Here is a 141,983-nt window from a genome sequence, read left to right as displayed (position 1 = left end):
TAAATTAAAGGCAGGATTTATACACTTACTGTGTTACTTGGATGGGGAATACATATGGTTTAGGGACCGATCCGCCATAGTAACAGACACTTTCTTGTTGGTGTGATAACTCAAAAAGTATTTGACAGATCATCTTATTACCACTTCACACATACATGATACAGATAAAGATTTACACCTAATTATATTTTGAAACAAACTGCTCCAAAATTGAAGCAACAGTGCTGTGTGGCAGCAAAGGAAGGAAAGGGAAGCTGCAAAAGAAAGTAACACCAAAGGTATTTGATGGATCTTTTTCAAACTTCAGAGGAACATCATATACGTGAAGACCTGGGACCTATTTCATTTTGGAAAAAATGCACCAAAATTAAAGCTTCATTGTTTAGTGACACCAAAGGGAAGAGTAGCTGCTAGGGACAGTGTGTAAGGGGCCTAGAGACTGTAGGGGTGGGGGGGTCATAGGGGGAGGAGGCATTAGATGGGGGGCTGTCGGAGCTGCCTGGGAAATACATTGCCGTTCCAACAGCATCTAGTTAGCTGTGTGCCTTTTGCCAAATTCAATCTGTTTAGATGAGGTGGAAAAACTTTTACGAGTTGAATTTATGTTGCAATCTGTAGTGCAATAAGGTGGCCACAAATTGTCATGCAGTAATTTGTAATTTTAGTGTTTAGTGCACAAGGAATTGGTCAAAAAATTCTCTGATTTCATATTGTGATTTCCTCAATCAAAGCATCTTTTAGGGTCTGTTTGGATTTGATGTTCTTACTGGGAGCCAATGGGCCCGGGACACACTCTATTTTGAAATGTTTGCTACACGCAGCACCAGGCCAAGATCCGCTCCCTGACGGACTACATGCAGAACGTGGAGCAGAAGAGGCGTCAGCTGGAGGAGAGCCAGGACACGCTGACAGAGGAGCTGGCTAGGCTGCATGCGCAGGGTGAGGCCCCCGCACCGCGTACGTATGCTGCCCGCCCTGCTTGCCACCTCCACTTCTGGGTCTTTCAGGTAGCACCCTGGGTGACTAACCACACATGTGGGTGGCTGGACGGGGTGAAAAGGGTGCGGAGCTCTGCTTAAGGTTTTGGACGCAGAGTTAATATTCACGGTAACCCTCAATGACGTGATCGCAGCATTTACTAATAATGGCCGAATGAATGCTGTATTTTCTGACCTTAATAGATGGTGCCTTTTGTTCAAAAAAATCCTCAAAGCATGCCCCAAAGCAAATCAAGAGCACCATCTAGTGGGGTCTGAAAATACAGCAAATGGTTCATGAAGATTTATTTGGCCATCAGTAGCATTTACGGTAATGTTTGATTGGAGGTGATTGGAACATTTCGGTGCCACCCAATAATGCCATTGAAACGTTCACTGCAATGCCATCGTAACATTCACACTAACATTTGCGATCCTTGTAGGATTATGCTCAGTAACTTGATCGTAACATCAGAGGAATGCTCAAAAACATGTTTGTGGAACGCCACTGCGATGCTCTTGGCTTATTCCCGCAGAGAGGATGCACGAGGTCTCCGTGAGGGACAAGGAGAAGGAGCATGTGAGCCGCATGCAGGACGCTGCCGAGATTAAGGTACGCCAGCCGGGCAGCCGGCCGTGGTTCTGCAGGGGTCGGCCTTGCCAATCTTCAGTTAGGTAGCATTTAATTTTTCACTGGCTTTTTAATTAAAGCTTTATGGTCGTTTATTTCCAAGATGCTTTTTCTTTGAGGAAAGCTTTGGGTCAGAGAGCATCCAGTATCCTTGGAGCAGTTGGGGTTCAGGGCTTTGCCGGCCAGTGGATTAGAACAGAACCAGGCGCAGATCCATAGCCCCCGAGCCACACACACCACCTGCCTCTGTTAAGTTTAGCTTGATTACCATTTACAGTAAAAGGCACTGATCTCACCTGCGGGGGGCTTAGCCCTGGCCACACGCCCTTCCTGCTGTAGTGCACTCACTGCCATGCTGCTTCCCTGCCTGCAGAGGGCACTGGAGGAACAAATGGAGAGCCACCGTGAGGCCCACCAGAAGCAGCTGAGCCGACTGCGTGACGAGATTGAGGAAAAGCAGCGGATGCTGGATGAGCTGAAGGAGTAAGAGCGTGGAGCCAGATGGGGACGGTGCCAGATGGCTGACTCAGTCTCATGCTGTCATGTGACAGTTAGGGGTGTAACAATGCAGTCAGCTCACGGCACAGTACACTTCACAAAATTTCTAACAAATATAATTTCAGTCAGATGTCTTGGGCCTGCCTCCTCTACAATCTGATTGGTTATCCCTCTGAACCAATCATTTTTTGTTCTGCCTACAGAATATTTTTGTGTAAGAAAAACTTCCATGAGCTATTTGCTGGGCACCCTTAGCACTGCAGCAAGAGTTCATAGCAATAAAATAGGATTTACAAATGTTTTTTTTTTTTTTTATTAACTATTGTTAAGAGATCATTTGCGTTGAGCATTATAGTGCAACTGACACGTTTTATTAGATTATTAATGTATATTTCACTCGATTTCACTCATCAATTATAGCTGTATATTTAGCTCCATAGCGACATATTTCATTGGTTCACATCAGTGAGATGCTTTTACAAATGCTCTTTTAAAAAGTCTGCTTTTATTAATTATTATTAAAAGATCATTTGCATTTAAGTTTATAGTACAACCAACATGCTATATTAGATTATTAATGTATATTTAGCTTGATAGCAATGTGTTTTATCGATTATAACCGCACATTTGGCTACAAGCGAAATATACATCAATAATCTAATAAATCATGTCTTGTCATGCTAAATGCAAGTAATTTCTTAATAGTGACAAATAAAAACACACCTTAAAAAAACATTTATTGATGTGGACTCATGCTGCAGCAGTAAGGGTTAACTTGAAACATATAGGATATCTTGAAACTTGCGGGGTACCTTGAAACTGCATCATCACAGTTTCCTCATCAGCCAAACAGCTGAGCGAAATGTCGCAGGAATTGGGACGGGGGAAGAGATTTGGCGTGACGGCTCCGATTGGCAATTTACGCGCAAACACTCAGTAAAAGTCACAGTTGGCGACGTAGTGCAACATGGCTTAGACACTGTGATGCACATCGAAACGTAATTGAATCATGCAATTTCGTGGCCCCTAATGACAATACAGAGAAAGTGTGCAAATTGATTCCTCCTTTGACACGACAAAAGCCTTGTTTCTGAAGGATCTGTGAGACACCTTCAGCACCCTGGTCCCCGTGATTCCCTGTTGCCCTGCAGCTCTGTGACATCTCAGGATTTTTCTCACCCTCAGCTTAAACCAGGGGCTGCAGCTGGAGCAGACCAAACTGAAGACCGACTATGAGAAGCTCAAGGCTGAGGAGCAGGAGAAGGAAGTCGAGCTGAAGGACCTCATGTAGGTCCCCAGGCCCAGAAGAAGAACGTTCTCTAGTTATCCGACGTGGGGCGCCCTGGATCCTATCCCAGGCAGGATAGGGAGCACACAGCACATGCACACGTTAGTACTGACGGGTTAGCTGGCTGCATGTACCTGGACTGTGAGCATAAGCCAGCATACCTAGAGAAGAACCTGCATGACCCTAGGAGAACATACTGAATTGGCACACAGTGGGATGGGATTTGAACCCCCAACCCTATAGTTACCAGGTGACACGGCTACCCACTGAGCTACCAGCTTGCTGTTGGGGTACTTTTCTGTGTGATTTGGAGGTTGGCAGGTAAAGCCTGTGTCAGGAACGTGCCAGGTACTGTCATATGGTCGTAAAGTGAGGGGGAGCCCTGGGCTTATGATCCCCGCCAACAGCCTTGACCTTATCCTCTGCCAGGATGTTCAACGAGAAGAAGGAGCAGGCCACCCAAGACCTCCGAGGCCTCGAGGAGACGGTGGTATGTGTCTGCAGCCTTCCCATCATGCTTTGTTATAAAGGCACCTCCTGGATGACCCTTGTCTGTTCATACTCTGTTTCTGGATCAGTCTTCTGGAAGGTGGGCGTATCAATTTTGACAAATGTTGCTCAGGCACGTTCCCATTGATATTAGGAAACAAATTCATATTTGAAAACCTTTGATTGGCAGTGGGCAACTTTTCACAATGAGATCCACTTCAGTTGCCCTTTGAGTTGAGTTGCCCTGTGTATCATCATCTTGGGTGTGACCTCTATGGGCCAAAGCAGAGCAGTGAAGCATGAGCTGTAATGGGAGAATGTGTCCACCATTTCTCTCTCTGTGTCTGTCTGTCACTGCCTGCCTGTCTGTGTGTCACTGCCTGTCTGTGTCTGTGTGTGTTTTCGACAGGCCCGGGAGCTGCAGACCCTCCACAACCTGCGCAGGCTCTTTGTCCAGGACCTTACGACTCGCGTGAAGAAGGCGAGTCACCCCTTGTCACACTCCAGGCCTACGGGATGATCATGCTCCCACGTCTCGTGGATCAGCCAATCGAATATCCACCTCTAGCTCTCAGGCAGCCAATGAACAGCAACATGAAATATAAGCATTAAAATAAACTTTAGTGGGTATTTATTAGCAGAGATTACCAATGAACAGCACAATAGGATGTAAAATACTCAAACCTGCAACCGCCTGCCCCCCCCACAGAGCTCTGAGCTGGACTGTGATGATGCTGGTGGCAGTGCGGCCCAGAAGCAGAAGATCTCTTTCCTGGAGAACAACCTGGAGCAGCTGACCAAGGTCCACAAGCAGGTAATGAGGAACCTTGCTGGCCATTTGTGGGCTTTGATGGCCAGGATCTATCTAGTATCCAGTATAGAGGCTTTGGTCTGTTTCCATATTCAGCTAAAACTAAGCATGTGACCTTCTGGAAGCGTCTGATTGGAGGGGGGGAGTATGTGTCAAACCGTCTTTGAAAAGAATCTGTGCTTTATGAATGTGGGTCACCTGCCTGTGTCATCATATGATGGAGATGCAGCTCTATCCCGTGCCCAGCTGTACCCTCTCTCCACCCCCCACCCTAGCTGGTGCGTGACAACGCAGACCTGCGCTGCGAGCTGCCCAAACTGGAGAAGCGTCTGCGCGCCACAGCCGAGCGGGTCAAGGCGCTGGAGTCGGCCCTGAAGGAGGCCAAGGAGAACGCGGCACGGGATCGCAAGCGCTACCAGCAGGAGGTGGAGCGCATCAAGGAGGCCGTGCGCGCCAAGAACATGGCCAGGAGGGGGCACTCCGCGCAGATTGGTGAGGGGGCCGTGCTGTGCGGTGTGACATTTACAGCCCTAAACGCTGTAGCTTTAAAGCATAGACATGTGACACACCGTCCTTCCCCCAGCCAAGCCCATCCGCCCGGGGCAACACCCAGTGTCCGGCCAGGTGATCAATAACGGCATCCGCGGGGGTGGAGGAGGACTGTGCTGCCAAAACAAGAAGTAGGCGAAAGGGTAAGCTCAGCCCCATCCCGTCATCGAGGGGTCCGTCTGTCCCCCATCCGCATGCAAACACGAGGATCTTCAGAGGGAAGGCGTAGCACTGCCCCCTGCTGATGCCCTGCGGTATTGCCCCGTGCCAGACGTCACTCAATCACATTAGATTCAAGATGGCTTGTCATTTTGAGAACATGGCGGTAGCATGTTAGTTAGCTTAGCTGAGCGTCACGTTCCTCGGCCCGGTTTCTGACCCCCAGGCTGCGTGTTGGTGGAGGCCGTCTGGGACACGTGCCCCTCATTCGCATTTTCGCGGGAACGTTGCTTCCTCGGAAGCTCCCTGCTTCCTGTTGTTATGTGCTGATTTCATATCAAGGCTTCAGTGCTGAGTGCTGGCAGGCTGACCAGCGTTTAGTCCTTGGTTGCATTGTAAGTGGAATTAGGAGACCAAGAAAATGTACAGATACAATACTTTCACTTTATTGTCATTAGGGGCCACGAAATTGCACGATTCAATTACGTTTCGATGTGCGGCCACAAGGGGGCAACACACATCCTTAAAATGATACTTTCGCTCCTGTTGGCTGAACAGATTTCTCTCCTCGCTTTTTTTTTTAAATGATCTTTGTGTGAGAGATGATTTCTGTAGAAAACGACGAGCGCTAACGAGTGTACAGTGTCTGACTGAATGCCCTGCCCTGTTCTTCCCGCTCTATTCAGACAGGTACAGCAGTTTGTGTACAGATGCCCCCCCCCCCCGCTCCCCCACAATGCCATTTGATCTCCGCACCTGCCTGAGACACTCCACCTCTCTCATCTGGAAGCTTCCTTTCACCACAGATGCCCCCCCCCATCCCCCCCATATGGTCTGACGCACTCTGGGTTTCTTCTCCATGGAGAGCTGGATGCCCCCCCCCCCAATCTTTTTTCCCCCTCCTTTCTCTCCTTCGCTTCTCCATCCTTCCTGATGGAGCTGCATCGGGTGATGCATAACTGCTCATTTGCCGTTTCTCTCAGTGATTCCATGATTTGTGTTTTAAATTTGCTGGTGGAGGATTATGCTGACCTTCAAATTCAATGGTATCTAAAATATCCGGTCGAAATGAATTGACCCCTTCAATATCTGTGCAGAATATCCTTCCGCTGGCCTCATTTGACATGATGAAGTGATTCAGCGACGGTAGAGAGGAACTGAAAGTCCGGGCTCAGTCGCTCCCCATCACTGTAAGCAGGCTTGTTTGCCATTGAATATGTTTGTCACTTTGGGGAGTGACCTCATTCTTTGGTTCGCACTTTATTTCTCACTGGATTTTTTTATTCCATTCATTTGAACATTTCTGTTACCGTGTTTAATCTAATAAAGATTTTGTATTTTTCTGTTTTGTTCATGTTTTGCTCTCAGTTTTCCTTATTTATTTTTATCATCACACCACATGACCTGACCCCAGAGTGACCAATCTCAGGAATTGACTTGCAGAAATCTTCCTCTGTAATGATTTTGGGGGCAGGATATCCGAGAGGGAATTTGCGACACCCGAGCCCTGGGATCTGAGTTCTGCGTCTCCGCCGGGCTCCGAGTTCAGCCCGACTGCAGTGATGCTGATTAACCACTCAGTCCATCCTGCAGCCATAGTGTGGGCTGACTCTGACACTCACCCTGTAGCTACTTCAGCCGCTTTATACAGGTGACCAGGCGGAGAGGCGGAGCTTGAATGGTTCTGAAAGATGTGGCTCTGAATCCCTGCGAATCCCCATCTAGGAAGCCTGCATCCTGTATCCACTTTGTTCAGCTTAAATGAACTGCAAGCTCCTGAATGCTAGCAGGGCTCTTTCTGGGCAAGACAGGTTTCACTTCCCACTGAGACCTCCATGCCGTAAACCAGGCACCTGACTTTCCCTACGGTTTCTCTCTTACGATTCTTATTCACAGCCAAAAAATGTCAGGGTATGTAAATCACATTACTGTTATGAGATTATGTGGCTCTTTCTAAAACTCATGTTTCTGTTAATGTCTTGCTTATGTCTCCCCCGAACCTCCATTGCGGATTGTGCTTCCCTAACATGTTTGCAACTCAGAGGTGATTTTTGAATGATCACAGTCGATCATATTTCACTGTTTGTCCGTCATCAGTTCAGTCATTTCCTCCTACTAAAATCGCAACCTTGAATGATGTAAAATGTAAATCAAAACCATGACACTGTAGAAAATCATCGTTTCAGGATTGTACAGTTTTTTTGTTTTTTTTCTCTTCACCCCGTGTTTGTTTATGTTGTAATTTTGTTGACAAATTGCACAACAGGAGACATTTGCTTTAACATTTTTGTTCAAACTTGCACTAATTTAAAAAAATATATATATATATAATGTATTTCTTTTGTATAAAAATTTACTATTTTAGAGAATTTAAGGATAAGTTAATGTAACGGATTTTGCCAGGCTGATAGATGGAGGTATTAAATTAGTAACTGTGCCTCGCAGGTTTGTCATTGCACGACTATATAAAGTTTAATCCTACTTTGTCACTCATTGATTACCGCTTTAATGTGCACCGCTTGCTGCAAGACATGTCGTTTTCCCGTTACCCATTAAAAACACTGGCAGATTTCGTGAATACATGATGTAAATGATCACGATGTAATGAATAAATAAAACGCGAAACTTTTATCATTCACTGTTCTGATGTCTCATTCCACAAACAAAAGCAAATCTTCACCCACTTGTCTAGGATTTCTGTGGGTTACATCAGTGAATTTGACTGAAATTTTATGTTTGTTTGGTTTGTGTAATATGTAAATTCACAGCAGGCGATGCCATGCACCCGTAAAATACCTTTATTATGAGCTGAGGTCGCAGTGACTTGGGGTAAATGTCTGTACACACACACACACACACACACACACAAAGGCTAGATGAGACATGCGGGTCATATTCAACATTTTCAAACGTCATTCATTTCCAATCAACTACCGAATAGAAGCTGTTGAGAAACAGGACTACTCTGAGGTCTGTTACTGTAGTGCAGGGGTACTGCTAGAAATTCTCAGCCCCATGAACGCATATCATATTTAGCCCCCAACCTAGATCAGTCCAAATGTTCAAAAATATTTTTAGGGCCCCAGTCATTTAGCAGAAGTTGTTCTTCCCAAAACCACCACTGATCTGGGACTGCTGGTTTCAGGTGGGTTAATGGTGGAGCTTTGGGGGCTACTGACTGGGTCTATTGGTTATTTATTTATTGTGAAGGATCATTTTGTAGCTGTCACTAGCTTGACAATTTGATTTATTTTGACGGTTCATTAATGCCATTATTGATCAGTGCGAACACCAGACCGGCACGTGAATAGAAATAAATCTTGCTGCATTATTCTTTCTCTCATTGGTTATGAGCTCTCAGTTAGGGGAATCCACAGTAACTTATAAACCCTGAACACCCTCCCTGCTGCTGTCTTGTTACTCCAGGGCAAGTCATAGTCATTGACAGTGTGTTGAAGTTTTCATTATAGCTGGGAGTAGCACAATGCTAATTGACCATGATTAATTAAGTAGCAAATTTCTTTATACATTATTTAATGCTTTATTTAATTAGGTTTCCATCCCTGAGCTATGAACTATATGATTCATTTTCTGATAAAAAATATTTCTTCTGCTAAGTTGCCAGAAATTGTGGAATGGAACTGAGAACCTCTGATATAAATTTGACTTGTTTTCCATTCTGGAATAGTTCTGGCATAACCAATTTCTTTTTAGTTTAGAGAAAAAAGTTCATCACTGAAATATGTCCCTTTTAAATACCAATAATAATCTAAAGGTTGGAAGTATTTAGTCAGTCCAGCCAATCAGATTGGAGCACTGTGGTGTCTGTGGGTCCGAGTGAAGAGGCCACTTGGGGTGCATTTGTACAAAGTCTAGAACTTTTCCTTTCATGTTTACCAACCTCTCTGAATGATCCTGATATGGTGGAGAACCTTAAACCAGGCTGATGCTTGGCTGATGCCTTGGATTGGGGACTGGGAGGGTTTGGGATGCAGTCATTGATTAGTGAGTCCTTCAGGTTCTCATGGTTATCCTGCCTGGCTGTTGGACAACCTCAGGGTAGAACCGGGTTTACTTTAAATTGAGAGGATGTGTAGAGTAGTATGAGTAGAACATGAAGCAGAGGAAATCCGCCTGCTAGCAGAGATGGAAAGTTCAGGTCCAGAAAGTACAAATCCAGACTAAGGTTTTGTTTCACCAACAAGCTGAGTATTAAGAGTCACAGTCACATAGTACTCAGCTGGTTGGTTGAAACAAAACCTTGGTCTGGATTTGTACTTTCTGGACCTGAACTTTCCACCTCTGCCTGCTAGTACTGCTGCTTGGCAGTGGCCATTGAAAGGGTCAGAGCTCATTACCTAACAGGTTATGTAGTCACCAAAGACGTGACCTTGTAAGGAGAACCAGCAGGTACCTATAAGCAAGGCATTTAGGGTAAACCCACCAGATATTTGCATTTAAAAACTGAAAGTGAATTATCTTTCAGGCAGGATGGAGTGTGACACTGGAATGGGAGAAAGGATTGGGAACACTTACCTAGAGACAGCAGTAGAGATGGAGGGACTAAAACAAAGGAGGGTCATTTCAGAAGGGAAAGCAGATTCTGATCTTATCTGCAGCTGGATGTGAGGTTGGGCGTCAGGCTTCCACCACGAGGACGTCCACGATGTCACTTATAGGACTCTGTTTTTATACATGTATGTTATGAGAAAGGACATCACGTTTGTTCTCATGTCATGTGTGTGTAAAATGCTGCTGTGAAGCAGGCACTGGTCCTGCAGGATTTACAAAGTGTCTCTCTGCTATCAGGTGACTCCCCTCAGGCCCTGGGTGCGATTAACAGCAGGTGTACGGTTGCCCTCATGAATTTTGGACGCACATTCGCCTCCTGCAGACCCAGTATGATGTTTAGTGGCTACATATCAGCTAAAAGTAATTTTCCCATTTCATTCAACATCATCTGCTTTCAGGCAGATGTGTAACCATTTTTGTACTTTAAGATGTTTGCTTTTGATTGTCAACAGCAAAGTGCCCCTTAATTATGGATAAACATCTGTATGTTTATTTGCAATAACAGTACATCAGGGGTGTCAAACTGCAGTCCGGGGGGCCAGAGCCCTACGCATTTTTGTGTTTCCCCTCATTTAACACGCCTGATTCAACTCCTTGTACTAATTGCCACACAGCTCTTAAGCTGAAACATTTATGGTGGAACAGGGAAAGAACTAAGCTCCAGGACTATAGTTTCACATCCCTGCAGTACATTAATACATACCGCTGTATTTTTTGACATCTAGTCAAGTCAAGTCATTTATTTATATAGCACATTTAAAAACAACAGACCGAAAGTGATTTCCAGTTTAGAAAGCATTAATTAACAAGAATTACATACATAGTAAGATATATAACATTCCATGGAGGAGAGAGATAAGGAGCATACACTGGTTACGGAGCATTGCCACAACCACCACAAGAGTGCAGCCATGAGACTTCAGCAGGTGGTTGGAGTGCCAATCTCATCCCTTGGTACTCCCTGTAAGTTGGAGGACCTCTTTATAGGGCTGGATGTAGATTAACATCATACCCAAGACAAAGCAATTGCAGCTTAAGGGTCATGCTCAAGGGCTTTGAAGGAGTAGAATCACTCTAGCCATTTATGGGATTTGAACCAACAACCTCAGAGCCACCACCACTTTGAGCCCTAACCTCAGAGCCACCACTCCAACTCACCAATAGCCTTTTAAAGTATAAAATATATAAATACTATATAATGACATGAAGACACACCTACAAGAAATAAGAAAATAAAAATTAAAGTTGCTTCAAGCTGATATCGGCATATTTTTCTGCACTGGGGGGCGATGTCCTGGGTAGCCATACTTACCCCCCCATGCTCCAGCACTTGATGAAGCCATGCATTCTGGGAAATTATGTCTGCTGCCTCTGTGGGATCACAGCAGATAGTTATTTGCTTGTTATTGAGGTGATAAGCATCAGCTAAGCATCAGCAAAGCTTCTACCGCCCCCAAGTGGTCTTTTCAGTGATGCTTTCAAAACACTTGCCACCCATAAACTGAGTGTTAAAGCAAGGGAATGTTTTTCATGTAATGCTGTGTTCACCAGAAGGTGTCACAGTCTGCTGGTTCGCCGTATTTAAAGATTTAAGGGTGGGAGTCAAATCACTGGAAATTCTCTTCGGTCTGGTTTGCAGGCAGCATTTCTGGCCATAGATCCTCCAAACACATGCTGCTCTCCCTGAGCTGTGGCCCCTGGGACTGCTGTCTGCTCTCTGACAGCTGGCAGGAGGTATAGCAGAGCCTCTGAAGCATGAACAGTTAAGATACTATATAACAGGGACCCTGAAACCTTCCTCTATCATCTGGGCTCCTAACCGCTGACTTGCCCCTGGAGTACGGGGCCGTCTGAAGGAAACTGACAAGGCTTTGTGAACATTATTAATCATTATTAATCACCTGTCGCGGACTGCAGACTTTGCTGTCTTGCCTATAAGTGTTATTATATATTTTTTGAGAACCGGCAGATGATGCCTTGTCCTTTTGCTCTGTCGAGCAGCTGATGTCTCCAGTCAGCAGGGAAATTTCTCCACCTGCTAACCCTAATTATGTGCTTGTGCGGCAGGAGAGTGGCTCTTTGTTTCCTGGCACACCGGAGTGTTGTGGCCCTCCCTGCTTTAGCCAAGACACGCAGGTGGGTGCCCTGACCGCTAGCTGCCTACATCATTACTTATTTCTTGTTTTTCTTGTGTTATTTCCCGTCAAATGACCATTTAAAATAAGAAATGATCATGTGTGGTCAGATGAATTTTTATAAGATCATGGGAAGAGGTATGAGCGTCTAAAAACAACCTGACAGTTTACATATGCTCTCAAGGAGGGAAAAATATCTTCTAGATATAGTTCTTAAGACCTCTCCTCTCAACAGTAAGCTCAGCATGATCTCTTGGCCCACCTCAGGATTCCAGGAGATTTTTCTGTTTTATTGCAGTACCTATCAGATGACCTATCAGGCATCATTTATGTACAATTAATGCAAACTACTGGGTAATGCCCAATCATCAAGATAACGATCCTGGCATAAGGCCCAGGTAGGACAGCAAGTTTGTTATTTAATCTTAACAGTTAACGGAGTTTGAAAGGTCATGGTGGAATTGGAACCTTATCTATCATCATCTGGCGAGATTAAATCTTTCTGGAAAGGCGCAGTTAACAAAGGAGTGACTGAGGCTCCTTACTACAGGGTCAGGCCGTTGATGCCCGTGTAGATGCAGATATGCGTGGTGGTAATTAAGGTAGCGGAAATAATAAACTGCCCGCTAAAATCGCATGATTATTTGCTTAATTGAATTAGGCACTGAACACTAAATTGAAATCTATCCTTGTTTTACGTAATGTACATATCAACAAAACTTTGTGCTATTTAAATAAAATAATTTATTTATTAATTTATTTATTAAATAAAATTAATATTTTAAATGATCCAGGGAAAATTGAGTTTTGGGCAGGTTTTGACTGAGCATATGGTCTGAGATGATTTAGAGCGAGCTCACGCTTCAGGTATAATGATTAGTACAAGTATCAGGATATCTTCTGCCGGTCCTGAATGAACGTGAGCAGAACCCAGGTATTTATCCAGTTAATGGCAACCGACGTGCTCGTAGCGCAAGAAGGGGAAGCACCTTGATTGGGGCTGATGGCATCTCGCCACCTTCCTGCAGCAACCTGAAGCTCCCTAGGGAACTTTGACCTCTGTCGACCCTGGGGCCTGAAAACCTCGCAGATGTGAAATCTCACCCATGTGTCTCAGAGCTTCTCCATGTTTGCAGGTGTCTCCTTTACCCAAAAAGTCAGGTGGTGGCGGACAGGGGGTGAGATGTTTGGGTACCTCAATTTGGAACCAGGTTCTTCCTGTTTGCGTTTGCTTAAGCTTTTACAATTATAACAATGTTACTTTGTTGCTGGTTAAAAAGATGTGTTTTTTTTCATGTTTTCTTCTTGAATGGACGTTGCTTTTACCAGTGAACTTGCCTTGGCCTTTCACAGCACCAGGGATTAATGTGAAACTGAGAAGTAAAACCTGAACAGCCTGGGGGCCAGTCACCATTTTAATGTAAATGTGAGGCTACATTAAGCAGCCACACAGGCTGACAGCAAACAGGCACGCAGACGGGGCGGGGGTGTTAAGGATTAAACAACACAGAGCACTGTGCCACTCTCCGCGGGCTTTCAAAATAAACAAATGTCTTCTGGGGGATTTGGGGCGGTTTTTGAAAGCAGAGCCCAAGGACACAAGGAACAGACTTTTGTGTCTGTTTTGAAAACCTGATATTTGGTGGAATTACCTTTAGAGGTAAGAAGGTTAAAGTTCAGGAGAGTAGCCTTGAGCCAAGCGTTTAACCCCAATTGCCACTGCAACCATCCTTATGCTCACAACCTACGAAATGCTAAGCTACTCAAACTAATCCCAGCGAGGGCCCTTGTTAGAAAAACAAATAGCCTCATATGGAGGCCCGTGGCTCTGTTCGCTTAGACCTGCTCTGTGTGGCTCGCAGTTCTAATCAGATAAAGCAAACAGCAGATAGATACCGACAACTGAATGGATTATAATACAGCCACAAGGAACCTGAGCACCTTTTTCCCTGGTGGTTTTGGTGAAATGGCTCAGCACATCTAAACTGGGCAGTGAAAATCACACGCCTTTTGTTCCAAACAGTTTTCAAAGTCTTCAATTTTGAGTTAATCACTTTATTCTGAGCGTCTAAGAGTTAAAATACGCTTGAAATTACTAGTCTTGAATTAGCTTATATGGATATACATACTGTATCTTGCTGCACAGAAGTTGTGTAACTGCTGTTTGTCTAACAGCATCTCTAGCATTTCAGCAGTAATTTAATGTGGCCCGACAGCCTATTGCACCGTGTTTGGATCATATTCATAACATTGTTTTAATAAATCAGACTTATTAGGTGGTAGTGATTTAGCTGCTGTGTTACTGTCTGTCACAAAGTCATTTACTCATCCTGTATTCAAAATCAAAAGGCGAGAATACACGATAACAGTCCCACAGTCATCTCTGCTGGTGTAATTCATGATAAATTATTATCTTAAATCCACCAGCGGAAACTTCTCCATGTAGATCTAAAGCTCCGTGTCGGCCCTGGTAATTTATTAGCGTAATTCATGGCTTTATACCTGCCTGAGGGACCTGGGGGGGAAAGCAGGCCATGTTAATGAGCGATTTACCATTTTCCCGCTAAATGGGCTGCGTGATAAAAGAGAGTTTTTCATTAAGGCTTTTTTTTTATGGACATGCCTTTGCAGATTTACGATCAAAAGGATTCGCTTTGTTCCATTCCAGACGGATTCCCTTTCCATCACCGAGGAGCAGTTGTGGCCCAGATAGTAAAACCACAGTACAAATACTGTAAGAGCCTATAGTAAGAAAAGCAGCTCATCAACAAATGTTGGTCCCTTTGCATTCAGAAAGCAGGTAGTAAGCTTTTATGAGACTGTATACGTCTGTGCTGTGATTAGGCTGCGGAGGGATACACCAAAGTATTAGTGATGAAGCCCAGTTTACTATTAAATAAACAGTGTCAGTGTCAAGCATTTACATTTTATTTAGCAGCCGCTTTTATCCAAAATGACACATTTATTTGAGAAAGCGAGGCCAGCCAATCCCTGGAGCAATTGGGCATTAAGGGCCTCGCTCAGGGGCCCAACTGTCCAATCACTCTGCTGACCCAGGGATTTGAACCAGCAACATAACCTGCCGAACCACACAGCCCGATCATGCACATCACAGCGTGTCACCGTCTCTATCTGCAGGCATCTGACTTCCCTGAGGGGCATCACTCATGAACAAGTCCACTCCCCAAAATGATATATATATATATTTTCCCTGACTGGTGCAATTACCAGGCAAGGAGATGCTGGAGTTTGTGTTCCTGTGAATCTGAATCAGCCAGGATCAGGGAGGTGCAGTGATACTGGTCTTTACGTGTAGAACCCAAAACACAGGTACACTAGGCACTGATTTACAGGCCCGTGGTGCTACAGCTTTGTATCCGGCATGGTGTCCTGGCCGCATGGTGCCCCCAGGTGGGATTTCTGTGCTGTGTGGGGTTCAAGCTGTGGACAGTCTGTGTGTGTTGGCCGTTATCACACAGTTCACGGCCTATAGTGTGAGATCCTCCACAACATACGTCCCACCCCAGAGCTGAGGTGAGTCCTGCTGCAGTATACCCCACCAAGGGGGCATTTTATTTTATGGGGGTGGGGGGATTGTCTGTGGAGGTAAAGTACTTTACGGCGGGGGTGTCTGCCTCTTGGGCAGCCAGCAAACAGGAGAAAATGGTCCTTGTACAAAAAGACAATAAGAGGAGCCACAAAAAGATCTTGGCTTTTATTACCCCCCTAGAATCTTACGCACTGCCCCCTGGGGCATCCTGTGGTACAGGATTCACTCTGGTCATTCCTTGTGGGAGGGCAGTTAGGAGACACTGAAATGGTTTGGGGGACTAAAATTTGATTGGCTGGAAAGCGACCAATGGGGTTCTTTCTCTTGTGAAATGTACTGTCACCTTTCCTTTAATGCTTAAAAACATGGCTACAGACGGGCTTTTCTGAAGATGCCTTTACTCTTGTTGACTACATTTCAGGTATTTCAGCACCGTTTATTTATAGGGATTTGGCATTTTGTTCATTTTGAAAAACACAGTCCAACCACTTGTGTAATTATTACAGGTGTTACTGTGTATTGCAAATGGGCTTATAACATGAGAGCATGTTTGAAACCCTTATCCAGTCAAGGGTCATGAGTGGAGCTGGGATCCAGCCCGGGCAGCACAGGTCACGAGGCACGGCTTATCATGGATAGGATGCCAGCATACACACACACACACACACCAAAAGACTCACGTTCACCTAAATGCATATCATAGGACTTTTGGAAAAAACCCAAGACAACAAGACAAGAGCGCACAATCCTTCACACACACCAGGTGGTGCTGGGTTCTGAACCCCCAAGCCAGGGGGTATTAGGCTCCTTTGCCTCCCAGAGCTTATAAAAGCGTTACAGCTGCAAAGAGTATGTTCCACTTTCGTGAATCTTTCGTTCTACACGGTAAATAAAGAGTGTAATTCTGTCTGCTTTTCCCAGCGTGCCTCTGTATGACATCCTGAGACATGACAGAGAGACAAAGAAAGTGAGAAAGTGCAGTCACACTACCTTTCATCTCGATCGGCTGGCAGCAGAGTCCCCCTCCGATGAGGGTGCGTGGGAGATGGACTCGCTGTGACCCATGTGCCCCGTGCAGGGTAACCCGATTCCAGCAGAGGCTCCCTCATGAGGGCTGGCTCTAACCTGAACATTCCAGCGAGGCCTGTTTCCCCCCACGGGGTGTCCTGTGCCAGGCAGCCAGGTCAGGAATGCTGACCGACGGCGGGGGTGTCTCTGTCAGTGCCTCAGCACCCCCACCTCGGAGCTCCTGGGGGGTGTCTGCTGTGTGCAATCTCACATTTTATTGTCTCTGACAGTGCTGGCGAGGTATCAGCTGTCCCATAATCCTCTCTTTATGCAAACTCCACCTCAGCCACTCAGCCATAGTGGACATGCTGTTTATTTATTTATGCCTATTTATTAGGTGTGGGGTATGACAGTCCCTGGAGCGAGTGGGGGCCAAGGGCCTTGCTCAGGGGCCCACAGGTGCGATGACATCACTCTAAGGATGGGCGCCCTGTCCCTCACAAACACGACGTGCTGCCCCACTGAGCTACACACCACCCCTCTGCCAATCGTGGGTCATTAATCCATCAGCGGACGGCGGGGAGTACAGTATCGTACATGACAGACTGTAATAATATACAGCTGAGGTGCCGAGCGCTCCGGGGGACACGCATCACGCCAGTGCACCCTGAGAGTCGGCGGGCGTGCCGATCGCGCGCGGCAGCCTCCTTCACGCGGGATAACGTTACCGCGGCTCTGGCCCGCTCTGGGCCTGCTGTATTATTAATGGCGCTTGTTGAGTCTTGTCAAGATAAGTATGGTGTTGTTAGTTCCCAGTAGAGAGTGACACAGATGTGTACCCTTGTGTGCTTTTTGCCATTTGTAGCACTGGGCCGGAGTTTAAAATGAGCCAAAGGTAGATAGAAGCTTAGATCCTCCACTTCTGGGTCTGGTGTGGAACCTCACCCCCCACCTGCCCCACAAGTGAGTCTAGTTTTATTTTTATTATTATTAATTACAGTAGATTAAGATATTAATCTGACATGTAAGGATATCTCTTTGTGTGGAAGTGTTGTCAGGTTTTAATGAACATTTTTTGTGTATGTGCTCATGTGGTATTTAAACATCACTATAATCCATAATTATAACCTTCGACAGATTAAAAGATTACTGTATGTCTTTGTTAGCATGAACTTATTTCAATTATTTTGCTTGAGGGCAAAATCATTCAGTTGCTTATAGCTGACACATATTCAGATTTGCATTAGCCCAAAAACACCTGTGTTTACCTAAGACCAGTATATTTTTTTAAGTAATTCAAAGCTTCTTAATAAGGCTGACAGGATCACAAAGCAGCATGCTAACATGCTAGCTCAGCCTCGCGTTTGTAGTCTCCATAATCGGTGCCTTTCCTGTCATAATATAGAAAGGGTGACTTGTAAGGAACTCTGCTGAATTTGGTCTTAAGCCACATCCTGGATGGTTTTCATGGTTCGGAAATCCGGGAGCGTTTCCATAGCACACAAAGCGAGGTTGAACTGGATGGTTAAATCGACAGTTTAGGTGAACCATACAGCTGTCAGACAATGATACAGAGATGCACCATCTGTGTCAGATAAATGATTCTTATAAAAATTCCTTCCATAAGATATAATTAGCAGCGAATGCTGACTGCAGATAAAATTCTATGGAAAATATATTAATTTACTCCTGCTGTTCATGTCCTCTGGCTACAGTGTTACCAAAGTGCAGATGGACGTGTCACTGGGATGCAAGGCGAAGTCAGGAGCCTGGACAGGATGTGGCTCCTTCTCGAAGCTGACAGGAAGCATCGTATGGATCTCTCACATTTGAGTGTTGTACCCTTTCTTACGTGGCTTGATTCTCTCCCCAGGGTGGTGCTGGGTGGTGTAATAGAGCAGTGCATCATAGATGAAACTGTATTCTTCCGACCCTAAACCGTGATGATCAGCATGTTCACAATGGACAGCATGTTCAGGCCCAAAAGGCTCTGCTTTTGTACCACTACTTCGGGAACCTACCTGAATTATTCCAGTCAAATAGCTTTTGTAGATTGAACTAAGTAGAATATCAGTAACAGTAACTTTTAGTACAAATATCAGTAAGCATTGCTTACCCATAATGTGTGGGTAAAATCGTCCTTGGCACCCTTTGATGGTAGCTCCGCCTCCCAAGGTGCTGGGGATTCTGGGTATTCAGCATAAAGGAAACTTGAAGAGTAAATGTAACACTTTTACTAGGGGAATTGGATGGGAAACATTTACGAAGTGTCAAAGAAAGTCTTAATTAGGAAGGAATGTACTTTAAAGTGAAAAGTGAAAATATTTCAAAGGGGAAGTTGCCACCCACCGGGACAAAGTGTGTGAAAATACTGCCATAGGTTTACAATGGGGATTTTTTTTTTTCTTTTAAGAAGACATTGGCTTTCAGTAATTAGAACTATAAATTAAAGTCCCAACTGCGAAAGCCTCATGGAAATAGAGATGTGAGACTTTCGCATAGCCTGCCCTTCACAAGGTAGTTCAGCTGGAGTGTAGGGTGGGGTCCTTCAGGACCTCAATCCCTCAGGCTTGCTGTGGACAGTGGGCCTCACTCTCCTCTTTCTTGATTGGCTCAGTCTTTCCTGGACAAGAAATGGCTCTCACTTTTTCTGTCATTTACCTCTGAATTTGATTTCAATTAATTAATTGTCTGTAAACAGTAAGGTGTCTCAAAGATTTGGATAATCCTAGGCCCCTACAGAGGATAGCGGCCTGCTTTTGATCTTTGGCAGCCAAAAAGGCGAGGCTGCCTGTGCTGATGGTCTGCGTGCGACGCCAGGTTCAGGGCACAGAGCTGACAGGTGTCCTTGTTGTGATTGGAAACGGTATGTAGGGTGTAGCTAATCTCTGAAGCCTCGAAACCATCACAGCTGTCATCTAGGTGTCAGGTAGGATTGGAGCGCGTGCAGAAAGATGCATCGTTCTGTGTGTGTGTGTGTGTGTGTGTGTGTGTGTGTTTTAAATCTGAAAAGTCGAAGACAACTGAGCCAGCTCCACCCATAAGTCATATCCACACAGCAGGGAAAAGATCAACTGAAAAGAATTGCACCTCTTCGAGTTTCCTCCTCTGTGTTTCAGATTAGAGGTTCCCAAGCGGCCTTCCCTGGTACCATGCTGTAGCCAGTATTCCACTGGACTGCAGAACGCTGGGGGTTTTCGCAAAGGGGGTGATTTCCAAAAATAAACTATAAGTCTTCTATTTTGTATGACCCCGGTTCAGCCATTAGTCTAATCTTTGTGCAATGCAAACCAAATAATAAAATCATATAAACAGGCCAGGGATGAACTATTAGCTCCAAGTAAGTCACCCCCCCCCCCCCACCCCCAAAAGGTACCTTAGAGTTTATAGGTTCAGGATCCTGATTAAAATCCTGATTACGGCTGACCTGTTGGTCATCAGCTGTTGTAGGGGGGAGAGAATGTCAGCTTTATTATCCTGCTTGTAAAATCTGCCTTGATCCAATTTGCAAAAAAGTGCAGCTCCCTTAGTGATAGTCAGCAGGCCCCCAGGGCCTCCAAGTGCCGACTGAATTACTTCAGTAAAAGGGATCTGATAGTAACGATGGGCAAACTGCAAGACTGAGAGCTGAACAGTAGCCCGGGATGAAAGAGCCTGCCGAACATCTGCTCGACGCGACGGCTTTGCTCTGCTCTTCCGAGAGCCCAGCAGGCTGGCTTTGTCCACGGAAACCGGAGCCTAAAAGCAACAGCCGGCCGGGATGTGGTAGAGATGGCCCCGGATCAAACGGCACCCGCTGACTTTTCCACCGACATCGCCACTTATGGTGAGCCTTAGAGCTGCTATCTGATGCAAATGCAGGCAAGGGCTCTGTATCCAGACGCCGGTCTGTTTGTTGGTTTAAGTCTTTCCCACTGATAAAACACACTCCAGATGGTCGTTAGGTTAACAGCAGTGCTTGCCCACAGCCATGGCTAGCTTGCAGGTCTGAGGGCAGCTTCCATGTGCGGGCAACCCCTCCCCCACCCCACTCATCCTCTGAGCACACCCCATACTCCCCTGTGCACATGGCACTGAGACCAGGGTTGCCAACTGTGGTCAGCTGGCTGCCGTGAGATTTTCATCTCGAAACAAATCTGCAAACATATGCCCAGGCATGTATGTAACAGTTTCATTACCCTGTAAATAATCTTCAGGGTTTGCAATCCACCCCAACACTTTTCATTTACCGAATTTTAGGTGCATGATGGAATAATTTAGATTTGCCATAAGGTCTCTTGCATGAGCGTGAGAGCCTGAAAGTGTCACGCCAGATGCATGGGAGCTGACAAAGCTGCGTCTGCAGCAGTTCTGTGTGCTCTGCTCACCACTTGGGAGGTGGTAAAACCAGAGTGCGTTTTATCAGATGTATTTACGAGGTGAACCCGAGCTCCCTTTGCCGACGCATCGTCATCCAGACAACCATCATCTCAGTGGATATCTCTGCATTTGACGTATTGTCACATACTTAGGGTGTTCTCTTTCATCCAGAAGGGTGTTCAGAACTTTCTAGATCTGGCCCAAACTTGAGGCAAACGCCTACTTTACATTCCATTGTCAACAACATGAATGGAATCCCACTGTGAACCTCACTGCTAGATAGATCAGCTGTATCGTCTCAGTGCTGTACTGTGTATGTAGGACACGGATCACTGCTAAGCTATGGTAAATTATGCTGTTTTTATCAGTGTCATACTGGATATTTCCCCGCTGAGGTACCACATACCAATATGAATTCTTAGTATAGTTAGTAGGAAAGAAGCTTTTTTAAAATTAATAATTACATTATATAGCACTTTAGCACTTTTATCCAAAGCAGCGTTGAAAGGTGATAAAATAGGCAAACACAAAATCAATATCATGCCATCAAAGCATATTAACCAATAAGCTTTTTTTTTGTCTATTGACCTTTTAGAAAAGGTGAACAAAGATCTTCTATACACTTCCATTGAGGTATAGCTGTAACATTACAATCAAAGACATGGTCCTAACTTGTCCCACACTGACCCCAAAACATGTGCCTCTGGTGGGACTCGAACCCACAACCTTTGAATCACTCTTCAAGTGCTTGATTAGAAGTCCAATGTGCTATCCATTGCGCTACAGAGCCACTCCCTCCTTTAGTACCTGTAATGCTTTACCTGGAATTGCTCACCTTATGTAGAAAAACCCAGAAATACCTGCACAATCTGGGCACTTATGGTCCATTCTGATTCTGTCATTCTTGCATCGGGTTTTAACCTGGTGTTGCTCATCTAACTTGGTGAAATATTTCTTATTTCTGAAGCTAACCCTTGGTGCCATCTTCATGTAATACAGATTAGCAGTTACTACTCTGTGGACATGTGACCAGAAGATATTAAAATGCGACCAGAAGATGTGGGCATGTGTCCAGAAGTGTATTCGTGGTGCTTTGTCAAAATTCAATAATGACTGTCCTGATAAGCTATGCCCACCTAAGCCCCACCCTATCATGCCTGTTCTGGTAAACCACACCCCTACAATACCTGAGTTGATAAGCCTTAGAAACAAGTCTACAAGGATCTTCTATAGACTTCCAGTGAAGCACAACATCTATGAACTGGATTTGTGCTGGCTTCAAAGGGAAAATTGACATATATAATCTCAAAAGCAACTCCTATGAAACTTTTAGTGTTTTGGTTCAGTTAGTATGATAGATAACACTTTTAGTTGCAAATAAAGTTAATGTACATTAATTAAATTCTTTCGGCAGAAGTTAAGCTTCCCCTGTTGTCTCAGAAGAATCACTAGTGATCCAAAGCAACATACATTTTTTGAGAGAGCAGGTCAGATTCTGAACTGTTTCAGGAGCAACTGGAGGTTGAGGGGGCCAATGGTGACATCGCTCAGCCAATCAACATGTGACAATGCCAACATTGTCAAAGTCACAGTGCTGATTTGTCACACACTGGCCCCGAAAACATGCGACTCTGGTGGGACTCGAACCCACAACCTTTGAATCACTCTTCAAGTGCTTGATTAGAAGTCCAATGCGCTATCCATTGCGCTACAGAGCCACTCTGTTATTCAGTACCTGTAACCCTTTACCTTGAATTGCTCACCTTATACAGAAAATCACCCAGAATTACCTGTACAATCTGAGCACTTGTGGTCCATTCTGATTCTGTCATTCTTGCATCGGGTTTTAACCTTGTGTTGCTCATCTAGCTTGGTGAAATATTTCTTATTTCTGAAGCTAACCCTTGGTGCCATCTTCATGTAATACAGATCTGCAGGTACTACTCTGTGGACATGTGACCAAAAGATATTAAAATGCAACCAGAAGATGTGGGCATGTGTCCAGAAGTGTATTCATGGTGCTTTGTCAAAATTCGATAATGACTGTCCTGATAAGCTATGCCCACCTAAGCCCCACCCTATCATGCCTGTTCTGGTAAACCACACCCCTACAATACCTGAGTTGATAAGCCACGCCCATATAAGCCACACCCCTATCATGCCTGATCTGGTAAGCCACGCCCCTACAATACCTCAGTTGATAAGCCTTAGAAACAAGTCTACAAGGATCTTCTATAGACTTCCAGTGAAGCACAACATCTATGAACTGGATTTGTGCTGGCTTCAAAGGGAAAATTGACATATATAATCTCAAAAGCAACTCCTATGAAACTTTTAGTGTTTTGGTTCAGTTAGTATGATAGATAACACTTTTAGTTGCAAATAAAGTTAATGTACATTAATTAAATTCTTTCGGCAGAAGTTTAGCTTCCCCTGTAGTCTCAGAAGAATCACTAGTGATCCAAAGCAACATACATTTTTTGAGAGAGCAGGTCAGATTATGAGCTGTTTCAGGAGCAACTGGTTGAGGGGGCCAATGGTGACATCACTCAGCCAATCAACATGTGACAATGCCAACATTGTCAAAGTCACAGTGCTGATTTGTCACACACTGGCCCCGAAAACATGCGACTCTGGTGGGACTCGAACCCACAACCTTTGAATCACTCTTCAAGTGCTTGATTAGAAGTCCAATGCGCTATCCATTGCGCTACAGAGCCACTCTGTTATTCAGTACCTGTAACCCTTTACCTTGAATTGCTCACCTTATACAGAAAATCACCCAGAATTACCTGTACAATCTGAGCACTTGTGGTCCATTCTGATTCTGTCATTCTTGCATCGAGTTTTAACCTGGTGTTGCTCATCTAACTTGGTGAAATATTTCTTATTTCTGAAGCTAACCCTTGGTGCCATCTTCATGTAATACAGATTAGCAGTTACTACTCTGTGGACATGTGACCAGAAGATATTAAAATGCGACCAGAAGATGTGGGCATGTGTCCAGAAGTGTATTCGTGGTGCTTTGTCAAAATTCAATAATGACTGTCCTGATAAGCTATGCCCACCTAAGCCCCACCCTATCATGCCTGTTCTGGTAAACCACACCCCTACAATACCTGAGTTGATAAGCCTTAGAAACAAGTCTACAAGGATCTTCTATAGACTTCCAGTGAAGCACAACATCTATGAACTGGATTTGTGCTGGCTTCAAAGGGAAAATTGACATATATAATCTCAAAAGCAACTCCTATGAAACTTTTAGTGTTTTGGTTCAGTTAGTATGATAGATAACACTTTTAGTTGCAAATAAAGTTAATGTACATTAATTAAATTCTTTCGGCAGAAGTTAAGCTTCCCCTGTTGTCTCAGAAGAATCACTAGTGATCCAAAGCAACATACATTTTTTGAGAGAGCAGGTCAGATTCTGAACTGTTTCAGGAGCAACTGGAGGTTGAGGGGGCCAATGGTGACATCGCTCAGCCAATCAACATGTGACAATGCCAACATTGTCAAAGTCACAGTGCTGATTTGTCACACACTGGCCCCGAAAACATGCAACTCTGGTGGGACTCGAACCCACAACCTTTGAATCACTCTTCAAGTGCTTGATTAGAAGTCCAATGCGCTATCCATTGCGCTACAGAGCCACTCTGTTATTCAGTACCTGTAACCCTTTACCTTGAATTGCTCACCTTATACAGAAAATCACCCAGAATTACCTGTACAATCTGAGCACTTGTGGTCCATTCTGATTCTGTCATTCTTGCATCGGGTTTTAACCTTGTGTTGCTCATCTAGCTTGGTGAAATATTTCTTATTTCTGAAGCTAACCCTTGGTGCCATCTTCATGTAATACAGATCTGCAGGTACTACTCTGTGGACATGTGACCAAAAGATATTAAAATGCAACCAGAAGATGTGGGCATGTGTCCAGAAGTGTATTCATGGTGCTTTGTCAAAATTCGATAATGACTGTCCTGATAAGCTATGCCCACCTAAGCCCCACCCTATCATGCCTGTTCTGGTAAACCACACCCCTACAATACCTGAGTTGATAAGCCACGCCCATATAAGCCACACCCCTATCATGCCTGATCTGGTAAGCCACGCCCCTACAATACCTCAGTTGATAAGCCTTAGAAACAAGTCTACAAGGATCTTCTATAGACTTCCAGTGAAGCACAACATCTATGAACTGGATTTGTGCTGGCTTCAAAGGGAAAATTGACATATATAATCTCAAAAGCAACTCCTATGAAACTTTTAGTGTTTTGGTTCAGTTAGTATGATAGATAACACTTTTAGTTGCAAATAAAGTTAATGTACATTAATTAAATTCTTTCGGCAGAAGTTTAGCTTCCCCTGTAGTCTCAGAAGAATCACTAGTGATCCAAAGCAACATACATTTTTTGAGAGAGCAGGTCAGATTATGAGCTGTTTCAGGAGCAACTGGTTGAGGGGGCCAATGGTGACATCACTCAGCCAATCAACATGTGACAATGCCAACATTGTCAAAGTCACAGTGCTGATTTGTCACACACTGGCCCCGAAAACATGCGACTCTGGTGGGACTCGAACCCACAACCTTTGAATCACTCTTCAAGTGCTTGATTAGAAGTCCAATGCGCTATCCATTGCGCTACAGAGCCACTCTGTTATTCAGTACCTGTAACCCTTTACCTTGAATTGCTCACCTTATACAGAAAATCACCCAGAATTACCTGTACAATCTGAGCACTTGTGGTCCATTCTGATTCTGTCATTCTTGCATCGAGTTTTAACCTGGTGTTGCTCATCTAACTTGGTGAAATATTTCTTATTTCTGAAGCTAACCCTTGGTGCCATCTTCATGTAATACAGATTAGCAGTTACTACTCTGTGGACATGTGACCAGAAGATATTAAAATGCGACCAGAAGATGTGGGCATGTGTCCAGAAGTGTATTCGTGGTGCTTTGTCAAAATTCAATAATGACTGTCCTGATAAGCTATGCCCACCTAAGCCCCACCCTATCATGCCTGTTCTGGTAAACCACACCCCTACAATACCTGAGTTGATAAGCCTTAGAAACAAGTCTACAAGGATCTTCTATAGACTTCCAGTGAAGCACAACATCTATGAACTGGATTTGTGCTGGCTTCAAAGGGAAAATTGACATATATAATCTCAAAAGCAACTCCTATGAAACTTTTAGTGTTTTGGTTCAGTTAGTATGATAGATAACACTTTTAGTTGCAAATAAAGTTAATGTACATTAATTAAATTCTTTCGGCAGAAGTTAAGCTTCCCCTGTTGTCTCAGAAGAATCACTAGTGATCCAAAGCAACATACATTTTTTGGAGAGAGCAGGTCAGATTCTGAACTGTTTCAGGAGCAACTGGAGGTTGAGGGGGCCAATGGTGACATCGCTCAGCCAATCAACATGTGACAATGCCAACATTGTCAAAGTCACAGTGCTGATTTGTCACACACTGGCCCCGAAAACATGCGACTCTGGTGGGACTCGAACCCACAACCTTTGAATCACTCTTCAAGGGCTTGATTAGAAGTCCAATGCGCTATCCATTGCGCTACAGAGCCACTCTGTTATTCAGTACCTGTAACCCTTTACCTTGAATTGCTCACCTTATACAGAAAATCACCCAGAATTACCTGTACAATCTGAGCACTTGTGGTCCATTCTGATTCTGTCATTCTTGCATCGGGTTTTAACCTTGTGTTGCTCATCTAGCTTGGTGAAATATTTCTTATTTCTGAAGCTAACCCTTGGTGCCATCTTCATGTAATACAGATCTGCAGGTACTACTCTGTGGACATGTGACCAAAAGATATTAAAATGCAACCAGAAGATGTGGGCATGTGTCCAGAAGTGTATTCATGGTGCTTTGTCAAAATTCGATAATGACTGTCCTGATAAGCTATGCCCACCTAAGCCCCACCCTATCATGCCTGTTCTGGTAAACCACACCCCTACAATACCTGAGTTGATAAGCCACGCCCATATAAGCCACACCCCTATCATGCCTGATCTGGTAAGCCACGCCCCTACAATACCTCAGTTGATAAGCCTTAGAAACAAGTCTACAAGGATCTTCTATAGACTTCCAGTGAAGCACAACATCTATGAACTGGATTTGTGCTGGCTTCAAAGGGAAAATTGACATATATAATCTCAAAAGCAACTCCTATGAAACTTTTAGTGTTTTGGTTCAGTTAGTATGATAGATAACACTTTTAGTTGCAAATAAAGTTAATGTACATTAATTAAATTCTTTCGGCAGAAGTTTAGCTTCCCCTGTAGTCTCAGAAGAATCACTAGTGATCCAAAGCAACATACATTTTTTGAGAGAGCAGGTCAGATTATGAGCTGTTTCAGGAGCAACTGGTTGAGGGGGCCAATGGTGACATCACTCAGCCAATCAACATGTGACAATGCCAACATTGTCAAAGTCACAGTGCTGATTTGTCACACACTGGCCCCGAAAACATGCGACTCTGGTGGGACTCGAACCCACAACCTTTGAATCACTCTTCAAGTGCTTGATTAGAAGTCCAATGCGCTATCCATTGCGCTACAGAGCCACTCTGTTATTCAGTACCTGTAACCCTTTACCTTGAATTGCTCACCTTATACAGAAAATCACCCAGAATTACCTGTACAATCTGAGCACTTGTGGTCCATTCTGATTCTGTCATTCTTGCATCGAGTTTTAACCTGGTGTTGCTCATCTAACTTGGTGAAATATTTCTTATTTCTGAAGCTAACCCTTGGTGCCATCTTCATGTAATACAGATTAGCAGTTACTACTCTGTGGACATGTGACCAGAAGATATTAAAATGCGACCAGAAGATGTGGGCATGTGTCCAGAAGTGTATTCGTGGTGCTTTGTCAAAATTCAATAATGACTGTCCTGATAAGCTATGCCCACCTAAGCCCCACCCTATCATGCCTGTTCTGGTAAACCACACCCCTACAATACCTGAGTTGATAAGCCTTAGAAACAAGTCTACAAGGATCTTCTATAGACTTCCAGTGAAGCACAACATCTATGAACTGGATTTGTGCTGGCTTCAAAGGGAAAATTGACATATATAATCTCAAAAGCAACTCCTATGAAACTTTTAGTGTTTTGGTTCAGTTAGTATGATAGATAACACTTTTAGTTGCAAATAAAGTTAATGTACATTAATTAAATTCTTTCGGCAGAAGTTAAGCTTCCCCTGTTGTCTCAGAAGAATCACTAGTGATCCAAAGCAACATACATTTTTTGAGAGAGCAGGTCAGATTCTGAACTGTTTCAGGAGCAACTGGAGGTTGAGGGGGCCAATGGTGACATCGCTCAGCCAATCAACATGTGACAATGCCAACATTGTCAAAGTCACAGTGCTGATTTGTCACACACTGGCCCCGAAAACATGCGACTCTGGTGGGACTCGAACCCACAACCTTTGAATCACTCTTCAAGTGCTTGATTAGAAGTCCAATGCGCTATCCATTGCGCTACAGAGCCACTCTGTTATTCAGTACCTGTAACCCTTTACCTTGAATTGCTCACCTTATACAGAAAATCACCCAGAATTACCTGTACAATCTGAGCACTTGTGGTCCATTCTGATTCTGTCATTCTTGCATCGGGTTTTAACCTTGTGTTGCTCATCTAGCTTGGTGAAATATTTCTTATTTCTGAAGCTAACCCTTGGTGCCATCTTCATGTAATACAGATCAGCAGGTACTACTCTGTGGACATGTGACCAAAAGATATTAAAATGCAACCAGAAGATGTGGGCATGTGTCCAGAAGTGTATTCATGGTGCTTTGTCAAAATTCGATAATGACTGTCCTGATAAGCTATGCCCACCTAAGCCCCACCCTATCATGCCTGTTCTGGTAAACCACACCCCTACAATACCTGAGTTGATAAGCCACGCCCATATAAGCCACACCCCTATCATGCCTGATCTGGTAAGCCACGCCCCTACAATACCTCAGTTGATAAGCCTTAGAAACAAGTCTACAAGGATCTTCTATAGACTTCCAGTGAAGCACAACATCTATGAACTGGATTTGTGCTGGCTTCAAAGGGAAAATTGACATATATAATCTCAAAAGCAACTCCTATGAAACTTTTAGTGTTTTGGTTCAGTTAGTATGATAGATAACACTTTTAGTTGCAAATAAAGTTAATGTACATTAATTAAATTCTTTCGGCAGAAGTTTAGCTTCCCCTGTAGTCTCAGAAGAATCACTAGTGATCCAAAGCAACATACATTTTTTGAGAGAGCAGGTCAGATTATGAGCTGTTTCAGGAGCAACTGGTTGAGGGGGCCAATGGTGACATCACTCAGCCAATCAACATGTGACAATGCCAACATTGTCAAAGTCACAGTGCTGATTTGTCACACACTGGCCCCGAAAACATGCGACTCTGGTGGGACTCGAACCCACAACCTTTGAATCACTCTTCAAGTGCTTGATTAGAAGTCCAATGCGCTATCCATTGCGCTACAGAGCCACTCTGTTATTCAGTACCTGTAACCCTTTACCTTGAATTGCTCACCTTATACAGAAAATCACCCAGAATTACCTGTACAATCTGAGCACTTGTGGTCCATTCTGATTCTGTCATTCTTGCATCGAGTTTTAACCTGGTGTTGCTCATCTAACTTGGTGAAATATTTCTTATTTCTGAAGCTAACCCTTGGTGCCATCTTCATGTAATACAGATTAGCAGTTACTACTCTGTGGACATGTGACCAGAAGATATTAAAATGCGACCAGAAGATGTGGGCATGTGTCCAGAAGTGTATTCGTGGTGCTTTGTCAAAATTCAATAATGACTGTCCTGATAAGCTATGCCCACCTAAGCCCCACCCTATCATGCCTGTTCTGGTAAACCACACCCCTACAATACCTGAGTTGATAAGCCTTAGAAACAAGTCTACAAGGATCTTCTATAGACTTCCAGTGAAGCACAACATCTATGAACTGGATTTGTGCTGGCTTCAAAGGGAAAATTGACATATATAATCTCAAAAGCAACTCCTATGAAACTTTTAGTGTTTTGGTTCAGTTAGTATGATAGATAACACTTTTAGTTGCAAATAAAGTTAATGTACATTAATTAAATTCTTTCGGCAGAAGTTAAGCTTCCCCTGTTGTCTCAGAAGAATCACTAGTGATCCAGAGCAACATACATTTTTTGAGAGAGCAGGTCAGATTCTGAACTGTTTCAGGAGCAACTGGAGGTTGAGGGGGCCAATGGTGACATCACTCAGCCAATCAACATGTGACAATGCCAACATTGTCAAAGTCACAGTGCTGATTTGTCACACACTGGCCCCGAAAACATGCGACTCTGGTGGGACTCGAACCCACAACCTTTGAATCACTCTTCAAGTGCTTGATTAGAAGTCCAATGCGCTATCCATTGCGCTACAGAGCCACTCTGTTATTCAGTACCTGTAACCCTTTACCTTGAATTGCTCACCTTATACAGAAAATCACCCAGAATTACCAGTACAATCTGAGCACTTGTGGTCCAGTCTGATTCTGTCATTCTTGCATCGGGTTTTAACCTGGTGTTGCTCATCTAACTTGGTGAAATATTTCTTATTTCTGAAGCTAACCCTTGGTGCCATCTTCATGTAATACAGATCAGCAGGTACTACTCTGTGGACATGTGACCAAAAGATATTAAAATGCGACCAGAAGATGTGGGCATGTGTCCAGAAGTGTATTCGTGGTGCTTTGTCAAAATTCGATAATGACTGTCCTGATAAGCTATGCCCACCTAAGCCCCACCCTATCATGCCTGTTCTGGTAAACCACACCCCTACAATACCTGAGTTGATAAACCACGCCCATATAAGCCACACCCCTATCATGTATGATCTGGTAAGCCACGCCCCTACAATACCTCAGTTGATAAGCCTTAGAAACAAGTCTACAAGGATCTTCTATAGACTTCCAGTGAAGCACAACATCTATGAACTGGATTTGTGCTGGCTTCAAAGGGAAAATTGACATATATAATCTCAAAAGCAACTCCTATGAAACTTTTTGTGTTTTGGTTCAGTTAGTATGATAGATAACACTTTTAGATGCAAATAAAGTTAATGTACATTAATTAAATTCTTTCGGCAGAAGTTTAGCTTCCCCTGTAGTCTCAGAAGAATCACTAGTGATCCAAAGCAACATACATTTTTTGAGAGAGCAGGTCAGATTATGAGCTGTTTCAGGAGCAACTGGAGGTTGAGGGGGCCAATGGTGACATCACTCAGCCAATCAACATGTGACAATGCCAACATTGTCAAAGTCACAGTGCTGATTTGTCACACACTGGCCCCGAAAACATGCGACCCTGGTGGGACTCGAACCCACAACCTTTGAATCACTCTTCAAGTGCTTGATTAGAAGTCCAATGCGCTATCCATTGCGCTACAGAGCCACTCTGTTATTCAGTACCTGTAACCCTTTACCTTGAATTGCTCACCTTATACAGAAAATCACCCAGAATTACCTGTACAATCTGAGCACTTGTGGTCCATTCTGATTCTGTCATTCTTGCATCGAGTTTTAACCTGGTGTTGCTCATCTAACTTGGTGAAATATTTCTTATTTCTGAAGCTAACCCTTGGTGCCATCTTCATGTAATACAGATTAGCAGTTACTACTCTGTGGACATGTGACCAGAAGATATTAAAATGCGACCAGAAGATGTGGGCATGTGTCCAGAAGTGTATTCATGGTGCTTTGTCAAAATTCGATAATGACTGTCCTGATAAGCTATGCCCACCTAAGCCCCACCCTATCATGCCTGTTCTGGTAAACCACACCCCTACAATACCTGAGTTGATAAGCCACGCCCATATAAGCCACACCCCTATCATGCGTGATCTGGTAAGCCATGCCCCTACAATACCTCAGTTGATAAGCCTTAGAAACAAGTCTACAAGGATCTTCTATAGACTTCCAGTGAAGCACAACATCTATGAACTGGATTTGTGCTGGCTTCAAAGGGAAAATTGACATATATAATCTCAAAAGCAACTCCTATGAAACTTTTAGTGTTTTGGTTCAGTTAGTATGATAGATAACACTTTTAGTTGCAAATAAAGTTAATGTACATTAATTAAATTCTTTCGGCAGAAGTTAAGCTTCCCCTGTTGTCTCAGAAGAATCACTAGTGATCCAAAGCAACATACATTTTTTGAGAGAGCAGGTCAGATTCTGAGCTGTTTCAGGAGCAACTGGAGGTTGAGGGGGCCAATGGTGACATCACTCAGCCAATCAACATGTGACAATGCCAACATTGTCAAAGTCTCAGTGCTGATTGGTCACACACTGGCCCCGAAAACATGCGACTCTGGTGGGACTCGAACCCACAACCTTTGAATCACTCTTCAAGTGCTTGATTAGAAGTCCAATGCGCTATCCATTGCGTTACAGAGCCACTCTGTTATTCAGTACTTGTAACCCTTTACCTTGAATTGCTCACCTTATACAGAAAATCACCCAGAATTACCTGTACAATCTGAGCACTTGTGGTCCATTCTGATTCTGTCATTCTTGCATCGAGTTTTAACCTGGTGTTGCTCATCTAACTTGGTGAAATATTTCTTATTTCTGAAGCTAACCCTTGGTGCCATCTTCATGTAATACAGATTAGCAGTTACTACTCTGTGGACATGTGAGCAAAAGATATTAAAATGCGACCAGAAGATGTGGGCATGTGTCCAGAAGTGTATTCATGGTGCTTTGTCAAAATTCGATAATGACTGTCCTGATAAGCTATGCCCACCTAAGCCCCACCCTATCATGCCTGTTCTGGTAAACCACACCCCTACAATACCTGAGTTGATAAGCCTTAGAAACAAGTCTACAAGGATCTTCTATAGACTTCCAGTGAAGCACAACATCTATGAACTGGATTTGTGCTGGCTTCAAAGGGAAAATTGACATATATAATCTCAAAAGCAACTCCTATGAAACTTTTAGTGTTTTGGTTCAGTTAGTATGATAGATAACACTTTTAGTTGCAAATAAAGTTAATGTACATTAATTAAATTCTTTCGGCAGAAGTTAAGCTTCCCCTGTTGTCTCAGAAGAATCACTAGTGATCCAAAGCAACATACATTTTTTGAGAGAGCAGGTCAGATTCTGAACTGTTTCAGGAGCAACTGGAGGTTGAGGGGGCCAATGGTGACATCACTCAGCCAATCAACATGTGACAATGCCAACATTGTCAAAGTCACAGTGCTGATTTGTCACACACTGGCCCCGAAAACATGCGACTCTGGTGGGACTCGAACCCACAACCTTTGAATCACTCTTCAAGTGCTTGATTAGAAGTCCAATGCGCTATCCATTGCGCTACAGAGCCATTCTGTTATTCAGTACCTGTAACCCTTTACCTTGAATTGCTCACCTTATACAGAAAATCACCCAGAATTACCTGTACAATCTGAGCACTTGTGGTCCATTCTGATTCTGTCATTCTTGCATCGGGTTTTAACCTGGTGTTGCTCATCTAACTTGGTGAAATATTTCTTATTTCTGAAGCTAACCCTTGGTGCCATCTTCATGTAATACAGATCAGCAGGTACTACTCTGTGGACATGTGAGCAAAAGATATTAAAATGCGACCAGAAGATGTGGGCATGTGTCCAGAAGTGTATTCATGGTGCTTTGTCAAAATTCGATAATGACTGTCCTGATAAGCTATGCCCACCTAAGCCCCACCCTATCATGCCTGTTCTGGTAAACCACACCCCTACAATACCTGAGTTGATAAGCCTTAGAAACAAGTCTACAAGGATCTTCTATAGACTTCCAGTGAAGCACAACATCTATGAACTGGATTTGTGCTTCAATTATAAGAGGTGTAGATAGTTATGTGTGCACCCGTGATAGAGGGTCCCGTACGGTGTCTTGCCTGCCTGGTGCCCAGGTAGGGGACCTTCCAGATCGAGTGGACAGGCTTTTGGCCCCAGCCGGGGTGGATCCAGTGGTCGTGGTGCATGTTGGCACCAATGACATAGGAAAGGGCAGAAGGGCTGTTCTGCAAGATAAATTTATAGAAGTCGCGGATAAGCTCAGAAGCAGAACATCCACGGTGGTATTCTCTGGAATACTTCCCGTGCCACGTGCAAGTCAGGCAAAATTAGCTGAGATAAGGGGATTAAATGCGTGGCTAAAATGGTGGTGTAGGAAAGAGGGGTTCAGGTTTATGGGGCACTGGAAGACCTTCTGGAACAGGTGGGACCTGTTCAAGCCGGACGGGTTGCATCTGAACCATAGGGGAACCAGTGTATTGGGGAGGCGTATGTGCAGAATAGTTGAGGAATGTTTAAACTAGGGACTGGGGGGGCAGGGAGGTCAGTTAAGAATTTATGTGGGGAGAGACGGAAAGCCCAAATAAAAATTTAAAGTAGACACTGTAAAAGGCCTACCATTAGTGGTCTGTATTTGAATGCTAGGAGTATTAGAAACAAAATTAACGACTTAGAGGCTTTAATTTCTTCAGACAATTACGACATTATAGGAATAACTGAAACATGGATGAGTGACAATGATGGTGATGAATATAATATGGATGGTTATACGTTGTTCCGTAGAGACCGGATAGGCAAGAAGGGAGGTGGTGTTGCAGTATACGTAAAAGAAAACTTGCAGGCAAGGGATCTCACTGATAAAAATAAAAATTCAGAAGCTGTATGGATCAAACTTGATGCTAAAGATTCAAATGGCCTAATTGTCGGGGTTTGTTATAGGGCACCTAATGTGGCTGTAGAGGAAAGCAGAATATTATATGATGATATCAGGATTATGAGTAATAAAAATGATGTGGTGGTTATGGGTGATTTTAATTTACCTGGGATACAGTGGGACACAGTCTCTGGCTCTTCTGTAAATGAACTTGAGATGGTGGAATTAGTACAGGATTGTTTTTTTACTCAGTTTGTTAATACTCCTACCAGGGGAGAAGCCCTTCTTGATCTCGTTTTTTGTAATAACCAGGATAGGATTGGAAAATTAGAGGTTTTAGACCCATTGTACGGTAGTGATCATAACATGGTTAAATTCGAGGTTAATTTTAGTGTCCAAAGAGCAAAGTCTAAATTAAAAGTATACAATGTTAGGAAGGCTAACTTTAATGGTATGAGACGGAAATTAGAAACTGTAAACTGGACAGAGTTAAATAGCAAAACAGTAGAAGAGGCATGGGAATTTTTCAAAAGCACATTGTTGCAAGTGCAAGAGGACTTCATACCTGTTTCCAGCAAAACTAAATCTAGGAAACGACAACCAAGGTGGTTTACTAAGGAAATTAAGAATAAAGTCAGGAGGAAAAGGGCTCTGTTCCACAACTGGAAAATAACTAATGATTTCAAAATCAAGCAGGAGTATCTAAGTCTACAGGCAGAGTTAAAAAATGACATTAGGCTATCAAAGAGGGATGTAGAAAGAAAAATTGCATTGGAGGCTAAGCATGACAGTAAAGGTTTCTTCCAATATTTTAACTCCAAGAGAGCACTAAAAGCTGAAATCACTAATTTACAGGATAGTAAGGGCCTTATAATTGATAACGAAATTGATATGGTAAATGAGTTTAATGATTATTTTTCAAGGGTGTTCACAATAGAGAACACAAGTAACTTACCACCAATTAATACGAATACAGCATCGTCTATGACCAATATATGTATAACTGAGGTTGATGTGATACTAAGCCTAGCTAAACTCAAAATAAATAAATCACAGGGGCCTGATGGCATCTTACCTTTAGTCTTGAAAGAGATGAGGGATATTATTAGCCAACCTTTGACTTTAATATTCCAGAAATCGTTATCTGCGGGTGTGGTACCATCAGATTGGAAGCATGCTAATATAACACCCATATTCAAAAAAGGGGATAGAAGTAATCCGGCAAACTATAGGCCAATCAGTTTAACTAGCATTACTGGAAAAATAATGGAAGCTATAATTCAAGTGAAAATGGTAGATTACCTAGATGCAAATAACATTATAAAGGATAGCCAACATGGATTTAGGAGAGGTAGATCCTGCTTAACGAATCTGCTTGAGTTCTTTGAGGAAGCTACAAGTGAAATTGATCACAAAAAGGCCTATGATGTGATTTACTTAGATTTCCAGAAAGCCTTTGATGTTGTCCCCCACAAACGGCTCTTGTTAAAGCTTAAAGCTGCAGGAATTTTAGGAACTGTGGCAGCTTGGATCAAAAACTGGCTAACTGATAGGAAGCAGCGAGTAGTTATTAGAGGCACTATGTCACAGTGGGCCTCCGTTTATAGTGGGGTACCGCAGGGTTCAATTTTAGGACCACTATTGTTCCTAATTTACATTAATGATATTGACACGAATACATACAGTAAACTGGTTAAATTTGCAGACGACACTAAGGTGGGCGGGGTAGCAGATACTAATCTAGCAGCAGAGAGGCTCCAACGGGATCTGGATTTAATTAGCGAATGGGCTGATACTTGGCAGATGAAATTTAACACAGATAAATGTAAGGTAATCCATGCAGGGAGCAGAAATATACAGTACAGATATTTTATGGGTTCCACTGAAATAAAGGTAGCTGATTACGAGAAAGATCTCGGTATGTATGTTGATGCTTCCATGTCCCACTCTCGCCAATGTGGGGAAGCAATAAAAAAGGCGAACAGAATGTTGGGTTATATCTCTAGATGTGTGGAGTTTAAGTCAAGGGAGGTGATGTTACACTTATATAATTCCTTGGTAAGACCCCACCTAGAATACTGTGTGCAGGTTTGGTCACCATACCTCAAGAAGGACATTGCTGCCTTAGAAAAGGTGCAACGAAGAGCTACGAGAATGATTCCTGGTCTTAGAGGAATGTCTTACGAGGAGAGGTTAGCGGAACTGAATCTGTTCAGCCTTGAGCAAAGGAGGCTAAGGGGGGATATGATTCAGGTCTATAAGATTCTAACGGGTCTGGATGCCGTTCAGCCAAATGACTATTTCAATATTAGTCTAAATACTAGAACTCGTGGCCATAAGTGGAAATTAGCGGGAGAACATTTTAAAACAAATTTGAGGAAGCACTTCTTTACACAGCGTGTAGTCAGAGTATGGAATAGTCTTCCTGCTATTGTAGTGGAAGCTAAAACCATGGGTTCCTTTAAATCAGAGCTAGATAAGATTTTAACAACTCTGAGCTATTAGCTAAGTTCTCCCCAAACGAGCTTGATGGGCCGAATGGCCTCCTCTCGTTTGTAAATTTCTTATGTTCTTATGTTCTTATGTTCAAAGGGAAAATTGACATATATAATCTCAAAAGCAACTCCTATGAAACTTTTAGTGTTTTGGTTCAGTTAGTATGACAGATAACACTTTTAGTTGCAAATAAAGTTAATGTACATTAATTAAATTCTTTCGGCAGAAGTTTGGCTTCCCCTGTAGACTCAGAACAATCACTAGTGATCCGAAGCGACATACATTGTTTGAGAGAGCAGGTCAGATTCTGAGCTGTTTCAGGAGCAACTGGAGGTTGAGGGGGCTAATGGTGACATCACTCAGCCAATCAACATGTGACAATGCCAACATTGTCAAAGTCTCAGTGCTGATTGGTCACACACTGGCCCCGAAAACATGCGACTCTGGTGGGACTCGAACCCACAACCTTTGAATCACTCTTCAAGTGCTTGATTAGAAGTCCAATGCGCTATCCATTGCGCTACAGAGCCACTCTGTTATTCAGTACCTGTAACCCTTTACCTTGAATTGCTCACCTTATACAGAAAATCATCCAGAATTACCAGTACAATCTGAGCACTTGTGGTCCATTCTGATTCTGTCATTCTTGCATCGGGTTTTAACCTGGTGTTGCTCATCTAACTTGGTGAAATATTTCTTATTTCTGAAGCTAACCCTTGGTGCCATCTTCATGTAATACAGATCAGCAGGTACTACTCTGTGGACATGTGAGCAAAAGATATTAAAATGCGACCAGAAGATGTGGGCATGTGTCCAGAAGTGTATTCATGGTGCTTTGTCAAAATTTGATAATGACTGTCCTGATAAGCTATGCCCACCTAAGCCCCACCCTATCATGCCTGTTCTGGTAAACCACACCCCTACAATACCTGAGTTGATAAGCCACGCCCATATAAGCCACACCCTATCATGCCTGTTCTGGTAAACCACGCCCCTACAATACCTCAGTTGATAAGCCTTAGAAACAAGTCTACAAGGATCTTCTATAGACTTCCAGTGAAGCACAACATCTATGAACTGGATTTGTGCTGGCTTCAAAGGGAAAATTGACATATATAATCTCAAAAGCAACTCCTATGAAACTTTTAGTGTTTTGGTTCAGTTAGTATGACAGATAACACTTTTAGTTGCAAATAAAGTTAATGTACATTAATTAAATTCTTTCGGCAGAAGTTTGGCTTCCCCTGTAGACTCAGAACAATCACTAGTGATCCGAAGCGACATACATTGTTTGAGAGAGCAGGTCAGATTCTGAGCTGTTTCAGGAGCAACTGGAGGTTGAGGGGGCTAATGGTGACATCACTCAGCCAATCAACATGTGACAATGCCAACATTGTCAAAGTCTCAGTGCTGATTGGTCACACACTGGCCCCGAAAACATGCGACTCTGGTGGGACTCGAACCCACAACCTTTGAATCACTCTTCAAGTGCTTGATTAGAAGTCCAATGCGCTATCCATTGCGCTACAGAGCCACTCTGTTATTCAGTACCTGTAACCCTTTACCTTTAATTGCTCACCTTATACAGAAAATCATCCAGAATTACCAGTACAATCTGAGCACTTGTGGTCCATTCTGATTCTGTCATTCTTGCATCGGGTTTTAACCTGGTGTTGCTCATCTAACTTGGTGAAATATTTCTTATTTCTGAAGCTAACCCTTGGTGCCATCTTCATGTAATACAGATCAGCAGGTACTACTCTGTGGACATGTGACCAGAAGATATTAAAATGCGACCAGAAGATGTGGGCATGTGTCCAGAAGTGTATTCGTGGTGCTTTGTCAAAATTCAATAATGACTGTCCTGATAAGCTATGCCCACCTAAGCCCCACCCTATCATGCCTGTTCTGGTAAACCACACCCCTACAATACCTGAGTTGATAAGCCACGCCCATATACGCCACACCCCTATCATGCATGTTCTGGTAAGCCACGCCCCTACAATACCTCAGTTGATAAGCCACGCCCATGTAAGCCACAGCCCTACAATACCTGAGTTGATAAGCCACGCTTATGAAAGCTACAGCCCTATAATGCCTGTCCTGATAAGTCACACCCATGTAAGCTCCTGTCACTACAAGTCATCTGTTCTACTGGCCAGTAAACAAACCTCCCAGTTAACCCACTTCCTGGTAAATGCACTGCCCAGTAAACATGCTACCCTGTTAATACACCACCCAGTAAATGCACTGTCTGATTAATGCACTGTCTCTCTGATGGTATCCTGCAGTAGTGTTCATCATCCTGGATGGGTTTGGTTTGCAACATGCCCATTCACAGCAATCACAGTGATGCAGTGTTCATCCATTTATATTATTGGTAGTTTATTCTGTCTCACTGAGATGTCTTCCAATCACCATGCGGAGAAGCCTGGCATCCAGGCAGGTCTAAATATCAAGTCTATCTGTCCAATCAACGTTGCCTAAGCAAAGGCTATGTATGGTGCTCTCATAGACTACCAGGGAAGCACGGTATCTGGGCAGTCCCCAAAACCACATCATCAAAGCATATTGACCAATAAGCTTTTTTTTTTTTGTCTATTTTCCTCTTAGAAACAAGTGTACAAGGATCTTCTATAGACTTCCAGTGAAGCACAACATCTATGAACTGGATTTGTGCTGGCTTCAAAGGGAAAATTGACATATATAATCTCAAAAGCAACTCCTATGAAACTTTTAGTGTTTTGGTTCAGTTAGTATGATAGATAACACTTTTAGTTGCAAATAAAGTTAATGTACATTAATTAAATTCTTTCGGCAGAAGTTTAGCTTCCCCTGTAGTCTCAGAAGAATCACTAGTGATCCGAAGCAACATACATTTTTTGAGAGAGCAGGTCAGATTATGAGCTGTTTCAGGAGCAACTGGAGGTTGAGGGGGCCAATGGTGACATCACTCAGCCAATCAACATGTGACAATGCCAACATTGTCAAAATCATAGTGCTGATTTGTCACACACTGGCCCCGAAAACATGTGACTCTGGTGGGACTCGAACCCACAACCTTTGAATCACTCTTCAAGTGCTTGATTAGAAGTCCAATGCGCTATCCATTGCGCTACAGAGCCACTCTGTTATTCAGTACCTGTAACCCTTTACCTTGAATTGCTCACCTTATACAGAAAATCACCCAGAATTACCTGTACAATCTGAGCACTTGTGGTCCATTCTGATTCTGTCATTCTTGCATCGGGTTTTAACCTGGTGTTGCTCATCTAACTTGGTGAAATATTTCTTATTTCTGAAGCTAACCCTTGGTGCCATCTTCATGTAATACAGATCAGCAGGTACTACTCTGTGGACATGTGACCAAAATATATTTAAATGCGACCAGAAGATGTGGGCATGTGTCCAGAAGTGTATTCGTGGTGCTTTGTCAAAATTCGATAATGACTGTCCTGATAAGCTATGCCCACCTAAGCCCCACCCTATCATGCCTGTTCTGGTAAAGCACACCCCTACAATACCTGAGTTGATAAGCCACGCCCATATAAGCCACACCCCTATCATGCATGATCTGGTAAGCCACGCCCCTACAATACCTCAGTTGATAAGCCTTAGAAACAAGTCTACAAGGATCTTCTATAGACTTCCAGTGAAGCACAACATCTATGAACTGGATTTGTGCTGGCTTCAAAGGGAAAATTGACATATATAATCTCAAAAGCAACTCCTATGAAACGTTTAGTGTTTTGGTTCAGTTAGTATGATAGATAACACTTTTAGTTGCAAATAAAGTTAATGTACATTAATTAAATTCTTTCGGCAGAAGTTTGGCTTCCCCTGTAGACTCAGAACAATCACTAGTGATCCGAAGCGACATACATTGTTTGAGAGAGCAGGTCAGATTCTGAGCTGTTTCAGGAGCAACTGGAGGTTGAGGGGGCTAATGGTGACATCACTCAGCCAATCAACATGTGACAATGCCAACATTGTCAAAGTCTCAGTGCTGATTGGTCACACACTGGCCCCGAAAACATGCGACTCTGGTGGGACTCGAACCCACAACCTTTGAATCACTCTTCAAGTGCTTGATTAGAAGTCCAATGCGCTATCCATTGCGCTACAGAGCCACTCTGTTATTCAATACTTGTAACCCTTTACCTTGAATTGCTCACCTTATACAGAAAATCACCCAGAATTACCAGTACAATCTGAGCACTTGTGGTCCAGTCTGATTCTGTCATTCTTGCATCGGGTTTTAACCTGGTGTTGCTCATCTAACTTGGTGAAATATTTCTTATTTCTGAAGCTAACCCTTGGTGCCATCTTCATGTAATACAGATCAGCAGGTACTACTCTGTGGACATGTGACCAAAAGATATTAAAATGCGACCAGAAGATGTGGGCATGTGTCCAGAAGTGTATTCGTGGTGCTTTGTCAAAATTTGATAATGACTGTCCTGATAAGGTATGCCCACCTAAGCCCCACCCTATCATGCCTGTTCTGGTAAACCACACCCCTACAATACCTGAGTTGATAAACCACGCCCATATAAGCCACACCCCTATCATGTATGATCTGGTAAGCCACGCCCCTACAATACCTCAGTTGATAAGCCTTAGAAACAAGTCTACAAGGATCTTCTATAGACTTCCAGTGAAGCACAACATCTATGAACTGGATTTGTGCTGGCTTCAAAGGGAAAATTGACATATATAATCTCAAAAGCAACTCCTATGAAACTTTTTGTGTTTTGGTTCAGTTAGTATGATAGATAACACTTTTAGATGCAAATAAAGTTAATGTACATTAATTAAATTCTTTCGGCAGAAGTTAAGCTTCCCCTGTAGCCTCAGAAGAATCACTTGTGATCCAAAGCGACGTACATTTTTTGAGAGAGCAGGTCAGATTCTGAGCTGTTTCAGGAGCAACTGGAGGTTGAGGGGGCCAATGGTGACATCACTCAGCCAATCAACATGTGACAATGCCAACATTGTCAAAGTCACAGTGCTGATTTGTCACACACTGACCCCGAAAACATGCGACTCTGGTGGGACTCGAACCCACAACCTTTGAATCACTGTTCAAGTGCTTGATTAGAAGTCCAATGCGCTATCCATTGCGCTACAGAGCCACTCTGTTATTCAGTACCTGTAACCTTTTACCTTGAATTGCTTACCTTATACAGAAAATCACCCAGAATTACCTGTACAATCTGAGCACTTGTGGTCCATTCTGATTCTGTCATTCTTGCATCGGGTTTTAACCTGGTGTTGCTCATCTAACTTGGTGAAATATTTCTTATTTCTGAAGCTAACCCTTGGTGCCATCTTCATGTAATACAGATCAGCAGGTACTACTCTGTGGACATGTGACCAAAAGATATTAAAATACGAGCAGAAGATGTGGGCATGTGTCCAGAAGTGTATTCGTGGTGCTTTGTCAAAATTCGATAATGACTGTCCTGATAAGCTATGCCCACCTAAGCCCCACCCTATCATGCCTGTTCTGGTAAACCACACCCCTACAATACCTGAGTTGATAAGCCACGCCCATATAAGCCACACCCCTATCATGTATGATCTGGTAAGCCACGCCCCTACAATACCTCAGTTGATAAGCATTAGAAACAAGTCTACAAGGATCTTCTACAGACTTCCAGTGAAGCACAACATCTATGAACTGGATTTGTGCTGGCTTCAAAGGGAAAATTGACATATATAATCTCAAAAGCAACTCCTATGAAACTTTTTGTGTTTTGCTTCAGTTAGTATGATAGATAACACTTTTAGTTGCAAATAAAGTTAATGTACATTAATTAAATTCTTTTGGCAGAAGTTAAGCTTCCCCTGTAGTCTCAGAAGAATCACATGTGATCCAAAGCGACATACATTGTTTGAGAGAGCAGGTCAGATTATGAGCTGTTTCAGGAGCAACTGGAGGTTGAGGGGGCCAATGGTGACATCACTCAGCCAATCAACATGTGACAATGCCAACATTGTCAAAGTCACAGTGCTGATTGGTCACACACTGGCCCCGAAAACATGCGACTCTGGTGGGACTCGAACCCACAACCTTTGAATCACTGTTCAAGTGCTTGATTAGAAGTCCAATGCGCTATCCATTGGGCTACAGAGCCACTCTGTTATTCAGTACCTGTAACCCTTTACCTTGAATTGCTCACCTTATACAGAAAATCACCCAGAATTACCTGTACAATCTGAGCACTTGTGGTCCATTCTGATTCTGTCATTCTTGCATCGGGTTTTAACCTGGTGTTGCTCATCTAACTTGGTGAAATATTTCTTATTTCTGAAGCTAACCCTTGGTGCCATCTTCATGTAATACAGATCAGCAGGTACTACTCTGTGGACATGTGACCAAAAGATATTAAAATGCGACCAGAAGATGTGGGCATGTGTCCAGAAGTGTATTCGTGGTGCTTTGTCAAAATTCGATAATGACTGTCCTGATAAGCTATGCCCACCTAAGCCCCACCCTATCATGCCTGTTCTGGTAAACCACACCCCTACAATACATGAGTTGATAAGCCACGCCCATATGAGCCACACCCCTATCATGTATGATCTGGTAAGCCACGCCCCTACAATACCTCAGTTGATAAGCCTTAGAAACAAGTCTACAAGGATCTTCTATAGACTTCCAGTGAAGCACAACATCTATGAACTGGATTTGTGCTGGCTTCAAAGGGAAAATTGACATATATAATCTGAAAAGCAACTCCTATGAAACTTTTTGTGTTTTGGTTCAGTTAGTATGATAGATAACACTTTTAGTTGCAAATAAAGTTAATGTACATTAATTAAATTCTTTCGGCAGAAGTTAAGCTTCCCCTGTAGTCTCAGAAGAATCACTTGTGATCCAAAGCGACATACATTTTTTGAGAGACCAGGTCAGATTCTGAGCTGTTTCAGGAGCAACTGGAGGTTGAGGGGGCCAATGGTGACATCACTCAGCCAATCATATGACAATGCCAATATTGTCAAAGTCACAGTGCTGATTTGTCACACACTGGCCCCGAAAACATGACACTCTGGTGGGACTCAAACCCACAACCTTTGAATCACTCTTCAAGTGTTTGATTAGAAGTCCAATGCGCTATCCATTGCGCTACAGAGCTACTCCCACATTCTGCTGATGAACACAAACCAACTAAATATTGACTCTTTGCATAAACTTCATGTAATTATCAATAAATGTTTTTGCCACTTATGAAATGCTTTTAATTATACTTCATTAGACATGGTAACATCTCACAAAAAGACCTACAAACACTGAAGCAGCAAGCTTTGTGAAAGCCAGTACTTGTGTCATTCTCAAAACATTTGGTCACGACTGTAGATATTTACTTATTATGGTCCTGTTATAGTTTTCATTTAGTGTTTTTTAATGTACAGTTCCAGTTAAAAGTTTGGACACGCAAAGCTGCCTATAATGGAGAGTGATAGAGCACCACATCACATGACCTGGTCACCTGACCTAAACATAGTAGAGATGGTTTTGAAGGCATTTGGTCAGAGAGTGAAAGAAAAGCAGCCAATGAGAGCTCAGCATACTGTATATGTGGCACCTCCTTCAGGATAACTGGAAAAGCATCCCAGGAGGCCACCTCCTGAAACTGGCATAAGAGGAGACAGTAGGGTCAGGCAGAGACTGGAGCAGTTGGGTGTTAGGGCCCTGCTCAGGGGCCAAATGGTGGCAAACTTCTGAGTCCCAAAGCTGCCCCCCCAAAAATTTACTTTTTTTGTCGAATACTTTTTTTGCTCAGTACATATGTTATTTTATAGCTTTGGTGTCTTTATAATTACCTAAAATGCAGAGAATGATACTGTAATGTCAAGGAAGCTTGATTTAGACAGAAAGAATGCCCTTTTATTAAGGCCTTAGAAGGACTACCGCAGACATTAAATAACCACTGAACCAACACATAACAGGGAAACAGAGGATAACAAGGCACACACATGGTGGGTAGTTACACAGGGTTGGCATATAACACAGACAAAGACACACGCGACATTAGGAAATACAACACGAATATTAACAATAACAAACAGGGGCTATTTACGATACTCCCAGCATGCTCAGCGCACCCCCTGGGCTCTGCTATGCGGAGTCATCTCGCTGCACAAATAAACCTTTCTATAGGTATAGATGTGTCCAAACTTTTGACAAGTACTGTACTTGGGGCCTGGTTTCTGGCTGTGTGGTTATTCCTCACATCTGAATGCCATCCACGAGCTCAGGTCTTAGTGTTAAAATAACATTTGAAATGACACTGTAACACGGAGCACTTGCAGAAAGTCATTTACCAGCACGTGGTGTCAGAGACAGTGATGGATAAACACTGGAACCCAAACTTCGCTATTTATCAAAGAGCTGTCAGTAGTGGCAGTGATCCCTGGGCACCCAGTGTGATGTATTTACAGGCTGTCAAAACAGACACGGCTGCACAGATGTCTGTGATCACAGGCGTCCATTGCAGATGCATGACTGCCCTAATGCCCACGGTGTCGCATTGTCATCAAACGCAGACTCGGTCCATAGAAAAGGAAGAGCTTGTGTTTTGAAGTTTCCGGAACATTTTAAAAGCATGATTGCATATCCTACAAATGGCTCCAACTTTAAGACCATCAGTGTCAGAGTCTTTTCCATTTTTCATAAATAGCTTTTTCTCACCTTGCACGGTAGCTGGGTTTTTTTGGTGAATTCGATATATGTCTGTTTTTGAATTTTTGGTTTCCAAACTATAAAAGTGAGACATAAAAACCCCAGATGACCTACTCCTCATGCAGGCTTTGCTTTACAGACTTACAGAGAATGTTCCTTACGCCTGATATTGTTGATCATTCCACGTTCCTTCTAAAATGCACTTGTTTTCAGCTTTTTGAACATCCCCCCCCAAGGAAGCCAAGTGCCACCATTCATTTAAAATGTCGTCTTTGATGCCCCTTTTAGATGTACATACCAGACACTAATTAAGCTCTGTTATGAGCCACCACACCAAGCCCGGAAATGTTATGATCAGCCCTTTGATAAATAAGGCATGTTCCCAGTGGGCGTCATTAAAAAATTCATGTTTCTGTGTTCTCTGACAGCAGCGGCTCTGATGCTGGTCCAGCACCAGCCTGTATGATATACCAAGACTCGGTGATCAGAGTGCATGCATGACAGGCAGCTGCACTTGCTGGGGACTTGCTGGGGACTCGTTGGGTATTCAGTGGGGACCTGCTGGAGACTCACTAGGGATGCACTGGGATCTCGCTGGGGACTCGCTGGGGACTTGCTGGGACTGTATGGTCCTCTCAAACATTCCTGCCATCCAGAAAAATGGAGTGAGCAAGGAAGAGAAGAGTGAAGATCAGGTTAAAATGCTGTGGCTGCGATTGGAAGACCATCAGTTCAAATCCTGCAGTCACAAGAGTGATGTCACCCATTGGCCCATGAAGGAGGGCCCTTAGCCCCCAGTTACCTCAGAAATGTAAGTCACTTTGGATAAAAGCGCCTGCTCAATGCAACATAAATTTAGAACATCTCAGTCTGACTACAGGACACGCTCAATGGGAAGTTAAACAGCCAGACAGCGTGACCGAACTGAGCCGGTGATAATGTCACAGAGACACCTGGATTCGTTTTATTACCTCTGTCTGGTTTGGTAGAGGGGGCTATGTAACCTAGTCACCCAGTCATATGCTCAACGCAACATAGTTTTGGGGGGGTCTCTGATCAGCCAAGAAGATCAGGTTTGAGACCCGCGATGCTTGAGAGAAACATCAAGGATGGCCTGGAATGTTTTGAGGCTGATGTGGGCTCAGGCATTCACAGCTGCTACATATATCCCTCACACTCAGGAAACATCGGCCAAAGGACAAAAGGCCTGACAGTGGGAAGGGAATCAGAAGGTGTCATAATGTATGTATGTGAGCCATATCCCAGTTGCATTGTGTACAGGATGCCCTGCGTGGCATGTGAGCCCCATATGTGAACCCCAGACCCTGGCAAACCCCGAATGGGCAACATCATTCGTCTGTACCAACCTGTCGGCTGTTGGGTTTGGCCCAACTTGAGCTACCTGTGTTATCCATGTGCTGATTTATCCTTTGCCTTGTACTCGTTATTTTTATGACCCCTGCTAACGTTTCCCAGGGGCTCCCACCGTCAGTGACGCCAGAGGCCAGCAGGACTGGAGACGTGTCAGTCATGTGTCACAGAACCCAGGCCCGCTATGAAATGACCCTACGTATGACATTGGGAATCCCAGAACAGGGCCCCTCCTTGCCCCCCCCCCCTCCCCGAGTGTGGGGGTTCTTCCTCTGCTCTCTGCATGACAGCAGGCTTTGAAATGCTGATCTGAGATCGCAGACCAACCCTGATGTGCTCAGCATGTGTGGGGACTCAGCGGGTGACGGAGACACACAGGGTCCACAGTGAGGGTCACACCTGTGTCACTCTGCATGTTGTTGGTGCCAAATCGCAGATTCATAGGTGAATATTCCAAGTCCAGAAAGTAAAAATCCAGATCAAGACTTTGTTTCAACCAACCAGTTGAGTTCTCTGTGACTGACTCTTTATACTCAACAATTTGGTTGAAACAGTATCTTGGTCTGGATTTTTACTTTCTGAACTACTAGCCTTCAGAGAAGGTAATACAGGTTAAGGCCAAGGAATGAACTTTAAATGTGTCAATACTGTCTGTAATTTAATAATTACACCTCAAGGTCTATCGCTGAGCTGGGTGTAGATGTTACTGCGTTTCTGTTCCCTCAAACACTGTTCCCTCCTGCAAGGTGCCCCCCCCCCCCCACTCTGCCAGCCATGGGGAAATCCCAGGTGCCTGTTTGCTGCTTGGAGTTACCTCTAGACTGTTCCCTTGTGACTCAGACCTTATCAATGAGAGATTCCCAGCAAGGGTAATTGGATAAAACGTCTGAATACCCACAAGAGACTACGACAGCTCTCTTAAACGCTATTTGCAGTCATTTTACCCTAATGTGTCCCAATTTTCCCGCTGGGCTCAGGGGGGAGCCTTCTCACTGGCGGTTAAACCTCCCTCACACTGCAGGCAGCATGCAGTGTGTGATTCCAGAAAAACAAGTAAACAACCACAGCATTTCACTTCCTGTTCTCCAGTGACATTTGAAGGGCAATTCTTCCCTGAGTCTAACTTTCAGTCTGCTTCTGCAGGTCTGGTCAGAGACGTTGATAATTCCCCGATGGTGTGTGGCTCAGTAGGTTATGGCCTGTTTCGACAGAGCGATGTCACTCTTGAGCCCCTGGACCAGGCTCTCCTGCTCTCTCTGTATTATGTGCAGCCTCAGATAAGAGCATCTGCTACATAAAGAAAAGTAATATCATATGCAGGTGTTTTGCACAGTGCGCACCAGAGCAGTAACCTGCTGCCACATGCTCTTCCCTGACGGTCTCCATGGTGATGTATCTGTCCAGTGTCTCCTCCACATTAAGCTTTGGCTCGGTGGGACCCCTTTGATCTGCCATCAGACAGTGTCCTCCTCACTGCCGCTATTGTCTCTGCTGATGGAAAGGCTGTCCCGTGATAACGCCCTCAGACCGTCTCCCAGAATGCAAAGCTGTGGCTCCGGCTCCGATATGAAGGCCGCTTACCGCGACTCACACACCACTAAGAGCATTTCGGTTTCATTTTACACTGTGCAATTAGGCCAGCAGGAGACAGTTCGATACAGTAGGAATGTAGCCCTAAGATTCGGGTCTGTGCCAAGAGGCCTTATCTGTGAAAGCAGGACAACTACGCAAACAGGACATGGGTGCTTTCCCCCCCATGCCCCGTTCATCTATACATGCGATTCCAGAAATGGCTCTGGATAGAAAAGTCTGGAAAGCATAATCACTTTCCCCTCAGACACTCCTTGATATACACAGGCTGCAAGGGTTTGTCAAGACAGTAGTAAAGCTATTTCAGGAAATGGCTGTGAGGTTCTGTGTGATCTGGAGCCCGGCACCAACCATGGGCAGCAGTTTGCTGAGCCCAGAAGACCCACAGAGACCCTCACTGACTTCTTCCCTACCTGGATAAAAATGCACAAAAGCTGGATGGAGCATTCATACTGTAAATTTACTGGTAAATTATGTGTTGCTGATGTGCACCATACACACAGTGAGTCAATAGCAATGTCTGTATATGTGGTTTTTTAAGTGAAGGTAAAAGCTTTGCAAAAACAGCCGAATGGTTTTGACAGCTGGATAGAGCACCCCAGGCTATTTGGAGATGGGGGGTTAAAGTGGTAGGAGACCCGGTTTCCTGCATAAACCATCAACGTTTACACCTGGCAAGCCTGCATCTCGTCTTAACTCCCACTTTGGACAAACCGAAACTGAGACAAGACAGACAGAGTGATGTTTACGCTGCTCTCCCATTTTCGTAGGGCATTAGATGTTGGGACATCAACAACCCCATTGCGCTCTTAGTTTTTCTTGCATTAACTCCACCCAGCAAACCATCAAAGATAAATGATTTTCTCAGCCTCACATTCAAGTCTATCTTTGTTTCACCATCTTTCTGGCCCCAAAGTTGCCCAGAGGATTGAGTTTCATCGAGAACCAGAGTCACCCCCATCCCTTAGTGGGCCTCTGCCACGCCGCTATTCCAGTATTAGATGAAATCCGAGCGGCTGGCAGGAACTGGTATTTGTAGACAAACGGCCCTTTTGAGATCTAAGCCTCTATTGAGTTCTTCTATGCTTGAAATCTGCATAGTCCGTAAAATGTTTATTTTCCCCTCTTTTAGTAAATGGAAAATAGATGCATTTAACTTGCTCGATCGTGACACCTTGAGGTTGCTTTTAGTCACACTTGGAGGTAGGATACAATTTCTGACCTGCATGTCAATCAAATGTTAGTCTGCACTAGGGTAAGTGTGAAAATTAACCTGATACTACAAATCTGGATCTAACCAACCCGTTTGATCGCAGGACACAATGATCCCTTCATGAATAAATGCAATATAAGTCGTTGTGGTTTTTAGACAAATTCTGTTAATATATTTCATAATGTCACTTCTTAAAACTTAAAAGCATGCCACACGTATGACACTTGTGGCCTGATCTGTAGTCAAACAGGAGCATTGTGTATTTTAGAACATTCTGTGTATTTAGGGTTGCAGCTATAAGAGTCCTTTAAGAGCAGGACTTTCTGCTGCTCCACGCCCTGACACGCTTATGTGGGCTGTCTGACCTGGCTGTGCACCACCGCCCTCAGCATCAAACTCAGTCAGCATGCAGACAAACACTTTTACTCGCTGGCTGTGGGTAACGCAGTCATTCGGAAAATGACAGGTGCTGGTATGCAGTGAAAACTCATGGACATACTGATCCCTTCCAGCTTTAAGGGTTTAAAAGTACATTGGTGCGACGGACCCTCTGCTCACACCCGAAAGACACGCCGCTTACGCCCGGAAGATGCACAGCTCACACCAGAGAGAACATGATTTTGCGCCCGATTTCCGCTGGTAGTAGTGGGGTTTTTAATGAGCCGGGTCCTGCGCATTGTTAGCGCAGTGCAAAGTCATTGCGCTTTTGACCAAAAAAAAAAAGCACATGAAATGTCAGTAACGCAGTGTTAAACGTGGATTATAAATGTGCGACTGTACGACGCTCCTTATTGACACACATTCGCACTCAAAATTCACTAATGCTTTGTTGTTATTTTATTTTATTGATGTACGATTTTTATAGAGTACATCTGTTGCTTTCATATAATAATGCGGTTTAATGAAACATCAAAAGAAAAACAATATATCCTCCTGAGACCCCACCCATTCATTTATGTCCATTGTAGTGGACATTTTGTTTTTGCATCTCTCTTTTCACTGATGTAAGGAAACGTATTTATTCCTGTTGTACACTAAAGAGGACATGCTGTGAAATTAAAAATAAAAACAAAATTGAAAAAATCTAAATTGTAAGATGTCTTATTTCCTCCAAAGACAAATAACCTAAAATTGAAGGACACTTAAATTTGTCCTTGGGTCTCAGGAGGATATATTAAGTAAAGAACTAACCGTATCATTAAAAAGCCTTTCGATGTCATTATCGGAATTATAAGCACGTACTGCAATTGAAAGGACATTTAGTTTGCAAAAATTACGTTTTTTAGATATTTGTATAAGTCATGTATGAGGAACACTACAATGCAGCCCGCAGAAGACTGTGGCATGTTGTATCTTGTGTAACGTTGCCATGCTCGATGGATGTCTGTTGGACGTAAATGAGGACACATTAGAAGACTTTAGAAGGCGTGACGCTGAACTGCATGAGCCGATGCCAACAAAGGATCTGTACGGCTGCAGTATGAGCAAGGAGGGGTCAGCCGGCAGAGGAGCTGAATCGTCTGTAGCCTGGTAAGGAATCTAAATTGTTTGTTGTAGAAAAATAACCCAATTACATTTTATTTGAACATTTTTAAATACCTTAAAACTGTAAGTTGTCTTTTATTTGAACAACGATCGCACTTTTATTTGTATTCTGCTAACCACAATCCCACAATTAAAATAAAAACACACAAGCATAATTAAGTCCTCGTTCCCAGCCACTGTGTTCATTCGGCAGCATTATTATATCACTTTTGGCGCTGTGCAGATGAGCTGGTGATGCCAGAAAACGAGGACACACTCGCTGCTACCTCATCCCATGCCTGCTTCACTCGAAAGGCTTTGGTAGTGCTGAATAGCCAAATTGAATTGGAAACACCCATAACTGTTAGTTCCGCTTTGTGCTTTGCATTAGATCGTTAAAGTAGAGCCCATGGAGAACATGCTCCTCACACCCGAGAGACGCCACTCACACACAGGGGACACGCCACCAGAAACACAGCCTTAATTTAATCGCGTGTCTGTATAGGCGGCCCTTTCAGCTGTCCTTATTAATTTGAAAAACTCAAGCATTTCCAGTGGAAACAAGGATAATGAAGCACTGCTCACATGCCCCACTGTGCTGCAATTTAATGCGCGAAAAGGAATCATTCATCCTGAGCAGACACATGTTCGCTGCTAAAAGCAGGTGTTTGATCATGGGAGAGGACCAGGCGGTGCGGAGGAGCTGTGTGGTCTTTATAAGTCCTTCAGGGGAGATCACTCCTCGATTATTACAGTTAATACACACTTCAGGAGGTCCTCAGTAGATTAAAGGGAACGTGACACGGTACCGTTTAAGTGCCAGGAGCCCTGCGATGGGTCAGTTAGAGTTCATCCGTTATCATTCACAACTTCATATTGGCCAGTGAAGAGAGTCTGTCTACACGTCGCAAATAATGGTTTAAGTATAGAGGGGGCAGACAATGGAGGGATTTATGCGGATGGCCTCTTCTCAGCATACGGCTGATGCACGTAGAGCTCTCTGGTGTTCTTTAAGGTGTTTCATTGAACATGACAGGGAAAGACTTACAGCGTTTTCTGTGGAATGTCATGTTCGGAGAAGTCCGGATGTACAGTGCTGGTAGGAAAACATTCCCTACAGGGACAGTGTGTGTGTGGGGGGTCATACCTGTTAGCTAAATTTATTACTAATGATCATGTGAAGAAGATCTGATCTTCAAAGGCATGCAGGAGTACCCTAGTATGAAGGACATAAAACACAAGTATTAGTAATTCTAACAATTTGGGTCCAGGTGAATAAAACTACAAATGGATAGAATTAATTTTCTTTTAGTGCCTTTCCCAACATAGTGGACCCAAAGTTCTTGACAAAAGTTTAGCAACAAAGATGACATTTTCAATAGGCCTAGTGAAAGCAATTATATAAATAAGTGTTAAAAATCCAAAACACACTAGCAGGGTTAGGGGAACCTAGTTTGAGGATAAACCGCCCCTTTGGCTGTCCAACACCCCCGAACAGGTTACCATACTTGTACAAGTTAGAAATGAGTGTCTAGTGTGTTAGGTAGGAGTAGAGAGTTGCGCCAACCAGAGATTTTCAGAGTATGGTTGCCAGCCGTCCCTTATAATACGGGATCGTCCCTCATTGGAAAACAAAATGCAGCGTTCCGTATTATATACGGGACGAGAGGCTCCGGGTGTGACAGGATGGGTTAGTGTCAGATCCATTATGCACAGTCACGATTTTTAATCGCTCCGGCTTTTTCCACTTTGGATTAATGTTTAAATACTCTAAAATAAATTTAACTTGGCTTTTCCGCCGTAGTTTGGGTCACGTGTTTACTTAATTTAAAAAGCGAAGGAAACCCTATTCAATTTCACCGTTTTTCCATTTCCACTATAATATTAGTGCCCAACAGATGGCGCCGTGCGCAGCTAAAACAGCATGCTGACAAACTGCCTTCGTAGTTTTGTTTGAAAGGTTAAATGGTTTTCTAAGTATTGTAATTATTCATTTTCCCCATGCATGACTTTTAAACCTCTTTTAAATTTATAGAATCCCGTGATAATGAATAGGATATGAGTTTGGAAAACGGACGGACGGATAGATGGATGGATGGACGGACAATTATTTAATAGGATACCTTTGCTTTTGATTAGTCCCGGATACTATATCTACGTGTTTAGCTGACTGTTAGAAGCTCAGGAGACGGAGTACCTCTCCCAGGGTTTGCTCCGTTCATGCAGCTTACTTGGGCGATCCTATCCCATAAAGAGCACGCCCACCGGGACAACAGATGGGGTTGGGCAGGAGCGCGCCTGGCGCGTTCTCGCACTTCGCGCTCACAGTGAGAGGCGTGCAGTCAGACCTGAGAGCGGGACGCCGGTTTATTTACGGCGGAGTGCAAGGAGTCACACGCGGGAGACTTTCCGGTAAGTGCGGAAGAATATTTCTTTAAATCGTCTCTAAGCGAGTAAATGCACTGCCCTGGGGATGTCTGGATTAAGGAAATTAAGGATAGCCTGCTATTTAAAAACGGACCCGGGTGAAATGGGACTGAAATACAACGTGCGCGCTGGAAAACAATGTGTGCCAAGTTGTTATAAAACAGTTTTAAAAGTTGTTTTAGTCGGATGTCTTTAATAATCGTTTTCTGATAAGTATATCAATATTTATGCTCTTCTAACCTAAACATCCCTGCCAGGTGTCTAACTATCTGAGCATTTTAATTACACGGATTTAAATGCAAACTCATTTTTGGTGCTCTTGACATGAATTAATATTAAGGTTTTTAAAGGCTAGACAAAAGACCTCGGGGTGAGGGGGCGGGAGACCGCGTCTCTCTATGTCTCCATACTATTAAGCCCAGTGTCATTGCGAATAAAAGTCATTTCTGTATATTTATATAGCTACATAAATGTGCAGTTCTGCATCAAACATTTTAATGCTGTCTTATGCCATATAAAATAGAATACAGCAGGTAGTTTCTAGCTATCGAAAATATCTAGGGCTAAGTCAAGTTCACCTGGGGCTTGACTTTTTATTATTATTATTATTTAAGATTGGCATTGGGGTTGAAACATTCGAGGCTAGGCTTAAAATATTGGAGGCTATACCCTCGAGTGACCTAAGGACGCCCATGGTATACACTCTATAAGATTTTCAGAGATTTAGTCCTATGATAGCTTAAGATGTCGTGCTTAGATTTCGACTCTGATAATCACGATCACATCTGGTCGACATTAGTCTATTTCTCTGCTCTAATAGGGGCAAAAACATGAGGGATGATGGACGTGGCTTAGAAGGTTTTTTTTTTTTTTTTTACAAAAATAATAATAATAATAATAATAAATCAAGCAAGAAAACAAATGGGTAACTAAATGAGAAGTCCTCGCATGAGTAATTCGTAAGGTGTACAATACAGCGGTAGGTTACAGTTTTATACCAGGATAAAACTCCTCTTTGAGTCCTTTTATCACCGCGTCACCCGGTTACGGTATCGTCTCCGGTCGCAGATAAGTATGTTTGTTCCATGGCCTGGCAGTGGGTCTCCCGTCTCATCCTCACCGGCACCGGAGGCCGAGCCCCAGAGCACCTGCCGCGCCGCTAATGGCACCTACGGCTGTAAAATTCCTCTTTGGGATATCGATCAGCCGCGTTATGGGCCGGGGGCGTTGGGGGCCACGGATCGCCGACCTGTCCGTACATGGACAAACGTGTCCGGTGCAAAACTCGTCTGTGTCCGTGGTTATAAAACAAAACTATGTAGGCTACGATTTTACATACCATGTCTGTAAAAATTGCATTCTGATCAAAATGTCAGTCTGAATTTTCTGTGGATTTGACCTGTTCGGGGCTGAAGCTCAGCTTGTTTAGCTCAGCTGTTATAACAAGCCTCAGTCTGAGAAGCCTCGGACAGATTGTCTTAAGATCCTGGCACTTTATTCATCCGTTTTCTACTACCGGGGTCACAGCCTTGTGATTTATTAGTTTTAAAATGAATACATTAGGCCTATATGAAGATGTACATTTACCTCTAGAGAATCTGGGGAGACAGAGAGCTCGTCCAAAGCAAGTCTTCACTCTTTAAAAGAGATGACAGTCAAATTTATGGACAATGGCATGCAGTTTTATTTTGGATCAGGACTTACTAATATGCTTTTAACTAATTGGCCATTATGTAAAGAGCTGTAGGATAAACACCTCATGCCCTGTGATGGACTGGCATCCCATCCAGGGTGTGCCCCACCCTGTACCCTGTGATGGGCTGGCATCCCGTCCAGGGTGTACCCCGCCCTGTACCCTGTGATGGGCTGGCATCCCACCATTTTAACCTTGCCTGGGGAATCACTTCTGTGCAGTTGTCATTCTATAGGAGGAGCTGTAGTGATTTGCGCTGACAGGTATGAAGCGGTGTTATGAACTTTTGTGTGATTGGCTGATGTCTCCAGTGTGTGTGCTGTCCAGGAGTGCATGAGGGACAGGGTGACAGATCAAGTCAGAGCATGGATGGACCCCAGCATAATCCTGTAAGGATGATAGGGGGCGCTGTTTCCCCGGGAGAGTCAGCCGGAGTCACAGCTTATTAATGCTCATCTCCCACTGATCACTGTCTGGACCCAAGACACAGATTTAAATCCCAAACGTCAACCTGAATGAAAAATCACACAAAACAGTTTCAAATGTTTTCTATAATCAGGAAAATGAAAAGACAATTAACAGAAAAGATTGTATGGAAGATACAATTTATGGAACATATTGGTTGTATAGGAGTGATATTTGTAATTGATTGTAATTGTAATTGATGGAGGACACTGACTGACCTCATAGCCTTGGAATTACATCTGCTCTTAAAAGTCCTTGATCAAGTTAAATGGTACCATGGAGACATGACCCATTAATGGATGTCGGCTTTGCCCTTGGCCCCCGTTTACACCTTTCTCTGTCAATAATGTCAGCCTGCTTTGGACCCCCAGAGGTTTTTTTTCTCCCTACGTGGGAGTGTTTAGTTCCTCTCCTCTGTTGTCATCTTTCTTTCATTCTTGTCTTCCCAATTCCCTGTTTTTGTCTTATTCTCTATAAATGATGCAAGAATGTATCATAACACACCCTCGTAAAGCACATTGGGGTGACTCTGGTGTGACAGGCACTATTTAAAAATAAACTGGTTTGAATTGAATATTTTAGTCAGTGTGTTGAAATTGCAGTGTCTTTCACAGTGCTTGTGCTTGACAGCCAGTGGCCCACGTGGTAATTTGTGATGCATTCCATCTTGTGACGATAACAATGTCGCTGGATTTGTAGGCCGGAGATGGCCATGTGTGCAGCTGCCCCCTGAGAGCAGGAATTAGGTACAGTAAGGTGCTGGAGGCAATTGCAGGACAACTCCAAACAGCCTGAAACAGGAGCTTAGAGTCAGTAGGCCGATCCATTTGGGGGGGGGGGGGGGGGAAGTAAAACAACACAAACGAAGTGGAGGAGGATGCGGCGTCTGCGTTTGGCCGTAGGATGGGGGGGTGGGGAGGGTTCACAGATGGCCTCTGCTGTTTCAGTAGCTGCTCCTTCCACAGTCACATGACGTCCTGAACATGGGGGCAGTGTGGGTGGGATGCCACTTTGCTCCTGTTATTGCATGTGCACCCCCCGGCCGGCAGTTTGGTATCTCCCGCGGCGTGATGCAACTTCCTCCCCCACACTGACCTCTTCTTAGTAGCATCTGTGAATTAGCATGATTGCAGCTATAATGAAATACGTTTTGATCAAAAGCATGACTGTAATATGTTATTAACCATCCGTGAATAACTCACTGCAATTCCTCTCAGGAACCAAGATAATAATTGAGCATGAAATGAAACGGCTTGTGCTCTGTGCCTCATGTCACTTGGTGTGTTCTGAGCACTGGTCACATGACAGGATGAGTTTTAAAAGATCCCATTTTGATCTGACAAATTTTAAATTTACCGGTGGTTTTATGTTGTGCTAAATGTCGTTCTGTAAAAATAGTCTGTAAATTGGGATCTGGGAATCTGTCTGGATTATACGATATTCGCAGCAAAAAGGGGGTATGCCGGGCTTTTCTATTAAAATATGTTTTATTAAAATATAGATGAAAGGGAAAGGATATATTTTGCCAGAGTGGGGTGAAATGTTTAATTTAGCGAGCACTTTGAAGTTCAGCTTTTTCCTAAGGAAATCTAGGATCTGAGAGTACCGTGTTTTCATGGCAGGCGTGCAAGACGTGAATGCTGAAGAATGTCAGAGTGTCCTGTCTGTACTTTGGGTGTGAGAGGTTTAGTCTGCAGTGTGATATCCGCTCGATTCATAAGCTAAGACATGTGACATTTCGCCGCAGAATATATGCACATAGGAGGTTTACTGTTTGGTCTTGAAGATGTGCTTCACTGCACTGTAATGGAGTGTGTTTGTCCACTTCACTGGGCCACATGTAACAGCATGTAGCAGAGTAGATATTACAGCTCTGGAAAAAATGAAGAGACCATGCTATATTTTTTAAAAAGTCTGATTTTTTAAATCCGGGTTTAATCCTGCTTCTGCTGGCAGAAGGCTACACTGCGTGGCAGGCTGCTTCCAGGCTTAAAGTTCCTAAGACAGCAGTACAGAAGATCAAGGTGAAGCAGGAGACACTGACAATAACCAAAAACCAGCCTGGTAGAGGGCAGAAGCAACTTACTAATGCCAGAGATGAGCATCAACTAGAGCTGGGCGACATGGCAAAAAAAAAAATTATCACGATATTTTTTCCTGTATTGACCAAAATCGATAATTATCAATATTATAGTTTCACAATGCCATCAAAATAACAATAAAAATAACCCTATTCTGACAAATAGAATGAATACATTGAAATAAACAATATTAGTAAACAAATATTTATTTTCCAACAAATTTTACTGTTTACATACAAAATTCCCTTAAAATTATAAAAGGTTATTGATTTTCAAGTATTCAAAGAAACATAGCTCAAATGAACAAAACCATATAATAATGTAACAATGTGCAAAACTGTATAATATTGCAAATATGTTAAAGGGCAAACATAAAATAAAGCAGGACAGAACTGACAGCAACAAGTATCTTCCTCTATTCCTGGTCTCTTAAAAACTTTAAAAAATTCTGAGGTAGAAAAGTAAAACCAAGTAAAAAACACTTATTCAAAAAAAAAAAATGCCAAATCATGGTTAGATTCTTTTGTCTGGCGCTGCAAAACGTCACCACACGTCATCATGTCACATGGTACAACATCCTCGCGAGAGCAAGACGACTTGAGACAGATCGTGCAGCACAAACTTGCCGCATTCTCTAAAACGGAGCAAACTTGGTTGATCGAGTTCTATAGTCTGTGTGTATCATCGTGATCGTCCTCATTTTTTATCGATAAAAAATCGACATTGTTTGATCGCCCAGCACTAGCATCAACTTATCTGACAGTGCCTCATAAATCTGAGGATGACCTCAAGTGACCTTCAGAAAGAATGGGAGACATAAAGTGGTGTGAAGTGCACTGGTAGGACAATTCATATCAGGCTTCTAGAAGCAGGACTGAAGACCCATAAAGCAAAGAAGAAGCCCTTCATTAATGAGAAGCAGGGAAGAGCCAGGCTGCAATTTGCAAAAAAAAAAAGTATTCGGCCATAAATTGAGAAATGAGTGAGACTGAGAGTTTTGCTGTGGCCCCTTCATTTTCTCTTGCGCCCCATTTCCTACTGAGACCCCACCCATTCATTTATTTCCATTGCACTGGACATTTTGTTTTTGCATCTCTCTTTTCACTGATGTAAGGAAACGTATTTATTCCTGTTGTACACTAAAGAGGACACGCTGTGAAATTAAAAATAAAAATAAATTTGAAAAAATCTAAATTGTAAGATGTCATTTCCTCCAAAGACAAATTGAAGGACACTTTTTTCCTTTGGTCTCAGGAGGATAATGTATAACTCAAAGGTCTTGGTCAGCCAGCCACAACACCCAAAACCTGCTAATTCCCGCCCCCGTGATCCAACTCTAAAGCAGTCCTTCATCATCAGAGATGCATGCATGCAGCGCTCTTTGGACGAACCCCAGACAGCGAGTTCTTCCAGGGGACCTCAATAGCCCTCACTCTGATGGCGTGAATGAGCAGACTGACGATGCTAGACCACGTCATCGTGTCCCCCCAAGTCCGCCATCGGCGGACGGCAATGGCCCCCTTTGTGAATATCACCTACATGCTGACATCTGCGCCTTGTGCTGTCCCCTCGGAAGGGCAGTGCTGGCCTGTAGATCCTCGGTATATACCACCCCCCACCCCCAGCTCTGTGCTGACCAGTCCTTAAGTGAAAAGGATACAAATCTGGGGGGCTCCCAATAAGTCAGAGCTGGGTGGAGGTCACCTTTAATACAGGGGGTCGCTGCAGTAGGGGGTCACTACAGTACCACGCCACTCTCCTGCTCAGTTTAGCCATCCGTCTGTGTAACTTGGGCCTGGGTTCTTGGCTTCCCTGTGTTGAAACAGCATTAAGAAAAAGACATTTTAATAAAAGCTCACCTTTTCTTACTGCGCAAATATTTGAAATCTGACCAAATGTTGAATTGCAAGATAAAGAATTAATACGGTGCAGTTTGAACAGTAACAGAATGACACAGTAGCTACTACAGTGTGGTGTTGGGAGCCATTGCTGCCCAGCCAGGCTGCTCACCCAGCAGTTCGAGACCCCAGTGTGGTGTGGAGCTGTGGGATTGTGGCGTCCTGCACCTCCTGCTTCTCCTAGACCTCCTGCTCGGGGATGAAAGCCAGTGAAGCCACAGCAGCTGTCCTGGAGCCTCCTTTCTGCTTTCATCTCATCCATCGCTTAAAGGGATTTGTGGTTCCCTCTTCACCCGTTGCCCAATGCCCCCCCCCCCCCCCCCACCAACCTATGATGTGGTACAGCCTGGCCATTCTCCCAGGGATCAGGGTTGCTGCCCCGAAACATCTTCAGTGTCGAGTAGCACCACCCACCGGCCAAACGCTCAAAGACAATTTGCGAGTTAAGCTCTCTTGTTGGTTTCACAATGGCAGGTCTTACTGTTTTACTGCTCGAACCCGGAACACGCTGCCATTGTACCAAAACGTTAGCCAAGTGCTCTCATACAGGATCAGGCTATTCAGTCCCCGCACAGGGGGGCTGGGGTTTAACACACAAACCTCCTAAATCCAGTATAACTCAGCAGGGGGGTTTAACTGGTTTAATCAAGACCTTGTTCTTTTGGTTTTGAGGTAAAGGGATTTCAGACTGTGGAGATACAATCATCCAGTTTAGTGGGCCTTTCCTGTTCCCTTATGTAGCCCCCTTCCCATGATTGGACTGGGTATTTCATCATTGGATTGGCATTATCAATGTTCCATCTCTTGGGTGCCTTTGATCATACAGGCTTTTACACTGTACTGGAGGTTTGCTTGAGGTGTGTAAAGCTGCCAAATTAATGAGCAGTGATATTTCTATCTGCCTTTTTTAAAGTGCCCATAGCAGGTATGCAAGTTGCTGAATAAATAAAATGGTGAGTGAACTCGGACCGGTGTGGTGTGCAGCATCACAGAGGAGGTGCATCGTCATCAAAGGCCTCGGCGTCTCACTCCACGGTGGCATCTCGGCTTCAGGAAGGTCGCCATGTGGCACTGGAGGTCACGGCCTCGCCACCAATGCCTGTCCGCCCTCGCTCCGGCACACTGCTCACACCAGAGGGAAACCGACACCTTAACTTTGCGGAAGACTGAGACTCACAGAGTGACAGTCAAAACCTGACCCACTGGATGCAGTGGACGGTGTCTGCGGAGTTTCAAGATTCCGTACTTTATTGCCATACAAGAAGTACCTGGAACAATAAAGTATAAAATACAATAGAATCTAGTGCAGATTAAGAACAACATGTCAGGTGCTTTGAAATATAGCATAATAATAAAATATAGTAAGTTCTGGTGCAGTAGAAATAGTGTCTAGTGTTTCAAATGCACAGAGCTGTTTGTCTGCAGGCCCGATCCCATTTTTACACCATGTATGTCGAAAGCCGCTGGCCCGTCTCAGACCTTTAATTAGGTTCTGGGGTGTGAAGCCACTGCTTTGTGTCCCAAGCGCCATGGCTGTGATTGTAATACAAACGGATGGGTAGAAATAATCAGCCTGCTCTCGGTCTGCATTCCTGGGAGCCACAAAGCTAATCCTTTTAATCTTCATGCCCGTGTAGCTGCCAGGGGATTAAAAAATTATACAGTTGAATTAAATAAGTTGAGAGAGCAGCAGGATTACGGTGAGCAGAAGGAGGACTTCAGTTAGCCGAGTGCTGGCCCCCAGCTCAGCGAGCCCTCGTGGTCCTGGGGGCTGCAGGATCAGCCTCGTTTCATACTGCTTCTATTTCGGCCCGTGAGAGAATGTCGCCCTTGTTCTAGTTGTTCTCAGCTCCGCTATAGCCATCTTAGATCCTCCCAAGTAAAGGCGAGGATTTCATTATAATTAGGCTCTTCAGACTTAGTCTTGGTGTGACCTGCTTCCATTAACTGAGGTTTTATGCAGATTTAATTTCTTTTTCTGTTGTCCGCTTTGATGGCTCTCTGCGTAGAAAATTGTGTATGGAATAGATCGTGTATGGAGTTGAAATGTGCAACGTGCTGTAATCAGAACATTGTCGTAGAATGTGCTGAAGTTTCAGGGATCCAGCAGTAACTGAAATGTCACACGAATTTGGAGGCTCTGAGGAGGGTACTGGAAAATCATGGTGGGTCCCATTAGGTTGGGTTCTATTCAGGCTTTGCTCACCCAGGCTGCGTTCTGTTAGGTCCATTCTTGCAGATTGTCTCTATCATGCTAGGTTCTGTCGGGCTGGTTCTGTCTCTGTCAGTCTGGATTGTGTCATGCTGTGTTCCATCAGGCTGATTCTGTCTCTGTTCTGGCTGGGTTCCATCGGGCCGATTCTGTCTCTGTCAGGTTGGGTTCCGTCGTGCTGGTTCTGTCAGGCTGGGTTCCGTCGGGCTGGTTTTGTCAGGCTGGATCTCTGGGGGGGGTCCTGCAGGTGCGTTCTGGCATGGACATCACATCTCCCTCCTGCTGGGGACACTCTGGGGGCTTCTTCAAACACTCGGGATCAACAGATGGGATGTTTACGCTTCACTGGTGTCAGGAATGGCTGTGGGATTAGGCATTAATGTTGCCAGAGTATCACTGTGATGTTTCTGACCATTTCTGTACTTTTAATCACCCCGTAGTTCTGTGTATAGTTTCAGTGTAACAAGTAAATGTGTGCACTAGTGTAGACATTAGCATTTAAGTGGACCATAAGATGCCCAAAAGCTTAACCAAGCAGGCCCGTGGCACTGACGACCCTGAGCTTCTTTCCGGAATATTCTTCCCCTTATCTCCCTCACTCAGTGTTTCCTTAGCCTGCGATTAGCAGTACTCCATGTCCTGCTTTTTGTTCCAAACTTTGAGAGAAGGAAAAAGAGAAAAAAAGCACATTTGGGTCCCACTAACCCAAACTCCTGTTTCTGTCATTATTCAGACGCATGGTGTTTGGGTCGCAGCCCCTCGATACTAAATTGCTCCTTAACAATTGTGTCCATGGAGGTTCAGGCCTGTAACTCAGGTTCTGGCTTCTGCTGGCAAAACCTTAATTTACTGAAATGTCCCTGCTAGTAATGATGCCGTAATTTACTGCAATCTTTATTTTGTTTCTCTATTTTAGCCAAAAAGTTTTTTGTGTCAGAAATAATAATGTTGCACACTTCCTGTAATGTATCTGTAATCTGCAACAAATAAAATAAGTTCTTCAAATTTCAGGTTCCTGCAGTGCTGTCAGATGCAGGTATCTGTCTGAGAACCTTTTTCCCCTCCGGTGATGGGCACTCCTTTTTTCTCTAGCCCCTGACTGGACGAGTCTCACAGACTGTAGCACCTGCTTGCAAGGTCATGGCTGTCCTGTTAATCGGCCAACAGGAAATGACAGGAAGGGGCACCCGGTGTAAAGTTAGACTCCTAACAGAACCGGACTCGGCGTAAGAGGTCTCCAGGCCTCGGTACGGGCACCTGCGATGCTGAAATCAGACCCTCATCCCCACCTCAATGGGCCGTCTGTTTGTTGTTTTGTTTCACCATCTCGCTCTTTCTCATTTCCTCATGGAAAAAAATGGATCTCGCTAGAGGTCAGAAGCTGTAGAAGCCCGAACCTGATTTAAATTTCCATGGTCCATTGCCGTCTCCATGACTCTTCTGTGGTCAGAATTTTTTAATTGTTTATTGGGTCCCAAAAGTCTTGTTCTCCATCTACACAAAGACCTTTGCCAATAGGACAAGCTGGAAACCTTTCAGCCTTTATTAGAGACTGGATTAGTCAACCATGTCTACACAAAGTATTTTTTTAAATCTGCAAATAATGCGTATTGTTACGTTTAGCCCGCGACCCAGTAGGATAAGCGGGTTGGAAAATGGATGGATGGATGTTACGTTTAGTTGCCTGATGACTTCCCAGAGCACAGTAGTACACAACCATATCCAGACTTTGTTAAATGAATTTTGCACGGGGATCACTGTCCCCCCATCCCATTGGGTCCCTCCCTGTCCCAGTGGGGACGCATATTCGTACCTAGCAAGATCAGACCTGTGTTCTGGTCCTTTTGCTGCATTACTTTCGGGAGGTGTGACCCCTGCAGAGTCTGCAGCTGCAGCCTTTATATGTGTCCTGCTTCTACAGAACATCAGTGCAGAATATGGAGGACCTTGGAGAGCCGGGCAGAGCAGCCCAGGTGGCCCAGTCATTAGATACTGGAGCTGAGACACAACTTTGAAGGTTCAAGTGCCAAGAGCAGCGCAAGTCAAACCATATGGTGACACAGGCGGCGCAGACTTAGCAAGTCGATTTCACTTTCTCCCAGAAGGTGCGGGAGGCTGGGAGGGCAGGGAGGGGGCAAGGGAGACAACGATAAGGCTTGTTGGGATGGGGGTGAGGGGTGAAGCTTGGCTGGGACTCCACATGGACTTTGACCTGCACTGGCCAAGAGAGACCATATGATACGTCAATATGGGACAATTTCTGTACTGAACTTTTTACTCAACCTTAATCTCCAGTTTGCCTATTCAGGTTCAGAAGAGAATGTGTTTTGGAAAAAAAAACTATGAATCATGGCTGTGTGTCTGTTCCTTATGGTGCCCTGGTCTCAGCATGGCTCCCTTTATTTATGGGATGGCTGACTTTACCTGATGCCTGCAGAAAGCTGCTGGCCAGTTTGCCGATTTGGGGACGGTCTAGTGTATCATGCTGTTGTTCGGGAATCTTTTTTCTGCATACTGTATATACATAATTGACATTCAGAGTTAATGTTTCATTGTAGTGTTTTGTATTGTGTGTGTTGTTTAGGGACATATTTTCGCCCAATTATGGTGAGAAACTGGAATGAGAAGGTCTGTCTGTCCTGTGAGGTGCTGCTGATGTGTTTTCTCGCCCCTGGGCTTTTAATCAGCTCCAGCTATTCGCCGAAGCCTCACCTCTCAAATGCCTTGGAATTTCCTCTCCTGCCAGATAAATGTGTGGTGTTCTTGCTTAGGAAATCCCTTTGATGTGCCTTCTTATGTTATGTAGCAAGAGCTTTTAGGTTGCTCTTGGCTGAGTATGTATTTTGATTAGGAGAATCCTCCCCTCACTAGGAAAGTGTTTATGGGGATTTCCTGGCCCCCGCCCCCCATCCCACCTCTACCTTGTACCTCCAAGTCGCATAATCCCTGCTCACATTCCCAGATAAAGGCTTATGTTCCCGAGAATAATCACAGCATTATGGTATGACGATGGTCAAAAGCAATATGTCAAAATAAAAGCAGGAAATTAATAGAGAGTGAAAGAATGAACAAATACCACATACAGGTGTAGTGATTTCCAGATTGCTGTGTTTACTGAGAGTAGAGCTGGTTACTAGATGTGGTTCATGGACAATGTGTTGTCTGGGCCTTTTCAGGCATTTTAATAGGGAAAATAAAACTGAGCAATACCAATCTACTAACCGCTGGTCAGGGTCACGGTGTCACCTGACCATCATTTCCTCCAATCAGTAACTCTGGTGATATCACTTGACTCCTCAGGTGTATGACCGCCATTCGCCGCAGGACGAGCGAGCCAGCCGCACAGCTGCATGCTGGAGGCCACACCCCACCATGGAGCCCTCGCCTCATCTGGCCTGGGTCCTGCTCCTGAGTCTCATCGCTGATTGGTCAGAAAAGGGCCAGTCGCGGGACTTCACAGTCAACGACATTGTCTACCTCCATCCTTCCAGTAAGAGTGAGACCCACTGTCCTGTGCACACGTGCCGTCGGGTGGCTGGGTGTCGATGCTCCTCATTTCTGGACAGGCATCTGCTTTAGTCCATTAGAAGGCCCCCCCAGCATCTGTCACACAGTCTGCTCCTCGGCCCCGTCGGCCACAAGCGGCCTCCGTCCTTGATGGAGATCATGCATCCAGGGAAACAGCATCACTTAGCCTGGGTGTTCATTTCCCAGCATGCCGCTGTCTCCAATGAGGAGCGACCAGCATGGGGGTGGGCGGTATGCTGACTCTGAAAGAGCACCGTGGGGGTGTGCGAAGCCTGGGAGGGGGCTTGGTGCTTCTGGAATGCTCTGATCCTCAGCCAAGCCACTCAAGGCCACAGTTGGTGCAGCAACTGGTTTTAGCACCAGGATGGCTTCACGGCTTTGAATTTCGGGGTGTTTCATAGATTGCAGGTTGGCCAGGCTAGCAGCCTGCCCCCCCCCCCCCCCTCCCACAGCACAAAGCTGTCACATGACCTCTCAGCCCTCCCCCTTCAGTCTAGAAGCTGCTATCCCATAGGGGCCTGTTATGTATATTGTATTAATGGATCTACTTTTTGTGGTATATATACATATATCTATATATACTGTTAACCGGTATGTGTGTGTATGTGCACGGATATAAGTTCTGTTATACAACAAGTTCAATAAAAAGGCAAGGTATAGAAAGTGGTTATCTCACGGCTTTTCTCAATTTATTTAAAAGTAGAATGTTGTAAGACACAACAGGGCCTCCCATAAGAGACCTGAACAGCTTATTTTTCACTGCTAAAGACCTTGTCGTCACTGGGTTTATGCTGCTATAGTCCAGCAGGGGGTGTTTTTAGCAGAGGGCTAAGCATAAAGACACTCTGGGTTTTGATGAGCGTGTCGGTGGAGCTGTGCGGGCGGTCGGCAGGCTTTGTGCGCTGAGGGGGGTGTGGATGACCTTCTCAGACCTGCAGCTGTTGCTGCTGATGGGAGGTGGGGACTCTAATTCGATTAACACAGGGGTGTCTAACAGGACAGCAGAGCTGGAGCTGCTGTTCCCTTGTGACAGATGGGCCCCACCCCCCAAGACACCCAACCGGTCACCCCCCGTTTAGCATTCTGGCCATGATGGGGCGGGTTTGTTGTTCCTGTGGTCCCACTCGAAGTGTTTCAAAAACTTAATAAATAGTTAGTAGATACAGTCAGAAGATCATCGCTGCCTAGCTGATTAGCAGAACATGCTGCTTCAGCGTCTCCTAAATGAGGGATTGTTTAAGTTTTAGAACAGTGAGCGTTTGTGGCCGACAGGAGGAGGCCAAACCTCAGTGGCCACACACAAAAGCATGGTTTGAAAGCTGGCAGACACCGCAATCTCTGGGGGCCTTTGGAGGGCCACGCAAAGGTGCCATGTGCTTTCAGTTTGAGCCAAATGCCCAGTGGAGCAGCAGCCATTCAGGGTTTTATTTAGGTAAATGTCAGCGATATAGCACAGGGGATGTTTATTTCTACAAACCCTTTTGGGGTACATGGGCTAAAATAGTTTTACTTATTGCATTTATTTAGCTTTTATCCAGAGTGAATGTCAAGTGAGGATCAAAAAGCAGGGTCAGCCGCCACTGGGGTTAAGGGGCTTGTTCAGGGGCTCAGCTGCGATACGATTACTGCGCAGACTCACTGGCAGCGTTGGTGCTGGGGGCTTGCTGGGGCTCTGCGTCTCAGTCAGTCCCTCTATCTGCAGCGACACCATTCCCCGGAGGCTTCAAGTGCTTCACGTGTGAGGATGCGGCAGACAACTACAGCTGCAACCGCTGGGCGCGGGACGTGTACTGTCCCCGAGGTGAGATCCAAACCCCATTCCTGTGGGTAAAGAGCCTCCGCTGTCCACTGTCCCCCAGAGAGACCCGAACCCCACTCCTGTGGGTAAAGAGCCTCCGCTGTCCACTGTCCCCCAGAGAGACCCAAACCCCATTCCTCCATTCCTGCTATACCCTGTATCTGCTTCTGAGCCAATCTGACAGCTCACATCTACAGCTGGCTGTGTTTATATAAAGTGTGTTTGTTTGAGAGAGGCTAAGGGTTACATAGGAAAGCCTTAATTACCTAATGCTTCCTGATTGTAGTGAAAACACTGGAATATGCAGCCCGTTTTGTCTTGGGTTGGCTGCTGTTTTGCTTACCACAGCAAAATGAATCACTGTATTTGTGCTTCAATGGAGTTTAATTCTGAAGTGTACAGCAAAGGTATAAATACTCTGCTGGCCATGGGATTTAAACTGGCCACCTTCTGCTTATCCCAGCCTATAGAGCCACGCTCTGCTGAATGCTGTGGCTGGCCCTAGCTGCGCTCCCAGCCAGACCCTCCTGATATGTTTGGGAGTTAAGAGCTGCTAGACAGAAAGCCTGAGACAGAGACTGTCGATTCCACACAGAGACCCGATACTGCTACACTCATCACAGGATGGACGCGCGAGGGGACAGCGTGTCTGTGACCAAGCGCTGTGTGGCCCTGGAGGACTGTCTCTCTGCAGGGTGCAGGGACATTAACCATGAAGGACACAAGGTGAGATGGGGACGTCTGCCTGTTACTATGGGGGGCATTCAGCTGTCAGTTACCATGGTAATGAGGTTAAGGGTCCAGGCCAGAGTTCAGAGGTCAGACTGCCAGCACAGCATCATTTCATTTCCATTTTGCACGGTGCTGTCTTTGTTCATCCTGGTTTTTTGGATGGAGCTGCTTTGGTGCGTTTCCAGGTCCTTCTGATTCCAGATGCCGAAAGATACCTATTTAATCTAGATAAAAGGCCCCCAGTTAGTCTTTGTCACTGTTGCGTTTCCCAGTCTTGTTGGACTCTCCTCCATGTGGCATCTCTCCGTGTCCAGCCTCTCTGTTCGGAAAGACACCTGGACCTGGACGGTGTTTCCCTGGTACAATGATCTCCCATGCCAGCATAGATTATTGGATATTTTAAAAAATAAATAATGTAATGGGGCAGATCTACAGCAGAAGTAATTCCATGACCAAAACACCCTGCATTTGATGAGGGGTGCATCCCATTATGCAGTAAAATGTGATCATTCGCAGTCAACAGCAGATGACTGATGGTATTTCGAAGCAAAGCAGGTCAGTTCTATTCAGATTGTAGCCAGATTTTAACATCTCATTGTAATTCCACTACCGCAGAACTAGCCAATAATGCCAGTACTGCAGACATCTGTGGTTTGCCCATACTTCGCCCATTCTTTATCTGTGCTCCACTCACGCCCCCCTGTCCATGCACCACCTATTCTCTCTCTGTGCTCCACCTAAGCCCCGCCCATTTTCTGTCCATGCTCCGCCCATGCAACATTGTCCGGTAGGAAATGAGCGATAGCTGCTGATTGTTTAGGCGACCGTGAAGAGCTGCAAAGAGGATGGGAAACGCGAATATCCCCCCCCTCACATGCCTTGTCTCCTGGTGGCCCGCAGGTCTGCACCGCCTGCTGTGAGGGCAACATCTGCAACCTGCCCCTGCCGAGGAACGAGACGGACGCCATCTTCAGTACGCTCTCCCCACTGAGCGCCGGCTCGCGGGTCACGCCGCGGCTCAGCTCTGTCACCTGCTCCCTGGTCATCTCCAGCGTGCTCACTGCCCTGGACCTCAGCCACGTATAAGCTCACCAGGGGCTGATCCGCTTGTCGTGTCTCTGTGCTGGGGAGAGATGATACTCTGTGTATCTATGCCCGCTGGGGGTGGGTGACCATGGCGAAGCTGCCGATTGGTTACCCTGGGAGTTGTGCTGTGTGTTCCGTGCTGCTGACAGCGATGGGCAGGGACACAACACAGCTTGGTGTCTCACACCCGAAAGCACTCAGCCCCCTCATCAGAAAGGGTGCTGCCTTGTGCAGGTTCTCCAGCTTCCAGGAGAACCACAGCTATACGTCAAGTGCTGCCTCTCCTTACCAGTGAGTCGTTCTGATGAAATATCTCTCCATTCACGTGAAGAGCTAATCCTACAGGAGTGCACACTGTAGGGCTACTTTCAGGATTCAGTGATTTCTCTGTACATCTATGTATATGTGTAAATATGAAATTATATTTAATTTTGTACAAAAATGTGATGCTGGGATATTAAATATGATTTGAGATCAGTGTATTTTACATCTAGGTGTTTACATTACATTCATATAACTTGCATTTTTGTCCAAAGCAATGCATTAGTGTGGAAAACTTCATGTCAGGGTGGGGTCATCCAGTGTTCCTGGAGCACTTGGGGTATGATTGCCATGGGATTTAAACCCACAACCTTCTGATCACAGGTTTATACCCCTGGCATTGGGTGTGTGTTTTGTGTGTGTTTTCTTTACCAGGTGGGATAGAATTCAGCATCCAGCTCTGTGCCAAATGTGAAAAGTACAGCATAGGAAAATCCCCATCTCTATGAAACACCAGCTTTCCTCACAGTTCATACATTAAATCCCACGGACCAAACTGTGAAAGCAGAGCTGTATAGACTGCGGGTATAAACACTGTCGGCTGACATCTTATAATCTGTACATACGTGTATGTGTCTTTGAGGTAATATTCATGTATGTCATCCTGTAAACCAGGGCTGTGGAGTCGGAGACAATTTTGGGTACCTGGAGTCGGAGTCGGCAAAAAGTTAACCGACTCCGACTCCGACTCCGACTCCTACTAAATTTAAATGGGAATTAAAAAAGTAAGTTGAAATGTCCCAATTCACAAACAGTCATAATGAACTACTTCTCTGCTGTAAGAATAAAGCCCAATGCATGCAGTGCATAATGTTACCACAAAACGAACATGTCAAGTAACCATGAAGCATGCTTTTCATTGACTGTATGCGTCACTATATGGGATGTAATGCACAGGTAAGGTGCGGCACCGCTTTCCATTGTGTCGTGTTCCACTGTTACAGGGAACTGTGAACCTAGCCTAAAGCCCCCCATACATTTACAGATGCACTGGCGATTTTTCGGCCGTTCAACGAGTCATCACGCGTCAAACGCCTGAAAAATCACCTGGTGTGTTCTCAGCTCCGTCGGCTCCCCTTCGCTATGCGCTACCCTTGAAACATTGTTTTCATTGTGTTTGTCTTTAATCTGGCATTATAGTAGAGTGTTGGCTTCCTAGCCAGTAGTTCTGTGGTGAAATGACATGTATGTTGCCTTCCTTTCCTTCAATGGATGTAGAAAATACATTAGCATAGTATATACATACAGAGGAGTCGGAGTCGGAGCATTTATCTACCGACTCCACAGTCCTGGTGTAAACGGTGAATGTGGTTTGGAACTGAACAAATGAACTGCTGATAATTAAAAAAGTAAGCCTTTACTGTGTTTAGTTTTGTGCTTTACACTGTATCATACTGCACTTACGGATTCCTGTGGATTAATCTTTTTGTTATGCCTGAATATCCTGCGCTTCTCTACTGTTCACCTGATCTCAGATTGCCAAGTTACCACATTATGAAAAACTTAGTGGATCAGAAGTAAAACCCCATGATTTTATCAAAAAAGGTCTGTTCTTTTTTACATTTAAAATGAGAGGTGGTGACATGCTTGCAGGACATGCTCTGTTCTTCCAGCAGTGTTGCCCAGTCTAACTTTCACAGCTGGCTTTGAGAGACTCTGGCTGTACCGCTCTGCTCCTCGATGAAGTTTAGTAGGTAAGTTAATTCCATCCTTTTTTTCTCCCTATTTTTCTATCTCCTTTCTGCTCTCTCTCTTTCCTCTTCCCTCTTCACCCTCCATCTCTTCTTTCTCTCTTCGGACCCACATCTTTCTTCTGCCTCCTTTCACATCTCCGCTTTCATATCTCCACCCTGGTTATTTCCTTTCTCTGCTGCTGTAAAGCAGGTCAGATGGTCTCCCTCAAGTTCAAATGCTGGAAAACAAACTGTTCCATTCACCTCACCCTGGCGCCTGGACCTGTACCCTCTCTCCCTCAGATGGGGAGCCTTATAACAACAACATTCATCATGAGATGATTGGCCAGGAACAACTGATTGTACTCGGACTGTGTTTTGGCAGTCTCATTCACAAAATACATACAGTTAACTGGTTAACTCACAGGAAGCAGCGAGTAATTATTAGAGGCACAATGTCACAGTGGGCCTGTGTTCATAGTGGGGTACCACAGGGTTCAACTTTAGGACCACTATTGTTCCTAATTTACATTAATGATATTGACACCAATACATACAGTAAACTGGTTAAATTTGCAGACGACAACAAGGTGAGTGGTGTAGCAGATACTGATCTAGCAGCAGAGAGGCTACAACGGGATCTGGATTTAATTAGCGAATGGGCTGATACTTGGCAGATGAAATTTAACACAGATAAATGTAAGGTAATCCATGCAGGGAGCAGAAATATAAAGTACAGATATTTTATGGGTTCCACTGAAATAAAGGTAGCTGATTACGAGAAACATCTCGGTGTGTATGTTGATGCTTCCATGTCCCACTCTCGCCAGGGTGGGGAAGCAATAAAAAAAGGCCAATAGAATGTTGGGTTATATGTCTAGGTGTGTGGAGTTTAAGTCAAGGGAGGTGATGTTGCATTTATATAATTCCTTGGTAAGACCCCACCTAGAATATTGTGTGCAGGTTTGGTCACCATACCTTAAGAAGGACATTGCTGGTCTTAGAGGAATGTCTTATGAGCAGAGGTTAGCTGAGCTGAATCTGTTTAGCCTTGAGCAAAGGAGACTAAGGGGGGACATGATCCAGGTCTATAAGATTCTAACGGGTCTGGATGCTGTTCAGCCAAATGGCTATTTCAATATTAGTTTAAATACTAGAACTCATGGCCATAAGTGGAAATTAGCGGGAGAACATTCTAAAACAAATTTGAGGAAGCACTTCTTTAGACAGCGTGTAGTTAGAGTATGGAATAGTCTTCCTGCTAGTGTAGCGGAAGCTAAAACCCTGGGTTCCTTTAAATCAGAGCTAGATAAGATTTGAACAACTCTGAGATATTAGTTAAGTTCTCCCCAAACGAGCTTGATGGGCTGAATGCCCCCCTCTCGTTTGTAAATTTCTTATGTTCTTATGTTCTAAGAACAAAGCATGAATTAAGCAAAACAGATAAGTAGAAATAAAATGAATACTGGACAGTCCAAGCTGTACAATATACTAACAATAATTAAAAGGATGGTAAGGGAACAGAGCAATTGAATATACAGTATAAAAATATGAAAATATGACCCGTAGATAAAAAAAGATGGATGCAGAGTGAGGGGAGTGACAGAGGCAGGGACTGTGTCAGCAGAGGTCAGGGGGCTTGTTGATAAGTTCTACTGCTGAAGGGAAGAAGCTGTTTTTGTGGTCCGTAGTTCCGGTCTTGATAGCCTTGAGTATCTTGCTGGAGGGTAGTTTTTTGAACAGTTCATGTCCAGGGTGGGAGGGATCGGCCATGATCTTTGCTGCCCATGTTAGGGTTCTGGAGGCGTGTAGGTCCTTATGGGATGGCAGATTTCAGCCAATCACCTTCTCTGCTGACCTCGACAGTGGCAGCAGCATACCAGAAGGTGTTGGAGCAGGTGAGGATGGACTCGATGATGGCTGTGTAAAAGTGCACCATCATTGACCTTGCCAGACTGAACCTCTTCAGCTGCTGTAGAAAGTACATCCTTCGTTGGCTGTTTTGATGACATCTGACGTCCTGGGACTTGATGACGCCCAGGAAACGGAAGAAGATTCGTGAAGGGTTGTGGGCGGGGTTGCACCTGAAGTCCACTATCATCTCCACTGTCTTTAGAGTATTGAGTTCCAGATTATTCTGGCTGCACCATGTCACCAGATGGTGAATTTCCCACCTGTAGCTAGATTCATCTGCACCAGAGATGAGTCCAATGAGGGTGATGTCATCCACGAACTCATGACTGGAGATGCAACCTTTAAGTGAATAGTACAGTGTGGAGAGTATACTGGTGAGTATACTGGCGAGTATACTGCCACTCCACTACTCTTCTAACTGAAATACAATGCAGACCACTTGATGTGGATATTCCAGCTCTATTTACCTCCACTGGAGCATCCATCTTTTTTTAGTATTATTGTTCAGGTAGAATAAAAAGCTTCACCTGTGCTGCTGTGTCTGTGGCAGTTCCAAGGGTCCCTGGTCTTAGTTCTCCATTTCACTCTGTTGTCATTTTGTCATGAGGTTCTGTAACACCCCCCCCCCCCACCCACCCAGGCATGGCTATGCATTTTATGAGGACACCCAATGCTGTTCTCTCTCATGTTATGTATTGTCATTGGCTTTGCTGATCTTTTTCAGAACTTTGCAGTAACTTTGACTCTACCTCAGGTCACCCGTGTTGAATCTAATTGCAGATGTCAATGAGAAATCCACCAATTACACAACTGAATAGAAATTCCCGGGGCTAAACCATTAGGCTGACTTCACTAAAATGGCATGAAAGCTTTTGGGTTCGAGCTTCGGTCTCATCACTCCGTCTGCAGCTGAATTCAAACAGAAAAATCCCCATTCCCCCCTTCCTTTCAGGGCAGTTTAAAGGTAATGTCTTTCTCACATTCTAAATCCTCAAAGTGTAACTTTAAATCCCTTTTAAAGTGGATTAGTTTTTTTTTTTGGCTGCGGGGTGTTAATTTTAAAGGTGACCTTTTGCGTTCCACTTCTTGACCTGAGTCTTGAGTCTCCTGCCCTTGAGTGAAGTTCCCCAAGAACCCAGGAACAGGAGACTGAGGTATCATGTTCCTCAAGAGCATCAAGATCCTTTGATTGAAATGCTTCAGCTCGGCATGAGAGCATGTACTGCTGTGACATCACGCAGGACCCCAGGACAGGCTTTAATGACGGAGCACCGTGACCCAGTTTCAGGCACCCAGCAGCATGCCTGAATACGGACTCGCGTCCTGCTTATTGCTGTCATGCTGGCCTTTTAATTGTCCCACAGTAGGACGAGACTGTGACGGAAACTTGAGGCTCATTTCGTGAGCTGGGAGGTGGGTATGCCAGGCAGCACACTGATATAACTAAATACATGCCAGTATACTCTCCACACTGTACTGTACTCTCATTAATACTCAGCAGTTTACTACTGCTACATGCAGATAACATTGGTAAGCATTTGAAGAATGGAAAACGTGATATGAAAATAGGTTATTAGTGTTAGTGAGGTGTTAGTGTCCAAGCAGTAATTGCCAAAGAGTGAAGGTGTGTCTAAGAATGAGAAGTTTCCATAATTATGGGTGTTTTAAGAAGAGGGTTAGGGTTAGGGTTAGGGTTAGGACTGGGCAGCACTGCGAGCATGGCGGAGGTAAAAGGACAGTGTGTGTGTGTGTGTGTGTGTCGGAATTATAAGAAGAGGGAGTTGAATCTGACGTTGTCCTCGAGCCGAACTCCCTGGGAGTGCGGGCAGGTGGGGATTAAGGCAGATTTTGGAAACCCTACCTAGGCAGGGTCACGGTGTCTTTCACACAACACACCTCTCTTTGGGGTGTACGCTTTCCGCTGGTTTTGCCCGCAGCATCTTTCCTTACAGAATCTTTCTTGCTTTCGGATTTTCCGAGCTCTGGGCAAAGGCTCACAAAGGCTTTATGGTGCAGACATAGATACCTGGTATGTAAACAGGTCAACGCAGAAAGTGTAACAAACATGGGAAATATCAGACACACAGCCTTTCAAAACCTGAACCTTCTGAGTGTTTTATTACTCTTATGGGGTTGTCCACCGTTTTCTGTGGTCACTGTAATTATACACACAGGGGACACACTGTCCTGTCTCTTTTCTGGACGCTGTCCTTCTCATATGTTCTGAACTCGTTAAAAGCTTGCTGCCGGGCATAAGTGGAAAATCCTTTTTTCCCTCGCGGTCCCAGAGACAAAACTCGCCGGTCTGCTGCTTTGCATTTACAAATCCGGTCAGATCTGTTGCCTAATTTAATCAAATTCCCGTGGTGAGTAGCTAACAGGATTACTAGGTTACTGGGAATTGAGTGAAACCATATATGGAATCATGGAGCTGGCTGGGCCTGTGACTTCCTGGAAACCTGGTTTCCACCTGAAACGTATTTCCTCATGGTGGGAAGGATTTGCTGGGAACGCACTGGCTCGCTTCAGGTGATCCAGTGGGTTAAGAACAGCACCAGCTGCTTATGGGCAAAGTGGAGTTCATATGGCCACAGGGGGCGTAGTGGTTAAGGAAGTTTCCTTGAGCATAAGCTCAAGCTATTTACCTGGGCTCATTCCATATACAATTAGTTCCAACCAAGAAATCTGATTGGACAAGAGGCGCTCTATGAGTGCTGTTACCAGAGTATAACCGCACTCAGACATTTCACATCAGATGTATCAATTCGCTTTTCAGGTGTATCTGAAAACCGTTCCTTAGTTATGTTAACACTTGTCAGGCTCAACTGACAGATACAAAAACACACTGCTAGGTTATTAACAAAATCCACGTAACATGGATACATTTGCAAAAATAACTTTAAAATTATGAATATTCTTCAGAAAAGAACAAATGTGAATGCAAGGAAAGAAGTCTACTACAATACAAAACACCAGGTGTGTTCATATGACAACAGTCAACTTAAATTAGAGAAGAACAAAAATGGCATTAACACTGAGAAGCAGACTGCATGACTTTCATTTTGCCAACAAAACTGAACTAAATACAGTTTTAAGGCACTTTTATGGATCAATCCGGACAACTAAAGGCGAGCTCTACAATGTCAGCAGCTATCTTGGCTTTTGGGCTGGTTTAAATTGACATATCAATGATCCTCCAGTCAGCCGTTCATGGAATGTTAATGCTAATAATGTTTTCAAAGGTGCTGTTAAAGAGATGAGATGAACCCCCTAAAATGGGTGGAAACCTGAACCCCACCAAGTTATGCCGATGGATGGATGGATGGATGGTACAAATCCTAAAACATACATTGCATGGCTTTGCAATAAGTTGTAAAAAGTTTGTGTTGCTTGTGAGGAGCAGAGTGAGAGTGACTGCTTGTGCACACGTAGAGTTCTCCACTTGTCCTGCTGGTGCCAGGACCCTGCCTTGGATGGATGGATGGATGGATGGATGGATGGATGGATGATGGATGGATGGGTGGTAGCTGCGTAGAGGTCGGGTTCTCCCACTGCTGTGTATACAGCTATGCTTGGCACTGATGTGGGGGCGGCCCACCGGTCGATGTCCCCTCCAAAAACAACACGCCCGCATGCCGGCTGCCCAGCTGCACAGATGTGATTAAACATGCTTAGATGAATAACAGGAAAGGCTAAGGGGCTCAGGCGGGGGCCTCATGCTGTCTGATCTGCTCTGGGCTGTTGCTCGCATTCATATACTTCTTAAGCACGCAGAGGGGAGTCCTTTGTTTTCCACGGTGGACCGTGGACGGGATTGGCCATTACTAATAAAATGTAGTCCAAGGGCAATCTTTCTCATGCCTGAAAGTGGCCCCAGAAAAGTGGTGTCCTTTACTTCTTCGCCCATAATCAGGTCGAAAGAGTCCGACAGAGAAACTCACATGTCCGTGAATCGCTGTGGCTGTTTTCACGCCATTCTATCCCCTTAGCAGCTGTTACGGTCTGTAATCCACTGTAGCAGAGTTTTATGTTCTGCTCTATTCCCACCAGTCAGATAATGTGATGCTGAGCTGACAGCTGATGTGAGTGAGGCCCCCTTTTCTATTACACACAGCACAAATGGACCCACCTAGTAAAGGAAAGTGTACCAGCGTTTGTTGTCAGGCGTGCCCCAACTCAAAGGTCATTTCTGAGTCATTCATCCATCCATCCATCCATCCATCCACGTCCAGATACTGTGATATCAAACACCCAATCTGTGTGCTTTAAAGTTTTTTTTCTGCCTTTATTTGGTATGTTTTCATGATGCCTTGGGGAGTGTAAACTTTCAGATCTTTCAGCTGAATATTTCATGAAAGCTAAAATAGTGCTTTGACCCACATTGTGAACATACATTAAAGATGTAACAATGCAAATGCTGCACTGTTTTTGAGAGCAGTTCATAATGAGATACACATCATCAGCAGCAGCATTCCTGCATGTTCCTCTAAGATGTTTGCCGCTATCCTGTCTTTCAGGAAAGCATGTCTGCCGCTACGGGGAAAAGTCGTGTCATATCCTGATGAGTGTTCTGGCCTGTTACCCAGAGGGAACAAGGATGGAAACATGAGTACTGATCTTTCCTGCTGCTTAGAGGATGGATGGATGGATGGATGGATAGATGGATGGATGGCAGGTTATTGTAACAGCAAGCATAGAAACATGGTAAAAAAAAATTGCAATAGCTTGGTATTTGCTCTCAGCATCACAGCCATTAAAATATAGATGTTGTTCATAACATACAAAAAATATTTCCTCTGTGCTGATCTTCCTGAATTTTGGGATGAATTTGAAATTTTATTTGAATGAGAAAAAAGTTTGACCAGTGAGGTTCATATAAGCATCTCACCACTTATCCTGAGCTTTCCAGATAAATTAGATTTCGATCCACCAGTCATTTTTCACATATTTGGACAGATGCAAAGCTGGTGCTCTCTTGCCAGTTGATGAAGGTGGTAATGTAATTTTATTAGTGACACTAAAAACAACACGCTGCTTATTTAACAGTAGAGAAAAGCTTTTTCAGGCAAAACACTGTAAACACGCTGCAAGTTTGGTTTACATAAAAAAAAACAGGCAGTACAATTGTCAAGGTTGTTAAATAATATTTGAAAACTCTCCTTATGTCCCCCCGTGTGAGTGGCATGGCGCTTTGGGGCGTACCATTAGCTCCCTGTTAAATTTTAATTTGTCACTAAGCTGTGGCCAGTATTGATTCCTGAACCACAAGGGGGCGCCTACAGTCCAATACTCACCATATACCTGCCAGTGTCTGACATACAGATGTAAAACATATCAGTGCCGTGCAGTTCAACAGAAAAAGCTATGCTCTGACAGTTGTGGTGGACCACTGCAGTTGCACCTTTAAACAGTGTTTCAGTAAAATATGAATAATTGGTAGAAGGTGAGTTACTTAGAAGTTAGTGCAGTAATTAGTGCCATAATTAAAGTAACTCATTAGTAAACATTTTCCAAACACATCGCTAAAGTTCCCACATAAGTTACCCTGTGACTGTTTAATGGTTCTGTATTGATCCCATATTAATCGACTGGGGTTAGTTCTTTAGCTGATTCATACACCTCAGACAAGGTGCTGATACTGAGGAGGTCTCTGCTGGCAGGGGGTTGCATGTGTGATGCAGGGAGGTGCTGATACTGAGGAGGTTGCCACTGGCAGGGGGTCAGGTGTGTGATGCAGGGAGGTGCTGATACTGAGGAGGTCACTGCTGGCAGGGGGTCAGGTGTGTGATGCAGAGAGGTGCTGATACTGAGGAGGTTGCCGCTGGCAGGAGGTCAGGTGTGTGATGCAGGGAGGTGCTGATACTGAGGAGGTTGCCGCTGGCAGGAGGTCAGGTGTGTGACGCAGGGAGGTGCTGATACTGAGGAGGTTGCCGCTGGCAGGAGGTCAGGTGTGTGACGCAGGGAGGTGCTGATACTGAGGAGGTTGCCGCTGGCAGGAGGTCAGGTGTGTGACACAGGGAGGTGCTGATACTGAGGAGGTCGCCGCTGGCAGGGGGACAGGTGTGTGACGCAGAGAGGTGCTGATACTGAGGAGGTCAGGTGTGTGACACAGGGAGGTGCTGATACTGAGGAGGTCGCCGCTGGCAGGGGGACAGGTGTGTGACGCAGAGAGGTGCTGATACTGAGGAGGTCAGGTATGTGACACAGGGAGGTGCTGATACTAAGGAGGTCACTGCTGGCAGGAGGTCAGGTGTGTGATACAGGGAGGTGCTGATACTGAGGAGGTCAGGTGTGTGATACAGGGAGGTGCTGATACTGAGGAGGTCAGGTGTGTGATACAGGGAGGTGCTGATACTGAGGAGGTCACTACTCAGTACTGTGTTTCCAGCTCCATCATTGACTGACTTGGGAGTATCTCACTTGTGAGGCTGTGAGGCATGAAAACAGCCCATGTTCCCGTCATGAAAATTAATCACCACCAGCAGCTGGTCACAAATTCCTGATCAGCAAAAGTGCAGTGCGCTACATTTATTTAGCCAAAGCTTTTATCCAAAGTGACTTACGATTGAAAAAGCAAGGTCACAGTCCTTTGGGCCCAATGGTGTCATCACTCTGCAGTGGGGATTTCAACCAGTGACCTTCTGATCACAGGCCCAGTGTCCTAAACCACAGCCACACAGTATAACTGCATGCATTGTGTGGTGTAACAATGAGACATGGTGATATGCACTGTGGGGTGTAACAATGCACTGTGGTACAAAATCATTTTATGTCAACACAAGAGGATGCGACATAATCTCAGTTTTATTTGAGGTTTTAGTTTTGCATTCTGCAGAACAAGGAAAAAACTGAAAACAGCTTTTTTTGTAAATGCATTTTTTAGGCATGTACATTTATAAAAAGGCTAATAATTATGATATCTAAGTTTTTCCAGTCTTGTTTTGTTGAGTATTTTCTAAGTATATCAAACCATGAGCCCCAAATTGTATATGGAACCGAACCGTGAGTAGACTGTCATTACATCCCTAGTTCTCACATGCCTTTGGCTTTAGGTGAAGTTCAATAATCCGGAAGTAAATTGCACTGCATAAAGTAACTAGCAGCTTGGATCCACCTGCCACACAAGCTGGAACAGACTCAGAATAAATATCACAAGCAATAGAGCATTTGGTTAACAAGATATAACCACACGCTACAGGTACCTCTCTGTGTTCAACATTTACCATGAGTAGAGAGACCAATGTAGCCCGGAGCCCACGCTCTCCAACCGGTCGTCCCTGATACTGCCTGCTGGTCAGCACCGGCCAGCCCACTAGGGGACATATGTGGCCGTCTAGGGTGCCAACTTAGCCAGAATGCAGTGCGAAAAATGAGCTTTTCATAAATGCTCAAAAAAAGCTCCCACACACATCTATACTCAAAATCCTTTAATAATAATACTCAATAAATAATGATTTCAAGCTTATAAAATTCTTTGTCGCTTGTCATGTCGACACATTCCTGACAGACAAACAGCTAAGGTCACAGTTGTGTTACAGGTAAAGGCATCATTTAAGAACATAACCTAAAAAAACTGGTTCCTGTTCTTTCATTGGATTATTCTAACACTGCAAGGTGTCAATAAGGTGTCAAAAAATTCACATTATGAAACAGATACTGGATGCCAGGATGCAGGCTGTCTTGTTTTAAAAAGTCTTAAAATGACATTTAGTGTAATATTAAGACCTGGTGAACATGAACTATATCACGCTCATCTGTACTTCTGTGACGTGCAGTTCCTCTTAGCACCTGAAGGGGGCAGTCCTCCCCACCTGTAGATCTCGGCGGGACGCTGCATCCCCGAGCTCCAGCACTCGCCGCTCAGCCTCTGCACTCCTCTGCTCTGCTCTGCTATGGCTCTCAGTCTCCTTGGAGCTTCCGCATGACGAGGCTGTGAGGGGGGGCATTGGTGAATAGCGCCCCCACCAGCTCGTGCCTCCCCAGGATGGCCTGGCGAATGACCTTGCAGCTGCCCAGGTCCTCGATGCGAATGCCCAGGCCATGGTGTTTTTCAGCGGGATCCACGGGGACACCGCCCGCGTACGACCCAAAGAACTGGGGAGGCGCAAAAAACAAGCACAATACAAAAGTCTGAAATGAGGAAAAAATCACCACCAGAGGGACCCTGACACTGTCACATGGTGAAAGGACAGCCCTGCCCCAAGCGTGGCCATCAGAGATATACACAGGAAGTTAAAATGTCTGCTAATGCATATTCACTATGTAAAAGTGCGCGGGCCACACTAATTTATAAACAACAAATGCGCAGCTACTTACAGCCAATCCAGAGACAGGGTCGATGAAGTCGGCCCAGAATCCCGCTGTGCGGAGGGCGTAGCAGATCTCTTTAGCACCGCTGACGAACTGCAAGGAGAGAGAGTGACAATGCAGTCCTTAACGAAGACGCGTCAAACACTGACCCTGTCACCTAACTGCTAACCCGTGTCGGGGCGACGATTTCAAAGCTCAGCAGCCACCTGTCAAAAACCCTAAAACCAGGTTTAACTAACTCGCAGCTAACAGGTCTGTCTGTTCTCAAGTGCCTCCGTCACAGTGTCTGCGCACACCGCCGGGATCAGCGCACAGCCTAGATATGCCGACAGCCAGGCAGGAGTAAACGATCAGTGTCACCCAGCTAGCAACACAGCATGAGGCTGTGTCCACAGTGCCAACAGCTTCCTGGTGGAAAACCTACAGCTCACACCAGCCAACCCTTACCATGCCCGAGCAAGTTTGACCACCAAAGTCCAGTTGGTTTGATTAGCGTGATCACCCCATACCATGCCCTGGCCCACTTGAATTTGTTATATGGATTTCGAGAGGGTCTTACGCTGATGGAGTAAAAAATAAAAAAAAATAAAATGCAACACGCAAAACAGTACATTTCTTTCATGATCAAACTCATCACCATTACTCTCCATCGTAAAAAAAAAATAAACATAAAACACCTTTCCGCTCAGCAAATTATGCTAGATTAACTAACAGCGTAGTTATAGTGTAGTGTAGGTACAGATGCTAATCTGATGTTAACATAATATAGCAAAGAGGCTACAAGATCCCTTACAAAGTACTCCGACTTGAAGTTGGGGAGATTAAGCTATCTGACATTTCAATATCCAATATAGCACGATTAGCAATGTCTATACAGGTAGCATTAGCAATGTCTATACAGGTAATTCTTGACTTTACAAGATCGTTTGTTCCAAATTATCACTCGTTAATCAAGAACTTGTTCTATTTTCCCATGGAAATGTTATAAAAATTATGACTTTGGTTCCAGCCAAAAAATTATGTATTTCTACCAAACAAATGAACACAAACGTATTATTAGAATTAACATTTAATCAAAAATATAATCACATTTAAACAAATTTCACAAAACAAAGCTTTTGGCAGCACACTTCATGTGCAATCTTTGGTATACATTATGAAAAATGTAATTTCATTTTTTTGCCACAGGAAAGATACAAATTTGTAAATCAGGAGCCCAGAAAGTGAGAACTACCTGTAATGGTGTAATTAAGTACCGGTACTTAAAAAATGTAATCTGAAAGCTTTCAGCACCGGTATCTCATGCAGCACTAGTCTGCAAAAACACAGATATCTGGTATGAGGTGGGCTCACTTTTTTCATGCAGTGTGAATTTGAGAGTCGAATTTTAAATTCGGGACAGCGTGAGCTGGGACTTTGCCATCTAGCCCATTTGACATCCCTCTGCTGCCCCCTGGAGGATGGGCTCCCCCTTGGATTCTGGTTCCTCCCAAGGTTTCTTCCTTCTAGGGAGTTTTTCCTTGCCACTGTCACCTCCGGCTTGCTCATTGGGGGATTTGGGCAGGGATAATGTATAGCGCTTTGAGACAATATAATGTTGTGAAAATGCTCTATACAAATAAAACTGATTGAATAAATAAAAATTGCTGTGCTGCATACATGATAAATCTGTGAACATTGTGAAGTCCATTCTGCAAAAGTGTTTTCATTAATATGTTTTCTTCAACAAAAAAAAGTCACACAGTGATGACAAAAGCGTGCTCAGACCAGGAGCGTTAAGGTCAATGTGAGCGCAGACCGGCGGGGGAGTGGGGGCAGTCGTGTTCGGGCATGGTACAAAAAACAGAAACAAAAGTGATTATTTTCACTGTTCCCCTGAGATCTGAGCTGCCATCTCACCTGCGGTAAGGTGTTAAAAGTGGCTTTTTTTAAATCCATTCGTTAGCGCAGAGAAACTTTACTCACTTTACTAAGCAGCTCCTCTCGTTCTCTAGTCACCTCCTCGCACCCCAAGGTCATGTCGTGCTGTGTTTTCTGCGTCACTGTGACGACCATCATGCCACTGACTGGTGCCTCTGGAAACATGGACTCGAAATCTGGGGAGAGAAACAGACGTACGGTGAAGGGCAGCAGATCCCGACACTCAGCAGCCTGCCTCAGGCCCTCCCTGCTGTGACTCTGCCATGACCGTTTTGGGCTGCCTATCAATTAGAGGACATATGTAAAATTGCAGTTTAGAATTTTTAGCTTCAATATAAACTGTGGATTTTGAACTTTGTACAGGGATTGATGAAACACAACAGATGAAGGTTAAAGGAAAATGCGCCTACAGACTCATTTAAGACTTGGTGCTGGTGCCCCCAGAAAGGAGGGTGGGTACCTTGTTTGAGCAGCTCAGGGCAGGGCTGAATGGCACACTCCACATTAGAGTCCTCAAAATACAGCTCTGCCTTACTGACTCTCTCTGGAAAAGGCGATTCTTTTCCCTGAGGAAGCTGCAGAGCAAAGTGAAAATAATAAAGAAATGTGCATTCAGCTGCTCATTACAGTAATGATTCATTAGCATGCAAGCAGTCTACAGAATTGTGAAGTTTGACCGAGTGCCTTGTGACAAAAAAAAAAAAACACTTTTATTTTCATTTTCCTTTATTTTTTCAATAATGCCAGCATGCCCGGGAGGGTGGGCAGCTAGTCGACCTTTGACCCCGAGAGGTTTTGTTTTCCTCTCTGTTATCATCTGGCTTCCTTTCTTTCTGCCATTACTTCGTCATTCCTTCCCCCTGTTTTTGAATTGTTCTGTCTTAAAAATGTTGTAATGTATCACAGCACATCCATGAAAACCTCCTTAGGATGACTATTGTGAAAGGCGCTATATAACAAAAATATAAACAGAAAAAAAAAAATTCTCCCTAAAAACTGATAAAATGTTGCGATATTTTCCAACAAGAAAAAAAATTACTGCATGTTACAGAAACATAACACCAAAACATCAACATAATTACAGTAAGAAAAGTATGTCTACTGCGCACTGCTGTGCTGACAGATTTAGCACACGACCTTCGTGGGATACGTTTTGAAACAGTGGCCAACACATAGTCTATTATTTCAGTCGAGAGAGTTGAAGAGCATTTCTTTGTGCACTTTTTATTCGATCCACTAGATGGCAGCAGAATTCTGCCCCAAGCATCATTCAGAGTTAACTGCAGTACTGCTGTCAAATCACACATAGTTAACACCAAGGAGGATAAAAAACACAACTAAAAAGAAGTGGTAATTAAAATTAGCTGTATATGACAGTTATAAGTAGCAGAACAGGTATGTGAGGGTATAGGCAGACAGGTGGTACCTGGAACTCGGTGATAAACTGCGCCAGTATGAACTCGTGCCTCTCACTGCTGGAGGGCGCAGATAGCACGTCGGGGGCCATCACATAAGCGGGGCCTCTCTGGGGGCCTCGGGCGCCCTCCAGGTGGCAGGCAAAGCCTACGTTTCCAGGTAGCTGGAAACGCTGGTCACGGGGCCCAAAGGGGCCCATATTCTCATCAGGCCACACGGTCTGGGACTCTGAGAGAAACACAAATCAATTTAGGGGAAAGACACCACCAGTCCATTTTAAAAAAACACCAAATTAATATGCAGGACACATTAATATGTCAGAGTACCAGTAGCATTAGGGCCGCTGTGTCGCTCAGTGGTTTAGGGATTTGTGCTCATGTCCAGAAGGTTGTGGGTTTAAATCCCATAGATGGCAGCATAATCATATCACTACTGTCCCCTTTAACCAGGCCTAACCACACATTCTCCAGGGACACTAGCTGCTCTCCATCTCCAAACTTTCCTCACTATGTCATTTACATTTTATTCAAAATAAACAGATATGGAAAAAAACAGGTTCCACACATCAGAAGTGTGACCTGCAGGAACCATGTACAGGACCCACCAGTGGAGAAAGCCCTGGTCGCTGCCACCCGGCACAAAAGGTCACGGATACCAGGGAGGCGTGACACCAATACGGCTCTGCTACAGAGTGCCTGCAAAGCAAAGCAAGGCATACGATTAACACGAAAAAGCAGAAAGCAACAGTGTCCGCCCTCCACTGCTGTACTCACACTGGTCATCCTCAGCGGCCTCCCAAAGCCTCCGACCACCTAAAAATTCAGAAGAGCACCGTTAGCTATACAACTTTCAAACTCTTTTCTGTAATTACCACATTACATATACATTTCATTTATTCAGCAAACTCTTATCAAACGCGATGTGCAATTGAAGAAGGCAGAGTCACTCAGTCCCCGGAGCCAATGGGGCTTAATGGCCCTGTTCATGGGCCCAACGGTGACATCACTCATTTTACGTTCCTTTTCAAACTACAATATTGACTGCAGACACCGAAAGTACTACATTTACCAGGATCGCTTTCATACCGATGGAAAAGCAGTTCAAACCATGAGAAGCACCCGGTAGTTAGAGGTGAAGGACGTCAACTTAAGATAAACTTCCTTACGCAATGGAAATTCTTAAGCAAAATAGTAGTACTAACGAAGAACAACAAATCAACTGCTTCTTGAGTTTTTCTGTGACAATCGAAAGCAGACTATTTATTTTGTGAGTCAATCAGTAAAGCATGTCGATCACGTTGTAAAGGATTCCTTATTAACAACTTGAAAATGATCAGAAGCTAGAAGCAGTAGCTTCTCTACACCAAAGAGCACTAATTAACGCATTGCCGGTAAATACTACTATATAAATATTTTATATACAGCAGCACTATATTATTGTTTAGTATATGACCTAATCCCGGTGATGTTATTACTGGAAATGACATCCAGCCCCCGTAACAAGCCCCACAAGTTATTATGCCTCACCATTTCCTAACAAACACTACCAATGTACCGTTACCTACAGGCAGAAAAAAAGTGGAAACTCCAGAAGCAAGTATTCGGTGAAAAAGAGGCGCTTATTTACAAGTCTCTTCTTTCATAAACACCTTATCTGATGTACTAGCATGTACATTAGATAAGGTGCATGCTAGCAGACTACTTTCTGAGAAACACAATGCAGCTTGTCCCTTGTGATTTTCCCTCATTCGTTCTGCGCAGAACTGCTATCGGCCATTTCTTCTGAGAAATTGGATTTATAAGTCAAATCAAATATTTGAATTTGTACGGTACCTGTGTTTTTGAGTCCTACTAAACACTCTCAACAACTCTCCTTCCGCGTTCTGACACATGCGCACGATACTGGTCACGTATCGACGGTGTCCGGGATGGACAAACATATCCGACATATCAGACGAAACTGAAGGCGTGGATCAGGAATACCGAAGAAGTAGAATCGGCTGTATTTAAAAGCGCATGTATGGGCTTTATTATCAGTCAATCAACTTAATATCAACATGCAACATTATTAAAGTCAAATATGAAATAAACTTTCGTATAAACCCGATTTTTAAGTTCAGTTTCATAATTTATGTATAGTGCATATAATAGTTTATTGCATGCTGAAGAAACAACTCGTACTTTAGGATCTGTGCGCTAAAGAAGAAATTAAGTTAATTAAAATATCAGACTATAACCTGCATTGAAATGCAAGGTGGTCATCTGCGCCATAATGATGAAAAAAATAAAGACACTGAAGGAAGAAAGTAGTAATCTCACATAGCACACATTTGTTGAAATTACATTGTTTCCATATCAGGCAAAAAAGGTTGAAACAACGTTGATTCAACATTGAATCAAGGTTTTGCCACCATCAATTTTTCAATATTGAAAATCTGACCAAAAATCAATTCAGTTTTAACGTTGATAATTTAACACTGACCATAATTCAACGCATTTAACTATAATTCAACGTTGAAACAATAACATGATGCTATCTGGCAAATGTGTCAAATAAAGTAAATAGTGCGTAAATAAGGAAATAATATAGCCTACATTAGAGCTGTTAATTAAACATTAAGCAGACTAATGGGGGTAGAAGCTCCCAATTCTCACCCTCTTCAGTTCACACTGCGAGACAGCAGATCGATGCGCTTTAAAGACCTCTGAATGGAATGCGTCCCTACTAGAAAAAGGTTTTGTAATTGGTGTTTATCTGTTCATAAGCTGAAAATGCAAACAAGGGCCTTCAGACAGAGAGGAGTTAGCTGAGAAGACCAGTTACAGGCATGTTCCACCTGCTGGAGGTTAGGCGGGCAGGACCTGCAGGGTTGATTAAGTGGCTTGGGAACATCCAGGGATCAGAAAAGTCAGAAAAGAGGTACTAGTTTGTATAGGGTGACCAGATAATCCATGTCAGGGAGGACACTTTGAGCTACTTCGGGTTTTACAAACTACTTTCAAATTGAAAGGCTCCTGTGCTCGGCTAAATAGTTCAGCTCTTCTTGTGCTTTGACTGGTTTGTTTCGTTGACTGAAAGACTCATCCAGCTGTTTCACATTAGCATTAGTGACACATGCATGATTATAGGAGACTGACCAATCAGCACAAAGCAAGAGCTCAGTGCTCAAGTGAAATTCGGGTCCTTTTAATTGAAATGGTAATTTACAATTCCTGTCCTAGCTCAGAGTGTCCTCCCTGACATGGATTATCTGGTCACCCTAAGTTTGTACATTTGCTTATCACTGGGGCTGTACCCTCAAGCAGGCCCGCAGTGGCTAATCGGGAGGACCGGGACAATTCCCGGTTGGCCGGTCTGATGTTTGGGCCGCAAGGGCCGGTTTTCTCTTTTCTTTTGCTGTTTTTTTGGGCCGGTGTTCTCATTTTTTTTGGCCGGTGTTCAGTCATGGCACTGGGTTTATCACGTATGATGCTACCGCTGTCCCTGGGACGCCTCCGCCTCCACTGGCAAAAAACTCGTTTTTTTTTTCAGACGCACCCTGGCGTAACACGTCAGTGCACTCGGTCAGTGGTGTTTGTAAGATGGAAAGCAGAAAGAGCAAGGGTGGTGCGAAGGCTAGAATTAAAAAAAAGGAAAGCTCTGGAAACGCAGCTAAATGTGCAAAAATTGCCAACTTTTTCAATAAAACGAGCTCGCGGTTTGTAACATCAAATGAGGACGATGAAACGGGTAAGGCAAGCCTGGCAAGATGTTGAACTTTGCCTGCAAACCACCGTTCAAGTTAATGAATTATCAAGTCAATGAATTGTGTGGCTTATAACATAATGTTATATACAGTAGTTTAAATAATACAGTAAAATTCCGTTATAGTGGACTCGCTTATTACGGAATATCGTCTATAACGGACGAGGTCCGCTAGTCCCGGTGTCCTGTTACAAAAAACTACCTATCGAGACGTGCTATCGAGCCTTTCTGCGCATGTGCAGTTCCACCGTTTTGGGATTAAGGTTAGGTTTTAGGGGTTAGGGTTAAGGTAAGGGTTTTAGGGGTTTTGGGGGGTTAGGGTAAGAGTTAGGGTTAGGGCCATCGATTAGCACTACGGTAGCATTTTTCGACAAGGCAGCATATATCGACAGAACACCCCGAACCATAGTAACCAGTTCACTCTGCAAGCAAAGCAAACGATTCGAATACATATCGAACGCTAGATCCCACCATTCAATTTTCATGTGTGACAGAATTAATGATATCATGGTGCGCGATATATCACTAATAACGAAATACATAAATTACACTACAAATAACAGGGCTGCCAACTCTCACGCATCTGGCGTGACAGTCACGCTTTCGGACTCACGCTCGCGCAAGAAATCTTATGGCAAATTTATATTATTACATTATAAACCTAAAATTAGCTGCATCAAAAACGGTGGGGTAGTTCGCAAACCCTACAGACTATTTACAAGGTAATAAAACTGTCACATAGGTGTAAATGCGTGTGCGGACTTGTCTGAAATCGAAAATCTCACGCCAGCCGGCTGACAAAAGTTGACAGCCCTGAAATAATTAAATACGATTAATTATTAATTATTTCAGAATATAATCCAAGTTAAAGTTGATCAATTGACATTAAATCATATAAATATTTTTTTCGCAGTTAATATTTCATATTTGATATTTCTTTGACCTTTTTTACATTTTGTTCCATATTGTTTTAGCAAATCTGGCAAATAAATAAATCCCTTCAAAGTTTTTCTGGCAAATTTTGAAATCTATGCCTACTGTTACACCTGAACTGATGTGTACACCAAAATACAATTTAACGTGTGATATTATAGTTTCTTGCACGTCCATGATTAAGTAGAATACATTACACAATGCATTTTTACTAAAGGAAACTATGTGACATTAACAGGAAAAGTGGCGTGGTTTATTGAATTAAATTATAATGTGGACATTTTAGATCTATGTAATAGGCCTGCGCCATAAAATAGATTTTATTTGATTTTGACAATTTTGCATCAAATGAATTATCTGTTTCGCGATAGGTAAAGTTTGACCCGTTTAGAATGGAACCAATAATATTATCCTGTACCAAATTGAGGGGCGTCACCTATTCTGTAGGCAACAGTTAAACTTTGCTGATACACTACAAACTGAACAGAAGAACAGTTGTAATGGATCCCACCGTCTTTAATAATATTGTTGCCTATAAGAGGCACAACAAATATCCGGAGGGCTTTTCAAAGGCCGAAAATATGGAGCTAAGACGTAAAGCTTCAGGCTTTATTTTTGATGGTGAGTTCAAGTTATATTGACGTATCATATTGTACATCATTAACATGGTGTTAGCTAATGAAAAAAAACGCAGTACATTAATTGGTATAGCCATACGAACACTGACATGAATTGGCAAACCGTGTATTTCATTGCCAGTAGTACTAATGTTGGATGCCACTTTCCCATGTTTTACTACTTTTTTTGGGTGTTTTTCCATCGTGCTTGCTTTACTACAATTAACAGTAAGAGAGCCCCTTCTGTAATGGTTGCACATGTTATTCCTTCAGTTTGATCAATTTAATTTGAAAGCAGATAAAATATGGGATCCTAATAACATATAAACTGTTTTTTTAATCTTCATCAGTCGGTACTGAATATTACACAAATGTTGATGGAATCATGTATTAATTTTAAAACAGGAGATGTGTTGTACAAGGTCAGTGGAACCAAAGGGGAAAACAAAGTCAAAGTGGTTTGTGGAGCTGAAGAGGCCAATTTGATTTTCACTGAATTCCACTCCAGTGCTGTGGAGGCTCACACAGGCCAGAATAAACCAGGGATGCAATTGCTAAAAGGTTTTTTTGGCCTAGTATGACTGCTGACATCAACAAATGGTTGTTACAACAAATGTATCAGTCATTCATAAAACATTGCATTCATACAATTTAAAATATAATTGACTTGTTGTGTAGGCCAGAAGCAAAACAGCTAAAACTTTGAAGTGTTAAATGAGTGTCACATAATAACTGTTATTTTTAAGGACACACACCCGTTTGAATTGGTGGGAATGGACCTAATAGGACCATTGACAGTCACCAAAAGGGGGAATAAGTACATCTGCGTTATGGTGGACTGCTTGACCAAATGGCCACAAGCTTACCCCTTAACCTCAAAGTGGGGAGAAGAAGTAGCAGAGTGCATCCTCCGATTCTTCTATCAGTTTGAGGCTCCAAAAAGAATCCTCACCGATCAGGGGAAAGAATTTGTTAATTCGGTAAGTATATATATGTAAATAATAGAAAATTATAGAGCTGGTCCGCTGTTCCACGGCCGGGGCGAAAACCACACTGCTCCTCCTGAATCCGAGGTTCGACTATCCTACGGACCCTCCTCTCCAGCACCCCCGAATCGACCTTACCAGGGAGGCTGAAGAGTGTGATCCCCCTATAGTTGGAACACACCCTCCGGTCCCCCTTCTTGAAGATGGGGACCACTACCCCGGTCTGCCAATCCCGAGGCACCGCCCCCGATGTCCACACGATGCCACAGATGCGTGTCAACCAAGGTCAGCAGCGTACCATCCCCACCATAAACAGTGTTGATGCTGCACCGCTTTCCCGCCCTGAGACCCCGGATGGTGGACTAGAATCTCCTCGAAGCCGTCCGGAAGTCATTCTCCATGGCCTCACCAAACTCCTCTCATACCCGAGTTTTTGTCTCAGCAACTGCCAAAGCCACGTTCTGCTTGGCCCGCCGGTACTCATCAGCTGCTTCCGGAGTCTCACAGGCCAAAAAGGCCCAATAGGACTCCTTCTTCAGCTTGACAGCATCCCTCACCGCCGGTGTCCACCAGCGGGTTCGGGGATTACCGCCGCGACGAGCACCGACCACCTTACGACCACAGCTCCGGTCAGCTGCCTCCACAATGGAGGCGCGGAACATGGCCCATTAGGACTCAATGTGTCCCACCTCCCCCGGGACATGGGCGAAGTTCTGCCAGAGGTAGGAGTTGAAGCAGGTGTCAGGTTGGGTCTTAGACTCCACCTGAAATAACATCTCAGGCTCTATTGCCCCCCACCACACTCCCTGCTGGTGGATGGGGCCCCCGGCTGCCGATGCGTTGGTGGTTCTCGATGTCCGGGGCTGGATGCTCTGGTGTGTGCTGACTCACTCTCGGCGGTTGCCTGTCGGGGCCTGGTCCTTCCGGCTCTGTCGGGTCCCAGCTGGGAGGTGGGGGGGCCCTTGGTCCTCTGGGCCCGGGGTCCGGTCTGCCCTGGTGTGGCCGGCTGCCGGCGGGGCCTGCGTGCTCGCCGCCACGGCCCCCTGGGGCTCCTGCGATGTGGCTGCCGGATGGCCCCCCTCCGGAGCGCTCCTCTGCCTTTTTCTGGGTGGGGGCTGCAATCGTCCCTGCGGTGGTCCTCCTGGGGTTCCCGTGCCCTGAGGGGCCTCTGGATGTCTGGGGCCCGGGTCTCCTCCATGTCGGCTTCATGTCCTGGGTGGGCGGGGCTGTGGCTCCCCACACACACTACTAGACAGTTACATGGAGAAACCTTAGGAACACCAGCGCGCTGACACACACAGGTGTGCACACAGGTGCTCACAGACACCTGCTCACGGACACACACTGTCTTGACCGGCTGTTGCTTCTGGGCATGTGTTGTAATGCGGGTTGTGTGTACTGTTCAATAACATTTAACGTTTGATGGTTGTTGTGGTTAGTACAGGTGTTGTATGTTGTCTTTCTCTTTTCAGCAGACATGGAAGCAGATTATCTGTTTTTTTTTTTTTTCCTTTTCTCTCCTTTTTTCTTTCTTTTTTCTTTTCCTCTCTATCCCTCTCTCTCTCTTCCCCCCTTCTTCTCCTTTGTTCCCTCCCCCCCTCCCTCTCCTTCTTTTGAGGAACCAAATAAAAAAAAAATAAAAAATAATAAAAAAAAAAATAATAATAATAAAAAATTAAATTTAAAAAAAAAATAAAAATAAAAAAAAATAAAAAAATACAAATAAAGTAGTCCTCTGCAGAGGGGGGGTGGAGGAGGGAGAAAAAAAAGGAGTTGAAACTCCCTCTGACAGGGGATTCTGCCACACGTTCCCAGCAGACCCGCACTATACGCTTGGGTCTACCAGGTCTGACCGGCTTCCTCCCCCACCAGAGGAGCCAACCCACCACCAGGTGGTGATCGGATGACAGCTCTGCCCCTCTCCTCACCCGTGGGTCCTCGCCACTGCCCAACTGACACTGTACCCGACCCCTATGGCCCCTCCGATGGGTGGTGAGCCCATTGGAGGGGGAACCCACGTGCCTTGTTCGGGCTGTGCCCACCCAGGCCCCATCGGTACAGGCCTGGCCACCAGGCGCTCGCCATCGAGCCCCACCCCCAGGCCTGGCTCCAGGGGGGGGCCCCAGTGACCCACGTCCCGGCAAGGGAAATCGTGGATCAATGTTTTTACTCATCATTAGGGGTCTTGTGAGCCGCATTTCGTCTGCTTCCTCACCCAGGACCTGCTTGCCTTGGGTGACCCTACCAGGGGCATAAAGCCCCAGGCAACTTAGCTCCTGGGATCATTGGAACACGCAAACCCCTCCACCACAATAAGGTGTTGGCTCCAGAAGAGGTACATTGTTAATATAAATGTATATTATTTTGCCATAGTGATGCCTATTATATGTTTTTAGAGCACTTGGAAAGCTTGTTGGTGAAAGACTGGAAACCTGGGATGAGTACTTGGATGCAGTGATGTTTGGGCTTCGAACCAAAACCCAGGTTACCACCAAGTACTCCCCTCATTTTTTAATGTTTGGGAGAGGAGCTCGGTATCCCTCAGAAGTGCCACAGGATTACTTGGTCAGTAAATTCTGTCTGTCCATCCGTCTGTCTGTCTATGTCTGTATGTGTGTTTTTGTGTGTGTATGAGTGTGTTTTCAAATTTGTGTATATACTACACCTTTTTTCTGTTCACAGGTTGACAGTAGTGTGGAGGCCATCATGGCTGAGGAAGCTGTCTGTGAGGACATTAAGAGACTTGATTCCATCAGAGAAATCATGCAGGAAAATGTGAAGAAACAACAGGAGTGCACCCAGCAGAGACTCAAGTTGGGTTCTCCCAAAGCAGACTTTAAAGTTGGAGACCAGGTGTGGAGGCAGAACAAAGGAAGGGAGGCAAACTGGAGCCAAATTTTCTGGGCCCTTATATGATTTTGGCACTGGAGGGGAAAAGTGCAGACATACAAGGAGAAAATGGCACTGTTCACAAAAAAGTAAGCACTGACCATTTAAAATTAATGATTAAAGGTGATCGTCACATTCCATCTCAGATCATAAAGAAGGACATTTCAGCCCAAACGCCAGCAGTCCCAGCATCAACATCTATGTCCACATCAACTTCCAAACCCACTGTTATATGCTTTGCACCTGCTGCCAAAGTAGCATCACCACCCCCCCCTGGCACCATCATCAGAGACCTGCCAGGTACAACCAGCTGATGAAGCACCACCGCCACCCCAGGGAGCACCAGCACCAGTCTGGCCATTACCCCAAGCCGCCCAGGCACCACATGCCTCACCATCACCAGCAAAGTATAATGCATATAACGCAACCTCAGAAAAAGGTGATTATTTAATATTGGGCGGCACAGTGGTGCTACCTCACAGCAAGTAGGTCCTGGGTTTGATCCCCTGGTTGGGTGTAGGTCCTGTCTGTGTGGAATTTGCATGCTGTTTGCGTGTGTTTCTGCCGGGGGCTCCGGTTTCCTCCCACAGTCCAAAAGTGCGTACGATAGGTTAATTGCCAACTCTAAGCTGGTCCCCTAATTGTTTGAGTGTGTGCACCTTGTGGTGTGTTGCTATGCAGGGTTGGTTCCCACCTGTGCCCCTTGTTCTTGTGATCTTGGACTCCGGTCCCCCCCACAACCCCAGTTCGCATGAAGCAGTCACGGTGATGGATGGATATTTAATATTGATGACTATTTAATATTATTTTTAGTTAGTAATGATCTGAGGTTGCCTACGTTTCCAGGCAATATTTGTTCAAATAATTCAAACCAAAAAATACCAACTGTCACAAATGGAAAGAAAGTAAAAGGATTATAAGATAAAAATGTGTTGACATAGATCAATTTTAAACTTAAAACTAGCATTACACTGTAAATTGTAACATCAACATTGTCTAATACTGTTCACAGATCTGCAGGATGCTTGGGCAGGAAAGAATGTCCATGTTCTGCTTTCTAAAGTGGGACCCTATAAATTGTTTTCCTGGGACATTGCAAAAATTGGTCCCAAGATGGAACTGGAGAGTGAGGTATTTTGCCATTATTATAATATGCATTGCTGTCATCAATAATCAATTATGGACTGTTTACATGTAAACAGTTATTTGTAATTTATCAATAACCATTCAGGAGTATCACGATATATTGTCCAGCAAAACCATGAGAAGACTCATCTTCAATCTTACAACAATGTAAATACAGTGTATTAGACCAAATATCACTGTTTTTCTCATATGAATTCTTAATCATGTCATCTTCATTCACAGGTCATCAATGCATACTTAAGACTGCTGGTGCAGAGATGCAACAAAGAAAAAGGGCACAAAGCAGCTCTCATTGCTTCCTACGCCATGACAGCAATGTGGGATCGCAAACTCTCCAGACTGCGGGTACTTAGTGGAACATGATTGAACAATTGTAATTATGTCTTCAATGAGAGCAAAAATAATGATGTTTTTCATCAAATCTTAGATGGATCCAATGTCAAGTGAGTCAGTGATTTGGCTATAAGTCTTTCTATATTTCTGAGCTTGGAAAAACACCATATCTACATATCAGCATTCTTTAGTAACCTAGACGTTTTTGTAGGAAGATACAAAATTTTCAAAAGGAACTGTTTAGTAGCTCTTTCTGTAACACATGTATAATGTTTATTAATGTTTGAAAATTTACTATTCACACTTTACAAACACATAGGTTCTATATCCACATGAAAAGAGATGCCTGTTTTTGGATCCTTTGGGAGAAAAAGCAGCTGATCTGAGAAGGTGCCAGGAGACCACAAGGTAAATTCGGCTCTCTGGTGCCTTACTGAAAAGCAAAAGCTAATTAGTGTGCTTTTAAATCATATGGCAGCATTTTCACAAGCATTTCTTTCTGTATGTCAGGGCCTTCATGAGGCAGAAGGGCTACAGGAGTTCAAGGTGGTCATGCGGCACCCTTCCTCATTCGCCCCAGAGAGATGCAGTTTCCTGTGGTGTCCTGGCGTTAAAGGTTCGTATAGTTTTTAAGCTATGTTTTAAACTGCAAATTCATTTTAAGAATGTTGAATGACAACTCAGTTGTAAACATAAATCTTTTAATTTTTTTAGTTATTCTGTGCTTCTAAATTATATCAATCCAACTTTTCTTCAGTTTGCAGAAAAAAAATTCAATGGTGATAATTTAACGTTTGACGCCTCAGAGAAACAAATTAACAAAATGAGGCTGGATATAGCCACAACCCTCCTCCAGGAATCTGGTGTGTGTTCTTTTTTGAAGGCCATAGATAATCCCTTTCTGTTTAAATCAGACATGAATTAAAAAGAACTAGCGTAATAAAATATAGCATTTTAAGATAACGTAGAAATAATATTTAAGAAACATGTTAGTATACAATGTTTATAAAATACTTCTAGGTTAATATTTAATCTCTTTTTGTTTTTGCAGATGATCTCAGTGGTGTGTGTTACTATTGTGTTAGTGAGGAAGGAGACACACTATGGGTAACTTTAAATTAGAAATTCGAGGGGGGCTTGTTGCATGTCATCTCACCCCCCTCTCTTCCTACCATTTCCTGTCACTCTCCACTTTCCTTTGTGTAATAATGCAATTAAAACACACATAAATATGTATTCTTGTGTGTGTGTGTGTGTGTGTGTGAGAGAGAGAGAGAGAGAGAGTGAATGAATATAAAAACTGTTTTGATAAATCAGATTACACTCTGCAATGCAGTCTTGGTGTTAACATTAGTCTAGGTGTAAACATCAATTCTGCTGTAGTAAGAGTAGGCATAGATTTTAAAACTTGTCAGAAAATCACTTAAAGAATTTATTTATTTGTTTGTTTGGTTATTTTGCAGATTTGCTGTGACAGTTGTGAACGATGGTTTCACGTAAGCTGTGTTCAGCATCCTTCGGTGGACGAGGACTCTACTCTTTCTGCTGCGCTGGAGAAGCGACTTTGCCTTTAAATGGAGCGATGACGTCAGGGGAGGCAATCCGTGGCAGGGGGGGCAGATTAGGGCACAACACCTGTTACATCCAGCGCAGATACGTACATAGTCGGGATTATTAATAGTCAGCATCTGGTCAGGGAAAGTTGGATTACTACATGTACAATATAATAATCTATACCACAAGTGCGTCTGCTGAGGTGTGGCATGAGTAAATGGTGTCCTGTAGTTGTGTTCTGGGCATACAGCAATTCTGGATATAACGCACTTTGGTAACGGACTGTTACCAAACAGGTCCCTTGACGTCCGTTGTAACTGGATTTTACTGTAGTATGATGTGACGCCACATAACTGGGAAACTTTGTCTTGTAGCCCCTCAGAGTCAGAAGCAAGATCCAGCACCAAACACCAGCCATGAGCCCACAAGTCCAGAGTGGGCAGGCAGGTTTACTCATTGAGTGAATATCATTAGAATTAATATAATGAAGAGTATGGTGTAGACCTGCTCTATATGAAAAGTGCCCTGAGATGCTAGATGATTCAGCACTACATTAATGACACTGACCTGAATTGATCAGAAGGTTTTGTAAAAAGGGGAGATTTGTGCTGAGAATTATGGCCATTTTTAAAATGTGATTCAGTGTCAGAAGCAAAGCCAGGAGACAGTAGTGATGAGGGGAATGTTCCTGTCAGTATGGAAGGAACAGGGGAGCTGTTGTAACAGAGTGTGTGAACAAGCAAGCTTTAGTTCCAATATAACCACTTTCTATGCCCAAACGATAGTAGTGACCCGTTATATTTTTTATCGTTAATGGATATCTGTGAACACTTCATTGAACAGAATATAGATTCTGATATTGTTGAAAAGGATGTGTTGTAAAGAATAATGTTGGAGATGTGCCTCATGTTGAAATAAATCTACATTGTGAAGCAACCCTTACTTGCACTGAATTAGAAATATTTTAGAAAAATACACTGAATTACAAGGCTTTACAGAACAGTGTGCTATTGTAGACTTAACATGTAAGGTTATAATTGCACGATTTTAATAATAATAGTCGTGATCTAAAGTGGGCAGGTCTGAGGCATGAAACTCCAGGGATGAAAATGAGTCCGGCCCTGCCCTCAAGGGTCTGTCAGTTGCACCCTTAGCTCTAGCTAATTGTACCTCTTGAGGTACAGAAACGGACTCCCATTCCGACAATGTTCAGAATCACGTCTTAATTTTATCACGTTTCTTTTATAAGCGTCCATTGCGGAGGTTTCGTGTCCTCAGTACCTGGACGCTGACCTTAGGCGAACAAGCTGCATATGTAAACGCAAAGTTTTTACACTAGGGGGCAGTAAATCTCTAACAATCATTCAAATAGGAGGCAAATTACTGAGTAAAGAGAATATAAGAAGTTCACGAGAGGAGCAACACATTTTATTTTTTGGGATGCAATCTGCGTGTAATTTTGATTTCAACATTCTCATTAATGCCAGTTTGCCTCTTTCGCCTGATCAGTGATATGTTTAAAAATGGTTTTGATGGCCATATATTTTCACTTGTATATAGAGTGCTTATAAATACAGGCTCTGGGCAAAAGCCCTTTTAATTTTAACTGCAGGGAACTGACACAAGTGATTAAATAGCATTTAAAGCTGTCTAATATAGTGTAAAATACAGCAAGAGATTGTTTTGAAAAGTAGAATAATGATTGTATCCATCTGTTCCCCTGTGGTGAAATTGATTGCAGCAAACCCCCCCCCCCCCCATTGGGCCACATTACTGCAGCCTCACACTTAACGAGATTATCTGTGCTTTGTGGCACATTAAAACATGGAGGTGTTGTTATTGCCCCATTGTTAGTCACACCAGCCGTCCGCAGAGGCCGAGCGTCCTCCGTGATCTGCTGATAACAATCAGCCCAGAGGCATCATTGTAAACATCACGCCATTTTCCACTAGACTTACTGCAATCAGGTGGAATGCAGGCCACGTAGGCAGCCAGCAAGGGGCTTCAGTGGCTAATGAGTTAATTAGCTTATTACAGGCAACGGGACCAAAGAGGCTTCAGAATAGGGCCGTGTTCCTGCCCCGCGTCTCCCTACCAAGCACAGATGATGTGTTAATTATGTCATAAACTGCACTCTCCCTAAATTAATCACTGCTTATTTACATTCGACTCATGTGTGTGGGTGTTTAGGCCGCTGTGGAACTCACCTGCAGCTTACGTCAACCGGCCTGTTTCTGGAGGACCGCACACACCATCTAATAAGTGATTATTAGCATACACACATTATGTATCTATATCTTTGTAGGGACTCTCCATTCATTTCTATGGGCATAACCCTAATCCCAACTATGACAACCTTAACCCCTACCCAGCCGTAAACTTAACCATAAGTAACCAAACAAAATACAAGACATTTGGTTATTTTTGTTTTTTGGTTGCTTTCGTAGATTTTTATAAAATTGAGGTTATTCTCGCGGAGATCAAAAAAATGTCCCCACAAGGTAAAAAGTTACAGGTTTCTTATTGCATCGTGCAGAAATCTGGTCTCCACCATATATTAATTACGGAAACACACTCAAACACATGCACAGATGCGTGCGAGCACACACACACACACACACACACACACTGTCCATTCTGCTTCAATATCCAGTGCTGCTAGAAGAGCTTTTCTCTTTGAATGGTTTGACTTTGAAGTTATCTGTGTGAATGAACCACGGCCAGGCTGAGTACGAACCCACCGCTGCCCCCAGCTCAGTGTGGGGTGACTGAGGACAGGATCAGCAGCCCCTCATCCCCCACTTAAATCCCCCAAATTTGAAACGCGTGGCACACCCACTGCAAAAACGACACAGTTCCCCTGGCAGCCAGAGGTTTCCCTAGTGTGTGTGCTGGTGTGTCGCCCCCTCCTGGCACAGATTCACTATCGCTGTCCCCATGCCTCCCCCGTGTGTGTTTGTGCCCGACACTAACACAGCACCAGCTGCATCTTGCACCCGTCGCTTCAGACGTCACGCTCCCGAGATCCTGTCTGTTTCTATGTGCTGACGGCTGGTATGACTCTGGCCTCCTCTCCCACGCCAGCAGCTCAGGACCCCCCCCCCCCCCCGGGGACACCAGCGGCATTGCAGAGCCACTGTACTTCTCTGTGTGAACAGGTTACACTGAAATGCACCGGGGGCAGCAGCACACATGAGCCCCCGAGTCCCCCGAGCTGGTTTTGGGGGGAGCTGCTGAAGGACAGTCTAAAAATGATAGCAGGGAAATCGGAGTTTCTCTCGTCGGGTTAAACGGTTCCGAGCCAGTGAGCAAGCGACCTTCGCAGGGTGACGATGAGCCTGAAGCCTGTCCCAGGAAGTACAGGGAAGGGGCCAGGGGGCCAGGGGGGGGACCTGAAGGGAACCTGCGGGAACATGGGGAGAACCACAAACTCCACCGACACACAGAGCTCCATCCTGGGATGTGTGAGGTGATGGTGACTCTCAGCCGCTGTGCTGCCCATGACCGAACATCATCCTCCTATATCCATACAAGACCCTTACAAAGGAGTGGAAAAACATTTCTTTTCGAAGTTTGCTGATGAGAAATCGCTCTGGCTCCTTTTCTCCTAGCCAGGTGCAGTGGGGTTTGCTTTACACGATTCTCACAAATTACATCTTGAAAACAAATCAGGAGGCTCACATCCAGCTAAATTTGTTTGCGCCAAAGTCTGCGTGACACACAGATTATTCCATCTCCGAAGTCCTGGGGGTGTAGCGCGCTGGGGAGAGCGATGACTCAAGCGAGCGCGCCTTTGGAACCCTCCTGTAACGTCTGGCCCCAGCCAGCCTTTCGAAGCTGTAGTTGTGCTCTAGAAGAGGCTCCATTGTGTGGTCCAGCCACACTCCCTCCGTGCCAAAGGGATCTGGCCGCCACCCGGGCCAAGGATCCCCCCCCACAGGATTCGGCCCACGTGATGGCAGACGAAGATAAAGGGCCTTGTTTGCAGCCAGAAAAAATTGCTTGTACAAGACCCAAGTCATAAGGATGCCCCCAGAGCAAGCAGCTCACCCCAGATCACCTCAGCCAGACACCCAGCTGTGTTCCACATGTAGGTAAACATGGGGAAGTGTGACATCACCTGAGAGGAGCCGCACATTTAAGGAAGTGAAGAGTCATGTGGGTGTAGCTGCATTCCTCCCCCCTTCTTGACTCCGGCCTTTGGCTCGTGAGCCCCATTGGACCGGGACCTTAGACTCATGGTCCTGGGACGCCTGCAGCTGGCTGGACCTCATGCCGCCTCAGCATCTGCTCACTAGCTGTATGTTGCTTTCTCAGCTGGCCAGCTTCCTGTCGGGCATTTGGGGCCACCTCATTTTCGTTGTTCTGCTTCAAATATGGTGGGGGGGAGGCAGGTTTCGGGGACTGGAACCCTAAACAAGGGGTCAACGGCGGAGAGAAGACCGGATCTCTGCGTTTCTCCGTCTCTCCACCTTTACCTTCTTGTCAACATTTCGGCCCAGCGAGTGCTACTCGGAAACAGAAATGCACAGCTGACGCAGCGGCGTCTCTCAGAGTGGGGGGGGGGGGCTAGTCTCAGCTTCCAGGCCCCACTCAAGAGGGAGACGCTTGTTTCCTTGTGTTTACGTGGGACTGAACCTGAGCTGCGAATCTGACTGACAGAAACGAGACTATTAGGGGACCTTGTAAACAGAATCACAGCTTGTGGTAGAGCTGTAATAAACCCCGGCGGGATCCTGGGGGGCCATAAGCCTCTCGGCATGCCATGGGACCTGAGGGGTGTGGGCAGGCCTGTCCTGGCATTCCCTCATACGTTGCATAGGGTTAAACATAGTTAATGCGAAAGGGCTCCTCTCTGTGTCGCTCATGTTGTAAGTGCGTGCTGTGCTTGTAGCATTATGAGATGTTTGAGATGCTTATGACTTTCAGGGCCCAGAAGATGAGCTCTCAGGGTCCTGTAGTTCCTCAAAGAGAAAAGTGAAGTGATTACTGGTGAAACAGCGTGACTCCGTGTGCTAGTGACGAGGATACGGGGCCCATGGTCCATGTGATTTCTCGCCCAGCGCTGTGGAAAAAACATGCATCGCTTTCTATCCCTGCAGAGACAGACACGTGGGAAATCTATGACCCAATGCCGTACTGCAGTGTAGCCCTGAGGAGACCAGCCATTCATACGGTGCTGATAACTCCCCAGTACCAACCCAACCACTGTAATGTCCAGGGCAACAGAGTCAGCAGCTAACCCAACACATGTGCATGTCGTAGGAAAACATGCATGTTATTCCCTATCAGAGGCCCCCAGGTCCTGCGATGCTGCTCCTCACACAAACCGTACAGCTTAAGTAAAATAAAACATATCATGCAGACAATAACTGTTAAAGCCATTGAGGAGTTAATAGTTTATTATTATTATTATTCTGAATCTGCTGAAAACATATTCAGATATATTTTTCTAGTTGCACACAGAGTTGGGTGCAAACAGTTAGGATTGCAGCGTAAATGAAGGGGATTTATCCGCTAAAGATGTGAATAATTCCTGGAACCTGCAATTTGAGAGATAAGAGCGCACTTAAATAGCCCACCGCTAATCCCGTGTGTGTCTGCAGCAGGAGCTGCCAGGGAGGCAATTCAGCTGCTGTGACAATCAGTGAGGAGAGATCAGCCGATAGGGAGCTGGCAGTCAGGCAACGCAGCGGACGGCCCCTGTGCAGGAAGGTCCCCGTGCATCTCCACCAGGCTGGGTGCCAGAGGCGGAGTCAGACATTTTATACACCCGGGGCTTAGCCCCAAAGGGTAGTATGCATGTGGGATTGGGGGGGGGGGGGGGTTGGGGTTAGAAATGACTGAAAAACATGCTGTGAAGTTGAAGATTTATTAGGCTGTGACTCTACTAACCTATCAGAAGCTTCTTAAGCTCAGAATGGAATCGTCTGGAGTTTTCTTATTAATTAAAGACACAATAAACTTAGTGTATATATACTCCTAAATTTGATGAAAGTGATAAAAAATAGACATCTCTCTCTCTCTCTCTCTTTATTCTGACATTTAACTAATTCAAAAGATATTTCAATATTTATTTATATAAAACAAAAAAGTTTACGCTAAATTGATGTTTAACAGTAAAAAAAATGTTTTTATGTTTTTTCCCTAAAGTGCATGTAAATATTTGGTTTCAACTGTGAATATACTGCTGTGTATTGAAATTCCTCTTTTTTTGCATAGAAATATATTGAACAACATACAAAGCATAATATATAAAATAACATTTACCTGAGTTTTTTCTGTGAAAGAAGCCCCTTATGTCCATTGTTGTGTACATCAGTACATAACTGAAACCGATTTAGAGTGCTTTATTTAGCCGTGGAGGGTAACAACTGAAAATATGAAATAAACACACATGTAACCTAAGACTCTCTAAAAAAACAGCATTGTTGTTCGGCTTTTCATTTCGCCATTTCTTGATTCACTCGAAGAGCAAGTAACGTAATATGGGTCAAGTGATCAGTTTGATATCAATCTTTTGTCAGCGTCATATTTACATTAGCTATTTGTACAGTACGAATGATTTGCTTTGGTACCTGGTCAAACTTAAGCTCTCCTCTGTCTGCCTGTCTGCACTTCTCCTACAGCAAATTCGCAGGCAGCAGCTTCTCCCCCCTCGCTCACATGCGTAAGTGCTGTGCTCAGTCGCCTAGTGCCTGAGCTCGGATCATACCAAAATTATGGGGAATTTACGACTGTGCGCTATGTGCTTCGAATATTGTGTGTAGTTTTTGTTTTATACAGTTGTCAGTCAGGCATCTAACTATGAAATAAATTACACTCCAAAAGACCCTGGGCTTCTGAAACAACAACCCGGGCTTAAGCCCAGTAAGCCACCCCCCCGCTCCGCCAATGCTGGGTGCCATCTATTCCTCCCTGAAGGCAAATCTGTCTCCAAAAAGGAGAACAAGGAAAATAGGAAGAGTGAAGGGTGGGGTGGCCATTACTGCTGCCTGTCGCTGCTGTGGGACATTAAAAGAGGACACAGCCGTCGATGGACAGACGTTAAGGACAGTCACCACAGAGCGAATGCAGCACCGGACTGATCTTCAGGACTGTGACATGGTGATGAAGCATGATGATGACCGATCCGCTTAATTTTGGCAGAGTTGCTTTGTGTCTCTTCCCATCAATCGTGCTGTTCTGAAAGCAGAGGACAGTGGGCAGGGACACTCTTCTGGAAGGACCGAAGCTGGTCATTTGGAGCAGAACCAACATGAGCTGGCTGAAAGCCCCCGTTTCCCAGAATCCTTCAGGAGAAGCCGATGAGAATGGCACCAGTGTTCAGGAGCTACTCTGCTGTTTCTTATTCCATCATAAATGTGCTCATAACCAGGCTCCCATCAGTGGAGTACAAGTGGGGGCCAGACGAGGGTCCAGGTGCCAAGGGTTATGTGTCATGGGGGTCTAGGAATCACGCATGCTGGGGCTGCTAATAACTATGGTCTAAAAGCAAATAAAAAGAGATAAGAGTATTATTTCATTTTGCTGCTGATGGTTCCCACACCCTTGATGCGTTCTTTGGGAAGCCGCTAACTGCAGACAGGTTTGTCACCAGGGCAGCGTGTACGAGGGCCGCTACCTGAAACGCTGGAACGGTCAGCGCTGCTTCTGTGTTAATTACCCGGCGCGCGGTGCTTAAAACAGGCCTCCGGCTTAATTAGCGCAGTTTCCATGACGATACCCTGAAGCAGCATTTTAAAATAGAATAGCAGCACGAGCGTAGAAGGTGATGCTATCAGTGGGGCGTAACGTGGCACTCTGGCGGTCAGGTCCTCGCTTCTGCGTGGGAGAGAACGGGCCCCGGCCGACCCCTGCCGACCTCGGTGTGCTGGCATTGACGGCTTTGTACGGCCCATCTTATTACAGAGATGGGGGGAGGTCAGGGTGGTTGGTGTATGAACACCGTCCCTGGGGAATAGTGGTATGTCTTACAGAATTACAAATGTCACTGACTTGGGTTCTTGGGTCCTACCATATATAACATACTGAGGTGCATGGGGGTGATACACACACATATACACACAGCACAGCTACACACACACACACATATACACACAGCACAGCTACACACACACACACACACACACACATATACACACAGCACAGCTACACACACACACACACACACATATACACACAGCACAGCTACACACACACACACACATATACACACAGCACAGCTACACACACACACACACATATACACACAGCACAGCTACACACACACATATACACAGCACAGCTACACACACGCATACACACACAACACAGCTACACACACTCACACATATAGACACAGCACAGCTACACACACACATACACACAGCTACACATACATACACACACAGCACAGCTACACACACACATATACACACAGCACAGCTACACATATATACACACAGCACAGCTACACACATATACACACAGCACAGCTACACACACATATGTACACAGCACAGCTACACACACGTTCACATACACATACACACACAGCACAGCTACACACACACATATACACACAGCACAGCTACACACACATATATACACACAGTACAGCTACACACATATAGCACAGCTATACACACAGCTTTACATACACATCCACAAGCATACACACATAGCACAGCTATATACACACACACAGCACAGTTACACACACACATACACACCAAAGATGTTTGTGTTAATTTCTTTTTATAAAATTGAGATTATGCTTTTGGGGACTGAAAAATTGTCCCCACGAGGCAAAAAATCACAGGTTTTTATCACACTTTGAGGAAATCTGACCTCCCACAATGTAATAATTACAAAAGTGCAAAAAGCAACTGGTCCATAGCACAGTAGCTGGGATGTTTACATTTGCCCAGCGTACATGCATTTAAAGCCGGCAGACAGCGATGGCAGCCCCTGAGGACCCCTGAGGGCCCCTGAGGACCTCGAGGGCCCGACAGCGTCCCATGGACGCTGCATCACGCAAGTGCCGCTTCGCTGATTGGTGGGGAGCTTTTGTTTACCCAGGATGGATTACTCCATAACTGCTATGAAAATGAAGGAGGGGGCGAAACCACTGTGGGGGGGAGGCATCAAAGGGCCTTTAACCACTGACCCATAATGACTTTAATCAGAGCGGAAACCAGAACTCACATCTGGCTCTTATCTGAATGAAAGTGAGGTCACCACACACATGTGACTGCTTCCCCTGGCCGGGACCCTCTCAGGACATGTGCTGGGTGCTGATGATAGAATCACGGCTACCCTTCCTGACGGGCACTGCTCCAGTGAGGGACGTCGTGTTTCAGGAACTAAAGTGTATTATATTTCCTGAAAAGTGAAGCATTTCTTCACTAAAATATCCTGATATATGATTCTAATAAAACCACAACACTATGGATTAAATCATATTAACACAATAATAATAAAACTAACAAATACTGACACAAAGCAGGTAACGAGAGATCTGTTCTACCTCAGACTAAGAGTGCCAACGGGGGGGGGGGGGGTATAGGTGGATGTGATGACTGCAGTGGTCTTCAGAGGAGGAGTAGAGGATAACCAGGCTGCCTGCAGGGATAAACGCATTGCCTAGGAAACAAGCCTCAGAGTTTCATTAAAATGAACTGAGATGAATTCCTCAGCTTATCTTTCAGGGAGGTGGAAACTGGGGGAGAGAAGGAGCCTGGCAGTAATTGTCATTATTATTATCATCCTGTAAACAGGTGACAAAGATGCAAAGGTTCCCCCATTTACCCACAAAGCCTTGCTTCCTAGACACCTTCCCACCTCTCAGAAGCTCATTTCTGCGAGGGCCACCAGGTGTTGGCAGGCACTCCGGTCCACGTGACACCCTTCACCACATTTAAGAGGTAGGGCAGCAGCGATTCAGATGCAGCATCAGTTCAGGGGAGGGATGGGAAGTGCATAGAGGCCTCCATCCACCAGCAGGGCGGCGATGTACCACAAACAACCCCCCCCCCCCCCCCCCACAACATTGCAGACTCACCCTTGCATTCCGCAGTACACCTGACTCAAACGTTAATGGTGATAGGTGCCGGATGATAGCTGGGTAGCTAGCCGGTCATATAACGAGCACCCAGCTCTGCTTATAGGGGCCCTTCGCATTCATCACGACTGATAGACCAACCTTTATTTTATTACCATATATTAAAGCACTCCATCATGGTGCCCCCCACCAACACCCTGACCTGCAGCTTCAGGGCCTCGTCCACGTGTGCCGGAAAACCGTGCCCTGTTAACTTAGAAAAAAAAAAGTACCTAGATCAAAGCAGGGGAAACGCGATTGCACAGGACCCTTGCAATTCTGGCCCGGATGTAAGACATTAAAGGGAATGCATGATCAGCCGTAAATACAATATTCATCCAGGAGAACAGGAGACGGCACGAGGCCTTACGGCAAAGCATTCCAGATCATGTCCCAAAGGGGTCTCTTCTGGACCTTTGAGCGAGAAACAACCCGCTTTGCTAACTGCATATCTTTGGGAAAAAAGCAAGTATAGTTTTCATGATATGCAAAACATGATACTGGAGTTCAAAGGCGACCGTCACAGCAGTGGTAGAAAAACAGTGAACATTTTGGTCTGGAGGCAGAATAAGAGTCAGAGCAGGGAGTCACCGGGCAGACAATCGGACTCCCCTGTGCCACCCGTGGATGGCAAGCACTCATGAGGCGACTGTCAGTTCTTTGCAGAACCGTCGATTGATGGTGGAACTGATCCAAAATAAGCCAGTCCATTGCTGATGGATTTTAGCAGCACACCGATGTGAATGGCTTGCACTCGGAAGCAGGGCTGGTCAAACTGATAGGTGACATAGGCAGCCGCCTAGGGCAACAGCATCTGAGGGGGTGCTAATTTGGCATGCAATTTCACTTCGCTGCAGACAGGGGGTGCTGGCGGTGATGGTCTTCTAGGGCGCCACATTGGCTAGGACCAGTACAACTCAGAAGAGACTGAACGACAAAGAACAGGGAGGGGGGGGGGGGTCATTTCTGCCTCCAAGGCCCCCCGAGGAGGTAACTGGATCATCTGCACAGCAGGCCTCCTTTAGGGACACAGTGAACACAAAAAGGAGAGAGGTGGAAAGGGGATGAGGTCAGGGTCCTAATTTCCGTCCTTTTATAGGCCCCATACTCACTCAGAGCAAAGTCTCAAAATGATAGTCAACACTCTATTGGTGTGTATACAATACTAATGTCAATCTGCCCATCATTTGACACAGCGCCCCCTAGCTTTTATATGCAACAATCCACTGTTAACAGTATCAATTGGCAGAATTGAGGCTGCTCCAGATTATGTGCTAAACTGAATTTTCACTTGTTTATAACACATGACCTTCAGGACGCAAAAAAAATTGATTGATAATGTCTAAATGGGGCCTTGGTCTCAGTCAAGGAAAACCATCTTCTCTGTTTTTTGTCTATTAGAGCCACTCATGTCTTTGGAATGACCAGACAATCCTCAGGTCATTTGACGATTAAGTGAAAGTAGATGAATGAAACAAGTGTTTGAGTCCAGTGATCTTCACTGCTCAGGAGATAACAGCCAGTGGTGGCTGCCTTGGTGATTTCTTCCACTGGACAAAGACAGTTCATTGATTTCTTAGATAAATTAATATGGGTGGGGAGTAGGAATTTGCTGCTTTCCCAGTCTGTCAAATCTAACCCCCCCCCCCCCCCCCCCCAGCCTTGGCAATCAATATGTGGTTTATCTTCATCCTTTCACTAGCTGCAGCAGGATAAAGCATTGCTGTTCTTCATTGATAAGGCTTTAAAGGACACCTGAGGACGTGAGAATAAGGTCCACATCACACTGGTAGCTCTCGCTGGAGACTGAAATCAAACAGACCGAATGCTCTAAGGAGAGCCTACAGTTTCAGAGACATTCCTTTGTATAAGGATAAATGACCATAGAGCCAGTCCAGTGAGACCCTGGGTCCCATCTAAACTTGGAGTGGGGAATCTTTGACTGCTTGTTGCCTCTTGACAGAAGAACGGTGGTTTCACTGTGGTGAAAAATTTTTCATGGCATACAGTAAAGGAGATCTTGATCACATTGGTTTAGTGTCACAAAAGCACAGAGGTTGTTGTAAGAGAAGCTTTGGTAGATGTTTAATAGAGAAGGAATGACACTAATGAAGTTGGGATGAACATGTGAAAGTTCTGAGTGAACTGCGCCACAAGGCATAAAAATGGAGGCACACAGAGGACCTCTGGTCTTCAGTTATGTCGACACCAAGGGTCCTGAGAGATTAGAACACCTACCGCAAGTAAGGGACGAATTCTGCTGTTTTAAAGGACTCATCCCTTAAAGTCAAGTAACACTGGAGCTCAGATTGACTGAAATCAACATCAAATCCCACCCCCTTGCCCTTAGCCCACTGGGAAACTTAGCCTGAGTGTCGCTTCTAAGGGACAATCATAAGCCTCTGCATGCATTGCTGTCTTTCAGAAAGGCGGGTCAGGTAATAGCCATCCTTCTACTGCCATGTCGGCCAGGCCTAAGTGTGTTATTCTCCTGTCTGCTCCTGTCAAAGACCTGACAGCGTTACTCCACAAAGTTAGGCTTCCATCCACGGCCAATGGCAGTTGAAGCATTCACTCCGTCACTCATTTCTCTTGATAGTATATGTGTTTTGACAAATATGTTAGAACAACAAGAGGAAGCAATGTCTGGTTCTCACTGGTGACACAGCCAGACCCCTCAAAAATCATGAAAGAGAAAAGTTTTTCTCAATAGTGGAGTCAGCATAGCATTAGGAGGAATCTAGAGCTGGTTGGTGACAAGAAGAATGTGTCAGAGATGATGCAAATCTGACCACCACCGCCCAGATCTCCGGCACTGACAGGATGCGCCACACCAACCCACGAACAGGTCTGAGGAAGATGTTGAGGAATGTGGGTCGGAATTTGGCACCAACATTCCCCATGTGTAGGGGTGGAGTATGGCTGATAGGGGGAGGTAAATGGTTTTTGACATGGCCTCCGGCGATGACCCCCAGCTCCTTAGTCCGTGAGAGGAGGGCAGAGCCCACATGCCTGCCGAGGGGGGATGCCGCTGAGTGACACCCCCGGCATTCACGCCTTGCTGGACCCCACGCTCTGGTTGAGCCTCAGTGAGGTCATCGTTGGCCAAGCTTCTCATTCTGTTTGCCGCTGCTGGTTAATCTCACTGCAGTAGCTAACAATATACTGGAATATCCAAGGTGACATTGAGAGTTTCTTTAGAATTCACCAACAACGAAACCCAGAGGACAAGTGGCGGGAAGGACTGAAGCAATAAAGTACAGAAGTTAACTCATGCCCAAAAGGTGTCTCTTCATAACCCAGAAAGGTACCTGCTGTTTTACCTTTGAAAAAGATGTCTTAACTTGCCCAGCAAATGCTGGTTTGGATTTTTACCTGAAGTGTCGTTGACAACCTGACAACCAGACAAATCGCATGTTTATGAGGTTACTGCTGCTGTTTCATTATACTATGGCGGCAGCCAATCAAAAGGGGCCCTGGATCTCAGCAGGAAGGCCGCCAGCCTGTAAAGATCGGCGTGGACGCGGCGGTGCTCGCTGGTGCATTCGGGAGGTCGCCCCCAGGATAGCTGTGCCGGGACAGTCCGCCACAGCCGCTCAGCCGTGACTAACAGCCAATTTCTGCGAACAGGAAAAGCAATTAGAGCCAAGCAGGAAAATGCATCATCCTCCAAGAAATGACTGACTGATACCATTAAACGGTCTTTAGAAAGGCGAGCGGGAAAATGGCCTTTGCTTATTAACACTGCCGCTCACTCTAGATGGAAATCAGACGTATAAAATCCTTCTGGCAGAGCGACTTCACGCCGAGAATATTGACATCCCATCGCATTAAATGCGTCGCCTCTCTCTCAGCACTTTACTTGCAGTAGAACTATCACAGCTAATTTAGATACAGGCATGCATCACAGTTGAGCATCATGGATCATCCTTCTGTTGGGACGCTGGTCTGGCTCCCCCGAGGAAGCCTACCCCCCAGCAACAGAGAGCCACCACACAGTTTTAGCCAAAGCCGTTCATTGCATCAGTTAAGATCAGTTAAGCCAAGCAGTTGAGTAGGTATCCTGTACAGGGTAGAGTAGGTACCCTGGTTGGTTGAAACAAAATCCTGGTTTGGATTTTTACTTTCTGGACCTGAAATGTCCGCCTCTGGTTAAGATGGATACATACTGTACATGTCATTAATCTTAGCTGCTTCTCCAGCTGTAAACTGACTGCTAACTGGATGCCGGCTGAAAACCTTAAAGAGATAATGCGACAGCTGTGTGGCGACAAACCTTATGTATATGAGCAGTATCAAAGAGGACAAGGCGATGCAGCAACGCAGCCTCATGAGCTCATGAAAGCTAAGGTGGCGGCTCAGTCTGGATCCTGTCGTGAACAGAGTTCAAACCCCGCTAGAGAGCTTGAACAAATCAGCCAAGGAGTTCACATGCTTGTAGATGCTCCTGTACCTCGTTCCAAGGGATGACCAGCTCACTTCCAGCAGGAGCTCACTTGCAAACTCGTAATGTCCAGTGACTCTGCTCCTCAGTGCGTGTTCAGTTTGGACATTCCTACATGGAATTAAATAAAGAGGCATCATTTGGTGATTGTACTCATAATTTGAATTGTTATGCATGAATGTACTATTTCATTTGATTCATGTTATACTAGGACAAGCATATGTATGTGACTGGTGTGTAACTCAGTGGATTTGGGACCCTGTGCCTGTGATTGGAAGGTTCTGGTTCAAACGCCCGGGTTCGCGTTCTGATTTCACTCTTGGGCCCTTGAGCAAGGCCCTTAACCACAATGGCTCTAGGGGCCGTCTGGCCCTGCTTTCTGAGAATGTACGCCACTTTGGATGAAAGCACTGTAAATTAATGTAGGGGATAAAAGATGGATTAACTTTGTTTCAGTGAGGCTACACCAGCTCAGACGAGGGACTCGTGTAATGACTGAACCCCTGAGTCTGGGCACGGCGCCACGGAACCGATAAGACCCTTGTAAGCGATTCCCTCCCCAGGACTAACCCAGCAATGGGTTATACATCTGGTCAGGACCTATTCAGCAGAGTCTCCTGAGCTCAGGGTACCGGCAGTGCTTTTCAGACCGCAATGAATAAACGATCGGTACAGAGACGGCGGCTGGGTCTCTCCGGAGCTGTCTGTGAGTGGCTCAATAAATCTGCAGAAACATCTCGTGGACTGATATTAACATGGCAGAATTATCACTCACTTCACTGTTAAATCTCCACAGCGTCATTTAAGGTGTGGAATATACAACTGGGTCATTTTAGCAATAACTGGGTTGTGTGATCTTATACCAAGAGGGACACTTTATGAAGAACCGTACCTTAATCAAGCAAAGCCCCACAGTTTAGGGTCTTGATTTTGGAATCAGTTAAGTGTGGAATTTCACTTTAGAAGAGATTCCAAATGCTACCAGAAAAAGCTTCAGTTACAGTGCAGTTTCTGGCCAAACTGTACCCTCTGTGTGTGGCAGAATGGTTACTTAGCAACTCATCCAGCAGCTGCCGACATGTAACTGTCATCCCATGGTGCCGTCACACCAATGATGCCAAAATAAACAACCAATATGTTGTGCTGAAAAATACGACAAATTATGAATTAAAATACCCAAGTACAGATTTGACAAAGTGCATTTCCGTCAATCTAGGACCTTTCTCAACGAACAGCAAAACAAAGTGAAAATCTATGAAAAGATATGTGAAGAACTCAAAGGAATTTTATCTCCACAAAATGTGTTTGTAACCTGTGAAATGTAAGCATAGCCCCGCCTTGTGCCCTCTGTCGCCTGGAATAGACTCCAGTGCACAATCTTGTGCAGGATCGGCGGCTGGGAGATGGATGGAAATCTAAGCCTGTTACTGTGTTAATGACAGCAAACGACACCCCGAGCAGAATCACCGAAGACTAACAACCAGAAGGAACTACATTTACTTCTGCTCAGCAGCTGCCTGTAAATCGATATTTTCGCTTTACTCGAATTGTAAGTGTCAGACGTAAGAGGGAATTTCACGTAGAATGGTATGGATGGAGAGGTCCGTTCAGGCCCAACAGAGCCGTCTGAGACTCTGGAAGGTCACTGGCCTTTTGTGGTTTTGCCATGAACAGGAACGGGGTGGAATTCCCACAAATCCTCACCCTTCAGAGGGAGCGGATCTGGACTGTGTAAACCCTACTCAATGACGGATGGGACGGTATAAATAACCTCCAGGCACTTTCTCCAGCATACATTCCCTGGAGGGGAGACCAAGTCATGCGCAGACACCCAGAAAAAGCAAACGTGTCCCATCTGAGAGCCCCCACCCCGAGTTATTAACCGCTTTGCAGCAGAAAGTCAAGATGCACACCCAGCACCTATCTGGGGGCGCCCTGCATGCTGCCGCTGCTCCAGACTGTTAATTACCCCCATCAGCAGATGTTCCTGTCCGTGGTCGTAGCGTGTCATGCAAATTACAGCAATTTTTCTCTCTCGGCACGGTTGGCATCGACGTTACGGCAATCCCTCCCCCCCCCCTCCCAATGGAATGACAGGAGGCACCCCGCAGTGAGGCACAGGCGGGAGGGGCTGCGTCGTGTGACGGACCTCCGCTTGCGTAGGAGCCAAAGGACCCCACCACACGGTGGCACCACACAGCAGAAAAGCGTCGGGATCGACCATCAACTGGCACATTCACGTTAAAGCCTGACTCTCCTGATCGGAGAGACACTGACACTCAACATGCCTGACAGTAGGGCTATAAAAGCCATGCTAAAGCTATTTCAAGAACGAGCACAGATTGGTTATATTTTAATACTTGTAGTGATGGGAAATCAGGCTGCATAAACAACCAGCCCTAGCTGATAGTATTTTGTATCGTCTATTTCTTTGCTGCTTGTCTGTGTGCCGTGTTTATCCTCCTCTCTTAATGCCCTTAAGCGTATGAGTAACTCATGAGCAGATTGCCAGGGGGTGAAGGGTCATGCACTGCTTGGAGCAGCCGCTTTGCTTTCATGTCCACCAAACCATCTGCTTTGAGATCTTCCTCTTCCGAACTCTTCACTGGTCCTCCTTCCCGGCTCCACAGCTCCTGCCGGGTGGCACCTCATCTCTGGTTATCCCTTCCTTTGATATCCGTGACACCCCCTCTCTCCCAGGCTTTCTGGCTCATTCCACTCTCCTCTCTTCACTTTAATCCCTCCGTTCCCTCCCCACTCATCCTGCTTCTTCCATCCTCAGTGTTCTCCGCATCCCTGTATCGCTCATCACTGTGAGCTTGCTGTTACTGTCTGTGCGTGTCCGTCACCCCCTCACATGTTCTGTGTTACTGAATATTGCTCGTGTCTTTGGGTTTTGAATAGCACTGTATACATTTTATGTATTATTATTAATGGAAATCAATGCATAGACATCAGAATGTAAAAAGCACGGCACAGGCTTGCTTGTCCTTCCGACCGTATTTCTGGGTATGAAGCACGACCCGAAGGTGCTTTGGCCTGAAGACGTTCCAGCAAGTTGCCTCATCTACTGCAGGTCACCTCTGGCTATTAGAACATCTATATGCGAGTTATTTCAGCTAAATTAATTAAATGTTAACCCATCCCTCACTATCGCAGTGTCTCAATTCACATAAAATTCCAGCCTCTTAGGGCAATTTGGCAAGACAAGTGCTATGAATAAATAATAATTCCATTAGCGGGTAACCTAAATGCATGACATAAAACCATTTGGTTTGACATTAATAAATAGAAGCAGTGCTCTGAGCTCTCAGTGTCACAGTGATGCTTATTGATGCCCGAAATCCTTTGGGATGTAAACTGAGCTTAATGAGTTGGGTTGGATACAACAAAGGTTAGTAAGAATAGGGTAATCAGTTAACAAAATAACCAAGTTGCCATCACCAGGAATTCCTTTTTAAAATACCCTTTAATTTCAAATAAAGGAAAAATAGACTGAATTTAATGTGAAGTAAACTTAACTGCAAGCTGGTACATAAATGGCAAATAACTGATCTTTATTTTTGACCTTAACAAAGACACACAACAGCACAAACAGGAAAGCAGACAGGCCTGCAAAAAAAGAAGCAAGCCTTCCAGCCAAGCTTATGTGTAATTTGTTTTTTAGCACACATGCTAACAGCCTCAAGCATAAAAGCTAGCTAACCTAAATAACTTTATATAGCTGGCCTAAAAAAATTAAATCATAATTTAAATAGAAAATTTCCATATCGCAATAAATATTTGGATACTTCTCAGTTTGCTCATAATACAAGGAACACTTTGCAAGCAGAAGGTTATGACTATTCTGCTGGCCATGGGATTCGAACCTGCAGCCTTCTAGACACACAGCTGCACACTGCCCCTTATTGGAGTAAATATGTAGTGAATATGCCAAATGCCATCAGTTAATCATCACACAGTCTCTATACTCACCCTCATTTAACCCAGGCTTGGATTTGTCGTTATTAAGCAGAAATCAAGAGAGTAGATTACAGTTATCAGCTGCTCATATATAAAATGGATTTTATGGAATCTACTGTGCCGGGGGATCCAGTCCACGTGAGCAGGAGTCAAGCGGCCTGATCCTGCGATCGCTAATGATCCCTCATCGAATGGACAGTCACTCAGCACGAGGGAAGTGAGATTTCAGCGACGGGAACAGCAGCGACGACTGGCCTCAGCTAAGCACAACCAGGAACTTCATGTTTTTGCTCTTTGCTTTCATTGGCAGGGTCTAGATCAGCAGTGGCCAATCTGAGTGGCCGGTGCGTATGCAGGTTTTTGGGATAACCTTTAGGTCAGCTGTTCAAACCCAGGTGTGAGGACTCCTCAGCCAATCAGTCCTCTAATTAGTAATATAATTAGGGAGCTGCAGCGAAAACCCGCACACACAGCGGCCCTTTGCGGATAAGATTGGCCACCCCTGGTCTAGATTGATGCCCGGTCAGGGCGAGGGTATCACAGCCCTCCCGGGCCTTAGGCCCAACCCCCTGCTCACACCAAGAAACCCCCCCAGCTGCTGGGACAGTGGGGGATTGCTGTCCCCAGGGCAGAGCTGGCCAGCTGTGTCCTCCTCCGTTACCCTCAATGAGCCACATTACGCCAGTCAGCAGTTTGGCTTCAGCACCTGCTACAGGAGAACAAATATGTCGAGAGTGATGAGAGTGATTTCCCTGCTTGGCAAGTCAAACTAATAAAGCCTGGACGCCTGGCAATATTTGCACGTGTGTTTGTGGGTTTCCTTTGCTCAAGGCTAAACAGATTCAGCTCAGCTAACCTCTCCTCATAAGACATTCCTCTAAGACCAGGAATCATTCTCGTAGCCCTACGTTGCACCTTTTCTAAGGCAGCAATGACCTTCTTAAGGTATGGTGACCAAACCTGCACACAATATTCTAGGTGGGGTCTTACCAAGGAATTATATAAATGTAACATCACCTCCCTTGACTTAAAAAAACATGAATAGTCATTATCAATATCAGTGATATTCCATGATTCTCAGTACCCAATTCAATACCACAATAAAAAACAAAATAATAAATCCCATGTACTTCAACATACTCACCTCTATCAAACACAGTTGAACATTACAAAAAACAACAACAGTGGCATGTAGCCTTCAAGTATTTCAAACAAACAGTACTCTGCTTAAAATACAATCAGCTTTTTATAGTACAGAATCACTGCAGTACCTGACTGACATATGAAAAAATATGGAAATAATAAGTAGATGTAATAAACTGAAACAACTAACAACTGTAAATATTACAAAAGCATAACACAAGGACAGCGTGGCGCACGCACATGGAATTACTGTCTAAAAGGAGGATATTAAGCGAAAAATGGAAAGCAGAGGAAAAAAGAACAGTTTAGAAAAAATGTTTTCGGAGTTTTGCCATTGACTTGGTACCGATGTATTGGTTTCGTGACACATCCATACTCTGTAAAATTGGGGCCATCTGGCCACAAAGCTTCGATAGCATAGCTCTCGGCAAATGGTAGCTGCTTATCAACTGCCATCATGCTCACAGAGGTCTGCCCAGTCTCTAAAGACTCATTCCCTTCTTATTGCATGAGTGCAGTAGAAATGCCAGTGCCGTTCTTGGAACCATAATATGTATATTAAATAACTTTCCTTTAAAGGTGTGTCAGTTACATTACTGAGGTTTTGGGAAACCAGTGCATGTGTTTCAATTGTTTTCTGCAATTAGCCTAGCCAATAACAATAATTATTATAATAATTGTTATTATTATAACAATTATTGCTCGATAATTATATTGTGCAAACCATCACATTAAGCCTCAACAGTATGTTCAATTTGGCAGTAAGACTACAACAGCATCTACTACTACCACTATTACTACTGTATTATTATTATTATTATTATTATTATTATTATTATTATTATTATGCTGAAACAATTAAACAGCAGATGAAATGCCAGTTCTCTTAGATTTCTGACTACCTGCAGTACCCCAACACAGCGCATACATCAAGTCTGAACCTTAGGTGTAAGTGCTTTCCACGTTAAAGCCTGAATTTCGGCATGGATTTGAGCATACGCCCAATCTAAGATCGAATCTGTGTGTAAAAATGTTTTATAAATGAGGCCCCTGTTACTTGTTAAGTCCCCACAATATAAACCTTAATTTTATAGATATCTGCCACTGCTGTCAAAAAAGTAAAAATGCCAAAAGTCTCGTATTTTGTTTGGTTGCTTATGGTTAAGGGTATGGCCAGGTGGGGGTTAAGGTCGTCATGTTGGGATTACAGTTTTCCCCATATAAATGAACGGAGAGTCCCCACAAAGATACAATCGAGCATTAAGCACACGTCAGCAGCCCCATACGTTTCCTGATGGAGGACGTATCGTAAGCACTGCAGCCATGATGGAGACAGTCCACAGGTCGGACTGCGGTGCCGCCGCGGTCGGCTGAGGTTTTGTGGGTTTGTATATGTGAAATGAGTCCCAAACCACAGGAATGAGATGGCAGAGTCACAGGGGAGCGATCTCTGAGCTGCTGGAGTTTGTGCAGGTGATCTTTCCAGGAAGGGGGGTTGTCAAAATGTGGACTGTTGAGGAAAACTGCCCCTGCCGTTAACAACATTCATCAGCTCACAGAACATTCATTTATATCCCAACACCTCAGAAGGGGACAATAAAAACTCATAGGAGAGTGATGCTGTTCACACAGGACTATTGCACTGAAGAAAATGTAGAGTAACAGCAAAATTAAAGTGCTGAAAGCGATCCGTTAACAGACCTGACTATATACTACCAGCAACTTTTGGCTTTGGGTCATAGAGAGACCAAAGACACTTTGAAGTACACAGGTAATGATCATTATAAGAGCAGGTCAAAATCAAAGTGAAATCCTTGCACAGTCTAATGGTAAAAAGAGAACGAAGGCATTCAAATGGAAATGGATCAGGGAGACACAGCTGATTCAACACATTTCAGCCGTTTTCAGCAAATACCTCAGAGCAGGGGGCTGCAATCACATTCCATAAAGGATGTCTCTACAGTGGGAATTTGTCTGCTTTATTTTGCATGGAATTTGGAAAGTTGCTTGACTCAAGGGCGTCGACAGCGAGAAGAAAAGGCCACAAACCCATGAAGGACCTTTGCTTTCTGAGGGAAACATCGTAGTGGGCGAGGTGTGCCGAGAATTGTGAATATTTCTGCAAAAGCTGAGGAAAGAAAATGCCCTAAGGAGATGGCAAAGGCAAACGACAAAGCGACTCCTGGTTTTGGAGAGTCTGGGGAAGGCAGGCGAAACACAGCGTCGACATAGATTAGACAGCAGCGCGTGATGAACGAATGCACCAAGCAGGTCCCCCATTCCCAAGGCAGAGGAGAGGTGAATAGAGTGAGTTCATTTCAAAACCTGGGGTGCTAATCTCTTCCAGCACTGAAAAGCTCTTCACTTGTTAGTCAGTTCCTCTGGGGGATATGCTAATGGATTCTGCGCTTTGAATAGATACGCATAGTTGTGTCAGGGAATGGATCTTTCTGTCTGTTATGGAAAGAATTCCCTGTACAGTAAGGTGTGGGACCACCATCTGTGGGTCAACGAGAGGGACAGTGCCAGAACATATAAAAATGGGTCATCATGCATTTAAGCCTACAGTAAACAGAGGCTGTGGCCAGAGGTGGATAGTTCAGGTCTAGAAAGTAAAAATCCTGGCCATGATTTTGTTCCGATCAACCAGTTCAGTATAAAGAGTCACAGTCACAGAGGCCTGGATTTTTACTTTTTGAACCTGAACTATCCACTTCTGGTTGTGGTTGTGAAACTGCACGAGGACGGCCTATATGCAGAAAGTGGACGGCTTTGTCATTCCGAAGGAGTGGTAATGGCAACATAATTCAGGATAATCTGAATTGGCATTTTGGTCGGTGTTCAGTATCACTTAGGAAACCGGTGGTTGAAAGACAAAAAAGGTATGTTTAACTTCTCTACAGGGTATTTTCCATTTGAACAGTGAACTTCCACCTGAGTAAATATGGAAATCGACTTATTAAAATTACCCCAAACAAACGTGTTTTGCTAAGTAATAGCCATGATTAGTCTGTACCAGCAGAGAGCTCAGAAAATGCCAATGTTACTACAAGCAGGAAGTTCCAGCACTTTGGTTGGCCTGTGAATTTCAGCCACTTAGCCTTTTCCTCACAGAAACGGCTTCCTGTGCTCAGTTTTTGAGGAGCAGGGAGACAGAAGATGTGCGGAGGTGGCTGCCTCACTCCGTCTTCGGCATGTTTGCGAGAGACCAGGCTGAATTGTGGGTACTTACTGCTCATTTCACAACATCGCTCCACTATCCATCTAGCTGACGGTCTGGTTATGTATCAAAATGGCTGCTGCTCCTTTGTACGTTTAGTTGCTGACTTGGCACTTTTATTCAACGTGACTTACAACTTTTTTTTGTGCCTGACAGAACAAGACATTCATACAGCTGACAGGAGCAATTTGAGTTAAGCGTTTTGCTCAAGGATCCTCCAGCACAACCTATTCTAAGTCCTGAACTTCCAAATCACACGCCAGCACTCATATATCCTGCGAGTTACCCGCTACAAAATTCATAGCTGAATGAACAACCCACATGAATAGGAGCATGAAAAATTAAAACAACATTTGCAGCATTAGCCAAGGGGTCAGTCAAGGGGGGGTGGGCATTAAGAAAGTATCGTTTGATTAATGCAATGTGAGATCCATCCTATGATTTCACTCATCAGATATAGTATGCTGAGACAGACCCTATTAACACGCTGTTTGGATACAAAATCATGAACACATGACCAGCACCAGTGTCGACCTCCTCTGGGAGGGAGGGAATTCATTTTCGACACACCCTCAGTGGGTCACCAACAGTGGACAAATTCCCATTGTTCTGCAGAGTGATTTTATAATACATCTCTGACTGCCCCTGTGGGAAGTATCTAATCTTCCGGCGTTTCACCGAGCGCCGGAGATAAGCTAGTATCACCGGATGTTTGACAGTGCTAAAAAAAACACCACATAACCCCAGGAACATCAGAGATGATCCACCCAGAGAGGCAGCCTTCCCACCCAGAATCTCTGCCAAGTGAGGTCACTCGTCGCAAGTGTCCAGGAACTCCGAGGGGAGTCGGCTCGCCCCACGGCCTTTCAATTAACCTTCGAAATGAATCTGGCAGCGTCGGTGTGGAGATGCATTCCTGCACTTTTCCATTTGAACCATAATGACTGCCATGTGCACCTTCTCTCTGAGTTGCAGCCTGTCACGTTCGGCTGGGATTTACACGCGTCTGTCTGCAGGTTTCATTTCAACAAAGATCCCCATTCTGCCACAGATGGAAAATATTAATGAAGAACAGCGTCCATAGCCCAACCCACACATCATTCTCATTATTTCTGGGTGTTCCCCAGCCCGGAGGACTGACTACATTGGTGACGTAATTAGTGCTGAACTCTAATTACTAAGCTTGAGGGGCAGCACTATGAAACACGATCTCAAATGCTTCATGAACATGCTTTACTGAACATTCCGCTGCAAGGAAAGTTTTTATGGGGACGGCAGCCCTGTCCGCGGGGAACAGGCACTATAGAAGAGCATCAGCATTTTGCAATATAAATGGTGAGCTTCGAAACCTCAGCATTCCTTGGCACCCCAACAGTATCTCTACAATCTCTACAGTTGATATTATGTTTTTTTTTTGTAAGACCATCAGGTTTTGTAAGACCATCAGAAATCTGAGTTTTGATGCTATGGAATGTATTGTTTTGAGTGGGAGAAACCACTAGAAGACCTGAACAGACAGAAACCTTACGAGAAGATGGGCTGGACAAGGAGTCTGCCCTAGGGCTTTGGGTGTTCCAGTACCTTCCCTTGCCCAGAATGGCCTTGGCTGGCTTGACTTATTGAACACAGTCCCACCAGTTGAAACATTAAACTGCTCACAAAAAAACACCAGTATGTGGAAGGCTTTGTGAAGAAAGTCATGTGATGTTTGATTTCTACTGTGTATGCAGAAGCTGGCATGCAGGAAGAGGCAATGGAGCACTGAGAAATCATCTGTAGACTTCTGTGTCTTCATGTGATCAATGAATGGGGTCATGCGCCATTGTCTACATGGATGCATCTTTAATGGAATAGATTAAAGATAATTTAGTTAATGGTTCTGAAAGGTGTACAAACATGAAAGCTTCAAGAATTATTAATGCAATGTTGCTAATATGCTTGCATTAATCATAATTAAAGTCGGTATTTGAACACCATAAGCTGCTTCCATAAACTGAGGTGGGTCTGTTGTTTCTGGGCCCCCTCCAGTGTAATGACTGGCCAACAGAAGGCCCCCAAACTTAGGGGCACCACACAAATGCATGATTTGAGTGGTGGGAAATTGATAAATGAGGACCAGATGAGTTATGCCACAGACAGGAAATGCTCCTGATTTTCCCAGGTTTCTACATCAAACGCCTTGCTCCTACATCCACATTCATGTCGGATCCAAGGCTCGCGGGCTCCTTTTGAGGTGCCCCCTTGATAAAGTGCAGTCGTAACAAGCCGCAGACACGGCCAACCGTCCCCAGAGAAGACGGGTCGGCAGTGAAGGATAGCTCTAAAGAAAAGCAGGTCCAGTTATGATGGTCTCTCTGAGTGCTGTCAACATCCTGCCGTACGCTCCGGAGACACGGCCCAAAAATCATTCCAGATGGTTCCTCCTGAGGTGGATGTGACATCACGTCGGCCCAGAGACGGATCTCAGCGGACCCGGGGGGCTTAAGGGCTTCATCATGAGTACAGCCAGAGGTTTATGAATTGGGAACGACTTTTATACAGAGATCACATCTGTCATGTGAAGATCAGCAGCCTTGCGATGCTCCACACAGGAAACAAGAAGCCTGACATTAATCTGTACATGACTTATGGTACCTGTGTTAAATCTATTGTCTGCAACAATGAATAATAACTATGGGTTTTTATTATATGGTTTGCATGTAACTTATGAGGGGTCTGTATTTATTGACTGTTTCCCTTAAGTCCTGTTCTTATTATTTTTCCTGCATGACTAGCATTTCATTTTTTTTTAGGCATTGGGATTGTATATAAACATGTCGGTCTTATGTAAAGGGGTCCATGACGGCCCCAGCCCTTCCCTGGGGCCAGTGATGGCCCTGCAGCTCTCTGTTTGTCACAGGCCTTTCCAACGGCGTGGGGACATGACTGATGGCTCTATTCGCAGATGCATGGAAGCCCTAAATGCTCCAGTGGAACTCCACGGGGAGGAGCTTCATAAATCAGAAACCCAGGCATCAGAATCTGCATTGGTCACTCTCCTGTAGTTCATTACCATCATCAGAGGTGGCGCTAGCAGTATTAGCTAACTGCCAAGAATACAGAGTTTCAGTTGGTTAATTTCAATTGGTTATTACTATGTGGGATATTATGAGTTTATATTGCATATTCAGTGTCAATTCCCCTCTCTTTTAACTCAATTGTAAAGTAGATAAAATGCTTCTAAAGTTAGATTCTTCCTGTAACTTAATAATTAACTGTTGTACCGACTGTTGTACTTGGCCACAAATGTTCAGTAAAAACATCCAGATGGCTAAAATTTTATAAATTACGTAAATCACATTGTGTTAAAGTTCAGCAGATGTATAATAAATGCTGAACGCCGTATATAAAACTCAAACCCTTTTGTCTTTTCTGATCGAGCCTGCGAGGGTGATCAAGGCTGCGTACATGTGGTTGAGAATTTGAGAAGGAGAATGTTTTTGAAGGCAGAATCGCGGAAGATATTTGCTTGCCAGATTGATGTGCTTTGAGGAAATTATCTCTCATAGACACCAAGCCCCAGTCATAAAATCTTGTGGCAGATCCAGATGGTGTGCTTGACAATGGAGAATTGGGGGGCATTTTTTATCTGAAGGGGGCATGCTTTTATCTGAAGTGATGTATATCTTTTACTTTTTTTGAGAAAACAGGGTCAGTCGGTCTCTGGAACAACTGGGGATTAAGGGCCTTGCTCAGGGGCCCAATGGTGACATCACTCTGCTGACTGTGGGATTTGAACCAATGACCTTCAAATCACAGGCACAGCATCCTAACCCACAGACCTACAAACCGCCCCCAATCTGACCCTCATTCAATCCATTTACCTACCACACCCAGCTCAGCTGTCAACCACACTTAAGGAAACCCTCTCAAACTATGAGCTGACAAAGTCGGTCCTCTTTCCATGCACAGATGGGTTTAGGGCATCACCAAAATCAGACAGCATCACCGCATCATAAGACAGCATCATAAGCTTTCAGTTAAGAGGAAGGTTTCCCCTACAGTGACTTTTCAAGGGACCCTAAAGTGGTTGTCATGTCTTTCTGAGACATTCTCTCATTTCCTCTTAAGGACAGCGCACCATGTGCTGAGGTTAGCACGCAACACGCAAGCAAATATAGTTTATTTGAACTTTACTGCTTTACGACTAAAGCTAAACAAAGTCAAACCACTAATGCAGCACAGTTTAACATCAGTCCAGATGTGGTCCATTTGGTGAACTCTACAGGCTGAAATTAACATGACCACTGAGTATGCAAGTGTTCTGCAGCGAGGTGAAAACACTCTGCATTCAGGCTCACTTCCTGAAGAGTCAAGCCTATTAAAAACTCCTAAGTTGCTCATGCTGCTGCACAGTTGAGGCATCCTTAGCAGCGCAGAGAAAGGAAAATGGGTTATAAGGTGACACTTATGAATATTTCTGCTTAGGATAACATTTTTAGTGTGTGCATTCCAGTAACTCCTTTCTACATTTGCATTTTTTTTTTTTTTGCCCAAAACTACATATGCGTAAGGCAGGGGGTACATTGCAAACAGACAGCCTACATGGAGCTAGCTTGGGCTCAAGTGCAGTGAGTGACCAGAGCCCAGTCAAGCTGGGGGCGTAGGTTTGCTTTCAACATTGGTAGAGACCAAATCAGCCTTGCACCGCCCCTCCCCCCTAAACACACACAATATTCCCACAATACTGATAGGCACATGCTCCTACTGTCCAAAACCAAGGGAGCAGGGCAGGCTAGTGGGGGGGTGGGGAGGCTCTGGGGGGTCAGATGGTTCTACGCTGTTCCCTGCAGACTGGATGCACCTGAGCAGCTCAGTCCACCATCAAGAAACCGCGCATGTCTAATCTGAAATGTACTCACAGGTGGTGGAGGATTCACAGGAGACATTCATTTCATCCATCCATCCATCCATAGTTTGTAACCGCTTATCCTATTCAGGGTCACGGGGGCGCCAACTCAATGCAGGACATTCATTTCAGTAGAATCCAAACCGGTAACACTTTACTTTATGTTTTTAGTAATTTATGAACAAATTTATAGCAATGCCATTTATCAATAGGCATGACACATTGCATATAACATTGTAGGTTATAATGCTTTATGAAGGTTTTATGATGCATTATGAATGTATTTCTAAATTATTGAAAACATGGCTTTAAGTGTTACCAGTTTCCAAAAGTGAATCTTCTGACCAACAGGATAAGGCATGGGCAAAGGGAGCGATGTGATTACTGGCTGCGCGTGTGGGAGCAGTGAGCATGCTGTGTTGGAGCTCTCCTCATTCTCCACAATTAAGCCTTGTAATTATGTGACTCATGTGCTTCTGTGGCAATATAAATCTGGTGCAACACAGCAGATCAGAAACACTCTCGTTTACTAATTATAGGTAAAACTGTCATTTTGTAATACAAGCAACAGATGCTTGTTAGACTGAAGGCTGCACAACGTGCCGTTTTACACACAGTGATCTGGTTTCCTGTGCTGCCTGCAGGATATAGGGAGCCCCCCAGGCACAGAGAGTCACTGACCCATGTGAGGTGACTGCAGTACTGTCCCCACCTGTTCCCACTGTCACAGCCTCCAGACAGAGACAGGTACAGACACACATACACATGTACAGGTGTGTCAGACCGAGCTGCGCTGTTAGAGCATTAGTGTAGTGTTCCGGTGAGTTCCGGAGCAGAGCAGCTGCAGGAGCTCCACCTACGAGGCCCCGGGCCCCCTGGGTTTAGCCCATGGTGTCCCGATCGCTGGAAGACAGGAGGGGAAAAACACAGCGGTGGCAGCAGCAAATGCCTCCTTCTATGAAGATCTCCTGAAGGCCTCTCCCACACACGCTGCGCCCCCTTTCTCTCTGTGCCCCTCTCTGCTGTTCGCCTTCGCTTTTCTCCATGTTCATGCTCCTCTTTTTCCCTGCTCTGCTTTCAGGAGGCATGCAGATGCTAACAGAGGGCCAGTGGCCGCCATGTCCCAATTTGGGGTTTAAAAAGCACGTCGAGCACCACTGCATCCTCGTATCGATGCATCTCTCCTCAGTGACCTCCATCGCATCCTCATGCTGACGCATTGCTCCTCAACAAGCACCATAGCATCCTCATAGCGAAGCATCTTTCCTCAGCTAACATCATTGCATCCTTGTGCTGACATGTCTCTCATCAATGGGTCAAAGCGTCTCCCTTCAGCAAGCACCATTGCATCTCCATGTTGACGCGTCTCACCCCCATGTCCAGCCCTGGGCACAGGGGGGAGCTTTCATCCATCTCTCAGTCCCTCTCTATTTCCACACCAAACCCCGTTTTCAGCAGCAATGACAGGATGCAAATTTTTCCAGTTTGGAGCTTGCTGGCTTTTCCTTCAGCAAGGGCATCGCCTGACAGCAATGAACGTCCTGTGGGGGTGGGGGGGGGAAGCAAGACTGAGCACAGGATTGCTGTTGTCAGCTCACAAACACACACAGCCATTTAATCTCAACATGACAACTTTACCCCTACCCAGTCCTAACCTTAACCATAAGTAACCAAACAAAATACGAGACTTTTGGCTTTTTTTACTTTTTTAATTGCAGTCACAGGTCTTTGTGGGGACTTGAAAAATGATCAAATAATAGGTTTTTATCACATTGCGGGGGCCATCATATAATGTAAACCTAATCCACATGCACACACACACACACACACACAGGCACACACACACAGCGAGATCAGCTACCATACCCAACACAAAAAAACCACATCACATAAGTCCGCATTAACATTCATATTCACAGGAAATCATTAAGCCCCATTTGCACGGGTTCCGTTTACCCACAATCCTTCACACTGTATTTTAAAAAAGCATTCTTCATCAGTGAAAAGCTGTGTGCAACAGTTCGCCATTAACATGAGCCGGTAACATAGCTGACATCTGGTGGTCCCCAGAACAGGCGTCAATGCCGTCAGACCGGAGAGGCAAAGTGACTTTCCCAAATCCCTAAAAATATTTAAAAATGGGAGATCCTTTAACAGAGCAGCGTAGTTTTATTGGAGTCACAGCAACATCATTCCGTCTTCCTCTTCATGACCTTGAGCAACAGAGAATATTTAGCACCTCATTAATAAGTACCGAGCTCAGATGGAATGAAATTAGCAAGTTAGACAGAGTGCACTTATATTCTCCTTAAGAAATTACGTAAGGCGATACTTTGACACTGAAGATCCAGGCCGTACTGGAGCGAGTGGCCCAGCCGTCACAGACACAGCGTCCGCTTCACGGGGTCCTCAGACCACAGGAAGCAGCCACACGTCCTGCAGGGACGACACATCACACAATGACGTTTGCGGCGATTCTGGTGAGCCGCTTGCTGCCGATGTGAGGGTTTCCATTTGAGCATAGCCCCCCCTCCCCCCCCGAAAGCTCTCCGATACATTAAAGATGAAGTCGCCTGGAGGCACAGAGACGGAGAGACGAAGAATAGCCAGTTTATTTGCTGCTCCGCTTTCCTTTGTGTCTGGGCACTGATTGCCTTTTCCTGCATGTTTGAAAGGAGCCAGTAGCTGGGGGCGTGGGGGGGGGGGGGGGTGTGGATGCAGAATTAAAATCCCATCAAAAAGCTTTTCATCAAAAATCCCTGCCATTTTCCCCAGTCGCATGCTTACCCCCGCCCCCCCCATTCAGAATGGTCACCCGGAGATGCTCCTTATTGCTTTCAGCCCCCAGCGCTGAGCTCCCTTATATTCTGGAGATGCAGGAGTTTGAGGAGTGCAAACACTGGTCTGAGAGCGCACATGTCCGCTGGGATGTCGCGGGAGTCTCTCCGAAGCCTGCACCGGCATTTCTGTGCTTCCTCGGGCCTCGTCACTCTACAGGCTGCATCGCTTAATGCACAGCCTACTCTGAAATGAGCATTAGCCTGAAGCACTAGCTGAGTTGGTATGAAAAAAAATCACCTCAATAAAGGCAATTAGGGCTGAAATGGAAGCAGAACCAGCGGAGCCCGTGCTGAACATCGCTGCCGTACAGCCAGCCTCCCAGACGCCAAGCAGTGCAGGATGCCAGGACCTCCACAATCATCCCAAACATTAAGGTCATCATTGCTTTACGCCGGAGCCGTAAAGCACAGATTCCTGTGGTCACAATACCAGCTTCTGAGGGTAAAAATAGCCAGAGCAATCAGTTTGCAGTTGTTTCTCTGTATGGTAAATGTATACTTGGACTATTTTATGTTAAGTCATGAATACACAATGACAGCTCTGCTCTGACAACAGCTGCCATTCCTGCTCAATCATCCTCATTTTTATCCTGTTCCCATCATGCACCTCTTCTCACAGCAGAGTGTTTGTGAGTCACAATGGCATCTATCTATCTGTCTATCCATCTTGACTACTCATGTTCATCTAAGCAACATTATTCTAGGATATTCTGTCTTCCTAATGTGAAGGTTTTGTTTTGGGAGGAATAGGAGGTTTTTGCCTGTGCAGTCCATTAGTAATGTGTCCTCAAGTGTGTGTAAGGTATAGTCTCAGAGTATTGTAGTGGCTGTCTATATATCAGCTTGTTTGCAAATACTTGTAATTTGTATTATTAGATTCTCGGTAACACTTTACTTGAGGGGCCATGCATTAATTAACCACTAAGTGTTTAAGTACTGATCACATGTTCATTCATCATCAATCAATCATGATAGTTCGTGTACTTCATAAGGAAATCTATATTAGTGATTTGTTCTTGAGCAGTAAATGAGTTATGTAATTTTTACCCCTTCAAGTGGTTTACCATTATTAACTCTGTTAGTTACCTGTTTAACTAAAATAGTGCCTGAATGGAATACATTAATTAATTATTTATTTATGATGAACAAGCATGAGGTCAGAACATAACTAAAACTTAGTTACTGCTTAATTAATGCATTAAGTAAACATGTACTACTACATTATTCATGTCCCTCAGTAAAGTTAGATTTTCTTTTATCTTTTTTCTCTTTCTCATTCATTTTACTGGATTCACTAAACCCCAGATGGCAGGTGTATAAATTACAAGCCACTCCATTTTTGTCTTAGGCCCTGTGGCCCCTCAACTACCTTCTAACACCCAATGAGAGTTTTCACTAGTTAATCTTAAAGGTCTGCTAACACTGTCCCTGTAAAGTATACACTACAGGAGGGGATGAGTTCACATCCCAGCAGAGCTGGACCTGCACCATGGCCTCTGACGTTCCTCAGTGTTCTTGAACTTCACCCTGATGGACCACATACTTCCTGCACCACCTGAGGGCTTTCGCCGTCCCCGATGGCCAACAGCACATCGCAGCAATGTGAGAGAGTTCATGCCGGAACCAGCCTCACTGGGGGGCAGCTGAAGCCCCAGGAGCGACGGAAAGCCCCCATTCTCTGAGGAGGTCTGAACTTCACCTCCAATTAGATGCAATCACACATTGCCAGAGGGTGTGACACTATTACACTGCGTTCTTGGATGGGGAATCTGTTCAGGTCCCTGGGGAAGCACACTTAACCTTTGGTCGGTGAGCTTGATCAGAAATGTAAACAGAGAACCTTGAGGTTTATTTTCCATGAGGTAAGAGGCAGACAACCTGTGAAAGATCTCGAGCCACACATCACATCTAACAGCATTAATCGAGTGTCATTTTATATTGCATTTTGGCATTTAGCCAAAAGGTGCACTTGTCTTTTCTTAGATGAGGCTGCTTTCATGATGAGTTCCTCACACTCGGAGTGAGATCCGCTGTTTTCACGGTAAGTGGATCCACATTTCTTGTTTCGCTTCTTCTTTAATTTCATAAAAATTTCCTTTCCCATCTTAACTGTCATTGTCAAATAACAGAAACCCAATCTTTCAGCCTCTGGGCTATTTGAGTTGCCTGAGACACCCCTACGACTGGGTGTGTGTGTGTGTGTGTGTGGGGGGGAGGGGCTTTATGAGGCCTCTTTCTAGTGGAGGCCTCTGGGCTTCAGCCTGGGTAAGCCCATGCATTCAAGCAGTTTGATCCACTGTACATGTTTCTGAACGAATCAACCAAACCAAGTTGTTCTTGGGTTAGATACCCAAGTCTCGGTCCACAGCAGACCTGCTCAAAGCAATCAGTGAGAGCTTAACTCCATCACTGTAATTTCTCTCTCTCTCTCTCATCCCATCTTTTTCTTGAAGGGAATTGGAAAGATTGTCCATCTTTTCTTTGTGGCCCTTGAATAATGGGAGCTGTTTTGCGTGAAAAGTACTGAGCTGTCACCACACAAATGCATTAAAAATGCATTAAAGCTTCTGCACTCAGCAAAACAAGCAGCTGTAAGCACCAACCACGCACAGCCTAACCCTAAGCGACCACACCAGTGAATGAAGGCATGGCAGCTTCGCAATGATCTGCAGATGCACCCCCCCAGCGAGGGGCGTCTGGCACTGGGAAACGGCCCCAGCTGGCACGGCTACTTGGGCGGGGGGGGGCACATGCATGTGCGTGGTCAGTGAGACCCTTACGAAAGCATTTTTGACAAAATTAAGACAAATGCCACCAGTTTACAGGAGGGGAACATGGGAACAAAGATTAAATCATGCTTTGTTTTTCCTTGCTAATTTGTATTTTTCAGCAGTGCTGTCATTAATCAGGGAGGGATTTCCCTGGCAGCTGCTTCCCAGGCCTCATTTTTATGTTTTGATCGTTTTAGCACATTAGTGAGATGGGTGTTTCCTACACAGAGCTTGCCTGATGCACCATACTGCCCTAAAGAGATGCATTATGGGAAACAATCTGCCATCGCTCCTTCCATCCTAAGCCTGGTCAAAGGTCAAATTTTGATCCCAAATGCTCTGCTGGGCACCAAAGAGATTGTGACTGTGAGCATGTGTGTGTTTGTGTGTATTATGTTTAAATTACATTGTGGGGACCAAACGGCCCCCACAATGTGATAAAATCTGTCATTTTGACTTTGTAGGGACCATCTTTCAGGTCCTCACAAAAATCTGTGAATGAAATCAAAAAAGTAAAAGTGCCAAAATTCTTGCATTTTGTTTGGTTACTTATAGTTAAGGTCATGGTTCGAATTACGGGGGGTATTGGGGGGTACAGTACCCATGACCCCCCCAAAGAGACAAAAATAGCAGTTCGGGGGATGGTCTTTACAATTTTTCTTTTGTTGTAAAAGAAAAAAAGAGAACCTCATCTTGTAGGAAATTTTTATGTAAAACGATTTCAGACACCCCTAATGTGGACCGTACTATTTTAACCACCTCGGTGCTAGAAGCAGCTTAGCCTGTCGGTTGCGTCATTCATTCTCAGTGAGTGACCTGTTCCTTGTGTTCGTCTGTCATGGTACTGTTTGTCGTGCATTGGTAAATGTAAGTAGCCAGCACAAGTCTAGCCTGTTGAAACTGTACGTGTTATTTTACAACCTTCATTTATTCGTTTAAGTGCTGCATCTACTAATGCAAGCTGACGTCTTTATAAGTTGAATTACTTGCCATTATCCTTCTGAGACCGGTCCAGTCAACGTTAGTTACGTTAACTAGTAAGATCAGCTAAGTTCTCTATTTAAACCAGGCTTATTTGGTGAGGTAAAATCGGTCATTTTCCAAGGAGATGAACTGCCTATGTTTTCATTCTCATTTTATCATGAATAAATTGTGCCTTTCTGAAATTAATTCGCCATTTAGCCTGTGTAGTTTGTTATTAGGCTAATGCTAATGCATAAGAAGGTCTAACGTTATGCTCTGAAAAAACATTACTATAAGTCAAACCTATAAGGTATTGATTCTCATTTTGTCGCATGTCCAGACCATGACCGTGTGTTACATACATGTTAGTAAACACCCCTAGCGCATCTTGCAGTCTTAACATTGATTCTGGTGGCGACTATTCATATTGATGCGGTTGCGGACCGTAATGGTCATAGAAGTGTTATGAAGGCAGTACCCCCCAATTAAGGAGGGGTAATTCGCACTCTGGTTAAGGTTAGGGCTGGGTAGGGATTAAGGTCGTCATGTTGGTATTAGAGTTTTCCCCATAGAAATGAATGGAGAGTCCCCACATAGATATAATTATGTGTGTGTGCGTATTGGGGGGGGGTCCAACTGCAGCCCAACTGCACACTCACACACGCCAGGACCCTCGGCTGTGACCCACAGTCACTAGGGGACAGCTAGAGCGCTTCCTGTGGGACATGCAGTGATTTGCTGTGGACACTTCTCTTGCAGTTCCTCCATTTCTTCCTGCCGGGAAGTTCAATCTGGGCTCTCTCTCTCTCTCTCTCTCTCTCTCTCTCTCCTTTCTTTCTTGCGTTCTTTTTTTGGTTCTTTTCACTGACTGCGCAAGTTGGGGGATTTTTACGAGGATGAAATATTTCTCCATCAGCTCTTTGGCCACACAGGCTGATGAGAGGGGGTTTTTATGGGGGGGGGGGGGGGTTCAGCACCCCGTGAAGGTTGGAAATAAAAGACCTCTGTGTCTCGGCTGTGAGTTACTGCAAGAGCAGCCGTTATACCCCACAGCGCGTGTGTGGAAGCGCAGGGAAGCACTGCTGGTGAACAGGAAAAGATCTCCCAGCTCAGAGGTGATTTTTAATCCAGAAGATTATTAAACAAACTAGATCTGGTGTCACACAGGGCTTGTTTAGAGTGTGTGAGGCACAGCGTTACAATGACTACAACCCACACAGACTCCCAACACACTGTGTGGGGGTTAGCTTTGGTGAGGACGGATTGGGAGGATTCCCACACGGCATGTAGATGTGCTCACATCGTGTTTTCCAGCCTGAAGAATTTACCCCCTTCTCACTTCTCCAAGAAAGTAATAAAAATGTCCAACACAGCACTGAAGTCTAAGAATTTTTATTACTAAGCAATGAAAAGCAGTCAAACAGAAGTGAGGTAATTCCGTTCAGTACAGCAAAGCCCGAGCTGGACTGGCAGCCCAGCCAATCTCCTGTGTGGCTCCGAGGCTCCGCCCCCCCAGGCCAAATGTTGCTTTTCGTGCCGACAAAGAGCGGGGCTGGGAGGCATGTATATGTTTGTCTACCAAAGGTGACCCTGCTGTCTGCAAAAAGAGGGTTCCCAGCTCTCTGGCTGATCCCGTCCAGTTCACTGCTGGTCTCTCCCCCATTGCCCTGAAATCAAAGAAGGTTCTCCAAACACTTGAATGATTTCCCACGGCTGAGGAGCCAGGTGGGATATGAGGGCACAACCGCTGAGAAATACTGCGGAGCTCCGGTTCGGTGGTGGACAAGATGGGGAACTGACCTGCGGGTGGATTTCAGTGAAACAGGATGGGTGTTTGTCCATCTATGGCTTCCAGAATCGCTGCATGCTTGTCTTAGTGCATCACAATGGTTCACTTCATAAAGAAAGTACATCTTTGAGGTTAAGTTTCAAGCTCAGGTAGTAGAGAAAACAAAAACGTTTTCACTCGATTTCATTCGTTACTTGGGTCGTTACAGGCTGGGCAACTTCCTGTCCATGTGCTTCTCGGCGGGACCATGTGACCAAAACAGAATAATTCTGAATTCTAAACAGACATTTTTCCACATTTTACTGTAATATGTTTGTCCCATGAATTCCCACAAAGTTTAACACAAGTTTGAAAATTTGGCATATAAATAAAAATAACCTGAAATGGTTACACTTAGAGGACATGATGACTGTGTTAAAAATGGAGATTTTGCTGACAATTTTCCAGTAAGAGCCCCAGTTATGTCACATATGTAATGTGATGGAAGCAGACCTGCACGACTGTGCTGTTCTTTCTCAGGTCCACCCATCGCATTCTGCAAGTACGAAGGCCCAGATTACCCCTAAGGAAATGTGCCTGACCAGATGGTGTGAGGATGGGCATGTGTGTGGGGCTTGGAGCACAGTGGAAATGACCTGGTGATTTCCCATGAGACACTGTCAGGCGAGAAGAGCCATGACCCGAGACAGTCCTACAGGTCACGGTCGTTACAAAGGCGTGGCCTGTAACTGATCTCCGAGAGACTCCGCAGAGACCTCCCATGGGCTGTTCGTGACAGGCCCGAGAAAAGCCAGGCAGACTGTACAAATAGCAGCAAGGAGTTCATATCCCATCCAGCGCTCGCCTGTCAGACGGATTGCCCCTGATTCCAGGAGCTTCCCAGTCTGTATTTTGGGTGGCTGCTACATACAACATGTTTAAAAACAGGTGTGCTGCTGATTCCCGGAATGCAGACCAATAGACTGAGCTTAAGAAACACCGCTTCAGAGCCGTCAGTCCCACCTCACACGCTGACGCAAACGGTGAGAAAACTGTCTCGGAACCGGAGAACTTCCCCGTCTCGGGTCAGTACTGAGCATTACCATGCGGGCCGGCTGACGCCCATGACTGCACCAGGCTGAATGGGCTCTGTAAGCTTCTAGGTCCTTGGCACGGCACCACGGAGCCCCGGAGGAGCGCAGGGATGGGGGCAGTACCACTGAGCGGGTGATCAAAGCCGAACAGCTGACAGCGGAGCGTTCGCCGAAAACTAAAACTGAAGTCTGAAATTGTGCTCGCTGCCTTGAACAGGCACACCTAACTACCTATCTACACCTTCTGAGGCACGCATCGGAAACTCCTTCGCAGGATTATGACAGATATTCCAGAGAATTAGTTAGCATGGAATGTTATGTCTTCAGAAAGATGGCGGGCTAGAGCATAAGGTAAAACCAAGTAAAGTCCCACACAATACTTCAAAATCATATATAGAATAAACTGGGATAGAAAATCACTACTGCATGCAAGAAACATATGAAGATCTTAATGAAAGCACATGAGTAGATATGAAGACTTTTCATTCTCATTCATTCAAGGTTCATTCAAGGCTGTCAGAGATCCTACAGGATACTCATTAATTCCAGATCTACACACCATCAGCGTCATCCTCCAGTGACTCTCAAACCCAGGCTTGAGTTTCAGAAGGTGAGGCTCCTAGCAGACATAAGCAGGTTAAAGCTGACACCGGAACCCTAAATCCAGCACCATGGATAGATGGCTGATCTGCAGCCCCTCACGCACCCACAGATCATCTCGAGGGGATGAACTAGGAGGGAAACATTCCTCTGATATTACTGACTCGCAGGGGCGTCGCAGCCTTTCACGGCGATCTCATGTTAGCGGGGAAGGCAGGAGAATTGTTTCCTGGGAGAGAGAGCTGATATTAAATTTCCATCCTCTGAATTTAACCTCTGAGGGTGTTCCAGCCCACATTAGGGAAAAATAAATATAACAGAGACGACGAGGTGAAAGGCAGAGGAGACCTTCACAGCCAGCCAGTGCTGGAGGCTGCTGCATGGTTTATATAACCGCTTACGAGAGCAGCTATAATGCAGATGCGAAACATCGCTCTCCATTGCCAGTGAGGTTCCTTTAAACTGCAAATCCAGCGCTAGCTGGGGCAGAAAGCCTTTGTCTGAGTGTTTACTCCTGGTCTGAAGTCCCGAGTGTATTATTCTTGGCAGGAACAGTATGACATGATAAGCTTTAAGGTTTATCACAGCTCTGAGAAAGAGAGGGAAAAATATATCGTGACACGCATCCATGGAGCATCTGCTGCAGACAGCTTTCTGTCCTCCTCACCCTGGTACAGGTTACCATCTGACTCCATATTAATAGCTGAGCTGCCCTACTTTCACCAGCAGAGATTCCGCAGGAGCCGGTATTCATTAGGAATTCATAATCTTCACATGAAAGCAGATGGAACTCCTCAGCTGAGAGTGGCATTAAGCAAATTTCAAAGCTAGCGCACATTTAGAAAGACAGCGGGTCATAATCAAGCAAATCATCCCGCTCCTGCCCATGTGCGCATTTTACTTTCCGTTTGTTCAATTTGGCTCCTCCGCACACATCTTAAGTGTGTTTTTATCAGTCATGTGCTCTATAGAAGACACACACAAAAAATTGCAAGAGTAATATTAGTAGTAAAATTTCCAGTGGGACTTTCTGATGAATAATGTAAAAAAGAACAGTTTTATAGCACCATTTTTATTCCACAGAGTCAAGTCTCAGACTGACTGGTAAATAATGTGAATTTGTCATTGCATAAGCCCAGGAAGCTCGAAAGCTGTTTATTCCTTGAGTGCAGCGTTCCCCTTCGTTGGACACCAGATCCATCGAGACGGAATGTTCCGGTTTGTTGACACCGGCGGGATTCTCTGCCTGGATGCGCGGTCGCCTTGAGCGCTCGGACAGGGGAGGTCGGGCCCCAGAACAGGCTGCCTTCCACACTTAAGCCGTTAATCTTTTATTTGTGTTAGAGATCATGGCCTCGAAAAATCTCGAGTGGGAAAGTCAATAAAGTTCCCAGGGAAAAGGACGAGGGAAAAGGGGTACATCCAGGCGGCGGCTGAAGTCTTTTCCCTTTTGAGGTCGCAAGAATCGGTACTTTTAGATTGATTTATCTGTGACACCTACAGCAAGACCAGGTAGCACAGTCAACAAGGGACCAATACAGTGTGTACAGTGTGGCAGCTTTTTCCAGTTGGGGAATATGCAGTTTGGGATTTGGGTAACTGCAATTGGTAAGGACAGTGAGAAGAGGAAAACCAAGGCACCACTGAGACATTAAGGCATAATTGCTTCACATGATCTTGATGCACTGCTTATGCACATTGCGTCAGTGTGGTGCCCCCCAGTGTCTGGGCTGTCTCATTGCACTGTGCGCACAATCTCCCTAGAGTTGGTCCTATTTTCAGAAGATTTATCAAACCCCTGGCTGTTGTAGTGGGAGATTGCGGTCCAGTTACGTTGAAGGAGGCTCGGCCCATCATTCAGGATGTCAGATGAGTAACAATGTATCGAGCGCCCTGTCAGATTTCCATCATAAAGAGGAGCCGCAGCTTTACACCCTAGTCTTTAGAAGCTGTTGTTAAGCAGTGAGACACGTGTCGTCCCCTAATTCCCCTCCTGACGAGGGGGACAGGCCCGGACCACAGGGCCCTGCAGGCCGCTGGAGACACCCCATGGGAGGATACATCACACAGACAGTAAAGGGGCTCCTTCCCCCCCCCCACCCCTGCACATCTGAGGATCGGTGATGCCTTGATGGATGACAGGAATCAAACAGGGGAGAAGTGCAAAACCACCTTTGTCTTTCTGTGACATAAACACGCTCCAATCTGTTTCATGGCGGGGGGGGGGGACCTTAATACCCAGTTTAGTGTGTGATGATTACAATGCTGAAAGTTTTGCTTTCACTTTTGTCCCACACTATGACAAATACCATGTCCCTGAAGCCAGCACTGCTCTTAATGCTATAAATAAGCGTGCTATATATTACCACGGTTACTCTGAAGCAGCCTGCCCCCCCCCCCCCCCCGCCGCACCCCTCGTGCTGTCCTCCTCTCCCTTTTCTGAAGGCTCCATTTACCATCCGGGTAAAGAGAGTGGGTCAGACCTGGGAACATGCTTCAGTGCATGTTGCATATGTTTAAATATAGTCTCTATGGAAGGGAGGCAGGCGAATGTCAGGAAAACGCTGGGTTTGCCCATGTCACGTGACCCGTCAAGCAGGACGTGCGAGGTGGACGGCTACTTCCTGCCCGGAGCCAACGTGAGTCATGAGGAGGAAGCGCCGAACCATCTGTGGCAAGAGCAGGCCAGCGTGGCCAGTTCCTCTGCATGCAGGTGTGCCCACTGGGAATGTGAAGGAGAGGTTTTTCCCAGAAGAAGGTGGTACTGAACCAGTATAACTGCACCGGTATATCATGCCGCACTTTACACTCACTCTGTATACGCTGTCTGTCCTAAAATATCTGCTGAAGAAAGAGTCACATGCCACTGCAAATACTAAAGACTCATGATGATTGCACATCCACAGGATCCACAGGATAAAAAGGCTCGTCTCTCTATAGAGAATTCTCTGGGCAAAGAGGGACCCATTTTTACATCCACCTGAAACTTCCGAGAAAAATCTGAGGAACGTAAATGGAAATAAGTGTTATGGTGACCTGGATTTTATCTTAAATAAACAGGAAAGCCGCAAGCTCCCCCTCTCTGCGGGCTGTCCTCGTGTTTACATTAGCGTATGTCTGGAGAAATTCTTTTCACCAGACATTACACGCCGAAGATCAGATTCTGGGGTCTGGCAGTGGGTTTGAAGGTCCTGGGGTTCCTGAGCGGCAGTAGTGATGCACGGGGGGGGGGGGGGGGGATGTGGTCTGAAGTGCGGCTCACCCTTCGCACGGATTTACACAGCAGAGGTGAGACTTGAGCCGTTTCCTGTTCTCTTCCTCCATTTATTATGAATAAGAATCACAACCCAACGATTTTCAAAAATAGGTCACCTTCCAGCTGTCCCATCGCTGGGAGACCCGCCCCCCGCCCCAGCCCCCAACAGCGCCACCTGCTCGCGTCGGTCTTCCGTGTCCGGCTAGCTTTCCCCGGAATTGTTTTGTGGTAGGAATGCCTCAGCCGACTCTCTACACTGCTGACACGGGCTGCTTTTGATCCATTATACATAAAAGGATGTTCCTTTAAAGTGTGACTTTCTCACAGCTGTCTACTAGCTAGCCAAGCAATAAGGAGCTGGAATTTATGCTAAACTTAGCAATGGCAGCGTTTTCCAAGCATTTTCATGTGTATTTATGCATGAACAGCTAACTTGGGTACCTGCTTGAGCGATATTAACCCTATTCGTACCATCAGATCATTATTAGCATCCAGTTGCGTGCAAAAGCTAATGGAGGCTAACTTCAGGCACATACTCATGACATGCTGTCACTCTGTGTCACCTTGCTGAAACTCAGCACCTCTGATCATGAAGATTGGCATCTCTTAGAATTTCTGGTCACAGCGGCAGGGACTCAGCATACCCCTAGGGGGCGCTTATCAGCTGGGTTACCCTGGCTGACATCAGCTGTGCTCCACGCGGCAGGAAGAAGCCAGGCATGTTCTGCTGGGGCTCAGTCTGGGCTACAGAGCTACGAGGGCCGCTACGAGGACTGGATCCTTGATTGCGTGACACAGCTGTTGGTTTGAGAATTCATGTTGAGTCGGAAAATAATCCAGTCATCCTCTCCGTCCTCTTTTCCCATCACAGGACACGAGAGGTCAGTTCTGAGTCAACATTAAACACCTGCGAGCTGGCAAGTCAGCAGATCGACTTTATCGAGTCCCTAACAACTGACCTCTGAGGGAACTTTCCAGAGCCAAAGGGTTCCTTATGCAGAAGATGGTGTGGCTACACAGATCATTATATCTTCTGGGGAATGTCTGCTGGACACTGGGCCCAGTGCAGTCAGTGACAGTGTCCTAGAATAAGCGGACCCCGCCCATTACAGTAAGACTGATGGGCACTTCCTGCATCAGCCTCTATTGTGAGGTCACAATGCAGTTTCCATTCAGAGAATTCTATGGGGCTATTTATACCACATTCTGTAGCAATTAGACATTGCACTCATTTTTCTAAGACACACCAGTAACAGATACCAAGACGGAATATGTTATATCTGACACCTTGAGGTACATAAAAAAGCAGCAGAGTTTGAAATTTGAGTTTTGTTTTACACTCACTCGTCTTGTAGGACAGTGTGGGAGGTGCCATACCATTCTCTGTGTTTGATTTAATAGGCAAACAGATGAAGATGATGTAAGCTCTGATAAATATTGATAAATGTGTGGATTCTGAGAAGAGCAGGCTTTCCTCTCACATGAGGCGATTGGGCCCAATCAGCAGACTCCAAACCCTACACTACCTTTCATGCAACATCATGTGATCAAGCAGTGCAGGCCCCCCTCAGGGTTAATTCAACATCAGCTCATTTAAGGTCAAAGCATTATGAAATATTTACTGTACATTGACAACAAAGTAGTGTACTGGAATAGATTATGCATTGTTAAGTAACCATTTAACAAACACAGCACCCTGGTCCTGCTAATTAAATTTAATTTCATTACAAATGATTTGTTCTACCTGGGTTCGAGTCTCCACCATGGCTCCATGTGCATGGAGTTTGCATGTTCTCCCCGTATCATTGTGGGGTTTCCTCCGGGTACTGCGATTTCCTCCGACAATCCAAAAACATGCTGAGGCTAATTGGTGCTGCCAAATTGCTCGTAGGTGCCCGTATGTGGGTGTGCCCTGCCACGGGTTGGCGCCCCATCCTGGGTTGCTTCCTACCTTGTGTCCATAGCCTCCAGGATAAGCTCCGGACCCCCCGTGACCTAGAACACGACAAGCGGAGATAAAACATGGATGGATGGATTGTCTTTTTAAAAAAAATAAAAGGTTGCTGTTTCTGGGGTTCCAATCAAAAAGTCACTTCAGGGCCCCAAACCCCCCTCAGATGTTTAAAGACTAAATAAACAGCAAATTTATCTAAAAAAAAAAAAAAAACAGTCAAAAGAGCTGGTTAGCAGGAAATTCTGCTTCAGTCCCTCCTAAATAAGAACACGGCTACTTAATATTTAGGGTAGTGAGTATTTGTGACCGCATGGGGGCCCCTCAAACTTCAGGGGCCCCATGCAAATGTGTGGTTTAAATAGCTGCAAAAACCATTGCTGCCGGTGAGCATATGAGAGATGGAAAGCGTGGGGGTGCAGAGGAGCAGCCATTTGCCGTTTTTGCCAAGTGCCAGTTAATCTGGGCTTCTGGCTGAAGGCCTTTATCCCTGCAGCGCCAGGCCTGAGAATCAGCCCAGCTGCCGTGTGAGCTGGAGGGGCCCTGCTCACACTGAAGGGCCCCAGGCTGCAGATTCCCACGCAGCAGGAGAAGCTTCAGGCTAACACTAAATGTATCTAAAAAAAATCAACTGCACATCCTGGGTGTGGTCACAGGGGGCGCTGGAGAAATAATCAAAATTCAATCTATTCAATACCACAATATATATCCCGCCGGCGGGATCTGACAGAAATTTCGCAAAACCGTTTAAATAACTCCGCGAGTTTTTGTCATATACACATTTTAAAAATACTCTCAGAAACCTTGGACGGTCCACTTTTCAAATATATATAGGTAGAAACTAAATATATTTTTACAGCTTCGTGATACGAATTGAAAGAACAAGAGTGACTGACTTAAGCGTCTGCGTCTCGAAGCGGCTCTGATCGCCCACCCACTTGCAAATCGCGCTATTCGCATGATAATAACATGATAATCCGACAGTTAGTATTGGGTAAAGAAATATGTGAATACGCCCATTGTGACCGAAATAAACAAGAGCACATGTCTGGTTAGTGTTTACACTGATCGGCTACAATATAGCACACGGATACGTCTCTGCCGCTGAAGCTTTGCGCCAGTGTTGCCACTTTCAGCAGCGAAGCTCATACCTGTGTTCATAGCTCAGTGGGCTAAGCCTGTGTGCCTGCAATCACGTGGTCGCCGATTCAAACGCAGCGTATTTAGAACGTGAATAGCGATCTTCCGCTGAGAGCGGTCCTACACGCTCCCGACGCAAGTAAAACAAAGAAAGATGACACGATTTGCTTTTTTGCCTATTTAACCTAATTTTAAAAACTTTAATACTTCTGACAATGGAAGTTTTGAAAAGAAGACAGATAACGGATTTAGTCAGTGTTTTTTTCATGATTCTACATAATGATTTCAGCGAGATATAAACTGAAATACACGAGAAAGATACGCGGTCGATGATGCCCTCGTCCCCAGAGCGTCAATAATAGTCACTGCATCATATTTATCGCTTTCTATATTTATATAGTCACAGTTTTTCATTTTTCATTCCATCTATCAATAAACTGTGAAAGGGATTTTATTGTTGCTACTTTTCTTGCGTTTCAAACTGCCTTTCCAAAGTGATGGGTGTGGGGTGCAGTGACATTCCAGACTGATGGGCCATTGACAGTATGCAAACTACTACAG

General features: G+C 44.8%; 3 protein-coding genes, 1 long non-coding RNA gene and 20 other non-coding genes across 29 annotated transcripts in view; 3 read left to right on the top strand and 21 right to left on the bottom strand.

Moving 5' to 3' along the window:
* LOC111846111 (kinesin heavy chain) overlaps positions 1–8,036 on the top strand; it is a 22,596-nt gene extending 14,560 nt beyond the window's left edge. The window contains exons 18-27 of one of the 3 annotated variants that reach the window (XM_023815995.2): positions 822–957; positions 1,514–1,590; positions 1,982–2,091; positions 3,292–3,393; positions 3,824–3,884; positions 4,293–4,364; positions 4,593–4,697; positions 4,970–5,186; positions 5,278–5,386; positions 6,093–8,036. In XM_023815995.2, coding sequence (XP_023671763.2) covers positions 822–957; positions 1,514–1,590; positions 1,982–2,091; positions 3,292–3,393; positions 3,824–3,884; positions 4,293–4,364; positions 4,593–4,697; positions 4,970–5,186; positions 5,278–5,378 — 981 coding nt within the window. In that variant the 3' untranslated portion in view covers positions 5,379–5,386; positions 6,093–8,036. Of the gene's footprint in view, positions 1–821; positions 958–1,513; positions 1,591–1,981; positions 2,092–3,291; positions 3,394–3,823; positions 3,885–4,292; positions 4,365–4,592; positions 4,698–4,969; positions 5,187–5,277; positions 5,387–6,088 lie in introns of all 3 variants that reach the window. The other 2 variants (XM_023815994.2, XM_023815996.2) reach the window with 2 other exon arrangements.
* A 13,688-nt stretch (positions 8,037–21,724) lies between these two features.
* On the bottom strand, positions 21,725–21,816 carry trnar-ucu (transfer RNA arginine (anticodon UCU)). The gene is given in 2 exon segments: positions 21,725–21,760; positions 21,780–21,816. It is a non-coding gene; the product is annotated as a tRNA-Arg (tRNA).
* An 836-nt stretch (positions 21,817–22,652) lies between these two features.
* On the bottom strand, positions 22,653–22,744 carry trnar-ucu (transfer RNA arginine (anticodon UCU)). The gene is given in 2 exon segments: positions 22,653–22,688; positions 22,708–22,744. It is a non-coding gene; the product is annotated as a tRNA-Arg (tRNA).
* Positions 22,745–23,654: 910 nt separating this feature from the next.
* Positions 23,655–23,746, bottom strand: trnar-ucu (transfer RNA arginine (anticodon UCU)). The gene is given in 2 exon segments: positions 23,655–23,690; positions 23,710–23,746. It is a non-coding gene; the product is annotated as a tRNA-Arg (tRNA).
* Positions 23,747–24,584: 838 nt separating this feature from the next.
* Positions 24,585–24,676, bottom strand: trnar-ucu (transfer RNA arginine (anticodon UCU)). Its single transcript is given in 2 exon segments — positions 24,585–24,620; positions 24,640–24,676. It is a non-coding gene; the product is annotated as a tRNA-Arg (tRNA).
* Positions 24,677–25,586: 910 nt separating this feature from the next.
* trnar-ucu (transfer RNA arginine (anticodon UCU)) lies at positions 25,587–25,678 on the bottom strand. The gene is given in 2 exon segments: positions 25,587–25,622; positions 25,642–25,678. It is a non-coding gene; the product is annotated as a tRNA-Arg (tRNA).
* An 839-nt stretch (positions 25,679–26,517) lies between these two features.
* Positions 26,518–26,609, bottom strand: trnar-ucu (transfer RNA arginine (anticodon UCU)). The gene is given in 2 exon segments: positions 26,518–26,553; positions 26,573–26,609. It is a non-coding gene; the product is annotated as a tRNA-Arg (tRNA).
* Positions 26,610–27,519: 910 nt separating this feature from the next.
* trnar-ucu (transfer RNA arginine (anticodon UCU)) lies at positions 27,520–27,611 on the bottom strand. Its single transcript is given in 2 exon segments — positions 27,520–27,555; positions 27,575–27,611. It is a non-coding gene; the product is annotated as a tRNA-Arg (tRNA).
* An 838-nt stretch (positions 27,612–28,449) lies between these two features.
* Positions 28,450–28,541, bottom strand: trnar-ucu (transfer RNA arginine (anticodon UCU)). Its single transcript is given in 2 exon segments — positions 28,450–28,485; positions 28,505–28,541. It is a non-coding gene; the product is annotated as a tRNA-Arg (tRNA).
* Positions 28,542–29,451: 910 nt separating this feature from the next.
* On the bottom strand, positions 29,452–29,543 carry trnar-ucu (transfer RNA arginine (anticodon UCU)). Its single transcript is given in 2 exon segments — positions 29,452–29,487; positions 29,507–29,543. It is a non-coding gene; the product is annotated as a tRNA-Arg (tRNA).
* Positions 29,544–30,381: 838 nt separating this feature from the next.
* Positions 30,382–30,473, bottom strand: trnar-ucu (transfer RNA arginine (anticodon UCU)). Its single transcript is given in 2 exon segments — positions 30,382–30,417; positions 30,437–30,473. It is a non-coding gene; the product is annotated as a tRNA-Arg (tRNA).
* Positions 30,474–31,386: 913 nt separating this feature from the next.
* On the bottom strand, positions 31,387–31,478 carry trnar-ucu (transfer RNA arginine (anticodon UCU)). The gene is given in 2 exon segments: positions 31,387–31,422; positions 31,442–31,478. It is a non-coding gene; the product is annotated as a tRNA-Arg (tRNA).
* A 913-nt stretch (positions 31,479–32,391) lies between these two features.
* Positions 32,392–32,483, bottom strand: trnar-ucu (transfer RNA arginine (anticodon UCU)). Its single transcript is given in 2 exon segments — positions 32,392–32,427; positions 32,447–32,483. It is a non-coding gene; the product is annotated as a tRNA-Arg (tRNA).
* Positions 32,484–33,321: 838 nt separating this feature from the next.
* On the bottom strand, positions 33,322–33,413 carry trnar-ucu (transfer RNA arginine (anticodon UCU)). The gene is given in 2 exon segments: positions 33,322–33,357; positions 33,377–33,413. It is a non-coding gene; the product is annotated as a tRNA-Arg (tRNA).
* Positions 33,414–37,672: 4,259 nt separating this feature from the next.
* trnar-ucu (transfer RNA arginine (anticodon UCU)) lies at positions 37,673–37,764 on the bottom strand. Its single transcript is given in 2 exon segments — positions 37,673–37,708; positions 37,728–37,764. It is a non-coding gene; the product is annotated as a tRNA-Arg (tRNA).
* Positions 37,765–38,676: 912 nt separating this feature from the next.
* Positions 38,677–38,768, bottom strand: trnar-ucu (transfer RNA arginine (anticodon UCU)). Its single transcript is given in 2 exon segments — positions 38,677–38,712; positions 38,732–38,768. It is a non-coding gene; the product is annotated as a tRNA-Arg (tRNA).
* A 1,499-nt stretch (positions 38,769–40,267) lies between these two features.
* Positions 40,268–40,359, bottom strand: trnar-ucu (transfer RNA arginine (anticodon UCU)). The gene is given in 2 exon segments: positions 40,268–40,303; positions 40,323–40,359. It is a non-coding gene; the product is annotated as a tRNA-Arg (tRNA).
* Positions 40,360–41,272: 913 nt separating this feature from the next.
* trnar-ucu (transfer RNA arginine (anticodon UCU)) lies at positions 41,273–41,364 on the bottom strand. The gene is given in 2 exon segments: positions 41,273–41,308; positions 41,328–41,364. It is a non-coding gene; the product is annotated as a tRNA-Arg (tRNA).
* Positions 41,365–42,277: 913 nt separating this feature from the next.
* trnar-ucu (transfer RNA arginine (anticodon UCU)) lies at positions 42,278–42,369 on the bottom strand. Its single transcript is given in 2 exon segments — positions 42,278–42,313; positions 42,333–42,369. It is a non-coding gene; the product is annotated as a tRNA-Arg (tRNA).
* Positions 42,370–43,282: 913 nt separating this feature from the next.
* Positions 43,283–43,374, bottom strand: trnar-ucu (transfer RNA arginine (anticodon UCU)). The gene is given in 2 exon segments: positions 43,283–43,318; positions 43,338–43,374. It is a non-coding gene; the product is annotated as a tRNA-Arg (tRNA).
* A 910-nt stretch (positions 43,375–44,284) lies between these two features.
* Positions 44,285–44,376, bottom strand: trnar-ucu (transfer RNA arginine (anticodon UCU)). The gene is given in 2 exon segments: positions 44,285–44,320; positions 44,340–44,376. It is a non-coding gene; the product is annotated as a tRNA-Arg (tRNA).
* A 9,537-nt stretch (positions 44,377–53,913) lies between these two features.
* Positions 53,914–71,222, top strand: LOC111846098 (ly6/PLAUR domain-containing protein 6-like). Its single transcript, XM_023815968.2, has 5 exons — positions 53,914–54,033; positions 65,698–65,887; positions 67,628–67,726; positions 68,319–68,449; positions 69,356–71,222. The coding sequence occupies exons 2-5, from the start codon at positions 65,770–65,772 to the stop codon at positions 69,539–69,541; spliced, it is 534 nt and encodes a 177-aa protein (XP_023671736.1). The 5' UTR covers positions 53,914–54,033; positions 65,698–65,769; the 3' UTR covers positions 69,542–71,222.
* A 9,639-nt stretch (positions 71,223–80,861) lies between these two features.
* LOC111846092 (cobalamin trafficking protein CblD-like) lies at positions 80,862–91,342 on the bottom strand. Of its 3 annotated transcripts, XM_023815961.2 has the most exons (8): positions 86,928–87,054; positions 85,869–85,907; positions 85,700–85,790; positions 85,106–85,323; positions 84,140–84,254; positions 83,725–83,855; positions 81,766–81,852; positions 80,862–81,543 (listed from the first exon to the last, which is right to left on the bottom strand). In XM_023815961.2, exons 2-8 carry the CDS (start codon positions 85,875–85,877, stop codon positions 81,349–81,351), a joined length of 846 nt encoding a protein of 281 aa, XP_023671729.1. In that variant the 5' UTR covers positions 85,878–85,907; positions 86,928–87,054; the 3' UTR covers positions 80,862–81,348. The 3 variants fall into 3 exon arrangements, with proteins under 3 accessions (XP_023671729.1, XP_072556674.1, XP_023671731.2); XM_072700573.1 differs by lacking the exons at positions 80,862–81,543; positions 81,766–81,852; positions 86,928–87,054 and adding exons at positions 81,869–83,313; positions 91,256–91,342; XM_023815963.2 differs by lacking the exons at positions 80,862–81,543; positions 81,766–81,852 and adding an exon at positions 81,872–83,313.
* A 1,811-nt stretch (positions 91,343–93,153) lies between these two features.
* LOC111846107 (uncharacterized) lies at positions 93,154–98,195 on the top strand. 2 transcript variants are annotated; one of them, XR_011982988.1, is made up of 9 exons: positions 93,154–93,940; positions 94,058–94,703; positions 95,277–95,395; positions 95,633–95,755; positions 96,063–96,151; positions 96,254–96,359; positions 96,501–96,606; positions 96,795–96,850; positions 97,207–98,195. It is a non-coding gene; the product is annotated as an uncharacterized lncRNA (long non-coding RNA). The 2 variants fall into 2 exon arrangements; XR_011982987.1 differs by having other exon boundaries at positions 95,633–95,853.
* The last annotated feature ends 43,788 nt before the right edge of the window (positions 98,196–141,983 follow it).

The sequence above is a fragment of the Paramormyrops kingsleyae genome, chromosome 16, assembly GCF_048594095.1.
Source record: "Paramormyrops kingsleyae isolate MSU_618 chromosome 16, PKINGS_0.4, whole genome shotgun sequence".
Classification (NCBI taxonomy): Eukaryota; Metazoa; Chordata; class Actinopteri; order Osteoglossiformes; family Mormyridae; genus Paramormyrops; species Paramormyrops kingsleyae.
The sequence above is the reverse complement of the archived record's forward strand: the minus strand, read 5'-3'. Positions and strand labels throughout refer to the sequence as shown.

Excerpts from the sequence above, each read along its gene's own strand:
- LOC111846098 (XM_023815968.2), top strand. The coding sequence starts at position 65,770 with ATGGAGCCCTCGCCTCATCTGGCCTGGGTCCTGCTCCTGAGTCTCATC. Across the intron at positions 65,888-67,627 it reads TGTCTACCTCCATCCTTCCA|CGACACCATTCCCCGGAGGC; the intron begins GTAAGAGTGAGA and ends CTCTATCTGCAG. Across the intron at positions 67,727-68,318 it reads GGACGTGTACTGTCCCCGAG|AGACCCGATACTGCTACACT; the intron begins GTGAGATCCAAA and ends GATTCCACACAG.
- LOC111846092 (XM_072700573.1), bottom strand. Across the intron at positions 84,255-85,105 it reads AGTTTATCACCGAGTTCCAG|CTTCCTCAGGGAAAAGAATC; the intron begins GTACCACCTGTC and ends TTTGCTCTGCAG. Across the intron at positions 83,314-83,724 it reads GAGAGGAGCTGCTTAGTAAA|CCCCCAATGAGCAAGCCGGA; the intron begins GTGAGTAAAGTT and ends CCCTGCCCAAAT.